Source organism: Loxodonta africana, chromosome 2 (assembly GCF_030014295.1).
Source record: "Loxodonta africana isolate mLoxAfr1 chromosome 2, mLoxAfr1.hap2, whole genome shotgun sequence".
NCBI classification, from domain to species: Eukaryota; Metazoa; Chordata; class Mammalia; order Proboscidea; family Elephantidae; genus Loxodonta; species Loxodonta africana.
In genome coordinates, this window is record NC_087343.1 from 50,641,261 (window position 1) to 50,785,439 (window position 144,179).

Consider the following 144,179-nt stretch of genomic DNA (forward strand, 5'->3'; position numbering starts at 1 on the left):
CCTTTTTAAATTTATAATACCTCATGAGACACTGGTTTTAATTTACTTCCCCTTAAAAGACCTCTCTGTGAATATTTCCATTGTCAGCAGCTTAAATTGACCGCAGAAATGATAACTAAATAATTTAGAAAATTGTAAGATAATTTAGGCATTTAAGATGTGTATAAGGTAATTAAAACCAAACTTTAGGAGGGTTAAGGCCATACTGCAGTTGGTAACTCTACAGCTGGGGTCACTGCCTAAGTTGTACGAAGGCACATGTTCAATTTACAGTTGTAATGAGGAGCACAGGATGTTTTGATTCTTCATTTGCTGTGCTCATCTCCAGAGGATGCAAGTGCCTATATTAAAAAAATGAACAAAGGCTCTTTTGTGAAGGATAATAAAAATTTGTAAGATAATACGTGTCACATGCATCTATGGTTGGCGTATGGCTTTTCTCTTTGAGTATGGAATTGTTGCCTTTAGCTGCTATCATGGAACCAGCAAAGGGAAATGTTCATTATTAGCCATTTAGTAATGAGACCATGGGATAAAGATGTGGCAGTCTCCTCTGGTAAAGCTCACAGTCTTGGAAACCATATGGGGCGGTTCTACTCTATCCTATTGCATCACTATGAGTCAGAACCCATGCTATGGCGACGGGTTTGAGTTTTTTTGGGGGGGGAATAATGAGGCCAATTACTTTCATCTCATTCATTTGATCATAATTATTCCATTTCAAATATACATGATGTTTATCAAGGTGTTTGCAGTAGATTATTCACTTGCAAGGGCATTTTGTGTTTTATTTTCTCCTAATCAGCTAAAGGAAACCCTGGTGGTGTAGTGGTTAAGTGCTACGGCTGCTAACCAAGGGGTCAGCAGTTCGAATCTGCCAGGCACTCCTTGGAAACTCTATGAGGCAGTTCTTCTCAGTCCTATAGGGTAGCTATGAGTTGGAATCGACTCTACAGCACTGGGTTTGGTTTTTTTTTTTTAATCAGCTAAAGGAGCGAAAAATGCAGGTTATAAAGTTTTGCCTTTGTATTGTGTTGAATGTATGTATACAAGCCATAGTAAAAAACAAAGTGAGGTTTTTTTCTTTTAAAATTTTGCAATTTAAAAAAAATAAATGTCAGGGTTTCACATTTTTTTTTCTTATATGCTGCAATACTTGAAAATCCTAGTACATAACCTTGGGATAAAATGCCTATAATGTATGTCATATTGTGATGCAGATTGAAATATTCAGAAGGACCGTTTTTGTAGAAAACTTGCCTTCATCCCAGTTATCATTAAAGTTTACAGAACCACAGTGAAATAGGCTGTATTCAGGACCCTATTTCTTGGCTTAAAAAACTAAAGCAAACCAAACATTTTTGTCTTAAAAAAAAAATGCATTAAAAAAAAGTTCTTGAACCCTCTAATTAGAGCTAATTGGCAAGGCTACATGGAAATAGTGAAAAATGAAAGGTTAAAAGAGGTATGGTACAGTCAGTAGTCTCATTTATGTGGCTAGTAACCATCGTTTTTGCTCCTGTCCAAAACCACTTTCTTCCTTGGGATCCTGTTTTTCACCAGCTCCAGTTGTGTAGTTCAGAAGAGGCTACTCTGTGGTCTTGTGACTGAAGATTGTCCAATCACTGTAAACACAGGCCTTGACATACCAGCTGCTCTAGAGGTTGGTATGTTACCTGAACCCAGCTGATAAGAGTTATACCCGGGATGTTTACATTTTGAGATCTTGAGGAAAAAAGGTTTTGGATTTTGCATTTTGGAGATGGAAAAAAGCAAATTGGAGGGAGGCAGCAGCCAACCAAATAAAGCCAATCTAAGAGGAAAGGAGTGCCTGAGAGGAAGATCCATTTCTGATGGAATCCACAGCTGCCATTTTCTTTTCAGTATCCTTTCAACAAAGCTCTATATTTCACTTACAGTTCAGTTTAAGTTGAAAAAGTCTGGTCTAATGAAATTGTTGTTAGATGCTGTCGACATGATTCCAACTCATGGCAACCCCATGTGTGCAGAGTAAACCTGCTCCATAGGGTTTTCCAGGGTGTGACCTTTCAGAAACAGATCACTAGGCCTGTCTTCTTAGGTGCCTCTGGGTGGGTTCGAACTGCAAAATTTTCATCTAGTAGTTGAGCGCTTAACCATTTGCACCACTCAGACGGACAATGGGAATTCTCAATCAACTTGGTATTTGCATGTAAATGTGTTACTTTTCATGTACTAGATATATCCTAAGGAACCCTGGTGGAGCAATAGTTAAGCACTCAGCTGGTAATTGAAAGGTCAGTGGTTCAAACCTGGAGATCTGCTGCCATACAGATTATATTCTAGGTAACACTGTGGAGCCGTTCTACTCTGTCCCATAGGGTTGCTGAGTCCGAATCTACTTGATGGCCCACAGCAACAACAGATAGATCCTGCTCTTAAGTATGTTATGGAGCTCTGGTGGCACAGTGGTTAAGAGATAGGCTGCTAACCAAAAGATTGATAGTTCAAATCTACCAGCCATTCCTTGGAAACCTATGGGGCAGTTGCTATGAGTCGAAATCGACTCAAAAGCAAAGGGGTTTTTTTTTTTTTTTTTTTGAAGTATGTTACAGCTTCCTAAAGATATCTTTCCACGACCTGTCTGTTTGTTGTATTATAGTGGCTTGTGGTGTTGCTGTGATGCTGGAAGCTATGCCACCAGTGGGATTTCCAATACTAGCAGGATCACGTATGTTGGTAGGCTTTAGCGGAGCTTTCAGACTAAGGCAAACTAAGTTGAAAGACCTGGAAATCTACTACCAAAAAAATTAGCCACTGAAAACCCTATGAATCACAGCAGAACATAGTCTGATAATGCTGGAAGATGAGTCCCCTAGGTTGGAAGGTAGTCAAAACACACAGTGGCCATAACAATGGACTCAGCATACCAGTGATAGGGAAGGTGGTGCAGGATGGGGCAACATTTTGTTCTGTTTTATGTTTGGTTGCCATGAGTCAGAGCTGGCTCCAGAGCAACTACCAGCGATAACAACAACAAAGCTATCTTTATTTAGACCAAATTGGGACCAGCTAAAGCCTCCAATTTTACTTTTGTGGAATAATCATAATCCTGAATTGTCGTTAGATGCCATTGAGTCGGTTCCAACTTCTAGCAACTCCATGTGGCAGAGCAGAACTGCCCCCATAGGCTTTGCTAGGCTGTGACCTTCACAAGAGCAGGTCACCAGGTCTTTCTCCCATGGAGCTGCTGGGTGGATTTGAACCACCAACCTTTTGGCTAACAGCTGAGTACTTAACCACTGCACCACCAGGGCTCCTTTGATCCTGAATTAACACACCTGAATTCTGAGAACTGTATAGCATTAATGCTGATCCATTTAAAGAGTCTATAACCTGTCTCAAGCTTTGTACCCAACTTGTTGTGTTATATATTTTCTTTTCTCTCTCTTTTCAAATCAAATTCATTGGCCTGCTTCATCCCCTTGAAGTCAGATTCTGCAGTCCCCTGGCTTTCCTCCAAAAGTCTTTCATTGTCTCACAAACCATCCCTTGTTTTCAATTCATCCTTCTTTATCCACTGTGTAAACTAGGTGGACCTGAATAGTCAGGAAAAATCGAAAGCATTTGGTTGTTATTAGAGTAAGGATAGCTGACTCACACATGTAAAACATTAAAGAAGCCTTACAAATGTTTGATTTTTTTTTTTCTTTTCAGTTGTTGTTGTTTGGGGCTGTGGGGCATTTAACCACATCCTACCCAACACACAACACTTTATAAATATATACAGTTTTAGGCTAATAAAACAAAGAAGGACAATATGTTTTCTTTTCTTTTCCCAGCATTTTTATTGTTTTTCTTTAATGTAACATACTATACACTGTTCAGCCTTTTGGGAGGTAGGAGGAGGGAATGATTCTGTAGCTTTAGGAGGAGTCTCCTCAGAACCAACACTCATATGGACACACGTTTGTGGCTGATGCACCTTAACACCTCGGGCTGAGGCCTACACTTCCCACAGAGGCGGAGCTCCCAAAACCTCAATGAATTTTTTTTTTAAACCTAAAACATTCCGGGCTGGAACTGCTGCTCTTTCAGTAGCACAGTCCAGCTGCAAAGGGGACCAGAATTCTATCTCAAGATTGATCAGAGATGTCATTTTTAAATGCCGGAGAATTCCATTACTCCTTAGCAAACTGTTTCTGTATCTTTGTTGATGTGTTTGTGGGAAGAGAGGGGGAAGGGAGGGAAATGTTTTCTATTTTTGGTGTCTGCAAGCTTTGATACATTTTGCTAGAAGCTGTTTTAGTGTTTTGAGTACTATAATGATGGCTGTTTACACATAGTCTCTTTGGCAATCTAAATGGCTATGTGAAATAAGAATCCGGTTTGTGTCCTATTTGCTGTTACCATGGTCATCCAATACTACATTTGTCTCACCAAACGTGTAATTTTGGTTGTGTGTGGTCCTGTTCATGTGTTAGGTGCAATTATTATTTTAAAATAAAAGAACAAAGATGGCTAGTTCCGATAGGCATGCATTGCATTATAACTTTCAGACTTGGTTACCAATTAAATTTTAACATACAGATTCCAACCACAAAAATTAAACATTTTTAGAATCCCATTTGTCAAAAAGCAAGTTGAAAGTCAATTACCATGAAATGCAACTTTATCCATAAGCCAAAGCACTGTGCCCTAAATGCATTTCTTTTGAAATACCACCTTTTTTAAGGATTGAGAAAAATATGATCTTCTATGGGATTATTATATGAGACCGTTTCTTGATAAAGCTAATTTTTAAATAATAGACTATCTGGAAGTGCCGATTAAGTATTGGCTCAAATAAGTTATAAGAGAATTACAAAACACCAGCTTTTCTAGAGGTTAAACTTTAGTAAAAAGACACATTTAGTGGGTCTTTCCTTTGTACCAAAATACTGTGTCCAAACAGTAAGAATAAACAGACTTTCAAAATAAGAAATATGAAGATAAAACTGCAGCATCAATATAATCTTACAGTTATCACTTAAAGTATTTAGAACAAATAATATTTTACTACATTTTTTTTTTATCACTACAGACACTGCAAACAAGGGTTATGTATTTATTTAATGGAATACAATGTGATGATGACTGGTACACTCCTCTTAATGTACTGTTTTCTATTTACCTGCTCTAACAAAATGAATCTCGATATGATTACATTACGGAACCTTCCAAAGGTCTTTAAATTTACAGAAAATAAGTTTTATTTGGTTTTGTAAAGACTAGATCATATACCTTGAACAGGTTTCAGTATATGGTTACACATATACCAAGATATATTTGCTCAGTTTAAGCCTGTGGGAGAGTTGCACTTTGTACCAAATTCCTTGATAGTTCCTTTGGGGCAGATGCATTATGTGGGACTTACAAAGGGTTTTTATGTATGCAGACAGCCTCTTCATAATTTATTACCATGACATATGGCAAAACATCATTAGTAAATAATGAGGCTCGGCTACTAGAATGCTTTTAACAGTTAATTTTCCTTCTTTTAGTATATTCGTAGAGATCCACTGATATATCGCCAAGAGAAGAATTTGGACTTCTAGATCTATTTCTTGGAAAGGAAGCCTCAGGGGTATGTTATGTTTTTAAATGATGGCAGACACATCTTGCTCAAGCCACGTGGCAGCACTGCCATATTTATCGTTGACGGGTTTTCTTGCAGAAGTGTAAATTAATTCAACAGAGAGCACATAAGGCCCTCATACTTCTGCTCCCCTAATCTCTTCTCTTATTCTTGAAGTGTTTGCCAAGTTTTAAAAACATTTTGTCATGAATATGCATGTGGTGTGCTGAAGAAAAAGGAAAGGTAAAATCAGAGGGCAGCTGCTGAGGAGACTCTTTAAAACCCCAAAAGATATTTAACATCCTATTAAATAAATAACTTAGAAAGAAATAGAAAGGAATGAAGACAGAATGCACAAGCATACCATACTATTTGTTTTGTTAGAACAGTTTTACACTAACATGTTTATATTTCTTAATCCTATCCAATTCTTCCATGACACCACACCCAAAACTTCTTTGGCGGTGCATGTGATATGACCCAAGTGCTTTCCAGTAAATGCTTGCGTGTCTTTCTACTCATTGAGTCATTAGGCTTGAATGAGCACTGAAAGTCTTTGATATGAGTTCCTATTCCATAAATAACTTCCCCGAAGATCATTCAACTGACTGTCCCGTATCCTTAAAGTTCTATCTCAGAGGTTAAAAAACAAAAACAAGAACTAAACAAAAAACCCAGCCACAACGTTGTTTGCTTGAAAATCACTTTCATTCCATTTAATCTGCCTATATCGTGATTATAAGGCATGACACGGAACTAATTAAAAGAACAGCGTATGCCAGCCATGAGTACAAAAACCTTCAAAGGCTTCATTTCCTTCAGGTGCACAGACATCTGCATCGTGTCTTTGCCTTTTGAGCTACTGTCTTCATGAAGATTACCAACTATTCCTGACAAAACAGCCTTTGGTTCTACTGCATCCATAAGCATTGCCTTCTTCTACGAGTGTACCACCATTGGAAGAAAGTGGGCTGAGGTGTTTTTCCTTCGTGTTCTCTGTCCTCTCCTTGGAGCTCCTTTGCCATTCAGTGCCACATACATTTGCCTCCCGTTATGTTGCCAATTAAAGGATGCATAGGTATTGTATCCATTTTCCTCTATTCTCTCCTTCAGCTTACAGTCAGTGTTAAATTCTTTCTGCAAAAGAAAAGCATAATCTTTATTCCTAGAATGACGATACTTGATACTATCCATTTGACACAAACCATCTAAAGAATGCCAGTTCATTGGTTTTGTTTGTGATTACCTCAAGAGAGATTTTGATGTGAACCCTGAAATGGAAACCCTTTTTGAAAAGCTCAGTTACTCTTCTAGACTCATTAGTGGAGCCACGAATAATTGAGAAATTTGACTAAAATTCTTCTGACCCCCGCCCATAAAGCATTTACCCTGAGATGATCAACTCAAAGTATGCCTGACTCCTCAATTATAAATGGATCTGAAATGAGTAAAATGCAGAGTTGTTTTATATCTAGACCAGTGGTTCCCAAATTGTGGTCCCTGGACCAACAGTATCAGCAATACCTGGAACTGTTAGCAATACAAATTCTCAGACTCTACCAGATTTACTAAATCCAGAAATCTGGGGGTGGGTCCCATTAATCTGTGTTTTAATAAGCCCTCCCCTGTGATTCTGATACATATGCAAGTTTGAGAACCGCTGCTATAGGCGGCCACTGCAATCATCCTTATCCTAACCAATGAAGTATGTTATTTACACATTCAGAAGAGGTATTACTTTTTGCTCCCATGAAAATTGTAAAAATGTTGCATGATCTGGTGAGAAAAAAAACCAAGATTAGTTAAGAGGTCTGCTTCACAGGTTTTAATTCTTGGCCATAGATATTGTTATATGCCCTCCCAAAAATGTAGTTAAAATTTTTTTAGATGATGTTTATTTATACATGAATTTTACGTACTCTGTTGGAATGGAATCCAGAAAAATTCCTTAAACTTGGTTGACATCCCCTTGATATCACTCTGGTACTGGTACAATGAAATACAGCCACATTAACTTTATAAAAGGAGCTATCTCCAACATCATTCAAGCGATAATTAAGAGATTGAAGCTTAGTTCTTAACTTTAACATAGGATTGCTATACTACTTCTGTTCCTTCCTTACATTTAACAATCAATTGTTTTGTGATTATTTCACATTGATTCATTTTTTTTCCCTAAATATATTGCAAATGAAGCCAAGGCCCATTTCTGCCTTATACTTCTTTGATAGGTCAGTGTCTTGCACATAGTAGATGTTGGTTATAACTGATCGATCTATTTCATTAAAAAACCTGAACATGATAAATTGTTGTTCTGTTTACAATTTAACTATAATTACGATTACTATTAATTCTAAAACAATCATTTACAATTTTAAATGAGATCTTAATCTAAGGAAATTGGTCTAAATGAATTTGATCCAAAGTTGCAGAGGTGATAGTTGAAATACTTAACCCCACCTGCTATGAACAGCTAGGATGGATACACTGGTTGGATTCCAGGCACCATAAAAGCCCTATTGCAAGGAATGACATTTACACATCCAGATGATGTTCAAGTATAATTTGAATTAATCACTATTGTCACCCTACAAAATGAATTTCTTTTGATCCCCCAATTCAGACTTGAACGGAATAGAAAACATCTGAGCCCGTGCTTTATCTTCAGCTGTAACACACACATTTTATATGGTTTTCTACTCAATTCATGATCTTTGTTTGTAATGATTCTCCTCCAAGTTGTCTGCAGCTCTCCTGCCAATCTGACCAGATGCTTCCGTGAGAGTCTGACTGGTTAGAAGTTCAGAACATTCACTGTCGAATGCCAGCAGCAGCCTGTGTGGTAGACTAATGGGTGAATAACAGAGGAGATTATAGAGTTAGGAGAGCTGCTTTGCCAGCCCTTGAAACGCTGGTGACCAGCCCATTGAGGTTCTATTTACTAGCAATAGAATGATAACAAAGCTATTCAATGTCTGGAGGAAACATTCTAAAACTGTGGTAATGATTTACTGCAGTGTACTTTCAAAACAAAAGCAGCATACTTACTGAGCCATAGAGTTTCCCCTTCTTGTTCATGGCTAAATAATAGTTGCTGTTAATGGCTTTGACAGCAACAACTCCAATTTCCACTGATGTTATCTCCAGGATACCTAAAATATAAAAATTTAAAAGGCTGAACTTGAAAAGCCATATAATTTCATTAAAAGGAAAAAAAAGAAACTATTGAGTTTATTTTTTGATGGTGCTAAAAACAAAAGACTAAAAACATTGAAGACAAAAACTCTTTCAGTGTGCCTAAAACCCCAGCAAAATATGGAAATAAGTTGCAAGGCTTACTAGAATTCTCCTCCATTTTACTCTGAGCATATATGGGAAAATATTGTTTTAATTAAAATGCTTCCTTTGCTAACTCTGCATTTTCAACCCCATAAATACTGAAACAACTCTACTCATCTTAACCTAGATTTCACAAAACTTATCAGAGCACACATCTGTACCATGGCATTAAATTAAATCTACAGCATATGTCAATAATATGTCAGATTTACCTCAATCTGCAAAAACAGTGGTAAACTATTTCTTTTTTGTAAGACACTTAGATAAACTAAATCTCTTGGCTGCATTTAGCTGATAAATTCATTTTTGGCAAATGTGTTGACATTCTGAGATACAGAAAGACTAATCTCAGTATCCACACTGTCCTTAAAATAGCAGAATCACTACTCTGAGTTGGGGAAAAATCCATTAGGGTTATTATTTTCTTAGAAAGACTGGAAAACTCAGGGAATTAGCAACTAATAGACAAAAGACTTTTTACCTTTGTATACAAGTCTTGACTGTGCATCTAAAAATGATTTTTCTCTGAAAGGTTTGTAGGTAGCTACAGAGAAGGCCTTTGACTTTCTACTCAAAGTGCCCACTCATTTTAGGTTAAGAAGGCCACAGGAACTAAAACTACTTATTTTATAAGCTAACTCAGGGCAGAGAAACAGTATTGTGGTTATCCTGTGGCCTCTGACACCGGAGTATCTGAGTTTGAATCCTAGCTGTGCATTTATTGGTGAATGGCCCTCATAGTGGTGTTGTGGATTACATGAGATAGTATACACAAACCGACTAGAACATGCCAAGAGCTTAGTGCCTCCTTAACTCTGTGGAGCAGTTCTACTCTGTCCTGTAGGGTGGCTATGAGTCAGAATCTTAATTATTATTATTATTAGGGGGAAGTTTTCCTCCAAAGAGTTCTAGATCTTGGATGTTATTATTGTTGAGTTGTTGGTGAGTCAGCTCTGACTGATGGTGACCTTATATATAACAGAACAAAATGCTGCCTGGTCCTGCACTATCTTCATGATCTTTGATATGTTTGAGCCCTATTTGTGGCTATTGTATCAAAATTGAACATACCAAGGCTATATATTTCTCACACAATGCAATAAAGTGACATAGTTGGGTCATGATAGACTCAACACCTAAGCTCCTGACTTTCAGCTTCACTATTTTGTCTTTCCATCAAATATCCTCCTTCTTTCCCATTCGCACAAGTGAATCCTGTTGGAAACCACTTGACAAAATGACTCAACAACATAATAGTTTTTAACTATTTAATGTGCTATTCCAAGAATGTTGTCATTTCACAGAGGATAATATCTGAGTCTTAGTGAAGGAAAATCTAATATGCTTTAAGTGACAAGCAGACAATAAAGAGCAGGGCAGGATGTAAAAATCTGGAGTGAAATATTTAGACTGTTGTTTACTTTGCCTGCTTAAGAAGCAATTAAGTACTGTTAGTAATTTGCAAGATGTCCCATATTGTACGCTTTTACAACCAGAAATTGTGAGAATGAAGAGGAATGAAGGATAATTTTAGCAAAGAACAAACCAAGTCTTTTGATGGTAAACATGAAGCAGTAGGGTTAAGTTATAGTAACAGACTGAGTTGACAAAAAGAAAATGTAGTAGAAGTATTACCAAATCCTTGGCTGATTATTTCTGAGACTGCTCTTCACATGAGAGTTCATATTTAGCTTGGGTGCCCCTGAGTTTCTTTCTGCTTTTCCCCCCAAAACAGCTCAATATTAAAATAATCAATTAATCTTTTAGCCATTTCCTCCTCTTCTCAACCAGTTATGGCTAGGCTGAAAAGGTTTATTACTAGTTTAAAATAGAAAGTGGCATGATCTAGGTGATTTAATAGGGTCCTTTAGCATTCTGAGGAGCCCTGGTGGTGCAGTGGTTAAGAGCCTGGCTGTTAACCAAACGGTAGGCAGTTCCAATCCACCTTGGAAATCCTATGGGGCAGTTCTATTCTGTCCTATAGGGTTTCTATGAGTCGGAATCAACACAACAGCAGTAGGCGTTCCATATATCAGTAAGGTACAATTTGATAATCCTATGGGTATGGACAATGACTGCATTTATTATAAACATCTATGAATGTGAGAGTGGCTTTTTGAGGGACTGAAGTATGGAAGATGTCTGTATTTTTCATAAAGGATCTCTCTGCACACAATATAGGGAAAGTCAGCACAACATCACTGAGGCAAAGTTACAGAAATTTCCTAGACGCATCCAAACACCTTGAGGGACTGAGTTACAGGGGCTGAGGGCTGGGGAGCATGGTCTCAGGGAAAATCTAGGTCAACTGGCATAACATAGTTCATAAAGAATATGGCTCTACATCGTACTTCTGGTGAGTACCATCTGCGGTCTTAAAAGCTTGTAAGAGGCCATCTAAGGTACATTTATTGGTCCCATCAGGTCCGGAGCAAAGGAAACTGAAGAAAACCAAAGACACAAGGAAAATATTAGTCCAAAGGACTAATGGACCACATGAACCACAGCCAACACCACCCTGAGCCCAGAAGAAATAGATAGTGCCTGGCTACTACCACCGACTGCTCTGACAGGGATCACACTAGAGAGTTCTGGACAGAACTGGAGAGAAATGTAGAATGAAACTCAAATTTACAAAAAAAAATAAAGAGACCACTTATTGGTCTGACAGAGACTGCAGGAATCCCCGAGACTTTGGTCCCCAGACACACTGCTAACTCAGAACTGAAGCCACTCCAAAGTCTACCTTGCAGCCAAAGATTAGACAGGCCTATAAAACAATAGCACACATGAGGAACATACTTTTTTGTTCAATCAAGCACATGAGATCAAATGAGCAATGCCTGCCCAAAAGCAAGACAAGATGACAAAAGCAGAAAGCTAATAGACTTGGAGAACCCAGGTTGTAAAGGGAAAGGGGGAGAGTACTGACATATTGTGGAGATTGTAATCAATGTCACAAAACAGTTTGTGCATAAATTTTCAAATGAGAAACTAATTTGTGCTGTAAACTTTCACCTAAAGTACAATAAAATTAAAGGGGGAGGGGAACAACTAGATCTTTCCAGTTCTCTCCGCTCTTTGGTAAGGATACTCAGGTTTTCCGATAAAAGTATTTTTGGAAGGGAGTGCCAGAATTTAGTTTGGGAGTTGTTAGATTAGTAACAGTTGTAGTTCTGTTAATGTACATTTTGATGCAAAATTAAATACATTTGAAAGATAGTCTCCTGGGGTCCAACCTTTGTAGATGAGATATAAATTTAATTGGATTGAGAGTCCTCCCATTAGGACTGAAATTTTTCTAAAAATCTCATTCAAGTTGATTTTAAGGAAAACAAATGAATTAATCCAGTCAGGTGAATTCTCTTAACAGCAACAGGTTTTAAGTAACAATTAAACCAGCATGTGGTCTTCTGCATTTAAGCTTCAAGGCTAAAATGGCTTCTTTAAAATTGTCCTCAGGATAAAAAAAAGTGCTGTTTTAATGTGGTGGTGGTGGTCATAGAAATCTACACATGTGATGAAATTGCACAGAATCTGAATAAGGTTAGTGAATTGTATCAATGCCAACTTCCTGTTTGTGATAGTGTATTATAGTTATGCAAGATGTTACTGTTGGGGAAAACTGGGTGAAGGACAGATTGGATTTTCCCTATTTCTTACAACCTTATGTGAATCTACAAAGACCTCAAAATAAAAAGTTAGCTCACACTATGAAGGATGTAAAGGTAAACAAGACACAGTCCTTGCCCTCAAGTACTTTTAAAACTGGGTACGATAAAGCCTCTAAGGGCTTCTAAAAACACAAATAATTAAAATACAAAGAGAATACACTAAGAGTTACATGAGAGAGAGAATTTGATGCCATGCCTTCAAATAGTAAAGAAGTCTCCCTGAAGAAGATAGTTGGTGTTTGAGGTAGACCTTTCAGGGATGAGACTGTAATAGGTCAGGGATTTGGAGAGGCGAGGTGAACATTCCAAGGAAAGAAAGTGTGTGAGTGAAGAAAGGTATGGAGTGAGAGAAAGAGCTCAGTAAAGACCTCAGTATGTTCTTGGGTCACGAGTTGTCTCCCCCTACCCCCACCTCAGTGGCACTTTGTGCTGGTCACTCTAGCTAAAACAAGGGGCTCTGCTTCACTGTAGCAGTGGTGTTTTCCTGGTGAGGAATGTACTTTTCAAAAAAAAAAAATCATTGTGGAACTTGGAAGCAGCCCAATAAATGTCAGAGCCTCATGAATTCAGAATTAGGCACGTCTGCTATTTTCCCCTAAACATTTTAACTCAAAATGGATTATAATGCTATACAGCTTGATAGTTTTAGTCAACGTGGAGAAATATATCATGGTTGTTGCTGTTAGTTGCCAGTGAGTTAATTCCAACTCATGGTGACCGCATTACAGTGTAGAACTTCTCCACAGGGTTTTCTTGGCTGTAATCTTAATGAAGCAGATCTCCAGACCTATCTTCCACGGTACTGTTGGGTGGGTTGGAACCACCAACCTTTAGGTTAGCTGTCAAATGCAAACCTTTGTGCCACCTAGGAACCTTATGTCATGATTAGTATAATGCAGTACACAAATACCTATCTGTCTAATACTAAACCTCTCCCTCTTTTTCACTCTCTCTCTTTCATAAATTGTTGTCAAGTGTCCCAGATTGATTTATTATATCTTCAAATAGAAAACCTATAGAGCTTCTTGGGGATTTTATCACATTTACACTATGTATCTCAGGTATTGTGTGGCCATACCCAATAGCGTGGGGTTAAATGGCTCCAAATCTGGTCTTTGGCTCAGAATTTATGTGGGTCTTATTTCCTTAATTCTGTGTGCGCCTCAAAAATAAATAAACAAATAAATAGCATTCACAGTGGTTTTAGTAAATGCTTGAGATAATCTTTTTTTTTTTAAACTACAACATTGCCTGACCATAATAGGTGTTTAATATGTATTTAATAAACGAATAAATGAACCAATGAATGGTCATTTAAAGGACTGGCTAAGTAAAGGCAAAGTGGGTATACATTAAATATAGACGTTTTTTCTTTCAACAATACAATCATACTTGCCAAACTTTGACATGAATTAATAATTCCACGTCCAAATAAAATGAGGATGAAAGTAAAAGTCAAAAGATCACTTGTTTCAAATGAAAAGTCAATGGGTTTCAAAATGTAAACACTTGATATTAATTTGGGGTCAATTACTATAAATCTGAAACTTAAAAAAAAATTCTAAATAACACATGTATGATTGCAACCATTCATTATTAAGATTGTGAGAAAAGAGGCCTGGAACATGGATCGGAAAACCTATTTAGGGTACGAGGTCTTTGATCAAGGCAACATTCTTGGTTAAGAAAAATGTGATTTGGGGTAGATTGAATTTAAAGAAAGCAAATAGCACAAAAAATCAGAAACTAATACAGGGTGACTCTCATGTGTCAGACACTTTCATGTCTCACTTCATAATTTATTATATCTTCACAAAATGTACAAGGTTAGGATTAAAAAAAAAACCTGCTGTTGAACAGATTCTGACTCATAGTGACCCTATAGGACAGGCTAGAACTGCCCCATAGAGTTTCCAAGGAGCACCTGGTGGACTCAACTGCCGACCCTTTGGTTAGCAGCCGCAGCTCTTAGCCACTACGCCGCCAGGGTTTCCAAGGTTAGGATTACATTCTATAAATGCTGATACTGAGCCTGGGAGAAATTAGGTAAATTGCTAAAGGTATACCCACTACAGTATTGTAGGTTTGGTGTTTGAACCCTAAACTCGTTCTCATCCCTTTCATCAGGCTTCACTGGATAAAGTTGACTATGGCAAAATAACAAAGGCAATGATAAAGATAGTTTTGAACACTGTCTCTCACTTTCCAGTAAACATTTGATAGATTTCCAAAGAATTTTATAGCATCATACCATTTAGTCAACACAAAGGGATTGACTTCCATGTAGATTCATATTCCAGATAATTAAAGTTATACAGCGCCCAAATTTTGTGAGGAATAAAAAGAAACTTGGCATGTAAATCCTTAAGTTCACCATTTCCTTGATTTTATTTATAGAAATGGCTAAGTAAAATTTGTTATTTTCTTGAGGACTCAGAGGCATCAGCATTAACTTTGATGGCTCCCTCTGCTGTGAAAGCAGATTGCCACCAGGATCTCCTGAGTACCTAGGTTAACACAAACTAATAAATTAATACATAATGGATTGTTAGAACTGAGTCAAAAATACAAGCAATGGTTGGCAGTGTTCTTTTTTGAGTAAGAAGCATGAGCTTTTGTGTACGAACCCAAGCATCTCTTTTTGACAGGTTCTCAGCCGTACTACAGAGAGTAAGGACTTTCAGACAAGTGAATCTACATAAATAAATGTTAGTATTCTGGGAGAAGCATAAAAATATGGGTAGTTTTATGTCCAAGGCAAAAAAAAAAAAAGGAGTAATTTGTTTCTGTGTCTTAAAACTCATAATTATCAGATAATTTGCAAAAAATTGAGCTGATTATATTAAGTGATGTTGGAAAAAGTATATAGCAATTGTTATTTCAGCAGATAGTTCATTTACACCCTTAAATTTGTTTAACACATGATTCCACTCCTGATCCTTCACAGTAAAATGCTTCGATTCTAGGTCTGTGTGATCCTATCCAGAAAATATACAGCAATTGTCAATATCTAAATAATTTCCAGGTTAATAAATAGAAATATTTTAAATAACTACAATGTTTTAAAAAAAAATAAAAAACTAGTGCCATAGTTTTTTTATTTTTACTACTCTTTAAATATGAAACAGAACTGAATTAACTTATAACTCAAAAGATACATTAAAAAAATTCTTACAGAGATTATGGAGTAGAAAATTCTGACTAAATTCCTGGGTGGCATGTGCCCAGCAAAATTGTCCACAAGTAGGACATGAAAAAGGAAGAAGAGAAGGGGTTTCCGAAGACTGGTAAAGGAATGGACCTAGCTGAAGAGCAACAGAGCTATGTTAGTATGTTTCAGGTTATCCGACCCGCATGCTTTAGATCTGTTTGGGAATGCAAATTTGGCCAACTCAGCAATTTAAAAGACTGCATCTACACTCTAGCTTAAATGACTTGAAACAATGTCAAAAGACAGCTAATTGCTGTATGTTCAGAGTATTTGGAAAAACAAACAACACCATATGCAATATTAATTAGTTTTTATATTACCTACAGTATTTTTCCCCCACATGTCTGTCAGTTTGTCGTATTGTGGGGGCTTGTGTGTTGCTGTAAAGCCGGAAACTGTACCACCATTATTCAGATACCAGCAGGACCACACATGGCAGGCAGGTTTCAGCTGAGCTTCCAGACTAAGACAGACTAGGAAGAAGGACCTAGCAGTCCACTTCTGGAAAGAAATAACCACTAAAAACTTTATGAATAGCAGTAGAACATTTTCTGATATAGTGCCGGAAGATGAGCCCCTCAGGTTTGAAGGCACTCACAGTACGACGGAGGAAGAGCTGCCTCCTCAAAGTACGGTTGACCTTAATGATGTGAATGGAGTCAAGCTTTTGGGACCTTCACTTTGCTAATGTGGCATGGCTCGAAATGAGAAGAAACAGCTGCAAACATCCATTAATAATCATAACGTGAAATGTACAAAGCATGAATCTAGGAAAATTGAAAATCATCAAAAACGAAATGGAACGCATAAACATCAACATCCTAGGCATTCTTAGCTGAAATGGACTGGTATTGGTCATACGGTCTACTATGCCAGGAAGGACAACTTGAAGAGAAACGGTGTTGCATTAATTGTCAAAAAGAACATTTCAAGATCTATTCTGAAGTACAACACTCTCAGTGATAGGATAATATCCATACACCTACAAGGAAGACCAGTTAATAAGACCATTATTCAAATTTATGCAATAACCGCTAAGGCCAAAGATGAAGAAATTGAAGGTTTTTACCAACTTCTGCAGTCTAAAATTGATCAACCATGCAATCAGGATTCATGGATAATTACTGGTGATCAGAAACCAAAAGTTGGAAACAAAGAAGGAACAAAGTTGGAAAACATGCCCTTGGCGATAGAAACGATGCAAGAACAAGACTTCTTCACTGCAGATACCTTTTTTTAACAACATAAACAGCGACTATACACGGGAACCTTGCCAGATGGAATACACAGGAATTAAATTGATTACATCTGTGCAAAGAAGACTATGGAAAAGCTCAATACCATCTGTCAGAACAAGGCCAGGGCCAATGGTGGAACAGACCGTCAATTGCTCATATGCAAGTTCAAGCTGAAGCAGAAGAAAACTAGAATAAGTCCACAAGAGCCAAAGTACAGCCTTGAGTATATCCCACCAAAATTTAGGAGACCTTTATCTCAATAATAGATTTGACGGGCTGAACACTAATAACTGAAGCCTAGACAAGCTGTGGAATGACATCAAGGACATCATACATGAAGAAAGCAAGAGTTCATTAAAAAGACAGGAAAGAAAGAAAAGACCAAAATGGATATCAGGAGAGACTCTGAAAATTGTTCCTGAACTTCAAATAGCTAAAGTGAAGGGGAGAAATGATGAAATACAAGAAATGAACAGAAGATTTCAAAGGGCAGTTTGAGAAGACAGAGTATTATAATAAAATGTGCAAAGAGCTGGAGATGGAAAACCAAAAGGGAAGAACACGCTCAGCGTTTCTCAAGCTGAAAGAACTGAAGAAAAAATTCAAGCATCGAGTTGCAATAGTGAAGGGATTCTATGGGGAAAATATTAAATGACACAGAAAGCATCAAAAGAAGATGGAAGGAATACACAGAGTCATTATACCAAAAAGAATTAGTTGATGTTCAACCATTTCAAGAGGCAGCATATGATCAGGGACCAATGGTATTGAAGGAAGAAGTCCGAGCTGCTCTGAAGGCATTGGCAAAAAACAGGGCTCCAGGAATTGATGGAATATCAATTGAGATGTTTCAACAAAATGGATGCAGTGCTGGAGGTGCTCACTCATCTATGCCAAGAAATGTGGAAGACAGCTCCCTGGCCAACTGACTGGAAGAGATCCATTTTTATGCCTATTCCCAAGAAAAGTGACCCAACCAAATGTGGAAATTATAGAACAATATCATTAATATCACAAGCAAGCAAAATTTTGCTGAAGATCATTCAAAAACAGTTGCAGCAGTATATCGACAGGGAACTGCCAGAAATTCAGGCCGGTTTCAGAAGAGGATGTGGAACCAGGGATATCATTGTTGACATCAGTTGGATCCTGACTAAAGCAGAGAATACCAGAAGGATGTTTACCTGCGTTTTATTGACTATGCAAAGGCATTCGACTGTGTGAATCATAAGAAATTATGGATAACATTGTGAAGAACAGGAATTCCAGAACACTGAATTGTGCTCGTGAGGAACCTTTACATAGATCAAGAAGCAGTTGTTCGGATAGAACAAGGGGTTACTGATTGGATTAAAGTCAGGAAAGGTGTGCATCAGAGTTGTATTTTTTACCATGCCTATTCAATCTGTATGCTGAGCAAATAATACGAGAAGCTGGATTACATGAAGAAGAATAGGGCATCAGGATTGGAGGAAGACTCATTAACAACCTGCATTATGCAGATGACACAACTTTGCTTGCTGAAAGTGAAGAGGACTTGAAGCACTTACTGATGAAGGCCAAAGACCACAGCCTTCAGTATGGATTGCAACTCAACATAAAGGAAATAAAAATCTTCACAAATGGACCAATAAGCAACATCATGATAAACGGAGAAAAGATTGAAGTTGTCAAGGATTTCATTTTACTTTGATCCACAATCAACAGCCATGGAAACAGCAGTCAAGAAATCAAAAGACGCATTGCGTTGGGTAAATCTGCTGCAAAGGACCTCTCTAATGTGAAAGCTGGACAATGAATAAGGAAGACCGAAGAACTGACACCTTTGAATGGTGGTGTTGGTGAAGAACATTGAATATACCATGGACTGCCAAAAGAATGAACAAATCTGTCTTAGAAGAAGTACAACCAGAATGCTCCTTACAAGCAAGGATGGCAAGACTGTGTCTTACATTCTTTAGACATGTTGTTAGGAGGGATCAGTCCCTGGAGAAGGACATCATGCTTGGCAAAGCACAGGGTCAGCGGAAAAGAGGAAGACCCTCAATGAGGTAGATTGACACAGTGGCTGCAACAGTAAGCTCAAGCATAACAATGATTGGAAGGACTGGAGAGTGTTTCATTCTGTTGTGCATGGGGTCACTATGAGTCAGAACTGACTAAACGGCACCTAACAACAACAACAACAGGGAAAATATTCAGTGACACAGGGAGCATCAAAAGAAGATGGAAGGAACACACAGAGTCACTGCACCAAAAAGAATTGGATGTCCACCCATTTCAGGAGGTAGCATGTGATCAAGAACCCATGGTACTAAAGAAAGAAGTCTAAGCTGCCCTGAAAGTATTGGCAAAAAAACAGGGCTCCAGGAATTGGCGGAATGCCAAATGAGATGTTCAACAAACAGATGAGTGCTTCAGGTGCTCACTTGATTATACGAAAAATTTGGAAGTCAGCTACCTGCCCAGCTGTTTGGAAGAGATCCATTATTTATGCCCTTACCGAATAAAGATTGTCCAACTGAATGTGGAAATTATTGAACAATATCATTGATATCACAGGCAGGTAAAACTGCGCTTAAGATTATTCAAAAGTGGTTGCAGCAGTACATCGATTGCGAGCAACCAAAAATTCAAGCCAGATTCAGAAGAGAACATGGCACCAGGGACATCACTGTTGATATCAGATGGATCCTGGCTGAAAGCAGAGAATACCTGTGTTTTACTGATTAAGAAAGGCATTCTACTGTAACAAATTATGGATAACACTGAAAAGAATGGAAACTCCAGAACACTTAATTGTGCTAATGAGGAATCTGTACATAGATCAAGAGGCAGTTGTTCGGACAGAACAAGGGAATGCTGTGTGGTTTAAAATCAGGAAACGTGTGTGTCAGAGTTGTAGCCATCCACCATACTTATTCAATCTGTATGCTGACAAGTGATCCAAGAAGCTGGACTATATGAAGAAGAACAGGGCATCGGGATTGGAAGAAGACTCATTAACAACCTGCGTTATGCAGATGACACAACCTTACTTGCTGAAAGTGAAGAGGACTTGAAGCACTTACTGATGAAGAACAAAGGCTATAGCCTTCAGTATGGATGACATCTCAACATCAAGAAAACAAAAATCCTCACAACTGTACCAATAAGCAACATCATGATGAACAGAGAAAATATTGATGTAGTCAGGAATTTCATTTTAGAGGGAGCGGGCTGTATCATTAGGGCGAGAGTAATTGGGAGTATGTAGCAAGGTATATATAACTTTTTGTGTGAGAGACTGACTTGATTTGTAATCTTTCACTTAAAGCAGAATAAAAATTATTAAAAAAAAAAAAAAAAGAATTTCATTTTACTTGGATCCGCAATCAACACACATGGAAGCAGCAGTCAAGAAATCAAATGATGCATTGTGTTGGACAAATCTGCTGCAGAAGACCTCTTTAAAATATTAAAAAGCAAAGATGTCACCTTAAGGACTAAGGCATGCCTGACCCAAGCCATGGTGTTTTCAATTGCCTCATATGCATGTGAAAGCTGGACAGTGAATAAGGGACACTGAAGAAGAACTGATGCCTTCATATTATTTTGTTGGTGAAGAATATTGAATATACCATGGATGCCAAAAGTATGAACAAATTTTTCTTGGAAGAAGTACAGCCAAAATGCTCCTTACAAGTCTCACATGCTTTGGACATGTTATCAGGAGGGATCAGTCCATAGAGAAAGACATCATGCTTGGAAGACCCTCAAGGAGATGGATTGACCCAGTGGCTGCAACAATGGGCTCAAGCATAGCAAGGATTGTGAGGATGGTACAGGACCAGGCAGTGTTTCATTCTGTTGTACATAGAGTTGAATTGACTATACTGACAACAACATTTTTACCCAAATAACAAAGGACCCTCTGCATTGTTTACCAGTTGTGCCCTCCACCCACCCCGTAGGCACCCTCATAAGTACCACCATGGCAATCCTCTCCCACAAGTTGCTGTTAAAAAAAAAAAAAAAGAAATTAGCATAGCATGCTTACGAAAATACCATGCAGGAAAAAGGTGCAGGAAGCAAACAAACGCAGAAGTTGTGACCTATTTGGGTGAAAATATGGCACCTATTTTTCCATCTCATTTCTCTCTCTCTTTCCTTCTCTCTCTCTCTCACACACACACACACAAAATAAGGCAACTAACAGCAACATACACACAATGTTTTAAAGGGAACAGCAAAGCTACATTTCATATGGAGAAATTAATGGAAGGGTTTGGTTATAAATGAGAGGAAAATAAGCAGTAGCTCTTTAAGAGCAGAAGAGCTTGATTTTACATCTCAGCTGTGCTAATTAGCTAGCTGTGTGACCTGTGTAATGGACTGAATTGTGTCCCCCCAAAATATGTGCCAAGTTGGCTAGGCCATGTGTGGTTGTCCTCCATTTTGTGTTTTTTCCTTTGTGTTATAAATCATAATTTCTGCCTATGGATAAAGAGGATTAGGGTGGGATGTAACACCCTTGCTCAGGCCATATCCCTGATCCAATGTAAAGGGATTTTCCTTGGGGTGTGGCCTGCACACCCCAGGGAAAAGGAAGAAAGTAGAGAGTTGGGAACCTCATACCACCAAGAAAGCAGCGCCGAGAGCAGAGCATGTCCTTTGGACCTGAGGTTCCTGTGCTGAGATGCTCCCAGACCAAGGGAAGACTGATGACAAGGACCTTCCTCCAGAGCCGACAGAGACAGAAAGCCTTCCCCTGGAGCTGGCGGCTGAATTCAGACTTCTAGCCTACCGGACTGTGAAAGAATAATCTTCTCTTTGTTAAAGCCATCCACTTGTGGTATTTCTGTTATAGCAGCACTAGATTACTAAGACACCTTGGTTAAGCGAATTATACTTCCTGAATCTTGATTTGCTCATTTTAAAATCAGGGCTAATTGCATAGAATCAAGAGAGTAGGAATGAAATATATATTTACTGTCTGCTGAATTATACCAGTGGCAAGTTAAGCAATCTTCCCTAATAGTAAGCTCTCAAACTTGAATATGCATCAGAATCATATGGAAGTCTGGGATTTTTTATTTGTTTGGTTAGGGGCAGTAGAAAATTTGCATTTCTGGTATGTTCCCAGGCAATGTTGGTCCAGGGAACACACACTGTTCTATACACTACAATTCAGAAACAGAGGAGTCCTTTGATATAAAAAATCATTGACAGAAACATGTGCAGAGAAGCAGAATCATAAACAAGAATAAATGCAAATAATAGTAGTAGCTTAATGCCAAAGAATGATTTTTAAAGAACATGGAAAGAAGTGCTAGGTTTTTTGTTTTTGTTTTTTTTGCTTGTTTTTAATACGTGTGGGACTCTTTGCATCTGCATAGCTGATAATGTGTATTTGGGGTTTGAGTACAAATACACTACACTGTTGTCTATAATAAATTTAAAAAGCTTACAATAAGATTATTATCAGAATCTTTATTTTCTTCTGCCTAATAAGAGTGTGCAAACGTTAGTAGAAACTTAAGTCCCTTTTACTATTCCTTTAAGTATTTTACAGGCACTCTGAAAGGGCTATTTGTGTTGCCAGTCTAAGAATTAAAGTACTATATAGCCCCTTACAATCACACTCATGGCCAAGAAACTGCTACAAAGAAGTAGGGGTTCACTTGACCCTCCCCATACCCCACTCATACTTAGAGGCATATACTTGCTCTAGAATGATCTCAACCCCTTTCAAAGGAGGATACCCGAGTGGGCTAATCGTTAATCTAGATCTGGCTGCCTTTTCAGCATAATTCAGTAGAGCTATTTAGTTTCTCTATCTGCCACAATTCTTTCAGATGCCCTTGACATTCACTTAGAATTGAAGTCAGAAATAGGACCTGCATTAGCAGAAAACCTTTACCATCTCTATATAAGAAAGTATATCTTTCTCAATTTGTTAAAGAGCAAAATGACCTTTTTTTATACTCTCACCTAGTAATTCAAGTCAGAGGGAAAAATGCCGTAATTGGCCTTATTGACAAGAACAATGGCCAATCCTAAAACACTTCTCCATTTAAAAATTCAGGCTACACTTAATTGACCGGTTTTGTAATTTAACCATTGCCACTGACCTACCAGTAAATGCACCAGAACCTTACAATCTAGGGACAATTTTCTCCAGTTGTAAATTAATAGCTAAAGTGTGTGAAAGATTAATCTCGTTGCAGTTTTATTACAAATAAAATGTGACTCTGTGGTCTTCCACATTGATCACTGTTGTTGGGTGCTATCAAGTTGGACACTGACTCATGGCAACACCATGCACAAAGGAATGAATTGCTGCCTGGTCCTGCGCCATCCCCGTGATCTATTATGGATCGGAACATCGTAAATCATAGGGTTCTCATGGCCGATTTTTGGTAGTAGATCACTAGGCCTTTCCTATTAGCCCGTCTTAGTACGAAAAAATTAAAAGCTCCCCTAAAATCTGTTCAGCATCATAGCAACATGCAAGCTTCCACTGACAGACTGACTGATGGTCACCGTACATGAGGCGCATTGGCTGGAAACAACCTATGTCTCCTGCATGGAGGGTGAGAATTCAACCAGTAATCATTAGTCAACAATATTTGCAGATAGTCTTCTAGTGTGTCTCTTCATGACATGTACTAGATAACGGATTCATTAAACTTGATATTTTCTTTCTAATTTTTTTCTTACCAGTTTTTTTTTTTTTTAGATAACAGTGTTTCACCTCTCTTTATCTTTATGGAAATGTGTCAGGATATGGATAATTACTTATCAGGGTTGTACAATGCCATGTTTGTACATGTCTTTCTCTGTTCTTAGGATATAGTCACAGGGAGACATAAATGACATGTTTCTAGGACAGAAACATATCTGGAATTCTTGGGAATTTTCCACAGTAAGTGCTGATATAAATTTGACTAACTTGTAAAGTGAGAAAAGGAAGATTCTATGGCTAATTTGGTATGAAATAAAGACCTAGAAGAGCTTGTGTGTTTCTGGAGATAGGAACCCTAACCCCACTCCCAGTTACACTAGAAACACTTACATGCTTGAGTCATTTTCTGTGACTCAAGATAATCAACTTTTATAAAGCTACTTACTAGCTTTGCCTTTTTCCTGATTTCCTTTAGCAGATAAATAAACCTTCAAAAAAAAAAAAAACTCTAGAAAGCTGGAAATCCTGCCTGGTTTCTTACAGGACACCCAGGCCGTGCCTCAATTTTGGCCCTATTCTTACTATATTTCCTGCATTTCACATATGGGGAAAAAGCCTGAGGAAATCCTTATGTGGCTTATGTCTCTTCCCTGAGCCTTGGAGGGAAGGAGACTTCCATTTTGTGTGTGTTAGGATTCCAAATAACAACCATGTAAAAATATGGGACCATCACTGCAGTGTTAGTGCTGCTGGGATAATCTATAGATAATGCAAAATATTATAAATTTGTTATGGGCTACCATGAGACCAGAAGAAATGGATAACACCTGGCTACCACTACCGAAAATTTTGATCAAGGACCAAATAGATGGGTCCTGACCAAAAGGAGGAAAAGCATGGAGCACAACTTCAAGCTCATATGGAAACCAGACTTACAGGACTCATTAAGAATGGGGGTACTCCCAAATCTAATGCCCAGAAATAATCTTTAAACCTTGAGCTGAAACAATCCCATGAAGCCATCGTTAAACTAAACAACCAAAACCAACCAAACCTGTTGCCATTGAGTTGATTCGGACTCATAGCAACCCTAAAGGACAGTGTAGAACTGTTCCATAGGGTTTCCAAGGAGTGCCTGGTGGATTTGAACTGCCAACCTTTTGGTTAGCAGCCATAGCTCTTCACCACTATACTACCAGGTTTTCCTATAGGTTAACTCAATTAATAAAGAATTTGCCTTGAACATAGTACTCCTATAAAGAATTATCTACATGAGTGTAAACTGACAACAGATAATCTAAAGCACAAATGAGAGCATTTGGGCAGAGAGCCTAAATTAATGGTGATGAAACAACATGGGTCAGGATAGAAAGGTAACTCAAAGTGAAGTGTACAAACAATGTTATTGAACTGTTCATGTAGAAATTATAAGTGGATGTATGTTTGGTTGTGTATATTGCCACCAAAAATATTTTAAAAAGAAAAAAGAAATTTGTTATGGACTTGTGAAAGTCCGCCAACCCCTTAATTAGAACTATAATAAGGAAACTTTTGCAAACATGTCAATGTTCATACTCCCTCCGAAATTAAGTCATCAAAATTATCTTCAGAAATCAAAGCCTCTGATCAGTCTAAAGTGTGGACTTCAATGCTTCAAAATGAGCTGAAATTACTACATCAAATAATCTAGTCTCATTTTTTAAGTGAAAAAAATTCAGATCATTTAAAGCTTAACAGTAGCTTTGTCTCAGTAAATTGTGAAATCAGAGAAATCTAAAAGAAATTTAGAGATTATCTAGTTCATCTTTGACTCTCTTCTGTAATAGATGAGGACACGGGGAGACCCAGAGAGATTGAGGGATTTATGCAAGCACCTCAAGAAGGTTAGGTAGAGCCTGAAACACATAAGTCCATGTTCTTTGCACCATGCCATGAGGACCCCATGAACATTTATAAACTCTTGATGCAAAGTTTTATATCTATTTAATATTTTATTATTGTTGTTGTTGTTGGGCACCAGAGTCAGTTCTGACTCATTGTGACCCTATGCATGACGGAATGAAACACTGCCTGGTCCTGCACCATCCTCACAATTGTTGCTATGCTTGAGCCCCTTGTTGCAGCCACTGTGTCAATCCATCTCATTGAGGGATCTTTCTCTTTTTCGCTGACCCTCTATTTTATCAAGCATGATGTCCTTCTCCAGCGACTGATCCCTCCTGATAACACGTTCAAAGTATGTGAGACGTAGTCTCGTCATCCTTGCTTCTAAGGACATTCTAGTTGTAATTCTATAATATTTTATAGTCTATAATGTTTTACAGACTAATTTATCTTGTTCTTTACACAGAAATAATTCATTTTGTTTTAGCTTGACTAGTGCATTTTATATATAAAAGGAAGAAAAAGTTTAATAGTCAACATAAAGAAGAATTATTTCATGGCATAAAAACCAAAAACCAAATCCATTGCACTCGAGTCAATTCTGACTCATAGCGACCCTATTCATGGCATAGTTCAATAAATTATCACCCTATTAATATAGATATTTATCCTAACGATATTACTGTAAAATGTCTACCACATTCACTAAGCTTTTCATGAATTTCTTTACTAAGACTAATATAGAAATTATAATATTAAAAAAACTCAGAAAATCATAATATAGAAGATATAATATAGAAATTCCTCCTCAATTTAATAAAAAAATGAGTCAGTTGAGTGTATCTTGATATTGTGTTTCTAGCAAGAAAATCTTACTTGATGCATTGAAGTGTTCACAAATTAGTGAAGCATGGACAGCCAAAAGTAGTCTAAAATACTTAATGTGGAAAGAACACGTTTTAGGTTTCAAGCTCAAAGCACCTGGGAACATATATGTGGTCGTCGTTAGGTGCCGTCGAGCTGGTTCCAACTCATAGAGACCCTGTATACAACAGAATGAACGAAACTCTGCTCGGTCCTGCTTCATCCTCACAGTCGTTGCTATGTTTGAGCCCTTTGTTGCATCCACTGTGTCAGTTCATCTTGTTGAGGGTCTTCCTCAATGTGAACATATAAACATATCACAAATTTTCTAAGCTTCCAACTTGGTATGGAATAATATATAGCTAGCTTCTTAATTCTTTCAGAAGTTAAGTTACATGGTAACTTAGATAGTAGTTAATCATATTCACATATTATTGTTATGTGAATTTTTATTTAATTGTACAAGAAGACAATTAATTTAACTACCGCTGATTCGTTAGCCATACCTAAAACTCTATTTCTGAAACTTATACACAATATTGGGCAATGAAGAATTCTGACTTTTGCTGAAAAAGGAATGCTTAATCAAGATACCTAGGAAGGTCATGGTCCTCTAAAGTGAAAACTGTTCCTTTGGGGGACACCCTGAGGTGGAAGTGATTCTTTATCCCTCAAGTCCATGGAAATGTCTCACCGTTGCCACAACAGGTAGCTGGCAAAGAAAGCAGAACTCTTAAGTTGGAAAGGAAGGATGACAACATCACATGGTCATTTTTGATTACTGGTAAAGCATACAGCCAGTGTTTTGCAGAGCACATTGGGAAGAGTACTTTCACAAAAATCAATATAAAGGGATTTCCTGTTACTTAAAAATGGCATTTTAAGAAAGCATGAAAACGAAATTAAAATTCAGTATAAGGGTCAGACATCCTAACACAGATAACATGGGAAAAGCAACTCTAGGCTAAAAGGAGATGTTTGTTCCAAGAACAGACACAATTACCGTAACCACATGACAGAGAAGTGTACTTAACGCTTCCTCTTTAGTAAGGTGCAGCCAAGAATTGATATTAGAACGTGACATATATCCTATATTGTTCTTTGCAATTATACATAGGAAACTAAACAATAGGTATGGTTTTTCATATCCTTGTTGAACACTTTTTTTGTGTTCATTAAGTAAGGGGTTAACAAACTGTAGACTCCTAGACAGGATGAGCTCTATTTGACCATGGTGGGCAAAGACCAGAAAATAACTTCACTTCTTATTTAAAGCTAGTTCTTAAATTGGCTTAAAATATTATATTTTTGAGAAAATGCACATACCCTTTAAGAGAAAATATGCTCTATCTGATCTAAGTTTAAAAGTGAAAACTGATGAATATGGGAAACATTATATGTAGGTATTGGTCCCAAATAATCAGGAGCAACATTTAGGAGAGCTTTAGAAAATGCTGAAAGATAAATAAATGCAGAAAAACTGTAAGTCTAGGAATACGTGTTCATACAAAGGTTATTTTGTACTCATCTTGGTGCAATTTTTAAAAATTGTTCTGAATAAAAAAATTAAAAGTTCAGCATTTCCAGGTAGAAGATAGATTACAAGTACTTAAAGAACCCTGGTGGCACAATGGTTAAGTGCTCAGCTGCTAACCGAAAGGTCAGTGATTAGAATACTTCAGCTGCCCTGTGGTAGAAAAGAGCTGGTGATCTGCACCTGTAAAGATTTCAGTATAGGAAATCATATAGGGCAGTTCTATTCTGTCACATGGAGTCGCTATGAGTCTGAATCGGCTCAATGGCACACAACAACAACACATACTTGAGTTCTCATGCCTGCAAGATATTTCTGGGACCTAGATTATAGACAAAAGAGGACATGGAAGCCAAGCTCAAAGTTAAAGGGGAAGAAACACTGAAGGAAAAATATTAGACTTGCTTTTGTATATTTTGCGTTAAAATATATTCAAAACATGCCAGTTGCAAATGTCTCATTTTATCTGAAATTGTTAAAACTTTTAAAAGCCTGGAAACAATATGCAAAAAGGAGTTGTTTTAAACTTCTTTGCAGTATACCTACGTTAGGCTGGATAAAACCTCTACTATGCAGTATTTTGAAGATATGCTCTCATTATTTGTCAAAATCTGAAAGCATTCCCCACAAAAGACTTTCTCGATATTATTTAATATACATAAATCAATTGCAAGAAGGGATTTGAATTGGTTTGCCCAATGCTGGCTAGTCTGTAAAGTGTTGTCAGGTATTTATTAAATTCAGCTGAAAGAACGTAACTATAATAATTTGTGGTAATTAAAATTTGATGCATACATATGGGGTACGGAGCAACAGCAACAAGGAAGCCTGAACAAATGTGAAAATAATTTGCCAAAGTATCATCAAAATGGCAAAACACAATTCTAGGTAAAGTAGTTGGCTTTTCGCAAGCCATGTTAATAAATTAATGAAAATACCTATAAAGAAGAGCAAGCAGTATTCAACACTTTCATACTATATAGTTTTCTGTTGCTAATGTCTCCTCTCCTGCTAATTCTAGAAAGTCAGGGGAAGAAAAAAACTGTGCTTGTAACATAATTTAATACAAATATTGATATATTCCACTGCAGATTATCCTTGGATAAGATTCAAAGTAAATCCTGCTTAATTGTTTTCATATAAGAATCTTTACAAATGGTGTCCAAATAGATGTCAAATTTAGTGTCGTAATTTAATTTTTAGAGGGAGATATATTTGAAGTGTTCTTATTTTACCAAAACTGACTCAGGAATTATAAGTCATAATACAACACAGACATCAGTATTAAATATACAGATAGATACATAAATAAATACACACATCTGTCTTATAGAAATAGGTTAGAAAAACAATTTAAAAATCTAAAAACAAAAACCTAATCAAAACAGAAATAAATCAAAATAGACATGCCCTTAAAAAGCTTAAAAAGCTTGATTAAACTATGGCAAACCATGAAATGGAAATCCGGGTAGGACTGTATGAAACAATTTTTACTTACGAATAGGTTACAGCTACTATGAAGCTGAACTTATTTCTTTATGCACTGATATAAGAACTAGGCATAGTTGTATCTCAGTGGGAAATGTTTAGTATGCAAACTTCAGATTCTCTCAAAACTCTGGTCTTGGATCACTGCAGAAGTGAGAACTATGGTAAAGAAAGATGAGAGTGAATTTGGCTGGAGGTAGGAAGAAATTCAACTTGCTGTTAGTTTATTGATAGTCTGACTCTTCTATTTCTCTATATGGGTCATGTCTATCTCTCTTACTTGATGCTCTACTACCAGCACTGGCCCATAGCAGGTGCCCAACATAATCATGGAACAAATTAATTTATCTGAAGAAGCTCATGTACAAAATACTTGTTTTAAAGTTACAAACTCATTTTCCTCTGAAAAGGGGAAAGAGAAAGGGCTAGGCTTTCCTTTCTGTCCATCGTGGTTCAATTTTCAAGTAGAAAAGATCATTAGAGGAAGAGGGAAGGTACTATATGTTGGGATGTCTTTTCCTTTTTACTTGAGCATACTACCTCTACCCAGTGGGGTAAAATCAGAAGCCAGCTCATCTTCACCTTCCAGGGTAGACAGGAGTAGAGAACAGCATTCCCCTCTAAGCACCACCACCCAATAATCCTCCTTGACATGATCTCTAATTTGAAGACTGATTCTCACATATTTTGTGTATGTACATTCAACACAAAGCAGTGAATGGGTACCCAAGGAACTGATTACCAAATGTAACCATATGAAAATAACATCAACAAATATTTGATCCTTACTGAGTATAACAGCCACCTACTGAGCATAAAAGAGTCACTGTGATTTATAAGAAGAGAAAGAATACAACATGGAGTCCCAAGACTAAGTCCCAGATTATTCTGCTCGACTTCTGCCCATTAAATGCCACTTCTTTTAATCAGAAAAAAGTCAAGGACCACCCTATTTCCTTTCTTTACACAGTTATTCAGTCATAAGAACCAGTTACAAACGTAGAGACACAAAAGACCCCTAAGACAAAGTCCAAATCTCAGCCTACACCCTGAATGTTCTTTGCCTCAAAACTTAGTCAAAGGTGTTAAGGCAAAGCAGCCTCTTACGAATGTCCAGATATAGACAATTGCTTGTTGACTCCAAACTCCTGATGGGCATTTTCATCTCGAGTGCTTTACTGTTTTCTCCCATGATGGGAGATCCTATCTTTCCTCCTCTAGCCAACATCATTCAGCACTGGAGAGGATGACAAAGTCTGTTCTTGATGTGAAGACTTAAAGGCTACTAGGAAGAATACAGCCATTTCACACCCTTCCCCTTTCATCATCATTAGCTCCTCTTTTTATTCTTTCTCTAACCTGCCTGTTGACAAAAACAGCCGCTAATAATTATGTTTGCAGCACTGGGCTATATGATGTAATTGCAAAGGCTTGTGCCACATGTCTTGGCCAGTTACACAAACTTGATTCCCAAAACGAAAACTGCAAGAGACATTTTCTTAGCTGTCTTTCCACTCACAAACTTCAAGGGATGTATATACTATACTGTTAAACAGCTGTGTGTGAAAAATATTTTCATTTTTTTTTTTTCTTTCACCTTCACTGGGGTTTTTTTTTTTTTTTTTTTTTTTTCCCTTTTACCTTCATTCATCCTCTCCAAAAATACTGGTATCCCTGTAGAATATGGATTGTACTACTCATTGGAATGTTTTTTTTTTTTTTTTTCCAATTGCCCTTGTTAGCTAAATACTATGTAAGGTAATCACATTGACTTTGAAATTGAAGCAAAATATTGTCACACAAACTTTTTGGCAGACAAAATCACCAGGCCTGCTAACAAATTTATTGTAGGCAGTAAAATATATAATCAGCTATGCTCTTGCAAGATAGGTCCTCTCTCAGATTCTGCAAATTTTCCTTAACCTGACAATCTCATCTATGTTTGTAGAGTAATTCTTAAAAGTCTAAGAAGGGGAAAATAATATTAGGGAAATTATTTCAAGCAGATTCTTATGCAGGATAATTAGTTGACATAGTTAAAAAAATAAATATTACTGATGTAGATTTTTGCACTTTCTTTAGCAAATAGGTACCTCTCATTGATTTCTTTGGCTTTGCCAAGTCTAGTATTTATTATGTTTGTTGAAGCAGATGTCACTCTAATTGACCGACATATTTTGATCATAGCCTATGAACTTGGCATCATTGTCTTCTGCTTTATCACTACCTCTGACCCAAACAAATACCATATTCTCATAATAATTTAAATGAAAAATATCAGAAAATGAGCACACTCAAATAAGAAACACTAGCTTTGAAATTTATGGCTCAGAATATCTTTATAAGTAGTTCTGACAACTACTTATTACCATCTAGTCTCCCACAAAAAACAGCTGTTTTAGGTGGCAAAAGCTTGTCAAGCTAAAGCACCCAGACCTGAAGAATGGATAACTGGCAAGGCCTTATTCCAATTCATTTTTAGTCTCTACTGGATACGGACAAACAACTGTGAATTTGGGCCAAATTCCTTTTCCTATGATAGGCGGCGTGGCTTCCCATGGAGACACAGACTTCTCAGAACCTTGGTTTCCCCAGGGTACCTGCCAGCACAAAGCTGGTCTAGGTAGGATAAGCCACATTAAGGGCAGTTCCCTCTTGCCATTCTTAAAATGTCCTTTTATATTTATAAGCTCACTCCCATGAGTTAAATGTTTTGCAGATATTTTTGCTACTTCAATATTCACCTGACACTTTTTCAAAAATTGTATCCTTAGTGAATAGCTTTTCAACATTTCCAAAAGTATTGTATTTTCCCAAAAAGTTTGTTAAAAGGGCATTACAAACAACATGCAAAAAGACAGTGGCAGTTGATAACTTCTTTTTCTCACCATATGGCTTATGTTACAACTGAGCAAATCCCTAGCTTTTATCTCCGGGAGCTGTGAAGTTGACTGCTTATAAGGTCTCATTGTCTAATTAATCCTTACTTAAAATTCACCTAAGTGAGTCTAACATGGATAGGAAGTTGGTTTCTGTTAGCCGTTCCACCTTTCACCCTACCACACATCTGGGAAATATTCAGTTTAAGATCAGATCCAAGCCTTTTGGCATTAACTACTTTAAAAAATTAATATATCACCAGCAATTTGCCTCTGTCTCAGAAAATTAAAAGCATATTTGAGATATAAACATGAGTGTGCCACTATTGTTACTGGTGTTGATTGAGAGTCACCCTTTTTATATAATGGGGGGAGGGAGAAAAGAGGTATCTTCGGCTGAAATAGTGAGTCCAAATGGGAAGACGACTTTCCTAAAATAACTACATATACACTTTTACGTAAGTGTTAAGAATAAAGTCTATTAAATGCTACTGTTTGTCTTCATGATTCTTGTACTCTTATTCTGGTAGAGAAAGTACATACCCTACATACATAGTAGGCAATCTGGGTTATCACTTTGTAAATATCAAAATTGCAATTTAAACTGTTAAAATTGTAGATTACAGATTATTAGCTCAATTGATAAAACAACATTTTTGAATAAGATTATTTAGTTTAAAATAGAAAAAAAAACCTCCTTGGATTTTTTCGCCTTCAGACTTGGAACTAATCTTAGTGACTATATTTCTCATTCATATTCTTGATAATTAAGAGTGAGCTTGTGGGTAAAACTCATTACAAACAGTACACTACAGTGAAAGGTAAAAGGAAAATGGGCAAATGGGAAGTTTTTTCTGCAGTTTGAAGAGATGATTCTTTGAAAAATTTATCTGAGAGCTAGATTTAAATTTCTGCCAAGGCTTTTCCCTTTTTTAAGGTAGAAAATTAAGATAGACTAGATATTCCTTAAGTTTTTTATGCATTTATTTTAGGGACTGCTTTGTTGCTTGGGTCACTCAACTAAGACTTTGTTTCATCACATTTTTCATCTTGGACTCTCAGAAACTGCTTGCATTGCATCAATATTCAATCCTTATGCCCATAAACTTTATATGATTTTAGCTTTTATTAGCTAATTGTACTGCTAAGTAAGAGAAAGAGAAAAGGAAGAGGAAATTGAATATGTGGGTTCTTTGTGCCTTTTAACTGAAGATTCAAAAACTTTTTCTCATGCAATTTCCATGTTTGCTTCAATGTTTTCTAAAACAGCATTGACATTTAAAACATTCTTTCAAAGGTCATTGCTTGTAGACATGCGAGCAAGCTACACTGGGGGTGCTGTGTGTGCAATTAGTGTTCCTTTCCTGTAAAGACTTGCCAGCTTCTTAGATGAATGAGGACCTACCAGCTCAGTTTTCATCACCTTCTGTATCTTATGGTCTGACACAGTGTTGATGATCCCATTTTGCATGCAAGAAACACATGAGGTTGAGAATTAAAAGCAGTTACCAGGCAAACTATTATAATACACATAACTGAGACCACCAAGAGCAGAAACATGCTAGCATTGTGCTAAAAGGAAAGTGAAACAGTGCCATGAATCTTACGGTTATTTAATACTTATTGATGGAGTTGATATTTACATGTGGACATTTGTGGGCTTGAGATGAAGACATTCAGGCTAGTACAGCTGAATACAAATAACTGAAAAAAAAAAAAACTCTACAAATTCCTCTCTCTGCTTTCCATCCCTTCAGAAACAATAAATAACATTAAAACCCACCACATGTGTGAAGTTCAAGTACAGACCCCATTTTATCAAAGGAATAATACAGAGATATGTTCAGTATCTTATTAAAATCTCTTTCTACTCTTGGTATGGAGTCTTTTGATAGCAGTTCCAGCCTTGGACTGGCAAAAAATGAACTGTATGAATTTGTAAGAGCCAGTTAACCTCTCGGAGTCTCCTTCCTCATCTGTAAAATGAAGAGGTTGCCCCAGAGGTGACAGTCAAAGCCTTTTCCAGCTTTACAGTTCTATGGTCTATGAACAAGAGCCAAAGTTACAATTTAGGATTTGGCACCTGATTTTATACTATGCTAGTGCCATGGAACTGCTTATTTTATTAATCTCACATGTTGAATTTCTCTGTATAACCTGGTTTGACTTTGTTGTTTCTCCTTTAAAGGAACTAAGCATACCTCCCTTTGGCAACTGCGGGTGGTTCTTAAAAGAACTTTTTTAATCACGTTTGGGAATTACATGCAATGCATCGCGGTGCACATGTCTTACTGCCCTCTAGTGGGTAGAACCATACCTTCCCTAGATTACCCACATGGTTGGTGAACAAACCTGAACACACATACAAATCACCTGGGGTGGGGGCTGATCTTCCACAGCACAAACAAACTCCCAGGGGGATCTCAATGTTGATAGTCCTGGGACCATATTCTGAGAAGCAAGGGTTCAAGTGATTAAGGTCCTTTGGGACATAATTGGTTCAACTAAGGAAGGAAACACATTCAGTTATGTGTTGTAGTTTTCTAGCTAGAAGTCAATGAGGAAGAAGAAAGTGAAGGAAAGGAGATGGACTGGGGGGGAGGGGAGGAGGAGGAGAAGCTGGAGCCAGAGCTGGAGGAGAAGAAAAAGAAAGAGGAGGAGAAGGAGGAATCCATCAGATTGAAATGGTTCAAGAAGCTAAGTCACACTGCTCTTTATCACTGGTAATCTTTAAAAGGTTTTTAAGTCTAGGCTTAACATGACAGTATATGTGTTAGGTCTTAATGTCTCTATTAAATTTTATTATACTTTAGTACATTTTCATTAGCAAATAGGCTGCACCAAAAAAGACCCTTAGAAATAGCTGAACCTAAGTCAGGATATTACAATTCTATAGTTACTTAAAAACACACATTAAAATTAGTCTAGATGAAAAATACTCAGCATTTTTGTGTAATTTATTGAAGAAATAAGCTCTGTCGATGTTACACTGAGTGCACATGCAATGAGATGCCCTGAACTCTGGCACAGTGATTTATTTAGCAACAGTAGAATGGTCTCGTCTCGGCAGCAGCAAACTTATCTATTGAAGGACTATGATCATAGCTGGTGTCTTTGAGTGGTGCAAAATGGTTAACACACTTGGTTGCTAATTGAAACTCTGGCAGTTTGGTTCCACTCAAGAGGTGCCTCAGAGGAAAGGCCTGGTGATCTGCTTCTGAAAAACTAGCCATTGAAAATCCGTCCACTCTGAGCACAATTCTACCCTGGCATACAGAGTCACCATGAGTTGGAGTAAACTAGACAGCAACTTTTTTTAATGATCAAAGCACTCTTCTAAGTACTGAGAGAGGAAGCCACAGTGGTATTTCATCATGGAGTTCATTTCACATAGGGGAAGAGAGAAAATGAGTACACAGTTATGTTAAAGTGTGGCAAATATTATGATTCTTATAGAGATTACTGGTAACTCCTATTTATGAATTATCACTATGTACTTTTTTTTTTACTAGACACTGTACTGAGAACGCTGTGGCCATCACCTCGATAGGTCTTTACAGTGCCGCATATGCTCAGAGTTGAGATTCAAACTCATATCTGACATCAAAAGTGTGGGCCCTTAACTACTAGATCATATTGTATTTTGTGAGTTTTTAGAATGTTAACTCCTGTTAATCCATGAAGAAGGTCCTTTCCCTCCAGGCAATTTCGTTTCCATATTCTCAATAGCTGCTTCTTTAGTGCAATGGAAAGGGATGACGCTGAGGTTGTCAATTCAAATAATAAATGACGTGCTTGTGTGTGCATCCCACTGTCTCTTCATTTGTTTTTTAGGTGTGGGGAGCATTCCTGGAGTAAGACAGAAGAACTTCAGGAGGAGGGAGGGGACAGCCTAAATCTTTCCTCTGTGTCCAAGTTGGTTTCTCTACTCTACCCTTGCTTCAAACCTCAAACTCCCTTCCACTAACTCTTCTGGGCTTTACGCTCTTTCTTTTCAGAATCAGAAACAAATTACATTGGTCATATGGGGCAAAAGGAAATTCTCTTCTCTTCTCCTACAACTAGAAAAAGTGCATTTTTTCCTTACAGTAAAGCTAACGATTAATCGAAGTTTATCTTCCCAGTTTCCTGATCCCAGGCAAGCCTCAGGTGTCTTGAGACTTTGTAATGCCCCAAATCGTTCCTCTGAATGAAGATATTATGCGTTATTATTATGTCCACTACATTATACCTTTGATCTTCTCTCATTTTACTGTTATGGGAATTCACTGGAAAATACTGCTTCTTGTCCTTCCCTCAGGTGTCTGGAATATTCCTGGGTCTCTTCTATAAACATCTCTTGTAATCCAATAGCAACATAAGGTCTCCCTCACTTCACTAAAGAGAACAGCCTGCCATCCTTTCATCCCAACAACAAACGGGAGTACGGTCACTTCACACAACTCAGAAATGTTTTACAAGTTTAACAATGCTCTTAGTGTCTTAGAGAGCATATGAATAAATGTCAGTAATTTGGATTAGACTGAATGAATGTCCACAATGGTTATAGGAATTAGGTAGCTTTACACAACTAGTGGAAAAAAACAAAAAATCCAAACTAGTTGCCACCAAGTCAATTCTGATTCATGGTGACCTCATGTGTTTCAGAGTAGAACTGCACTCCATAGGGTTTTTAAGACTATGACCTTTCAGAAGCAGATTGCTAGACCTTACTCCCAGGGAGCTTCTGGGTGAGTTTGAACTGCCAACCTTTCAGTTACTAGCCCAGGATACCACAACTAGATGTTAGCTCAGCTGAAATTCCAACCTAGGATTGCTCAATGATGTTCATTCAACTAGTTCAAGAAAAACAATGGTATTGCAAAATCACTACCACCTGAGAAGGTAATGCCAGGGAACAAGAGAACTGATGCCTAAGGATGTTCAGTCAACTAGAAAATAATGATATTGGTCATAAAGAAATCCAGGGAAACCTCAGTGGAAAATGATCATAAACACTGGGGGGGTGGGGTGGGATCATAACTGAGTATGAGAAAAATCCCTTTAACACAGAATTTTTCTCTCTCCTACTTACTCCCACATGGACATTTTGTTGTTGGTGTTAGGTGCCATCGAGTTGGTTTCAATTCACAGCAAGCCCATGCGCAACAAAAGAAAACACTGCCTGGTCCTGCACCATCCTCACAATCACTGCTACGTTTGAGCCCATTGTTGCAGCCACTGTGTCAATCCATCTCATTGAGGGTCTTCCTCTTTTGCGCTGACCTTCTACTTTACCAAGCATGACGTACTCCTCCAGGGACTGGACCCTCCTCATAATATGTCCAAAGTACATGAGATGAACTCTCGCCATCCCCTTCTAAGGAACATTCTAGGTATATTCTTTCAAAGTTGATTTGTTTGTTCTCCTGGCGGTCCATGGTATAGTCAATATTCTTCACCAACACTGTAATTCAAAGGCATCGGTTCTTCTTGGGTCTTCCTTATTCACTGTCCAGCGTCTGCATGCATATGAGGTGATTGAAAACACCATGGCTTGGGTCAGGCGCACCTTAGTCCTCAAAGTGACATCTTTGCTTTTCAACACTTCAAAGAGGTCTTTTAGAGCAGACTGGCCCAACGCAAATACATCATTTGATTTTTTTCAATGCTGTTTCTATGGGCTTTGATTATGGATTCAAGAAAAATGAAATCCTTCACAACTTCAATCTTTTCTCAGTTTATCGTGATGGTGCTTACTGGTTCAACTGTGAGGATTTTCGTTTTCTTTATGTTGAGGTGTAATTCATACTGAAGGCTGTAGTCTTTGATCTTCATCAGTAAGTGCTTCAGGTCCCCTTCACTTCCAGCAAGCAAGGTTATGTCATCTGCATATAACAGGCTGTTAATCAGTCTTCCTGCAATCCTGATGCCATGTTCTTTTTCATATAGTCCAGTTTCTAGGATAATTTGCTCAGCATAAAGATTGAATAAGTACGGTAAAAGAATACAACCCTGACACACACCTTTCCTGATTTTAAACCACACAATATCCCCTTGTTCTGTTTGAATGACTGCCTCTTAGTCTAGGTACAGGTTACTCATAAGCACAATTAAGTGTTCTGAAATTCCCACTCTTTGCAATGGTATTCAAAATTTGTTATGATTCACACAGTCAGATGCCTTTGCGTAGTCACACAAGTAAAAACTCAGGTAAAAATCTTTCTGGTATTCTTTGTTTGCAGCCAAGGTCCATTTGACATCAGCAATGATATCCCTGGTTCCAGTCCTCTTCTGAATCTGGCTTGAATTTCTGGCAGTTCCCTGTTGTACCGCTGCAAGCATTTTTGAATGATCTTCATCAAAACTTTACTTTCAGGTGATATTAATAATATTGTTCAATATAATTTCTGTATTCTATTGGATCACCTTTTTCTTTGGAATGGGTACAAATATGGAACTTTTCTAGTCTGTTAAACTGGGTAGCTTTCTTCCAAATCTCTTGGCATAGATGAGTGAGTGCTTCCAGCATTGCATCTATTTGTTTTGAAACATCTCAACTGGCATTCTGTCAATTTCTGGAGGCTTGTTTTTCACCAATGCCTTCAGTGTAGCTTGGACTCCTTCCTTCAGTACCATTAGAGTTCCTGAACATATGCTGCCTCCTGAAATCACTGAACTTTGACCAATTCTTTTTGGTACTATGACTGCATATTCCTTCCATCTTCTTTTGATGCTTCCTGAGTTGTTCAATAAGTTGCCCAGAGAATCCTTCAGTACCGCAACCCGAGGCTTGAATTTTTTCTTCAGTTCTTTCAGCTTGAGAAATGCTGAGCATGTTCTTCCCTTCTGGTTTTCTAACTCCTAGTCCTTTGAAACCTTCTGTTCAGCTCTTTTATTTCATCGTTTCTTCTGTTTGCTTTAGTGACTATGTTGAAAAGCAAGTTTGAGAATCTCCTTTGACATCCATTTTGGTATTTTATTTCTTTCCTGTCTTTTTAATGACCTTTTGCTTTCTTGATGTGTGATGTCATTCATGTCCCACAACTCTTCTGGTCTTCAATCATTAGTGTTCAATGTGTCAAATCTATTCTCGAGATGGTCTCTCAATTCAGGTGGGATATACTCAAGGTTGTACTTTGGCTCTTGTGGACTTGTCTTAATTTTCTTCAACTTTAACTTGCAAATTGATGGTCTGTTCTGCAATAGGCCCCTGGCCTTTTTCTAACTGATGATATTGACCTTCTCCATTGTCTCTTTACACAGATGTAGTCAACTTTATTCCTGTGTATTCTATCTGGCGAGGTCCATGTGTATAGTCACCACTTGTTGAAAAAAGGTATTTACAATGAATAAGTCATTGCTCTTGCAAAATTCTATCATGTGATCTCTGGAGTCATTTCTGTCACAAGACTGTATATTCCAACTACCCAACCTTCTTCATTTCCAACTTTCACATTCCAATCACTCTAATTACCAATGCATCTTGATTGCATGTTTGATTAATTTCAAATTGCAGAAGTTAGTACAAGTCTTCAATTTCTTCCTCTTTGGCATTAGTGGTTGGTACGTACATTTAAGTAATAGTCGTATTAACTGGTCTTCCTTGTAGGCATATGGATATTATCCTTGACAGCCTTGAACTTCCGAATAGATCTTGAAATGAGCATATTCCTCTATTAATTTTTTTAAAGATTTTAAAAAGAAATAATGTTTTATTAATTTAATCTCCTCTACATAGTGCCAACCTCAGAATTCATCCTTGACATGAAAGAATGATTAATAGCAGCAAGTGACTACAGTAAAGCTATTGTCTCACCATCATTTTTAAGTACCTGGGCCTACAGCTAAGTATATGTAAATCACAGCATATCAATGATAATCCACAACAGCGATCACTCACTAAGAGACACTTAGGTATATTTTCTAAGTGATGAGAAGGAAGGGTCTACTCCACCTTCCTATGAGAAGTACTATTAAACTGGAAAGTTTCCAGATTTCTTGTCTTTGTATCAAGTTAAGCTTCAGTGTTGACTGTATCTCCAATCTTGTTCATAGCCAGTGTTGTACCTAGTATACTATACCTTAGTATTCCTTAAAAATCTCTTTTCATATTAAGGACCCTTTATCGAAATTAAAAAAAAAAAAAAAAACATTTCTGTCGAGTGAATCCTGACTCATAGTGACAGAGTATGGTTTCCAAGACTGTAGTCTTTAGGCAAGCAGATCCGGCAGAGTGGTTGGTGGGTTGTACCGTCACCTTTCGGTTAGCAGCCCAGGTCTTTAACCACTGCAACACCAGGGCTCCCTTATCTAAATAAAAGAAATTTTAAATAAAAAATCCTCATGGGAATTCTCTTGGGAAAAATCACTCAGATTTGATGGTACCAACGCTAACATCAAATACAACTTTTGGCATGTTAAATTTATCCATTGATTTACAGCCTGAACATCGTTAATGGTGATGAGTGAAGTTCTATTTATTTAGGCCACTGTTTTTACTCATGTTCTGACCATGGAAACTAATCTTGGAAAACACGTCCTTTGTAAAAATTCCCAAAACAGGTAAGTTATACATGCTTAGACTTTACCTATATGTTTGGCTTTATTATTTTTCCCCCATTGACAGTATTTTTTCCCTATGTTGAGAAAGTACAGATTGTGAAAATTGAAACAATTCTGTGAACAAACTTTATAGAAAATGCTATTTTACACATACATATCCATTTTCTTAACTCAGATAATGATTCATATTCTTGAATATTAAAATACTAGAATATAATTAGTGGATGTTAATGCTGGTGACTTCAACAGAGGTCTAAGAAAAATACTGGGCAATTCTACGGACTCATATCTTTGATAGCCTAGAAAATAATAGAGAATAAAGTTTAGACAAGATAAAAAATGGATCATTTCTATTTGGATATTGGAACACATCTGTAGAAGAGTAAGAAAGATTTCTTAATCCTTACCATTCTGTATCAGTGAAAATATTTATTTTAAAAACAAGTTTTCATCAGCATTTCATTAATGTTCTTAGTAAGCTATAGTCCCTGTCGCTGTTAATTATTAAGTCATTTGTATGTGAGTATGAGTTTCTTGTATTCACTATCAATTTGTATTTCTAACTTATTTAATCTTTTTAACAAATGTGCCTTAGAATATAAAATTCTTTTCTATCAGAAAGATTATTTAAACAGCTTAAGAAATACTGATGTTTCTCAAAATGCTTTGAGGGTATTTTAATGCATGCTTTTGTGTCAGTTAATATTGTATATTTTCTTCTTATATTTTTGTGGTTTGATTTCATAGTACTGAGACAAAATGAGTCCCAAGTACAGACCATGATCTAAATAACTGGTCATTATATTTTTTGTTTATTTTTGTTATATCACTTCATTTCCCAAATTCCTTGTCCTCTGAAGAGTGGCAGGGGAGGACAGTCAGTCACAAGTCAAGATTTCTGAAACAACTGGCATAATTGAGCAGATATTATGTAGAGCAATACTTATGAATTTGGACTTTGAAAATTTCAGACTGCTTGAGTTCAAATTCTGGCTCCATGGCTTATTAGCTCTATGACCTTGGGCAAATTATTTCACCTTGCTAAACCGCAGGTTTCTCATCTGTAATATGGAATAATAATAGAACTTAGTGTACGGAACTATGGCGAGAATTAAATGAGATGATGTCTTTAAGGCATGTAGGACAATAGTAATAGTATGTGGTAAAAAAAAGACAGTTATTATTAATAATAGCAATCTTTTTGTTTTTGTATATTTCAGAATTCATAAAATTTTAATCTGAGTTATATTCTATCTAACTAAGGTGAAGTCTAAGATAAAGGAAGTAACATGGAAAGAACAAATTGTTGGCCAACAATTTCAGTGAGCAGAAAGGCAGAATGAGAAACCCGAAAATAACCTCAAACAACCCCAGAACCTATATTCCTTATCACCAAATTGAGATGAGTCCACCTTAAACATTACTACCACCATTGTTATTTCTACCATTGTTATCATTACCATTGTAAAATAGTTTCTCCAGTCCTAAAAGGTTCTAGTGTCTAATGGTTTTACTTGCAAATCTTATTAAATTTTCTACAACAGGTAAACCCATGTTGTATTATTCATCCCAATTTATTTTCCAAAACTAGCATATTTCTGACACCAAAATATGATAAAAATAACACAAAATGAAAGCTAATATTAAATCCTAATAACATACTAATCAATTCGATTTAAAAATATAGTATAAGAAGATGCCAGTATGATCACGTGAGGTTTATCCCACGAATTTAAATACAGTTTAATATTACGTAAACTATTCCCAATGACATAGCCATTGTTTAACATTAATCAAAAGTTTAGGTCAATGCAGTATAACATTAAAAGAAAAATTAGAAGGGTAACTATTGAAGAGAGAAAGCCACACCATTGTTATGTTCAGCTGATGGAATTACCTAAATAGCCCTTTAAGTTGGTGCAATACAAGATATTTAAAATCAATAGTTCTTCTATATGCCAATTACTATTAGACAATAAAATAAAAATAATTTCTTTATAAAAACATAGAAAAAATTTCAGAATAATCAGAAAAATGTACAGGACATAGGAAGAAACATAAAATTTTAGTGAAGGATAAAAAAGGCTTGAGTATAAAGAGATATAATATTGTAAACATGTCAATTTTTCATTTAGTATGTGTTCAGTGTAATTTCAGTTATTGTAACTTGTCAAAGCAGCCTTATATTTCATTGGGAAAAATAAATAGTTAAGAATGTTTTATTTTTGAAAATAAGTGTAACGGGGAAAATATTTTACTCTCAAATATTAAAATGTTTCATACAGGTATGATAATTTAAACAATGTGATAGTGGTACATAGATAGATTGATGAATGGACTAGATAGCCCAGAAACTAGTTAAACTACATATAAAAGTTTCCTTTAAGCAGAGATGGCATGAACCTCTATTCAGAAATATGACATGACCTTTTAACACTCCTCCACTTGCACATGAAGATGTTGATTTTATCCTTAATTCTTCAAATTGTTAATCCTTGTTCAGCCCTCAACTGGCTGCATACATTAGTAGCACCCCAAGTACTTCTCAGGTTGAATAGTCTTGAATTTATGACTACTCAATATCTTTCAAAAATTTGTGTCCAGTACAACCAGATGGTGTCCGGCTACCACCACCGACTGCTCTGACAGGGATCACAGTAATAATTTGGAACTAGGCACAGTAAAAATAAATAATACATAATTATTTAGTATTTCAAATTTAGTTTATGATTAAAGTCGCATCAAAAATAAGAAATAGGTTCATTATACGGTGTTGGGGCAATTGCCTATTTGGGGGAAAAGTGAGATGGTTGATTTCTTTTCTTAAATCAATAACAAATTCCAAGTTAATGAAAATATTGCTGTTGGAAAACAATACCATAAGATAATGAGAAACAAAAATATAGGGAAATAATCTAATTGCAGAGTACAAAAAAGCATAAAATGCAGTGGACATACTCTCAAAGTTAAAGGATAGATTCAATAACTAATGATTTTGAATATCAAATTAAATAACCAAAAAAGAACTAAAGAGGATTTTGCCACAAATTTGATAAGAGAACTAACTCTAGTCTATTAAGAGCTCACAAAAATCAAAGAAAAAAGTAAAAAAAAAAAAAAAGCTCAACAGAAAATCAGGCAAAGGACAAAAATACAATTCAAAAGAATATATAGGTTTTATACTCATAAAATTTTTAAGCTCAAATTAATAAAAGAAATCCACATTAAAACAAGTATTTTGCTTATTAGATTAGCTAAGAAGAAAAATAACCAATTATAGCCAGTATAGGTAGGTTTGGTAAATTGCTGATTGCTGATGGGACTAGAATAAATTGGAACATTCTTAATTAAGCAACTTGCTAGAAGAGCCTCGAAAAAGTTATAAGCTTTAACCAACTAGCTTCACTTTTAGAAATTTATACCAAAGAAATGGTCAGAGTTGCTGAAAGTACATCTATGTATTAAAAAGTACATGAAAAATCGAGTGCATTATGACTAACTCATAGTGATCCTATAGGACATAGTAGAACTGCCCCACGGGGTCTTCAAGGAGTGGCTGGTAGATTCGAACTGCTGACTTTTGGCTAGCAGCTGAGCTCTTAATCGCTGTGCCACTAAGGCTCCCCCCCCAAAAAGAAGTACATAGAAATGCTTATTTGTAATACCAACAATATAATCTAAATGTCCAACTGAAAGTATGGGCTAAGTAAGTTATTATTGCACCATATGAGGATTATAGTTCCACTAGGAATTATAAAAAATGCATTAGAAAAAGGCTAGAAATAACATTATTTAATGATTTGAGGAACTAATAATGTAAGCTTCAATATGATGTTACTGTATGATCATAATTTTTTTTAATTGAACTTTAGATGAAGGTTTACAGATCTAGTTTCTCATCAAACAGTACACACAGTGTTGTATGACATTGGTCAACAACCCAACAACATGTCAACACTCTCCCTTCTCAACCCTAGGTTCCCTATTACCAGCTTTCCTGTTCCCTCCTACCTTCCAGTCCCCGCCCCAGGGCTGGTGTGCCTCTTTAGTCCAGTTTTGTTCCATGGGACTGTTCAGTCTTAGACTGAAGGGTGAACCTCAGGAGTGACCTCATTACTGAGCTGAAAAGGTGTCCCAGGGCCATACTCTCAGGGTTTCTCCAGTCTCTGCCAGGCCAGCAAGTCTGGTTATGATCACAGTTTGATAAAAGCTAAGGAACTATGGGTCAGAATTAACTCGACGGCAGTGGGTTTTTTGGAAACGCTGGTGGAAAAAAAAAAAAAAAAAGTGGTTAAATGCTACAGCTGCTAACCAAAAAGGCCAGCAGTTCGAACCCACCAGGTGCTCTTTGGAAACTCTATGGGGCAGTTCTACTCTGTCCTGTAGGGTCGCTGTGAGTCGAAGTAGACTCGACGGCAATAGGTAAGGGTAAATACCCTATAAGATGGAATGGACTCCGTGGCAATGGGTTTGGTTTTTTGGTTTTAAACAACGTTTTTAGACAGATGGTGTGCACTTTCTATGTTTGTTTGCTAACCGCTTCCTCCCACTGTGGGATATTTTTCTAAGTACTGCTATGCCATTTTTTTTTTTTTTTAACATGTTGCCTACACATCTAAATGTAGAAAAGGCCAAAATAGTTAAACATTTTAGAGTTCAGTAATACAAGTAAATGTAGATTATCCCACCCCCCACTCAAGAAATATTACATGTTGCTGTAAAAGAAAAAAAAAATTGGCAGAGAGAGATTAAGAAAATACCTTGTGGGAGGAGAGAGCAGTCGGCAAACAAACAGGAGGTGTGTTATTTGCATAAAAATATGGTATTATATATCTCATATTATTTTTATATATCAGAAAGGAGGAAGATATTCCTAAATCATAGTAATTGAGTGATGACATTACTGATGTTTTCCGTTTTCTTTACAGTCGTCTATATTTTCTACAGTTTTTTTAAAGCGTACAAAATTCGTTTTCAGAAAAGTTGACTTAATAATCAATGTTGAGAGATACCAAAAAAAAATAGAAACCATGAAGCGCTCTGTAGATTTCCTGAGTTCCCGCGGTGACAACAGCTTCTCTCTGCCATTTACGGGACATAAATGCTGTAGCTGTGCTTGAGGATGGGGCGCAGATACCATTCAGGTTGACAAAAGCATCTGTCCAGCATGTTTAGCTTCCTAAAGCTTTGATGTGTTTAAAAGATCAGCAAAACTTTTCCCTTGTTTTCCCTTTTTGCAACCAAAGTTCAAAGAAACATTAATTAGGAAGAGTCTACATTGTAACAAAAGCCTCTCCCCAGCTTTGAAATACAACCTAAAGTTTATAACTTCATTCATCAAAAATGCCCTTGCAGGCGGGGGTTTGGAGACTATGGCTTAAGGGGACTTCTAAGTCAATTGGCAAAATAATTCTATTACGAAAATATTCTGCATCCCACTTTGAAATGTGGCCTCTGGGGTCTTAAATGCTAACAGGCGGCCATCTAAGATGCATCAATTGGTCTCAACCCACCTGGATCAAAGGAGAATGAACACCAAGGTCACACGATAACTATGAGCCCAAGAGACAGAAAGGGCCACATGAACCAGAGACTTACATCATCCCAAGACCAGAAGAACTAGATGGTGCCCGGCCACAACTGATGACTCCTCTGACAGGGAGCACAACAGAGATCCCCTGAAGGAGCAGGAGATCAGTGGGATGCAGACCCGAAATTCTCATAAAAAGACCAGACTTAGTGGTCTGACTGAGACTAGAGGAATCCCGGCGGTCATGGTCCCCAAACCGTCTGTTGGCCCAGAACAAGAACCATTCCCAAAGACAACTCATCAGACATGGAATGGACTAGACAATGGGTTGGAGAGAGATGCTGACGAAGAGTAAGCTACTTGTATCAGGTGGACACTTGAGACTGTGTGGGCATCTCCTGTCTGGAGGGGAGATAGGAGGGTAGAGAGGGTTAGAAACTGGCAAAATTGTCACGAAAGGAGAGACTGGAAGGAGGGAACGGGCTGACTCATTGGGGGAGAGTAAGTGGGAGTATGGAGTAAGGTGTATATAAGCTTATATGTGACGGACTGACTTGATTTTGTAAACGTTCACTTAAAGCACAATAAAAATTATCAAAAAAAAAAAAGCCCTTGCAGCTGAGTTAAGGTACTTGGTTATTTTTTATTAGCCCTTTGTGATTAACATGCTCTATTTCAAGTATCGACTCATACTCAAGTATCAGACAAAAGAAGAACGATGCTTTATTGTTACTCAGTGAGGAATATAAGAATAAGACAGAGAATTAATGTGAAAAGCAAGCTACATCTAGATTGAGATTCTCTAACTAGCTACTTATTAATAAATTTAAAACATGTTAAGAATAGCAGAATGTGGATGGATAGATGTTCATGTAAAATCATACCAATGAATCTTTACACTCTTTAACCAGATCACTTCACTTTTAGAAGTCTACGTGGAAGAAATGGTCAGAGTTGCCAAAAACAGAATTATGTATTAAAAAATACATAGAGATGATTATGTATAACACTGACAAATTGAATAGAATCTAATTGTCCTGTTCATTTGTTGGTGTTGTTATTGTTAGATGCCATGAAGTCAGCTCCGACTCATAGCGACCCTATGTGCAACACAACAAAACATTGCCCAGTTCCATGCCATCCTCACAATCATTGCTATGTTTTAGCTCATTGTTGCAGCCACTGTGTCAGTCCATCTCATTGAAGGTCTTCCTCTTTTTAGCTGACCCTCTACTTTACTAAGCATGATGTCCTTCTCCAGACTGGTTCCTTCTGATAACATGTCCAAAGTACATGAGATGAAGTCTCACCAACCTCACTTCCAAGGAGGGAGCATTCTGGCTATATTTCTTCCAAGACAGGTTTGTTGGTTTAGGGTCAAGTATGGAATTGACTTGATGACAATGGATTTGGTTTGGTTTATATTTAATTTTAAAAAGCTCCTTTCTTTTTACTAGTTTCCTTTTTAAAGGTGTTCAAAGCACACAATAAAAAAAAAAAACTTTAAATGAGAATATTTTAAAAATTTCCAAAATATCTTATTTGTCTCCAGAGAGATTAAAAATCCAAGCAGACAGCACATTTATATTTTTATTTGAAGCCTACGTATCTTAAGTTCTAAATGTTGTAAAGAAATGACCAGAATAGTTAAACATTTTAGAGTTCACTAATACAGATTAACCCACCTCCCAAAAGAACGTTACACACATTGTAATTTAACTGTTTTTTAACTTTTAAATGTACAAAGATGCTTCCTTATGATGTACTAAAGTAATTTAGAGTTGAATAGAAAAACAAAACAAAATTTTAAAATCAGTTTATAATTGGTATCTTTATGTGCAATGACTTTGTGCTATTACACAAGACAATTTTCCACGTTGCATATTTGCAAATTATCTAAAATGTACTGGTGATATAAGTGAAACAGTAACCAATTAGGCCCATGCTGAGAAATATCCACAGGTTTCTTCATTTTCTACTTCGAGATTCTTTGAGCAGTGTCTTATCTTAAAGATTTCCTCTTGGCATTTGACCCCTATCTTTAACATCTTGCTTTCTGCTCTTTACCCTTCAGCTCCTCACCTCCCCACTTTTGACTGAATTCTTTCCGTCTTATGGGCTCCTATTATCTCAGACAAAGGAGCTGCACTTCAAGTCATTTGACCCCATTCTTTTCAAATCCCTATCAATGCCCATTTCTTGCCTCTGAAGAATTAGGTCTAAGGTTGTATATATCTCTTTAAGACAAGGTACAGTCTTGCTTATTTCTTTCTCCACTATTTAGTTAATAGGATAGATAAAGGTAAGGAATGAACTTTTATAGGAAACAGAGACTGAGGAACGTTAAAATGTAGCCATATCTTTGCCCCACTCACCTACTGCCAAAGAGACTGAATCTTTCCACTTCATATGCATCCACCTCTTCAGACAGTTAAGGTGGAGTGGCAGGAAAGAAGAGCAGGATTTTTTAACCGCCCCCCTCCAAAAAACAAACAAAAAACAGATGACACCAGAAATAGTGGGTGGAGGGAAATAGCAGGAGTCTATAGCAATACTGGAAACCTTGGTGGCATAGTGGTTAAGAGCTTCAAAAGGGTGGCAGTTTGAATCCACCAGGTGCTCCTTGGAAACTCTGTGAGGCAGTTCTACTCTGTCCTATACGATTGCTATGAGTTTGAATTGACTGGATGGCAACTGGTTGTTTTTTTTTTTTTTTTTTTGTAGCAATACTGAATTTAGAAAGTGAAATGAAAGCAGCCCAAAGAACAGAATTTCTTTGGGCTTGCTTCTTTTCTAACCCCTTCAAGAACTGCCTGAGAGTTATAAACTTGACTGAGGGTAATAAACATTTGAAATCTACACTTGTGTGCGTAAAGGTCCATCTTTTTAGCTTCTTTGTGCTCCCCTTTAACTCTTTAAAAAACACAAAGCACTTAACTAATTCTGAAATATTATGAGAAATAATGAAGATTTTAAAGTTTAAAAATATGGCATATTCAAGTTTTAAGACGAGATGTTACTCCCAGTACACAGTTAAATGTTTATCACAATGCCTACAGGTAATGTCTTTTGTTGGTGTCATGCTTCTTTTCATTATTCAGGCAATATTAATGTAAATGATTGATAGCCCATAGCTTTCACTTTATAACTGGAGAACATTTCCAAACACAAATTCTGAAAAAGAATGACCATTGAGAATTTAGACTCCGATGGAATAGCTTTTTTTTTTTTTTTTAATTCTACCACTTTGGATAAGTTCCCAAAGACAGAAAAGGAAAGAGAATTAGGACCTTAGTCATGCTTCTTCACCTAAAAGAAAATAAAAATTGGCAGGCAAAAGAAGAATCATCACAGGAAGAAAAAAATATCCATTTCTCTATATAAATTCTAGAAATTAAGACTGGAGGCACTCCAAGTTAAGGACTGGTTTATATGATGACTTGAAATATATTTTGCATGTAAAAAAATCTAAACAGTTTCTGTGAAGTCAGTTCCAACTTATGGTGACCCTATGTGTGTCAAAGTAGAACTGTGCTCCGTAAGGTTCTCTCAATGGCTGGTTTTTCAAAAGTAGATTGCCAGGTCTTTCTTCTAAGGCACCTCTGGCTAGGTTGAACTACCAACATTTTGGTTAGCAGCTGAGTGTTTTAACTGTGCCACCCAGGGATCATTTTCCATCTAATAAGAGAAAAATGTGTTCTAAGCAATGTTTGTTTTAAGTTTTCAGAATCTCCCAGAGCTCTCTGAATCTCTAGGTATCAAAGTAAAAGTCTGCATGAGTGCCAAGTGATATAAATGAAAATAAATATTTTTAAATCTAGTATCTCTAACATAGAGACATGTTTTATAATGGAATTTGATTCTTTCCTATTGATGTTATGCATATTCATTGGACACTTCTTGGAAAATTGATTATATGTAATAAATAGATAATAATTGGCTAAATTCATGTTTTAAAGGGTTCTCAGAAAGGATCAAGAATTAAAAAATAATAAAACTATACTAACTACTTCTACTTTATTAGATCAGAGATTTGATTTACTGAATATAGTGAAATACCAATATAATATGGTTCATTATTCTACATTGGATGGATGGATGGATGGATGGATGGGTGGGTGGGTGGGTGGGTGGATGAAAGGGTGGGTGGGTGGGTGGGTGGATGGGTGGATGGATGGGTGGATGGGTGGATGGATGGGTGGATGGGTGGATGGATAGGATGGTGGATGGATGGGATGGGATGGGATGGGTGGATGGATGAGATGGGTGGATGGATGGGATGGGTGGATGGATGGGATGGGTGGATGGATAGAGCGAGTGAGCTATTCCCTCACTCTGCTTCCCCATCCTTAGAAAATAAGGACATGTAACTGACAAGAGTTTACAGGTACATAAGTAACATTAAAACTCAAGACACTGGGGCAAAGCAAATGTCCACATGATATACTACCCTATTACAAGAGTTTGGTGGTGCAGTGGTTAAGTACTAGGCTGCTAACCAAAAAGTCAGCGGTTCAAACCCACCAGTTGCTCCGAGGGAGAAAGATGTGGCATTCTGCTTAAGTAAAGATGTAAAGCTTTGTAACGCCTATGGGGCAATTCTATACTGTCTTTCTTACAGGACACTATGAGTCAGAATCAGCTTGATGGCAACAGGTTTATTATAATGGAATCCATTACTTGAAGAGTTAAGTTGACTACAGTACTGTTAGGGTTGTGCAGCACTGCTATAGGATTTAAATATAAAAACAGAAACATTGTTGAATATGATCTGAGGTGACTAGCAGGCAGCATGGGATCATAAGCTTTAAAATCAGACACAATCTATTTTTTGGGGTGGCCTTGAGCAACCCTATATTGTAGGTTTATACAAGGAATACATTATATAATGCATGAAAGCATTCAACAAATAGTGAATTTCTTATTTCTACTTTCCAACTAATCCAGTATGTTTTTCAAAAATACCAACTGATGATGATGGAAGGCAGAGATAGGAAGGCAAGACTTGTCTTTTCCAGCATAAGTTGGAATAGGGTTAATAATCCCATTATACCACTAATATTTATAAATTTAAACCTATTTGGAACTTAGCAGATTTATAGTTTCAGCCCATGACTCTTCTTGCTATTTATTTCTTAATTAATGGATTAATCTAGTCATTTATATTCATTTAGTCTTAAATTTGATCTTTATGAGAGCACAAGCTACTTATCAAGCACCACTTAAATCGTTTACTTGAGGACACAAGTAGAAAACAGACACCAGCGTAGAGGCCTTGCTTTTAATTCAACCCCTAAAATTGACTGAACACTGTATTAAGCATGTTCTGTCAAAAGGCAAAACAAATTAGTGGAAAGTTAGCAGAAGCCACATATCCATCTATAATGTATAAATTATAAAATAATTCATGTAAACAATAACTTCAGTAGGAGTTCAAAGGAACACAGATATTGTACATTAGGAAGGTTATGGAAGTTTTATGGGAAAAAGAAAAATCAACCAGAATTCATTACTTTAAGCCTTTACTGACGGCCAGCTACCGGTGGAGCACTCTAATAAAACAAAAGCAGAAGGAGGGTGCCAAAGGAGCCTTACATGAAAGGAAATGTAAATAGGAAATTCTTTAAAACCTTGTCCACACTAAAGTTTATCTAAATTTTTTAAAGGAAAACCAGTTACACTGAGATGTTTTGATAAGGTAGGTTGAGGAGTCCTGGAAGACTTCAGTAACGTCTGCAAACTTAGGGAAATCAATCTCTTTTAAACTAATAACTACAATTTGGAACATTAGGACAATTCTAGAATAATCAAGACAGTCTCTAGTTTTACTACATTATCTACTAGCTCCAAAGCATTAATCCATTTCCCCAAATGCTTCACATAAATTCAGTCTTATTAGTTTCATAATAATTTACTCATCATTCTGCCAAAGATTCCCATTTATGGGAAGAACAACTTCAGAGTATGGCACAGATTCTCCATTGACACTTATGCTATAGAACCTCATCAGGTAATAAAACCCAAACCAGTTGAATGCGGTCACTGATTCATGATGACCCAGTGTGCTGCAGTCAGAGTAGAGTGGTGCTCCATAGGGCCTTCATGGCTGTAATCTTTCGGGAACAGATTGCCAGGCCATTTTTCTGTCAACCTTTTGGTTAGTAGCCAGGTGCTTATCTGTTTGCCCCACCCAGGGTCTCCTATATAATTAGGCTATGTTGTAGCTGTCAGATGCCATCAAATCAGTTCCACTTCATAGCAACCCTACGCACAACAGAATGAAACACTGCGGGGTCCTGCACCATCCTCACAATTGTTGCTATGTTCGAGCCCATTGTTGCAGCTACTGTGTCAATCCATCTCATTAAGGATCTTCCACTTTATTGCTGACCCTCTAATTTACCATGTACTTTGGGTACGTTATCAGGAGAAGGACAGCATGCTTGGTTAAGTAGTATACCATGCAGTATCCCCTTGTTCTGTTCAAACAACTGCCTCTTGGTCTATGTACAGGTTCCTCTTGAGCACAATTAAGTGTTCTGGAATTCCCATTCTTCCCAATGTTATCCAGGATTTGTTTTGATCCACACAGTTGAATACCTTTGCATAGTCAAGAAAACACACGTAAATATCTTTCTGGTATTCTCTGCTTTCAGCCAAGGTCCATCTGACATCAGAAATGATATCCCTCCTTCCACATCTTAGTCTAAACCTTGTTTGAACTTCTGGCAATTCCCTGTTGATGTACTGCTGCAAAAACTTTTGAGTTATCTTCAGCAAAATTTTACTTGTGTAATATTAATGATAATTGCCACATTCTGTTGGATCACTTTTCTTTGGAATGGGCACAAATATGGATCTCTTCTAGTCATTTGGCCAGGTAGCTGTCTTCAAATATCTTGACATAGACGAGTGAGTGCCCCCAGCCTTGCATCTGTTTGTTGAACCATCTCAGTTTGTATTCCATCAATACCTGAAGCCTTGTTTTTCACCTGTGCATTCAGTGCAGCTTGGACTCCTTCCTTCAGTACCATTGGTTCTTGGTCATATGCTCCCTCCTCAAATGGTTGAATGCTGACTAATCCGTTTTGGTATAGTGGACTATATGTATTCCTTCCATCCTTTTTTGATGCTTCCTGTGTCATTCAATATTTTGCCCATAGAATCCTTCAATATTTCAAGTCGAGGCTTGAATTTTTTCTTCAGTTCTTTCAGCTTGAGAAATGTCGAGCGTGTTGTTCCATTTTTGTTTCTAACTCCAGGTCTTTCCACACGCCATTGTATTTTACTTTGTCTTCTTGAGCCACCCTTTGAAATCTTCTATTCAGCTCTTTTAGTTCATCGTTTCTTCCATTCATTTTAGCTACTCAATCTTCAAGAGCAAGTTTCAGAGTCTCTTCTGACATCCATTTTGGTATTTTCTTTCTTTCCTGTCTTTTTAATGACCTTTTGCTTTCTTCATGTATGATGTCCTTCCTTGATGTTACCCCACAACTCATCTAGTCTACAGTCATTACAGTCATTAATGTTCAATGTGTCAAACCTGTTGAGATGGTCTCTAAATTCAGGTGGAATATACTCAAGGTTGTATTTTGGCTTTCATGGACTTGTTTTAATTTTGTCCAGCTTCAGATTGAATTTGCATGTGAGCAATTGATAATCTGTTCTGTAGTCAGCCCCCAGCCTTGTTCTGACTGATAATATTGAGCTTCTCTATCATCTCTTTTTACTGATGTAGTTGATTTGGTTCTGTGTATTCCATCTGGTGAGGTCCATATGTATAGTGACTATGTCGTTGACAAAAGGTTTTTCCAATGAATAAGTTGTTAGTCCTGCAAAATTCTATCATCTGGCATAGTTTATACTACGGAGGCCACATTTTCTGACTATCAAGTTTGTTTCCAACTTTTGCATTCCAGTCACCAGTATTTATCAATGCATCTTTATTGTATGTTTGTCCAATTTCAGACTGCAGAAGTTGATAAAAAATCTTTAATTTCTTCATCTTTGGCATTAGTGATTGGTGCGTAAATTTAAGTAAAAGTCATATTAACTGTCTTCTTTGTAGGCATATGAATCTTATCCTATCACTGACAGTGTTATACTTCAGGATAAATTTTGAAATGTTCTTTTTACAATAAATGCAACACCATTCCTCTTCAATTTGTCATTCCCAGCATAGTAGACCATTTGATTGCCTGATTCACAATGGCCAATACCAGTCCATTTCCACTCACTAATGCCCCGGGATCTCAATCTTTATGGATTCCATTTTATTTCTGATGGCTTCCAATTTTCCCAGATTCATAATTCCATGTTCTGATTATTAATGGGTGTTTGCAACTGTTTCTTCTCATTTTCAGTCATGCCACATCAGCAAAGGAAGGTCCCGAAAGCTTTACTCCATCCAATTTGTTAAGGTTGACTCTATTTTGAGGAGGCAGCTCTTCTTCCAACCTGAGGGGCTCATCTTCTGGCACTACACCAGACAATGTTCAGCTGCTATTCATAATGTTTTCACCGGCCAATTTTTAAAGAAATAAGTTGCCACGTCCTTCTTCCTAGTCTGGAAGCTCCACTGAAACCTGCCCATCATAACTGACCCTGCTGATACTTGAAATACTGGTAGTATAGCTTCCAGCATCACAGCAACATGCAAACCACCACAGTATGACAAACTAATGACGAGTGGTGTTATAGCTCAACTATATAAAATATGGCAGAAGGTCATGCCTAAGCTAATGGTATTATGCTCTTTTATCCATATTTAGCACAACCCTCTGTGATGGTTAAGGTTGTGTGTCAACTTGGCTGGGCCATGATTCTCAGTGGTTGGACAGTTATGATGTAGTCTGGCAGCTATGTAATGATGTAATCACCTCCATAATAAGATCTGATATAATGTAATCAACTCCATTATAGGATCTGCTACGAGCAGCCAATCAGTGGAAAGGAAGTTGCCTTGGGTATGTGGCCTTAATCCAATGATGCAGACTTTCTGGCAAAGCTTGCTGGCTTTTGTTTGCTCTGGATCCTACTGCTGGCTCCTGTTCATCCGATATCTGGCTCTCGGAACTTTAGCTAGCAGCTTATCTGCTGATTGTTGGGCTTCATCAGCCTCCACAGCCCATGAGCCTGCAGCCTGCTGTCTGACTTGCTTATCTTGGATTTCTCGACCCCTGTACCTACATGACTCAGGAGAAGCCTCCAGCCTGACAACTATATGAGCCATTTCCTTGATATAAGGACACAGAGGCATGTGTGTGTGTGTGCGCGCGTACACGCTTCACTGGTTTTGCTTCTCTAGAGAACCCAGCCTAAGACAGTCTGATATGGTCAGATATGGATAGTTTTATATTAATATACCATTTAGAATGTGGGACACATAGTGACTAGATGGTATGTGATATGTAGCACGCACATGAGAGGCTTTTGAAGTGACACATAGATATGGCATGGAATAACATTAAATCATAAGATGAGACACTCCTTTTCAATCCTTTGTTGAATGCTAATATGTCTCGAACACCTCTCTAATACTTGTTTATCCCCCTTTCTAACAAACAGAATCTGAGGCATCAGATTTAGATCCTTTTGCAAAATACAGTATATAGCTAGAATTTGACAACCGTGTCTTGTTTCCATTATATTTAATTCTTTGGTTGCATTCCATTTACGGCAACAAATACTAGTTCTCCATTTACGAGAGTGATATTATAATATAATATCTTTTTAAATATAAATTAATTTTGGAAAACAAAATAAGTCAATTCAAAGAAAAGGATATGGTAAATAATAGGATAAGGACTGACAGAAAAAAAATTTGTGGCAGTGGTATATGAATGACTGAAGTTGGGGAAACACTGCAGGTAATGGTTTAGCAACCCAGGGTAGTAAAAAATCCTGCTGCATGCAGCCAGATCAGAGCAAGGCTGTTATTCAGGAACTAGTCAGGTGGACATTTATGCATCCAGACCTCAGAGGACAAGCCAAGTTTGTACCATCAGAAATCTGGGCAGGAGAGCAAGCAAAGGGACATCAACAGGAAACAATGAGACAGTAAAGCAAGAAAACTCCTTTCCCAGCTCAAGTGTTTTCATGCATCCCACTGTCATATCCAGTTGAGGTGCTTAACTGAACGTCATGCCTGCACGGGATAAATTCAGGCAGATGATGATGCCATCCATGTTCAATTTAAGAAAAACTCCTAGGAAATAGAATTTGGAGTATTTGTAGCCCTCGTTAGGTTGCTATAAAACCATAGGATACATTGTTTGAACATTTTAAAAAAGACCAAAACCTGTGTTTGCGGTTTTCTAAATTTAAAAAAAAAAAAAACCCGGTGCCGTCGAGTTGATTCAAACAAACACAGTAAAATTGTCAGATTTCAGAAGAAGTATAATTTGGATATAAGTTAAAGAATTTTTTCTTTTTCACCAAAATTAGGATTTTACTGATCTTTTTTTACCTCAATCCCTGAACACTTCTGCTTCCCGAAACAAATACTTCTAATATTTCATATTGAGAGAGCACGTGTTTTATTCAAGATGATCTTCTGTGAAATGTTGACTAATAATAATTTCAACATTGTTCTGACTTTATGGTATGTACTGGGTCAGTGGTTTCTAGGGGTCAGTAAAGGAAAGGAAGTTTTTAAACTTTCAAAGGATTTCATCTGAAAAATAACTTTCTCAATATGGATAAAAAAAAAATTCCTAGTATCCTCCTTAATTCAGGCTAAACAGAACTTATAGAATTGTTAGCTCCCTTCTTTTCATATTGTACGGGGCCTCCAATCTGTGGCCGTGGACTCCTAAAGGATTTTAGTTGTCACGATCTATAGTCACATTTTGCATTGTTTATAACCTGAAAAAGTATCATGTCTCACACATACATATTATTTTTCAAATACTTTTAAGTGATAAAATGCAAACTTATTTTAAATCATTCATAGTAGCTTTTTATCATTATACAAGCATAATGGTTCCATGTGGGGAGTCTGCTAAATATTTAAACTTTAAAAATGATCTTCAAATGCCCAAAGGTTGGGAATTACTGGCAGTGTATTTTTTGTTTTATTGGAAAATAATTAGTGATAGAATGAAAGAGTGGGAAGCTCTGATTTGAAGACACATCCAGAGAAAAACACATATTCTAAGAGGTCATAAACCTGAATTAAAGTTATATTTCTCCATATTAACAAAGTTCAGCCAGATTTCTACTCTTCCGTTTATAAGAAAATATTAATACATTAAAAATCCCGTTACTACTGAACTTCCATTTCTCTTAGCCCAAGTGAATGATCCTTACCACCGTCAATTTCTGCCCCTACACAGGATCGTCTTCTGCAACATGTTTAGGTATTTTGTATTTTAAAAACAACCTTCTTGTGACCTTAAGCTTTTCTCCAAGTTTCTCTCCATTTTTCTGCTCTCTTTCTCAGTAATACATAAATATTATCTGTGTGTGGAATCCCTTTTTTCTCGCTTTTCATTCTCTTCCTCAGCTCAGTAAGATTGGGCTTCTTCCACTTGTATCTTTCCATTAAGACACCCTTCATAAAGCAACTCCCATGTTGCTAACTTCCAATTGTCTCTCTTTTACTCGTCTTAGCCCTTCCCTCTGAACATTTGACATAGCTGACCCTCCATACTTCTGGGAACAATTTTTTCACTTTTCTTCTGAGAGGTTACATTCTCTTGGTTTATTTACCACCTCTTTGGACTCGATGGCAGTGGTGGTTTCGCACTTCCAGTTTTTTGGGGTTTTTTTTTTTTTCTATCCTCTCTTCTTTTACTCATTTATGAAAATACAGAGTTAACATTGGACTCAGGCCCAGGTGTTTTATGCTGTTTCTACACCTTTCATGGCTTTAAATGCCATCCATGTAATGACGATGCCCAAACATACATGTCCAGCTCTGACTTTCTCCCTAAGTTCCTAAGTCTCTAACTACTTAACAGGTGTGCTTGAAATTTTAATAGTGACCTTAATATCTCCAAAACTAAACAACTGATTTTTCCTTCCAAAGCTGCTTCTTCATCTCAACAAAAAGCAATGCCATTCACACTTTCTCTGACCTCTGCACCTCCCACCCCTGTTTACAGTCAAACACGAAGACTTGTTTATCCTACCAAAATGTGCCTTGGCTCTATCGCTTCTCTACATTTCCATTATTATTGCTATACAAAGCAATTGTTTTCTTCTTACCTGAATAATGCTTTTATTTTCTCCCTTCTCTTATTTCTTTTCCTCAACATAGTCGAGGTGTTAAAAAAAAAAAAACATAAATTATATCATGTCATTCACCTACATTATGCCCTTCACTGACTTCCTATTAAATTAGAATGAACTTCGGACTCCACAGCATGGTCTACAGGGCCCCACTCTACTTTTTGAACTTCTCCTACCACTCGCTCCAGACCAACGGGTCTTCTCTTTCTTTCTTGAAGCCATTGATTTCATTCTTCAGGACTCTTGCACTTGTTTCCTCTGCCTGAGCTTTATTTCCCTTGATTTTGATATGGTTGGCTCTATCCCGTCATTCTGGCCTCAATGCAAATGTCACCTCCTCATAATGCTCTTATATAAATAATCTGCCTTAAAGTAGCTCCATCTTGAACTTTCAGCAGTGATGGAAACGTTCTGTAATCTATGTTGTCCAGTATGTGACTATTGAGCAACTACTTAAAATGTGGCTACTGCTATTGAGGAAGCGAATAATTTAGTTTTAATATAATTACTTTAATGAATTTAAATTTAAATAGCTGTATGTGGCTAGTGACCGCCATATTGAATATTGCAGTTCTAGCACAGCACCTTATTATTTTAAAAAAGATGTTAAAATTGAACTTTCTTAAAAAAATTTATCGATCTACTTTTGAAAAATTTATTTTTCTTTACAATGTAATATTTATGACAGTGGAGATTCGTCTGTTTGCTTTTATATATTCAGTGCCTAGAAGAGGGTCCAGCACAGTCGATGCTCAGTAAGTATTTGTAGAAAAAATAGGTAAGTGAATGAATGGATGAATCCATCTCCTCTGTTTCATGTTGAAATTAGGCCTGTGTCATAGTATCTCTGGTGTAGACTCTTATCCTCTCCCCTAGACTCCCTGGGACTATTCCTCCCTCATTCAAACCTATCCTTCATGTCACCATTGATGTGGTCATTGGAAGTTACTTCTGTCATCAAGTTGCACTCTCCTTTGATACTTTTGTCACCATCATGAAAAAGTATAAACATCCCTTAATGATACGGCCCCTTCTGCCTAGGCTGGCTCTTGCACCTCAGATTTTACACTCAAGCAGTACTAAAGTGCTTGCAATTTCCACACACCTTAGGCTGGTTTCAACAACGTTCTTTTTTTCATGGCTGGCAAATGCTTACATATCCTTCCAAAACCTGAAAGACTGCACTTCGATGATCCTTCTTAGGCAAATCCTCCTTCTACTCTTGAGAATCACTCCTTTTTCTTTGCACACTTTTATGCCTTGCCCATACTTTGCTAGATACATGAATAAAGTGTACTTTATGGAAGGGACTGTGTGACTTTGTGAGCTTAGCACAGAGCAAAGGATCTACCTATAGAACATAGTAGGTACTCAACCAATAACTGCTGAATTAAACTCAGCTTATGCTCTTACAGCAGGGTTCCACTGTACTGTTGGATGGGACATAGTGGCTCTGGCTCAAGACCTTTATTGTTCCTCCTTTTCATTTTTCTTGTAGGGAATAATTATTTCTAACGTTTGGGTAATATGATTTTATTTATTTTGGAACCTGTCTTAGTTACCTAGTGCTGCTGTAAAAGAAGTACCACAAGTGGGTAGCTTTAAAGAACAGAAAATTATTTTCTCAGAGTTCAGAAAATGAGAAGTTCAATTTAGGGCATGGCTCTAGGTGGAAGTCTTTCTTAGTCTATTTCAGCTTCTAGTAGCTGCCAGCAATCCTTACAGTTCTTAGGCTTGTAGATTGATTTGTTTCCATTGTCATGTGTTGTTGTTAGGTGCCATGGAGTCGGTTCCGACTCATAGTGACCCTATGTACAACAGAACAAAACACTGCCCAGTCCTGTGCCATCCTCACAATCGTTGCTATGTTTGAGCCCATTGTTAGAGCCACAGTTGTCAGATAGCACCTATCTTCCCCCTTGTATGTGTGGCTCTGTATCTAATCTGCTCTTTTTATAATGCAGAAGTAATTAGATTTAGAACCCACCCTACTGAAGTATGGTCTAATCAGCACAACAAAGAAGACCCTATTTCCAAACAGGATTACATCCACAGGTATAGGGGTTAGAATCCCAACACATGTTTTGGAAGATAAAATTTAATCCATAACTGGACTATATTGTATTTTTATTGAGTTTGGAAGGTAAATACAGGAGTCTTCCACACTCTACAGTATGCTATTTTTCCTAAGATGTCACAATTTGGTATAAAATGCAAATAGAACTTGCCCAAGTGAAAATATTTAACAAATATGAGGATGGTTAACAGATGCTCCCACAGACTCTACTTGCCGTCTAGCTGTACCATGAATGAAGTGGTTAATAAAGTTTGGTTTTTTTTTTGGTTTAGGCCAGGCGCTCCTTGGAAACTCTATGGGGCAGTTCTACTCTGTCCTATAGGGTCGCTATGAGTCAGAATCGACTAGACGGCACTGGGTTTAGGCCTGCAATGGAAACCCTGGTGGTGTAGTGGTTAAGTGCTACGGCTGCTAACCAAGAGGTAGGCAGTTCAAATCCACCAGGCGCTCTTTGTAAACTCTATAAGGCAGTTCTAGTCTGTCCTGTAGGGTCACTATGATTTGGAATTGACTGGACAAAAGTGGGTTTTTGTTTTTTTTTTTTAGGCCTGCAACATCTCTTCAAGAAAGTGTTATAACTATTCCAAAGTGCTGTGCATTTAAAGGTAAGCCAGCAGTTCAACCCAAAACCCATTGCCATCGACTCATAGCGACCCTATAGGGCAGAGCAGAACTGCCCCATAGAGTTTCCAAGGAGTGCCTGGTGGATTTGAACTGCAGACCTTTTGGTTAGCAGCCATAGCACTTAACTGCTACACCACCAGGGTTTCCGAGCTGGCAGTAATTTACTAAAAATATGATTTCCTTTTATTAAACTACTGGCAATAGTAGAATGAAACATTCTGTATGTCTTAAAGAATGTTAAGACTTATTAACATATAAACTTATTAATGAAATAGCCCCATCATAAACTTATTAATAAAATACCCCTGTCAAAACTAGGGAGAAGAGAAAGGGCGCTTAACATGGGATCTGAGTTTCATAATTATTCTGCCACCAACTGTGCATATTTGTGCTCATTTTCTCTTGTGAGTTGTAAAGGAAATCCAGTGTAAATTTCCATCCCTCCTGTCCCACATAAGGCAGAACCTACCATCCCTCCCATAGTCTCTGGAAGTTCTTAACAGTACGTTGCCAAATTTAGCAAATGAAAATACAGAACACCAAGTTAAATTTGAATTTCAGATAAACAACAAATTATTATTTTTTGGTATTTTTTGTCCCATGCAATATTTGGGACATATTTATACTAAAGATCTTTTTTTTTTTTTTTTTGCCTATCTGTTGATTTATATTTAACTGAGAGTTCTGTGTTTTATCTGGCAACCTACTTAGGGAGGATACCGGAGGCGGTGACTTATGATTCTCCTTATCACCTCCAGCTCTACATCCTTCCTTGCCATACACTTTCAATCTCAGGCTTCCACTACAATTGCAATCTCACTTTCCATGTCTCTTTTCTTCTTAATTCTCTGCATTGGTTGCATTGTGAAAACAGGGCTTTTCTGTAATGTTTTTTCCCCAAACTCATTCAAGGCATGTGTGTATGTAGCTGATTTTTCTTAACTTTTGGGGCTAGGTAGGGGGTATACATTAAAAAAACATTACAGCCGTGCAAATAATTCAAGATTGAGTAAAAGATGTACTTATTTTCCAAAACATTTTGGTCACGTTCCCCACCCCCTCCCACTTTCCACTATGAGCAAATGTCTCACTGTTCACTTGTCTTCAGTCTTTTGTGTCCTTCTCTTTTGTGTCACTTCCTTTTTATTTCTTCAACCTTTACTTTAACGCGGCAGCCTAGTTTCTATTACGTTTACATGCAACACAATTTAGCTTGCTCATCTTTTCCACCATCACTTTACAGATTATGTCTTCTTCATGATCATAATTTTTAAAAATGTTAATCCTTTCATAAGAAAAATCACATATGCATACCTCACTGCCCTTGTGGAAATTATTTTATTTCCCTTGCTCTGCTTTTTGTCTTCATTTTGAAATTAGCAAGTTAAATGTTGCCTACCCGTATATAGCGACCCTCTAGGGTCTCTAGGGTCGCTATGAGTCAGAATCAACTCAACGGCAGTGGTTTTTTTTTTGGTTTGGGTACGTGTATATGTCATATCAGTTTGACTCATCAGTTTGAAGATAGATTGATATTCGAATTTTGCTCTGGTTAAAGATCTTTAGAAAAAATTAAAAATCTACTTGACAATATATAATAACCTTAAAAATGTGAATATTCTTTAATCTAGAATTTCTGCTTCTAGGAAATCATGTGAAGACAGTGAAAGTAAGTGGTTAAGGTATGGTCTTTGGAATCTTACAAACCTAGGTTTTAAACCTAGTTTTGCCACTTACTAGTTGCAGAAAATCTAAGTCTCATTTGTCTGAAAACAGGGATAATAAGAGTATTAAACTCATATGTTGTGAACACTTTAACTATTTAGGTGATGATAGATATAGATAGATAGACACAGACAGTAGACAGACAGATAGATAGATGTGATATGAATAACTATTTAAGAGATGATAAATAGGTTGATAGATACATAAATAAAGTATAGATAAAATGAGTACAGATAAACTGTTTTATTCAACATAGTACTCACAATACCCACAGCCGTGCCTTGTGCTGCTAACAATGGGTCTCGTTTATGGAGCGCTCCCTATGTGGAGAGTACTGTGTTAAGCACTTCTCATGCATTGTCTCATTTAATCCTTGCAACATTCCTATGTAGTTGGTACCATTATCGCCATTTTTCAAAAAGGGAATACAGGCTTAGGTTAAGAAACGCTCCTGAAGTTTCACAGCTAGTGAGAATCAGGATTCAAACCCATAAGTTCATGACTTAATCACTAAAGACAATAAATGACTTGCAGAAATGACGATTAGGGGCTGTCTTGAGATGCCTCATGCTGGATAAATGACAGGTCACTTTTTCTGATTTATCCCATTTGATATGATCTTGCTTACTTTTAAACTTAAGTGATATTCCAAAGATTTCAAAACAGAAAAATCTCTGAGGATTTGGGAACTCTTAAGTAAAACTTGAGTGGGATGATCACAAACGCTGTTGCTGGTTTCATTAAACAGAGAAACATACTTCAGTATTGTGCTGTCCCTCTGAAAACCAGAGGTACAAGCTTTCCAGGGTGGCCTCATCTCTGGAACCACCTCTACTTAAGGAAGGAAGGCTTTCAGGTTACCCATGACTGATTACTACACAACCATTTATATTAATATTTTGTTACTATTAGTAATAGTTTGGTATTTGGAAGTACCATATGGAACTATATAAATTTGCATTTTGTAGATGAAAATTGGATAAATATAGTCAATAGTGTATGATTCAACCTAGTAATCTGTGCCAAAAGATGCACAGTGGGTACATTCCTTTCTTCAAATAAAAAATCAATTAAGAAGTTGAATATTTACAAATTTATGTCTGAAACGTTTAAGATCTTGATTTTCTAGCAACTGAAAGCTGAGTTTAAATTTGAATTCAGTGGTAAAATTTAGAAGCTAGCGGAATCCACGATTCTATTATTAATGATTCCATTTCAGGCTGAGGACAGCCAAAAATTAATTAGAATCATAGTCTACAAAGGAGGAGCACGTTTGGGGACATACTGACATGTGGGCAGGCCACCCTCATTGAGCACCGGCCACAACATTGGGGCTGATGAGCAAATATAATACCATTCCACTGACCCAGTTAGAAGGGTGAGGGCTTTGAGGGGCTCTTGATGAACAAGTGCAGGGTGTCACTGCAATCTATTGTCAGAGCTCAGGGGTTCAGTGAAAGAGCTACTGGTTTACAATGCAAAAGCTACTGTGGCGGGAACACATGCCTGGCCCTGGCCCTGGGTGCCTCCAGGAAGCAACACTAATGCAGAGATGGCCTGGCCCTTACCATGGGCCAGGATACAAGCTGGGCTCTTACATTTTGGGAACAAGATATCAATTGCGCATTGTAGGAACTTTACTTGACTCTTACCTCTCTCCTGTCAGACCTTTGAACAACTGATTTTTGAGATTAGCAGTCTGAGGAGTCTAAAGCTCAAGATGTATTTTAAAAGCCACCCCTGTGTTAATTTAAATCACCAGGAGTACATGATTTGGACATTACCCTAGGCAATCTGTAATTATGGGAACCCAGGCAAGTTGATTTGTGACTCATTTTCCTTTTTTTTATAGAATGGGGATATTAATAGTACCTACCTCAAAAAATTCCTATAAAATTTAAACAGGTTATTGAATATTTCATGTTCAATAAGTGTTAAGTGAAGATGTTTGTGTTGCTATTAAAAATAAACTTTCAGGCTTCTTATTTAAATATTATATCCTAGGCTTACAAAAAGAATTGATGAGATACTTTCTTAGAAAAAATGTTCTAGAATTAAAAACTTTTTTTTCTTAACATGATGTAGAAGTATGAGTAGGTAGAATGAAACCACATCTTTCTTTAGGGAGATGATATTCACTTCATAGAGTTCTTGTGATGATTATAAATTAGATTATGCAGGTAAAATGCCTAGCACAGTGTACGTGATCAATACTTTCTTCTTAGTTAATACTAGTTTCCATATCTATAATCTGTCCTCCCTCTTCAGTAGCCATATAAGAATCCAATGCCAGGAAATATTTTTATTGTCCAGATGACCTGTTAGTTACTGTGAATTACTTTTTGTTTTATGTTTGTTTGGTTTCCCTTTTTTTTTAATGAGAACTAGTTTTTTTAGACTTTATTCTGGCTTTTTCTTATTTCTTTACATTTCAAGAAAGCTTAAAGCCAAATATTAAGCTTAATAGCAACCCCCAGTATAGTTTCTAATAAAACTATTGCACCTCATTTTATATTTCCTATTTTTTGTATTCTTATTTTAATGGTTTTGTTTTGCGTTTGTATTTTATTTTAAATAGCCTCAAATCCTTTGGAAAGAAGATACGGTGTAAAAGCAAAGAAACCATGAGGGCACTTTCACATTGTAATGAGAGTTTCTCAGATATTTTTCCAGTTTGGGTACTCTTAGTAAAATCGGGATGTCTCTGGCAAATTTTTATTCAGGTGAAGAAGCTGGGAAGTCGGAAAATTTGTGGAGGTTCTACAATCTTTTCCTGTTAGCTTTGAGATTAGTTGAACTGGCTACTAAGCCATCGATGGGGAAAGAAAACTTAGTAACGTATCACAAAGAAATAGGTTCTCATTTCCCTGCTAGAAAGCCGCTAAGCTTGAAAGAACACGTCTAGATTTCCAGATTTCCAGTTAGCTCATATATTTCCACTTCTGAAATGAGACTATAACATACGCACTTACTATTTCATAAAAAATTTGAGGAATTTTTTTTTTTCTCTATTTTTGTCTCATACTGGTGACCATCCAACTAAGTGATAATGCATAAGCCACAATTCTCTGGGGTTCTTTTCCTAGTTTAGGTAAATGAGAAAATAGTGGGTCTAACCTACATTTTGAACGCCAGAAAGTCTCCTTTTCTTAAGAGAATACAAAGAAACAGACACTTAACAAAGAACACACAAGGTTCTTTAAGTTATATTTCTAGTAACATTTGAATTTCCTTTTCAAGTAAAACTCTTAAATGGAAGCTAGACAGTGGGTGGCATATTAAATACCCATGTTCTCAGTTCTTACTAAAATGTTTTTTCTAGCACACATGTTGCCTTCATATTGTAATTACTGGCATTTCTCACACTGGCTAAGAAGACATATTTTTAATTATAAGTCATTTCTAAATTATTAATTTTATATTTAATATATCTTCCCTAACTCTTGAACCACTTCATACAAAAGGACAACCATATGGTTTTTAAGTCAAATAATCAATTTAATCCTAAATTTGTATGCATTTGATGACCAGGAAAGCCCTTAAATTTTGCTCATGGCAGAGCTGTAAACATCTCCTAACGGATATATCTAACCTTTTCATTGTGCTCAGCAGGTATCCAAATACAGCCCGGTCTTCATATAAACATGAAAACCTCTGGAAGTGGTGGTGTGTTTGGTCATAGAACCCTGTTATGTATGGGAATTTGTTCCATTAGAAAAGTTATAACACAGCTGGAGTTTCAATACTAAATCTGTGATGGATAAAACCCAGGCCTACTGGTTCAGCTACTGCCTGCCCTGAGTCAAACTATCTCCTCTCCCAAACACATGCAACGTATTAACAATCTGATAATTAGTACACATTCCTGCCTGCTCCTTAAAACCTCACTCCCAGATGCAGCTTTGGTCGGATCCCGGTTTTATTAGCTTTCATGATTCACTACTGTTGTAATACCAGTTCCCTTTTCCATTCATTAGGCTTTCTATCTGGCTAGGTTAGACAGTGTTGATGTAAACTCAGACCTTATAAAGGCAGTGCTTTTGTTGTTTTTTCATGTGCCTACACAGTATAGAGCTATGGTCTAAATGGCACAAAAAGGGGTAAAAGAATGTACAAAAACATGCATTTCACTTGTTTTTAGTGTTGGGAAAATGGAGTAAAGATAATAGGTTCATCAAGCCATTGTCTCCTGGACGCTCAGGATGTGTAAAGCCTCATCTGACCTAATCACCCTGGTGTATGTGGCCAAAGCTAATAATAAAAATGATCTTCTAAAGGATGTATGTGTGGAAAAGTTGAAGTTTAGTCCTTTTCTACATAATTCTTGGTTTTAGATGTGATAAAAGAAAAGACTGAACAGAAAGAATCTGGCTAATGTAAAGAGGAAAGTAACCTATTAAAAAAAACCAGCATTGAAGATCTGATATAAAAAGACTCAAGAAAAACAGAGAGTTGTTAGGACTCCAAATGTGAATATATCCTGCTATATATTTACAATTGATATTAAATGGTAACATTGACTAAGGACACAGAGAATTGACAAGCATCTCAAGCTCCTAAGCTCAAAACAAAGGAAGACTAATTAGACATTAGTATGAAGAAGGTACTCTCAAAACAAGGAGAATCCTGTTGTGCCTGTGTTTCTGCAATCCTTGGACAAAACTAAAAGGCTAACAGTAAAGTACAGCATGGCATAAAAAAGACTTCTTCTATTGGACTTTCCGTGGCTATTTTGAGATCAGGGTGCACTGATACTTAAAGCATCATGATTCAGTTTTTCTCTTCTGTGTTTTATAAACTGAGTAAGTTGGGATAAATTATCCTTACTGGTAACTTTGGGCCAAATATTCAAAGCCCATCACTGCCCTACCCAAGAGGCCTGATCCACTAATAATTTAACAAGGGAATGCTGATCATATAACTTTTAATGTCAGGAAAGAGTGGGAGGTGAAGTCATTACATTCTCCCTTAGGAGATCAGTGATGGGAATCTGAAGGACTTAATTTCAGCTCCATTCCTAAACTTTCACCAGCTCCATTCTGGCCCACAGTCCATGGGTCAGCCAACAGAGACAACAAAGACTATTCTTTGCCAGTTGCGTTTTAACGAATTTGGGAATCAAAATCAATTATATAAATGACCATTAGCAATTCACTTTGAGATTGGCCAACTTCTCCCACTGAAAAGGAGTGGTTCCCATGAGTAATATTTAGATAAAGGATCTTGCCCCCTATTATCAACAAAACGTTGGATACGTTTCAGTTTATCAGAAAATCAACTCTTTGTCCCCTTTAGGGAATAGAAATAAATCCAAGTTCAACTTAGATTTAAGTCTAAAATAAGTAATTTTATTAGCTGATCTACCTAACACTTTATTACACAATGCATTCAATGTTGTAAACATGATTTTTGGCAATCTTGCTTTAGCTCAGGAACTGAGTTGGAAAACACTGGACAACATTTGGATAATGACAATCTCATCTTGTCTTCTTTGGAGAGTAATAATGTAAACAAAATGAGGTCTTTACTGGCAGCCAAATGCAGTGGAGTTTGTGTCTGTTCCTTTTCTAATATCAATGTCCCAGGGATCTTTTCTGAGCATGTTTCTGGAGGCAGAAATGCTCCATTTCTTTATGTAGCATAAGGGTCTTATATGACCTCAACAACTGTGTTTCTCAGTCAGACGTATCTGGTACAAAGTATTTCTCAAGAGAATTGTTAAAGCATCTGCTATTTTAAAAGGCAGTTTTAAAGTTTCCTGATGCTTTAATGGAGGGAGTGTCTACAAAAAGGTGTCCAGGATGGTTTTAGTTGTTAAGAAGGGCAGGGAAGCCTTATCAAACTGATGCAGTGTTACCCAACTGCTACTCTGAAGAGGCAAGAATGAGGTGAGAGAGAAGAGAATCCTACACTTCAGACTAACCAGTGACCTTTCAACCCTTTCCTCCACCAATATACTTTGCTTTCCAAAATCTGATGTGTGGCTTCTTCCTGCACCAACTGTCAAACTGTCGGAAACAGGATTATTACCAAGAAAAAATATATATGTTTGTTGGGCCAGGGTGACATTTAGATCATTGTCACTACCTTTTTAATTTCCTAAGCTTCTATAAAAAAAAAAAAAATCAAATGCAATTTGGAAACATGATAAGGTATTTTGGTTTAGCAACAACAAAACACTAGAGGTGGAATAACTGGATGTCAGACCTGAAAGGGGCCATAGAAGGAATCTACCTCAAACACTTTTGTTTACAGCTGAGGAAACCTGAACCTCAAAATATCCAGTAGTTGCACAAAGGCACACAAGTAGCCAGTGCTCGAACCAGGGCAAAAAAATAGTTATTTTGCCTTTTTTTTTTTTTTTTTAGCTTATAGATATAAAAATTGAGGTATATGTAAACAACTAACAATGAAGTTGATATCAGAAAACAGATGGAATTGAGAACTTGCAGTTGAAATTTTGTTCATCATTTACCAGGTAAAACATATCAAGCCTTTTAACCAATATAAGAGCCCTATGAGTTAGGTGCTATTAAAACAAAACAAAAAACTGTTGCCATGGAGTCAGTTCCAACTCAGGACAACCCATGTGTGTCAGAGTAGACCTGTGCTCCATGGGGTTTTCAATGGCTGATTTTTTTGGCAGTAGATCACAAGGTGCTATTAGTATCCACATTTTACTGACAAGTAACAGGCACGTGAGGTTCTGTCACTTGCTGAGTTGAGGTCACACAACTCGTAAGTGGTAAAGCCAAGATTCAAACTCAGCATCTTATCCAGTCTCTGTGTTCTTAGCCATTATGGTATTTTGCCTTATCTTTTTTGAGGTGCTTAGGTAGTTTAGTAACAAAAATGCCAATTTGGGGCAAAATTTCTCAATAACTTGGTGGATACAGATTTCCCTTTATCACTAAATATAGTGCCTTTTTACATACATGGTAATTGTGACTATAAAACTTCCTAATCTTTTCTGTCACTGAGGTACTTAGGAAGACCTGTAGGAATTTTACCTTTCACTTATTCCCTCCAGAACTTACCAAACCCACCACATTATTAGATGATGAAGAAGAGCTGATGTGAGGAAAGGGGAACTAATCTACTCCAGAGACAGTGACTTCAAAGTCAGGAGGCTTTATGGCGGTCAAAGGCATTTCTAGATCACCTTGGACTCTTGGATACAAATGGTTTTTCTACCTTCCTTTTGTTTAAGAACAGAAAGAGTGTTACAGATAAGAGAACTGTGGCTCATTGAGAATTCGGAGGTTTCTACAAAAGCTCCAACGCATAAGACATACTCAAGGGAGAAGATTTTTAACCTATGTTCGTTCAATGGCTGATTTCTTTATAAAACGATTACAGGTTGTGATGGCTCCCAGCACTGCACTGCACTGCACCATGTACTTTGAAATTCTGGGTAAACTTCTGTCTCGAGATACAAAAAAATGGACTTCTGTCTTGGTATACCAAAAAATAAAACAAAATCGTTGCTGTCAAGTTGACTCCAACTCATAGTAACCCTATAGGAGAGTAGAACTGCCTCATAGGTTTTCCAAGGAGTGGCTGGTGGATTCAAACTGCCAAACTTTTGGTTAACAGCCAGGCTGTTTTAAGCACTGTGTCATCAGGACTCCATAATCTTAAATTAAGAACTATTCTGGTGGTTCTGCAAAAAGTTAATCATAGAATTACCATATGATCCAGCAATTCCACTCCTAGGTATATACTCTAAAGACTTGAAAGCAGGGATGCAAACAGATATTGTACACCAATGTTCACTGCAATACTATTCATGATACCCCAAAGTTGGAAACAACCCAAATGTCCATCAACAGATGCATGGATAAACAAAACACGCAATATCCATACAATGGAATATTATTCAGTCATAAAGAGAAATGAAGTTCTAATACATGCTACAACATGGATAAACCTTGGAAACGTTATGCTGAGTGAAATAAATCAGACACAAAAGGATAGATATTATATGATCCTACTTATAGGAAATATCTAGAATAGGCAAATGTGTAGAAACCAAAATTTGTTAGTGGCTACCAGAACCAGATGGGAGGGGGAAAGGGAAGTTATTACTTAAGGGGCACTGAGTTTCTGTTAAGGGTGATGAAAAGAATTGGAAACAGATAGTAGTGATGGTTCCACAAGATGGTGAATGTAACTAAGCTCATGGAAAAATGGTTGAATGGCAAATGTTATATATCTTTTACCACAATTAAAAAAAGAACTATTTCTAGAGGTAGCCAAAACCAAAATCATTGCCCTTGAGTCAATTCCAATTTTATATTCAAGATTTTGATCCTTTTGGCTCTTAATTATTTGGTCTTATTAAATGCACATTTGATTAGGCCCACATTAAATAAAGCAGAAAGGTTATTTAAGTCAGAAGCTCTAAAAAACAAGGGGACATTACAGAACACAGACAGCTCTCTCCCTCCAGATTGTTTATGTAGTACGCACAGAGTGTCAACTGATGTGGATTGTACTGGAAACTTTCAGACATAATTAACCTTAGTAGCCTTGTAATGTAGTTTCACCTATAATCCACAGCCCATTCCCTAGAAGAATCTAACAGCTAGCTCACTCCAGGATTGCAACATTTCATGAAGAATCTGTGATTAAAGCCAGACATATAGACAGTAAGAAACCATGTGGTGCATATTATCTCCACACATCAGTTTTAATGGTACATGCTCTAGCCATGACAACACTAAAAGATAGTGCATTATATCGTGAAGCGATACATCTATTTTAAAAGCCAAGAAAAAAATGGAAATTAAGTAATTAATAGGATTAGCGTCCCAAAACAGAATATCTCAGAATAACGTTGTCCAAGAAAGACTCTGATTTTGTAGTGCATTTGTTTTCTGTAGGATGCAATACACACATGCTTAAGCCTCAGTGCGCACAAAGGCTCCAGCCTTTTCAGCAGTTGATTACATGTAGTCTTACCTCCCATGTGAGCCTCCGAAGAAGGTTCCAAGTCTCATAAAGGCAGGGTGCCATCTTGTGCTTTTTTTAAACCACCCACCCACATTACCTTGCAGAGTGCTGATATTTAGTTTATGTACTAATGAAGTCTTGAGAGGTTTTTTTTTTTTCTTGCTATTAGGTATATTCTCAACTTGCACATCCTTGCATAAGAGATTTTGTAAAGAAAAATTATACTGACACAAACTGGATAGATACCAGAAATCAAAACCCATAGCTGTCAAGTTGATTCCAACTCACAGCAACCCTATAGGACAAGGTTGAACTGCCCCATAAGGCTTCCAAGACTGTAATCTTTGTAGAAGCAGACTGCCACATCTTTCTCCTATGAGCAGCTGGTGAGTTCGAACCATCCATCTTTTGGTTAGCAGCTGAGTGCTTAACCACTGTACCACAAGTTTATCCAAATCTCATTGGATATATAGTGTTGCAAAAATTAGATGCCTATTCAAAGATACTGACATACCCTATTCTGGAACTCCATAGGGAAAACAATCCTTAATTATTCTACCTGGCATTTGCCATCGTGCAGCTTTTGAGGGAAATCACAGCATCACAAAACCGGCACATTACCTGGAAGAGGAAAGTCTGGCTTTGATAAGCTTTTTCTGGGCCAATCCTGCAGACTGAATTAGAAGGAGAGTGTTGCAGATTAAATTTTTCATTCTGAGAGACTCGACCAATGTCTTAAATCAGATATTTACTCGTTGGGTAACTTTAGTAGTAAACTGACTTGCCATCTCAAAATCTTATTTTTCCCAATGATAAAATGGAGATAATGGCACTTTTCTCACTGGCTGATTGGTAGGGAATGGATACAACAATACATGTAAATCATTTCCATATTTCAGAAACTATTTAATGGTTTAATACTTTGCCCTTTAGTTTCCAGAGTAGTTTGTGGTGGCTGGGTAATGGTGGCCTAATGTGTCAAGGCTGGAAAACCTAATTCCATCTTGAAAATCTGTAGTCTTTGTTTAACTCTGTGATTGTTTAGAAAATGCCAACTTTCTAGACTGAGTCACATTGTTAGAAAATCTATATACTTTTATAAACCCTAAGAGATGCTCATCAAGTCATCCCAATTCTCACAGTCCTGAAAACCACAAAAAGGCTTTGCGTTGACCAGTTTTCAATGCTTTGGCTCACAATGACATATCATGACTTCCTGGTATGGTTTTTGCCAAGACTCACTTGGAGAACCTCGAAGTCCAAATGTTACAACTCATTATTACACTGTGAAATGCCATTTTCTTGCTCCCGTAAGAACCATTTTTAATTAAAATAGATTTCACTGAACTGTTTAAAATATACTCCATCCAAGAAAAGTAGTTTTGAAGGGCAGGACATTTAATGTGTTAACTGAGTTTTCCCTCTTAGCCTGACACGTGAGATCCTCTGCTAGCCTTTGATATGCCTATTTAGTTTTTCTAGCTAATCTGCTCTCACCCTCCCTTCCCTGTGGCAACCATTCATTCAGCCACAAGCATTCGGTCCTTGATCCCTGAACACACCAGCCATACCTACTGCCCTCGAGTCGGGTCATAGCGACCCTGTAAGACAGAGTAGAACTGCCTCCATAGGCTTTCCAAGGCTATAATCTTTAGGGAAGCAGACTGCTAGACATCATTCTCCTGAGGAGCGGCTGGTGGTTTTGAGCCGAGTGCTTACCCACTGTGCCACCAGGGCTCCTTTGCCACATTTATAAGGTAAGACATTGATGCCACAATGAAGTCCCTGAGCCACTTCTCTAGGTTGCCTGCTTCTCTCAAACAGCATCTCCTGAATGCCTACCTTCATGGCACTTGCCTCTGTACTGATTTTATACACCATTCCATTCGTACTCAACACTTGCAAACTTTTATAGGCATTTCTCCATATACTACCTGCCGTGACTCCTAAATTAAATTGCGAGACTCTCAAGCACAGGAACTTGAACTCATGCCTCTTTATCTTATGCTTCCAGGTACTTACGTTGGCAGCACCTGGTGATAATCATTATTACTACTTAATAATAATATTAAATGTCATTATTTAATATTAGTATCAAAAGCAGCAAGATCCCACTGCAACGCAAACATCAACTGATTGATTGCCAAAAAAATATTAATGGCATGAACTTATATAGAAAATATTCTATCTTAATGATATATCTCAAGACTTGGATCTTCTAAGGAAGCCCACTGCTACTGAAAATATGGGCAATTTCTCTAACTTCAACTTCTAACCTTTTTGAATGAATGTCCTCATAGTTATCCATTGACCCAAAACAGAATACAAACCAAAGTGCCCTGAAATGTCTATATTAAAAGATATTCTATATACTTACAAGCAATAATGAAAACTTTAAAAGAAAAGAGTTGCCTTACTGAGGCGACTCTGTCAAGATTATTCTTCATGTTGAAATCTTGACTGGACTGATGACAATCAGAAGGTTTGCTAGTTCAGCTAAAAGCGGCTTCTGCTGCCCCAACAGAAGCTCCCTCAGTCTTCTTAGCTTGTAGTTTATTGCTCTCTGGGTTCAAAACATTTTCGAGTTGTAGAAACAACAGCTGAGATTTTTCATACACTCATATTAGCCTTCTATTTTAATGCTGAGGCATTTGAAGGCCACTCAAGGGGTCCACCCATCCCTCTCCTCCCCAGGGACAATGTCATGGATTGGAAAGCCTCACTGTCTCCAAGAACTACTGGGTGCATGTGGATGACCCACAGTGTTAATTAGGAGAGTAATGCTTGGTGCATCACTCTGAAAGCCCAATGGGGACCCAGGGTTCTACTCCAGATGACTGATCATCAAATAAGAATGTGGAAGGGGTCAGAGCATCTGGAATTATCTCCCCAGATAATAGCTCTGTTTAGGAGCTGAGCCAGGGAGGAGAAAAAAGTCTGCTTTGCACAGTCTGGCAAGACTTAGAAACATTGGGCTTCCACAGATTCTTTGTGCTTTACAAACTCATTATGATGTTGCACTTAATAAATCTGTATTTGATATTTCCCATAAGTTTGCTTGAAGATTTTCACTGATTTTGGCTTGTCTGTTCAGCAGTTTTATGGTCTCCATTTCCTAAACACCTAGATACCGTTTCTCATTTCATTTCATCTGCATTTCCCAAAAAGAAAATGGATTTCTCAATTGCGCATACACAAAAAGCCACCTCCTACAACTTTTCCAACTGCTCCCTTTACCACAAAGGTGATCTGTGTTTATTTTGCCCAAATGAATTCCATGCCCTTATACCTTCTGGGAAGGAGCCCTGGTGACACAGCGGTTAAAACCCTGGGCTGCCAATAGAAAGGTCACCAGTTTGAACCCACCAGCCACTCCAAGGGAAAAAGATGTGGCAATCTGTTTTTGTAAAGATTATGGCCTTAGAAATCCCCATGGTGCAGCTCTACTCTGTCCTATAGGGTCACAACAAGCTTGGTTTGGTTAGGATTGGCTTGATAAACCAGATAAAATACATAGAAGAGAGACAGTATTTCATAACAACTGGAATCAGGCAGGCCTAGCTTGGCATTATGGCTCTGTTACACAGTCTCTGTCAGCTTATACAACCCAAATCAACCCATCCATTGCCAGCGAGTTGGTTCTGACTCATAGCTACACTATAGGACAGAGTAGAACTGCACCATGGGGTTTTCAAGGAGCGGCTGGTGGATTCGAACTGCTGACTTTTTGGTTAGCAGCCATAGCTCATGTAGCTCTTAACCACTGATCCAACTTACACAAGTTACTCCTTAATTCTCCCCCCCAAAAATGGAGATAATATCACCTGTTCCATACTATTTTTGGTAGGATTAATTAAGTACATATATAAAGCTCCTATAACCCACCAGATGACTATTCCTGTATTTCCTTATATTTGACAATAGAAGTATTGTTTACAGAAGCTGGTCTTGTGTGCATTTTGACGTGTTCTCTATCCTATAGAGTACTTAATGGATATTGTATGTTAGAGAATAAATAGAGGCTCCCTAAATATGCCAAATTGTTTCAATCCCATCTGCCCTTATATTATGATCACTTGTACAGATTCTACATATCCTTTATACACTGATAAAAACATTCCCCCTTGGAGACACCTGAATTGACATCAGTCAACTCTGAGTGCTCCCCTCCCAAAACACTCAGACCTAGGTAGGGTTAACTCCCCTCCCTTTCTGTGCCTCCACTGCTCTGCTATTCTAGCACTTACTGTACTATACAATTATATATTTATGTGTTTACCTCCAGTTTTAGGCTGTGAGTCCCCTGTGTGAAGCAGTGAGTTATGCATTTTGTTGTCCCCAAAATACTTCACAGGGCCAGGAATGTAGTAGATACTCTATAAATATTCAGTGAATAGTGGATGTACTCCTAGGTAAGTGGGCTCTGTAATTTTTCGAATATTCTATGCTCCCCCCCACCTTTGCCATCGAGTTGATTCTGACTCATTATTCTGGAGTCGTTTTTGGGGAAAAGCAACAGATGAATACAGTTTACCTAAAAATTACATATAATAAAAAACATTGTGTTTTAATTATCTCAATTATCTCAGATCTCTAAATTTCTATCATTTGTTGTTGTTAGGTGCCGCCAAGTCGATTCCAACTCATAGCAACCCTATGCACAACAGAATGAAACAGTGCCCGGTCCTGCACCATCCTCACAATTATTGCTATGCTTAAGCCCATTGTTGCAGCCACTGTGCCAATCCATCTGGTTGAGGGTCTTCCTCTGTTTTGCTGACCCTCTACTTTACCAAGCACGATGTCCTTCTCTAGGATATGTCCAAAGTATATGAGATGAAGTCTTACCATCCTTGCTTCTAAGGAACATTCTGGTTGTACTTCTTCCAAGACAGATTTGTTCATTCTTTTAGCAGTCCATGGTATATTCAATATTCTTTGCCAACACCACAATTCAAAGGCATCAATTCTTCTTTGGTCTTCCTTTTTCACTGTCCAGCTTTCTCATGCATATGAGGCGACTGAAAACATCATGGCTTGGGTCAGGCCCACCTTAGTCCTCAAGGTGACATCTTTGCTTTTCAATACTTTAAAGAGGTCTTTTGCAGCAGACTTGCTCAATGCAATCTATCATTTATTGCACTAATAATACATTTTTTCAAAATGTAATACAAAAGACAATGGTACCTCAAGTGGAAAACTTACATTAACTAAGCAACTGGTGAATATCGATTAAATGTAATTCTCTTTTAATACCTAATTGGAAATGTCACCAGGAAAAATCCCTTCTGGTAACTAATACGTGGGATACTTAGGTAAACAGAAGTAATGAAGATGGGACTTTAACCTTTCATAAGGAAATAAAATTATATTAACAGAAAACTAGCAAGATTCAGGCAATAGGCATTCTTGAAATCAACAGCAATTTTAAACATCAAGTTTGAAAGGTCTGAAGACGTTTCAAAGAAAGCCTGACTGCTCTAAATATTTTGTGAAAACTTGGGGCCAAGCAAGTTTTACAGAGTTTAGAGTTTCACACCAAATATCTTACACATGCAAGTAGCACCAAAGAAAACATATTTGTTAAAAAGTGAAAATACAGCGCGAAGGATTCGGCAACTTTAAGTGTGGGTTTCCAGTAAAAATTTAAATGGCAAATAGGAAATGAATAGCTGAAGGTCGGTCAATGACAGTATCTTCTTCAGTGGATTAATGACACCCTCTCTTTTCACTATAAAGAAAGGCAACCTGGTATTTGTTCTTGTTACTAGGAAATTTCTTTTTAGCTAAGAGGGTAGGGTGGCACTGACAACCTAGCCACTTGAAATCACTCGTAATTTCGTATATATTTTTGGCCTATTTAAAAAAAAAAAAAACTGTTGCTGTCCAGTTGATTCCGACTCATAGCAATTCTATAGGACTGAGGAGAACTGTCCCATAGGATTTCCAGGGAGCGACTGGTGAATTCAAACTGCTGATCTTTTAGGTTAGCAGCAGAGCTCTTAGCTACTGTGCTACCAGGGCTCCTTTTTTGGCTTATGGGAATCAAAATATGAAGGAAAATGTATCTGGGGTGACTTAGAAAATAATTACTGAGAAAAAATAACTAAGGATTCCTTTTTGGCCTATGGGAATCCCTAATTATTTTTTCCCATTATTTTCTTGGTCACCGCAGAAACATTTTCCTTCGTAGTTTATCTCCCCAGCTCTCTCATATACCCACAACTACACAAATAAGATAGCCCTGAACCACACTGTACGGATATGAGACAACAAATTAGCAACTGTAATAAACACATACTTCAGCATTGCGTTATAGAAGTCACTACAGATTTCGGTACCACTTTTTCAGCTCACAGCTTCAGGGAGCACTGCAAAAATAATACAAAACTTTAGGGCTCAGACTCTGGTTACTGAAAAGGCTTAGATGGCTAAGAGGCTTCCGAACTAATCTGAATTACGTTTTCTTCTTTTGCAATTGAAACTTTTGAGAAAAAGTAAATCACTTTTTTTTTTTTTTTACTGTGGCTTCTTCTAAAAGAAAGGCAGGGAGATTACTTTAGGATGGGACACTAAGGGCCTTAGCAGTATTAAAGGAAGGAACTAGATCCTCTGTGAGTACACTGGCATAATGGTTAAAAAAATTGCTAATCCAGCAGAATACTATACAATGATAAAGAACAATGATGAATCCATGAAACATCTCACAGCATGGATGAATCTGGAGGACGTTATGCTGAGTGAAATAAGTCAATCACAAAAGAACAAATACTGTATGAGACCACTATTATAAAAATCCAAGAAAAGGTTTACACACAGAAAAAAACAATCTTTGATGGTTATGAGGGAGGGCAGGGGTAGAGAGGGAAAATTACTAACTAGATAGTAGATGAGTGTTAACTTTGGTGAAGGGAAAGACACCACACAACAGAGGGAGTGTCAGCACAACTTGACCAAGGCAAAGTCATAGAAGCTTCCTAGATACATCCAAACACCTTAAGGGACCGAGTTTCTGGGGCTGAGGGTTGGGGGCCATGGTCTCAGTGGACATCTAGGTCAACTGGCATAACATAGTTCATAAAGAAAATGTTCTACATCCTGCTTTAGTGAGTAGCATCTAGGGTCTTAAAAGCTTGCAAGTGACCATCTAAGATACATCTATTGGTCCCAGCCCAACCAGAGCAAAGGAGAATGAAGAAAACCAAAGACACAAGAAAAATATTCACCAAAAGGACTAATGGAGCACATGAACCACAGCCTCCACCAGCCTGAGCCCAGAAGAACTAGGTAGTGTCTGGCTACCACCACTGACCACTCTGACAAGGATCACAATAGAGAGTCCCAGACAGAGTGGGAGAAAGATGTAGAACAAAATACAAATTCACAAAAAAAAGACCAGACTTACTGGTCTGACAAAGACTGAGGAACCCCTTGACTCTCCGACACCCTACTAACTCAGAATTGAAGTCACTCTTGAAGTTCACCTTTCAGCCAAAGATCAGACAGACCTGACCAAATGGGCAAGACCTGCCCCAAAGCAAAGATGAGAAGTCAGGAAGGAACAGGAAAACCGAATAAACGGACGAGAGGAGCCAGGACACAAAGAACCCAGGAGAGAAATGGGGAGACTGTTGACACAATGAGTGGATTGTAACCAATGTCACAAAACAATTTGTGCATACATTTTTGAATGAGAAACTAAAATTTTTGTACTGTAAGCTTTCACCCAGAACACAATAAAATAAAATAAACCAAGTTGTAAAAAAATTTTAAGAAGATGTTAATTCAGCAATCCTATGTATATTAATAGGAAGGTACACATCTTACATTTACAGAATCTCACACTACCCAACAATAATTTAATAGTTACTTCCCAGATGTGATCAGGTTGTCAGTCTCTCAATTCATGGTCTATGACAATATCTGGAGACATTTTCTGCTGTCACAGTTGGGAGAGGGCTGCTACTGTCATCTAGTGGGTAGAAATCAGGGATGGTGCTAAAAATTCTACAATACGCATGGACAGCACCCCACAACAAAGAATTATCTGCTCCAAAATGTCAATTCTCCAACAGCGTAAAAAACCCTGGTGGCACAGTGGTCAAGAGCTCAGCTGCTGACCAGAAGTCTGGCAGTTCGAATTCACTAACCACTCCTTGGAAACCCTGTGGAGCAGTTCTACTCTGTCCTATAGGGTCATTATGAGTCAGAATCAACTTGACAGCAACTGGATTGGTTTAGGAGAAATATAATAGTGCAGAGGAAAGAATATTAGCTAAAAATCACAGGAAGAGATTAGTTTTCTCACATAGGTTATAAAGATATTATCTAATTGATAGAGCTGTCGTGAAATCCAAATAAGATCATATACATAAACGTATTTTGTAAACCAAAGTATCCAAATGAATTGAGCCACAATATGAATCCTTTTGAATCATGGGAATCAAGGTAGAAGTCTGGTAATATTATCTGTGTGAATGTTATTTACAGTGAAAATGTACAGATTTTAGCAGGCTATTTAGACTCAACTATTTTCCATACCCACTGAGGAGAAATCAAGAAGGAATACGCAAAAATTAGAGAAGCAGAGATTTGAATTAACATTTTTTAGTATATTTCTAGATATTAGAGCCAAACACTAGAATTGGTTATTAATGAGTACCATAGATTCCATATATCTATAGGGTCACTATGAGTCGGAATCAACTCGATGGCACTGGGTTTGGTTTTTTTTTTTTTTTTTTTTTATAGATTCCATGATAATGATAAGTATTGTCAAAAAAAGCATTGTGGGTGGGAGAGCTCTAAAATGACAAAGAGTGTGGTTTGTGGATAGAGACTGGAGATGACCTAAATGACCTCCAAATGCTCTTTCCATACGTAAGACCTCCAATCATACTTTATACTCCAAGATTAGCTGTCAACAGACTTTGGCAGGTTGTCTTGTAGAAATCCAGACATTGCCACATTCAAGAACTCTTCTATCAGTCGTCTCCTTTTGGTCTCTTCATGCCTCCTTCCTGGTGGTCAATTCAGTTCTCAAATAATTTGTCAAAACAAAAACTCTCTTTTTTTGTTATTGCCTTCCTTTCTTCATAAATCCTGATTCTGTAATGCTATTTTAAAAATACATTTGAAAGGAAACTCATAACCTTCTTCTTACCCCTCCCCCTTCTTGCTCCATAAAATTCCTACTCCACTCTGAGCCATGACTAACATGTACAGTATGCTTGCAATGAAAATTGTTTTTTCCCCCTAAATGTCCTAACTCCAGATTTTCACTCTTATATCTCTATGCCTTGATTAAGACATATGTTGAAAGTAAAAATCTATTTCATTCTAGGGAATTTTCATTCCAGTCCTTTCTTTGTCACTAAGGTACTTGATAGGAAGATCTAACCTCACTACGTATTGCAGCAAGTTTCAGAGGGGAGACCTACATGTACCTAAAGCTATTAAAAGGGAAACAAAACCAAAAGGCAAAACAAAACATAAGCGAAGAAATCTGCTAACTACAAACTTAATTAGCCAAAGTGTGAATTATGTGTATGTGGGCAGTAAACACCAAGAAACATCTGGTTCTTCCTTCAAAGTACAAAAATAAATGCGTATATGAGAAATGTTTAAACAATAATGTAGCTTGAGCTCAAGTGACCACAGTTTGACAATTTCTGGGTACACAGATCTGAAATAAATTCTTTCCTTTCCTCTCATTAATGTTATACCGATCATCTTTGATTTGATCCTTTTGAAACTCGTCTTCTATCATCCTGATTATAATATTCCCAGATTTTAGCCAACCCAATCTAAAAGTTCACTCTCTCACCTCTGTATCAATTATTTTCTACTTTGTACTATTTTACTTTTCCCTCCCTCTTCCTAATGGAAGCCAATTAGAATAATGAGGGCAAAAGGTTATATATACATCTGGCCCCTCCATTTAACATCCTGCTTTATCTTTTATGCTTTGATGAGAACAATGGTGAGAGGTAGACAGGGATACACACTTGTATATGTTTTCAATGCAAAAGGAAAAAAAAAAAGCATTCTACATTTTTCACATATGTGACATCTGAAATAACTCAGACATGGCAACATTAAGGAAATCACTGCTTCTTAGTTTCATGTTTAATTGTCAGAGCCAGGAAAGAAGGAGGTGAAGAAAGAAGGCAGGACTTGCATGGGCTGACACTCTTTGAGTACTGGGCTGGAGCAGGCATGGCTTTCATTATATTTAAGTGAATTAGTCTGTTTCCTTTAAACAGGAGAGATTAACAAACCACCAAGGGCCTGCTGTGGGATTCTGACACTTTTAGTGGCTTGTGACATATGATTTGTGAATATCAATTCGCCTTCAAAAGCAAAAAGCAAATCTGCCATTAGCACGAGGTATGCCAAAAGCTGATTCTATGTTAGTTTGGTTGAAACTCATTAGGAAAGGCATTTACTAAAATGGGGAAATGAATCTTTTCTTTGATAGAATATTAAATCATTTTTAAGCTATCCTTTGGAGTTAGAAATGCTTACATGTAGATGTGGCTGTTTAATGTGAAACGCTTTCTTTAATAAAGAGAGTACTTTGAGTCTTGAACTTGGGAACTACGGGAAAATTAAATGGAAGGGAAAAGATCAGCCATTCTAAGTAAACTTCTTTTAAAATTTTGCTTTCTTAGTGAGAGATTATGTCTCCAGGCAGTCTGGAATCAAGACAAATACTTCTCAAACTGGAAAAAAACAAAATAAATATTTTCTCCTCATATGCAAGGAGGTCAAAAGTATCATCTTTGATATTAAATAAATGACATAAGGGATTTCAAGGTACAAGAACTGGCAGAAAAGGGAGCTCCTACTTTAAAAGTTTATTTTAATAGATTTTCATTTTATCATTCTTTAAAAAGGTTACTATTGGAAAAGTACATATAGTTTTATCTGTCTCTTTTTTAGCCATTGCAAGTACCAAGATAAAAATGGTCAGGAGCCAGGTTTTTGCAGCTACAGGCACAAATTTGTAGATGCTAAGGAGAGATATTCTTTGGTCTTTATGTACGCAAAGTCTAATCAAAAAAGCATAGAATGCGACATAAGGCTCCTCCAGCCATAAGATGTATCATAATACCCAATTCACCTCTGCTTGACTAAAAGACTTCAAATTAGACTAGCTGTATCTTACTGAAGGGCATCATAGCATAGTGATTAAGTGACTGGAGTGACACACTACTTGTCTTCAAATTCTAGCTCCACCTATATTTGCTATAGGACTTTAGTTAACTTAAGTCTCTTTATGGTTTTAAATTTTCCATCTGTAGAATGGAATAACATGAGTATCCATTCCATACGGTTGTTGTGAAGATTAAAGGAGTACACACGTGAAGAATTTAGGATAAATAAGCATTCAATAATAGCCACAACAATGAGCTGTAACCTACAGATGACAATGAAGACCATGCAGGACCGGGCAATGTTTTGTTCTGTGACATAAAGTAACCATGAGTTGGAGCCAACTGGATGGCATCTAGCAACAACAACAATCATTCAATAGTGTTAGTTATTATTATTATTTTATCCCACTCTGAAAACAGAGCTGAAATAATATCTAAAATCATGGAGCTAGATATCGGTAGTCTAGCTCATTCATTTAATTTACATCAGTCATTCAATGCCTTCTAATAAAATCTTTGTATTCTTTTTAAAAAATCTTTGCCTGTCTATTCAGTGGATTCTGCGGATATCCAAAATGATTAAAACAATGTCACATGAAGAATCCGTAAGTTTATTAAAAGTGAACAGCCTGAAAACATGTCCATGATCAACACAGGAAAAAAAGGGTTTTCCCTATAGTCTATTTAAGATATTGAAGAAATGATATTGCTAAATTCTTCATTGTTTTTAATATAAAATAAGAATAAATTTAATAACACAGTTTATCCCAATCTCTAATTTTCCTCTTTCTAGTCCCCGGATCTACTATTTTTTCATCACAAAAGAGCATCTACTATGAGTGGAAAAGCTTATGAATTCAATTGGAGTGTCACTCACTGAACAAAGCCATGGGATGGGTGCGTGGTCTGGAACATAGACTGATAGCATGCTTTTATTCTATAATCATTTTCATAAAAAGGAGATATAATCTGACAGTTGATGATGGCATTTTTCTGGTGAATAAAATCAACAGTGGGCAATTCTTTAATAGTTGAAATAGTTTGATGCCTTCCTTGCAGCACAGAACATTAGGGCAAAAATGTATTTGGTCAAGTGCCTCATAAGACATAGCACTGAAGAATGTCACAAATACTTTCAAATCTCCACAAAATCTTTCCGGATTTCGAAAAATCCAACTACGCTACTTTATGTCAGGACAGTAACCATCTCAAACAAATAAATTATGGTCAATATCAGTGGTTACATACTACTAAACTCAGCTGAATACATTCTGACTAATCTTATTAAATGAGTTTGAAGGCTTCAGTACAAATAAATAATATATAAAAAACATTTATGGAAACACAGATGTATCAGACGATGTGTTACGTGTCCTCAATTCTTTACTAATGTTTCCAGATTCATATTCCCCATGACTTAAAGGAGATCCTCCATGATTTAAATAGGGTTTAGTCTGGTATATGGTTTCTCTAGTAGGTATAAAAAAAAGTCACTGGCGCTATAAAGGAGCCTGTAATTTGCATACTCATGGCACACCCAAGGTGAACTTTGCAATAGCTTTTATTTTAATGCCAGGCCCAATCGCCTCAGAAGGACCTTTACACAAACAGGAACTGAAATTCGAGTAATTTCCATAACTAAAAGAAGGAATTCCTTGCAATAAAGGGAAATTCCTCTCAATGAAGCTGCCTGAGTTTAAAAGAGTTTTGAGAGGAAATGATAGAATGTCATCAGTATTTCTTCATCAGACTTCCAGCTTTGGAAGTTGTGTTCCAAATTCAAGTGATCACATTGAGGGTTAGGTTCTTGCCAACACTCTTGGGATTAAAAAAACCCAGTCTAACTCTTGGGATTAGAAGCACTCATATACAAATTCCTGTGGTTTAAATAAGAAAAAGAAAGAAAAAAAAAAAAGGTTGAGAGGAGCCCCGTATCTCTAAAAGTTGGTTTACACAGTTGTTATTTAGTGTAACTTCCCCAACACCTCCCCATAAATAGCAATGTTAGGGCGCGCTAACACTGTGAGAACACAGGCAACTGTAGGTGGCTATCACGTCTTCGCTTGCTCCCCCCACCCCAGATTTAACACAAACGCACTTATACACTTAAAACAATGAGCTGAAAACTGACCTAAATCTCACGTTTATCAGAAAATCTCTTGCACCAACCAGGGAATATCTGGAATATCTGAACATTAGCATACGTTTTAACTTACTTTAAAAATTAGTTCCTCTTTACAGAATATACTAGCACATTCTCTTTCCCCAAAATATGTGCAAAAATGGAAAATGTGCAAACAGGGAATGTGTGTATGAAATTCATTCTACCCACTTTTTCATATTATCACAGTTTCAAAACACCTTTTAATGTGGTGGCCTTTTCTCCTGTCACCTCCACACTTAGTGTCACCCTTAATTTGAATATTTCTTAGCGGTTAGTTGGCATTCAGAATTACTTGGGGGTGTTTATTAAAATGCAGATCTCTGTTCCTGCACCTCTTATCTGCCCCTCCTTCTCTCTGTGAAGTAGTTCTGCAATGGCAAATGAAGAATCTATAAACTGACTAAAAACTGAACTGCCTCAAAACATTTTCCATCATCAACACAGGAAAATAGGGATTTCCTATAGAGCCAACCTAAGAAATTATAGGAATACATTTTGAGCAAGCAACCTAGTTCATTCCTATCATGCAGTCCATGGACCCAACGTTAAGAAATACTGTCTTATTACCTATTTCAAATCTTCTGCTCTCAACCTCTTTTCTAAGTGCTTGTTAGCAGAAATCCTATCTTTATTAAGTGAAATGAGTAAGGAATGGATCTCAAACTAAAACTCACAACTGTCTGGGGTCACTGTATTAGTAAGAAAGGTTCAGAAACCTCCTGTTGATTTGGATGCATCTATGCTACTTTGGGAAATCCTGGTGCCATAGTGGTTAAGTGCTACGGCTGCTAACCAAAGGATCGGCAGTTCGAATCCGCCCGGTGCTCCTTGGAAACTCTATGGGCCAGTTCTGCTTTGTCCTATAGGGTCACTATGAGTCAGAATCTACTCTGTGGCAATGGGTTTGGTTTGGTAAGCTACTTTGCCTGGCCTCAGAGAATAGAAGTAAAAGTCTTGTGAGTGCTTTCAGGCATGGTAGGATTGAACCACACCCCTAGGTGATCCTCACGGCTGTGCTCAAGGTAATCCTGGACCATTTTTTATTACCCAGTTCCCTTGCACCAGAGTCCTATTCCTAATTGCAGCTGCCTTTCCCAGCATCACCACCACACCTCTCTTCTGAAATTACTACAGCCCCAGCACTCAGTTGACAATGAGTGTTAAGGAGAAAAAGGAATAAGCTCCATAAAACTCTACATCAGAAGATGTCACTGTCAGTCCCAGCTTGGCAAAAGTCCCATTAGCCTAAGACATAAAGCGAAATAGTTATCCACTGTCTAGAACTTCATAGCACTTACTACTGTTAGAGAAACTAATTCTTAGTAAGCAGAAATGCCCATTTTAGAATCTTGCTTTTTTTCCAGGCCTTAAAATTTTAAGTGATATAAGCAATTGTGATGATAAATTTTAGGAAAGCTGCACTATTATGGAAGCATTTTGAGATGTACAAGGCTTAAACATAGCATGTTTTATGAATTCCATCCATAGTCAGAGAGGCTAGATGATGCAAGGTTTTAGTTTCAAGAACAGCACATATGCAGTAGCTTCCATATACATAAACACTTAAAACACCCTTCAGAAAGTATCACTTATCTAATGACATTTTAATTGTATAAATTATTCATTCATTAAATGGTTCCTCTATCATCCTTAAGTATAAAAAGGCCTCTTTAAATAGAAAAGGGTATGTTCCCATGGATTTAGCACTCATCTTCAGGAGAGTGACTCTTGAACCCATAGAGAGAAAGGGAACACACATTAATCCAGTTACATCAGCCTTATACCCAGTGGGAAAACGGATCTTTGTAGCCAGGTCTTTAACAAATGATTAAAGATATTTGCTGTTGTGTCTAGCAGGTCAAGGTACTCTGTGCAAATAAGCTAGACATATTTTTAGATGACATCTTTCAAATATACAGCCATTTAAAATTTTTGATCAATATAGACTCAGCTAAAATTTGAGGTCCCATTATAAGCCTAGTACTTTGCTAGATGCTTCTACATAACTTATTTTATTTAATCCTCACAGATCAGATGAGAAAGCAGAGGCTCAGAAACTTATCCCAGGGAACAATTAATGAATACAGTGGATACAGTGTTTGAACCTACATCGACTTTAGCCATGCTTAGTGTTCTTTCTACAATAAGATACTCTGTTTTGGGGGGCAAATCGTCCCTAACTAGGACCACATAAAGCTGTCATAGGTTATTGTGTTAGTTTCCTAGGGATGTTGTAACAAATTACAAACTTGGTGGTGTAAAACAACAGAAATTTATTCTCTAACAATTCCGGAGGCCAGAAGTCCAACATCAGTTTCGCTGAGCCAAAATCAAGGTGTCAGTATGGCTACACTTCCTCCAATAGCTCTAGGGGAGATTCCATCCCTTGCCTCTTCTAGCTTCTGGAGCTGCATTCCTGGACTCATGCCCCTTCCTTCATATTCAAATCCAGCAACATTGCATCTTCAAATCCCTCCTTCCATTACCACATCACCTTCTGACTTTTGTGTGTACCTAATCTCTCATTTCCTCACTCATATAAAGACACATGTAATGGCATTTAGGGCCCACCTGGACAATTCAGGATAATCTCACCTCAAGATCTTTAACTTAATTACACCTGCAAAACTTTACCACATAAGGTAACATTCATAGGCTCCAGGGATTAAGACCTGATATTTCAGAGTTGATATTACTCAGCCTACTACAGTCCACCCTCTGGCTCCCAAATATTCATGCCCATCCCACATGCAAAATACATTCACCTAATCCTAACATCCCCAAATGTTCCAACCAGTTATAATTTCAACCTGAGTCCAAAATCTCATCTGGATATCATCTGTTCAAAAGACTTAAATATAATCATCTAAATCATCTGAATCAGGTATGGGTAAAACTCTGGGGATGATTCATCCTGGAGCAAAATTCCTACCCACCTCTGGGCCTGTGAAACTAGAAAGTAATTCATCTGTTCCCAAAATAAAAGAGTGGACTAGACATACAAAAGAGTTATAGACATTTCCATTACAAAAGGGGGGAAATGGAAGGAAGAACTGGATCACTGGTTCCAAGCCATTTTGAAATCCAGCAGGGCAAATTCTATTAGGTTTCGTGGCCTAGGAATAATTTTCTGTAGCTCAAGGCTTCACCCTCTGGGCCCATGGCTCTACCCTCTGCACCCACAGCTTGAGCCTCTGCCCCTGCGCCTGTGGTTCCACACTCTGGGTACAAAGCTCTGCCCTTGGAATAATCTTACCTTTTCTTGAAGGGTGACGACTATTTGCAGTTGACAAGTTTTATCATCTTGTTTCCTGCCAGTAGATTTTGGGATACTGACAGCCTTCCTTCATTTTTCCTGTGTCCCTTTCAGTCCAAGTTTGCAGTCCAGTTTCTGTTAGTACAGCATTCTCAAATACCTTGTGGGTTTCCCATGTATGTCGCAGAGATTCATGCCATTGGACAAGAGGGTCCTACACAGTTCTTTCCTGCATAGGCTTATCTTTATTTCTGGCTTCTGCTAGATTACTTATGGAATCCATGTGGTACATGTCTAATCTCTTCAATGTATCGTAAGGTTGTCAGCCACACCTCTGGCCTTCTCTCCAGAGCATGCTTTCCTAACAGTGAATCTCCTAATATTAGCATCTTTTGCAATATGACAGGCTGAGAATTTACCAAATAATCCAGTGCTGATTCCGTTTTGTTCAACAATTCTTATCTCTTCCCTCTTAGATTCAACTATAAGCAGCTAGAAGAAACCAGGTTGTGCCTTCACCACTTTGCTTGGAATTCTCCTCAGCTAAATATCCAAGTTCATTGCTTACAAACTGTGCTTTCCACACAACTTTAGGACAAAATTCAGCTAAGTTTTCTACCACTATATAGCAAGAATTTCCTTTTGCCCAGTTTCCAATAACATGCTCCTCATTTCCTTCTGAGCCCTCATAAGAAGCACCTTTAGCATTCATTTTTCTGTCAACATTCTGTATATATGTATTTTCTAAGATGTTATAGGCTTTCTCTACTGTGCTCATTTCCTTCTGAACTCACTTCAGAAGCACTTTTAATGTATATGTTTCTACCAACATTCTGTTTAAGGCAATCCAGGCTTTTTCCATCATACACCTCAAAGTGTGCCACTTCCACATTTTTAGGCATTTGTTACAGCAGCACCTCACTTCCTGGTACCAAAATCTGTATTAGTTTCCTGGGGCTTCTATAACAAAATACCATAACTTGGTGGCATAAAATAATAGAAATTTATTCTGTCACAGTTAAAATAGTGGAAGTCTGAAGTCAGTTTCACTAGGCCAAAATCAAGGTGATAGCAGGGACACCCTTCCTATGGAGGCTCTAGAGAAGAATTTATCCCTTGCTTTTTCTAGCTTCTGAAGCTACATTCTTTGATTCATGGCCCACTCCTCCATCTTCAGATCCAGCTGCATTACATATTCCAATTTCTCCCTTGCCTTCCAGAGTCATATCAGGTTTGCCTTTTGTGTGTGCCTAATCTCCCGCTGCCTATTCCTATAAAGACACGTGTTATAGCATTTAGGGCCCACCTGGATAATTCAGGATAATCTCCTCATCGAAAAATTCTTATATTAATCATATTTGCAAAAACTTTACCATATAAGGTCATATCCACAGGTTCTAGGGATTAGAAACTCACATCTCTGGATGGTCACTATGCAGACCACTCCAATTACTATCTAATATTTGTATAGTCCTGGAATCTGGTACTTCAGTGTTGTGAAGCTTAAAAATAATTTAGTTCAATACACTCATCTTATAGATTAATTCTTTGAGGCCAAGATAAAGTAAATGACTCGCTTAAGATAACACAGCGAATGTTTTGACACAGCCAAGACTATAAACCATATCCCTTTTCTCCCACTCTTTGCAGGACATTATTCTTCCTCTCTAAATAAATCATTAAAAATTGCTGATTTCTTAAGTGTCACCAAATTATCTCAGAGGCCAAACTCAGCCCTGATGCCAGAAACAGCCACAGCCAGCAGGAATTTTACAAGGGAGTAAAGTCATTCTCACCACTGAACATAATTAATCGTAGTCCTAGATAGGCGACTTGGAGAAATATGGAAAAACAATCTGTTTCAGGGAGAAAGCAATTTCCATTCAGAAATTTGAGTTTGACTAGTTAACACTCAGCTAAGTAATGATGGCCCTACTACATTATTTTCCAAGTTCTCAGAATCATAGAGATTAGGTCTGAATGAAATTTCAGAAGATCGTTTATTTCAATCAACTGTTTTTCAGATGAGTAGGCTATTAATCACATTTTCTCAGAGCAAACAACTGAACCAAATCAAGCCTAACTGACTGGATCAAGTCATACAATTAAATATAGTAATTTACCTGATATAGACAGAGAACCTAGGTGATAAAAACGGTTAACATGCTCGGCTGCTAACTGAAAGGTTGGAGGTTTGAGTCTATCTAGAGGTACCTCAGAAGCAAAGCCTGGTGATCTACTTCTGAAAAATCAGCCATTAAAAATCCTATGGAGCACAACTCTACTGTGACACACACAGGGTTGCCATGTGTCGAAATCGACTCAACAGCAACTGGAATTATATGCCAAACACCGTAGGAAGTGCTTGCACACAATGAGGTACAATAAGGTACAATCCTCGCCCTCAAAGCGCTTTCTCTGTCTAAGAGAAAATGAGATGGATAAACAAGCAATTACTCAGCATGGTACTATGTAATAACAGAGCTAGGTACAGGGTGTTTGGGAGCACAGATTTTGAGGGGACAACAGGAAGGCTCCCAAAGATGACATCTAACTGAAAGGTGAAAGAAGAGTTGGGCACGAGGACAGAGGAACACCATTCCAGGCAGACACAGCAGTATGGATAAGGTCTCAACATGGGCAAACAAGGCACGTTATGGAACTGAAGTCAGCTCAGCATGTTGAGAATGGGGAGTCTAGTGAGAAATGAGGTTGGGGAGTGGGGAGGAAGCAAATTATTAGAGCCTTATATAACATAAGAAGGAATTTAGATATTATCCTGAGGACATTGGAAAGAGGTTGAAGCAGCTAAGAGAGAAATGGCTTGTGCCTTACTTAGATCAGACTGACTAAGCCTATGGTGATTTTGTAATGCAACAATTTGAGAGTGAGCAGGGGTGCTATTAATGAAAGTACCAGAACAAGAGGCATAAACTGGGACTGCCCCAGGCAAGCCAAAACAAAAGGTCACCCTAAGACTGTAGTAGGCTTGAATCCTGACTCACTTATCCAAACTGTGTAACTTCAGTCTGGCACCTTAACTTCGAGCCTCAATAGTCTCATCTAATTATAGTGTGGGGGTAACAATGCCTATCTTACCCATTTCAGAGGATTTTCCTGATAATCAACTGATGAAAAATTAAAATGCGCTATAAACGAAAAGGCGGTATGATATCGATTTTCTGCCCAATATTTTTCTCATTATTCCATGATTTACAGATCTTTTTGGAAAATGGAATAATTAAAAACAACACAGGTAGTCATAGCATAAAACGCAGTCATGTTCGATAACATTTGTGAGCTCTTAAAAATGTGTCAGGTGTTAGATTGAGAACTTCACATTTATAATTTCATTTGTAAATGTGCAAATTTACTCTTCCAAGAACGATGAGATCGGTGATATTATCATCTACATTTAGCAGATGCAGAGTCGGAGGCCCAAGGAGTGAAGTGACTTGCCCAAGGTCACGCAGCTATGCGGTTTTGGAAGCCAGATTCCATACCACCATGTCTGTCTCTAGAGGTCATGGTCTTAATCACCAGAGCAGTTATATACACGCTGTTTGTATCCTGCTCCCAGCTTGTTTAAAAAAAAGAAGTCTACTCTTCTGCATGAAAAAAGAACTATAGTCTCCTTTTCATGATCGCCTAAACCAAGTAAATCTTTAGAAGAGGAATGACAAGAAAAATTGCACAACTATAGCAAGCAATATTAATGCCTCAGTAGTCCCTTTCGGGAATCCGCCAGAAATGACAAAAACTCTCTCCTCGTGACATATACGTATCATGAACTTCCACAGTAGGTAGTATTTTAAAATTTTAAGGAATGATTGTTTAGCAAATCAGGATTGCTAAAGATAATGTCATTGCTAAAGAACTACTTCCTTCTTCTATCTCTAGTATAAAATTAAAAAGGGGGTTTTTCTGACCAAGTTACAAATTTTGCTATTTTAATACTTATATCAATTTTACTACAGCTAATACTCTTTTCAAAAATTCTACTGCTTTTTTTCTTCAAAAATATAAAATAAAAATAAACAGAAGACCATTTTGAATGAAAGCTGTATTAAGTAATATCTTAGCAGAAAATACATGTCCTCAAATATAAGGGTACTCACACACTTCCCTCAAGTGACAGCACTTTCTACCATATTTTGCTATAAAAAGTGCTATGCCTACTAACAAGTAAATGCCCTGTTATCTCGCCATTGGCTTGCTTGTTTCTTGAAAAAGTCACGGCTACTTCTATGCCCATATACTTCTTTTATGCCTAAATTGTTCTTACTCCTCTCTTTGTATCTCTGTTTCTGTCCCTTATCCTTAGTGTGGCTCTCTTGGTGTCATTCATCTCTCCCTCAGTTAGAGGTTGCTGTTTACTTAAATTCTGACCTGCTTATTTAGCATTTACTGTATCAACTACTTTGGAAACCCTGGTGGTGTAGTGGTTAAGTGCTATGGCTGCTAACCAAGAGGTCAGCAGTTCGAATCCACCAGGTACTCCTTGGAAACTCTATGGGGCAGTTCTACTCTATCCTATAGGGTCGCCATGAGTCGGATTCGACTCGACGGCAGTGGCTTTGGTTTTGGTTTTTATCAATGACTTTAAAAGGAGCCTTCATGGTTAAGCAGTGGTTAAGCGCTCTGCTGCTAACGGAAAGGCCAGTGGTTCAATCCATCAGCCTACTCTGTGGGAGAAAAAGATGTGGCAGTCTGCTTCTGTAAAGATTTACAGGCCTGGAAACCCTATGGGGCAGTTCTAGAGCATTGCTACTGCTTTTCTTTCTATCAACTGCTTTATATGTTGTTTCCCACTCCCTATGAAGTTGGTCTGTCTCCAGCTCTAGACTGCAAACCCATAGAGGGTATGGGCCACAAAGGCCTCTATTCCGGGGATGAGAAATTTAACTATGGAATTTACTGAGAATGAGCATCTGAGATAATCCTGGTTCAAAATCGTAGTAGAATTTAAGAGATTTGTTTTGAAATATTTAAAAATAAGGAATAGCTTTTTCTCTTTTCTCTTTTATATCCTATTAGCTGTCTTCTTAAAATCTCCAGTTACCTGTTTTGTTCCTATCCTCGGTTTTTTGTTGTTGTTTTCTTTTATAGTTTGTGTCCTTGAACACGTTTGTTATCTTCTATTCTTTATTTTCAGCTCCTCACTCTCTCCTTAAGTTACCTCCCATTTTCAAATATTTGCTACCAGTCTCTTAAAAAAACCTAGGCCACTACCAAACTTCAGACCACTACGAACACTACAATTCCAATTCTTAAATAATTTCAGGTGTTCTAATAATTTTCCTTTTTAAAAATGCCAAGTATATTCTCCATCTCTGCCTCTTTCTTCCATTCCAGTATTTTCAGTTCCCACTTCATCAAATAATTTCCTAGTTGCTTTCCTGACACTTTCCCCTGAAACAAGAGGAAGTACCATATTAGCTTTTTTCTTTGTATAGTAGTCACTTGATGAGGGTTTATTATGAGGCAGGCACTGCTGAGATGTTTGCACGCATCAGCTTGACTTCTTCCAACTTTTCGCTAAGCTCCAGCCTTTTCTCTACTCCTTGGAGGCACCAAACTCTCCCCATGCTGTTCCCTTCCTCCCATCTCTTCAGAAAGGCTTCTGTAGCCATGCTGTTTAGAATAGTTTCCAGCAGTTTTCTGTTACACTGACCTATTTGTTTCTTCTATATCACTTACTTCTATTTTTCATCATACACCTCTTTACTTGCTTGCTTTTTAATATTATCAGTAGAATGTAAGCTCTCTGAGAGCAAAAACAGCATCTTTTTTTCACCACTGTATTTACTGTATCTTACAAGGTCTCTGACACAAAGTAGGTACTTAATATATTTCTGTTAAATGAATTAACGAATGAATAATCTCATTTAATCTTTACCATGTAGGATAGAGGAGCCCTAATGGCGCAGTTGTTAAGAGCTACGGCTGCTACCCAAAAAGGTTAGCAGTTTGAATCTACCAGCTGCTCTGTGGAAACCCTACAGGACAGTTCTATTCTGTCCTACAGGGTTGCTATGAGTTGGAATCCACTGGACAGCAATGGGCTTCTTGCTATCGTTTTTTTAATGTACCCATGTTTGTGGCTTCAAGGAAACCCTGGTGGCACAGTGGTTAAGAGCTACGGCTGCTAACCAAAACGTCAGCAGTTCGAATCCACCAGGTGCTCCTTGGAACCTCTATAGGGCAGTTCTACTCTGCCCTATAAGGTTGCTATGAGTCAGAATGGACTCGACGGCAATGTGTTTTGTGGCTTCAAAACCCACTTTTAATCAAGGCCCATACTTTCAATCAAAGTCCACACTTTTAGTCACTCTACCATATGGCCTCTTCAGGGAGAAGTTGGATTTAGCCTTCCTTGCTTTGATACCGTGCCTGAGATTACTGCTGCAGGATTCTTCTTAGATCACAGGTTCTCATTTCAGCTAATTTAACATCCAGTTGAATGCCAGGGCTTGGGTTATATCTCTCTCACACCTTTCTTGTCATGTCAGCTCTTTTGCATTGGTACTCATTAGCTTGATCTCTTTCTTGGGAGTTCAAAACCCTTGTCTTCATCACTCCAGCAAAGCATCTCCTCCTCCTTTTCCAGGATGTGCCTAAATGCTCTGTGGCCTCTTTGCCTTTTGCTGTCCTTCTGGCTTCTAACATTCTCATTCCGTGTTCTGTAGCGTTGCTCTTGCTTCCTGGATATCAGCATATCTGAGATTTAAAACATTTCTATAGTTTTTTTTTATTAAATGTTTATACTATAATATTCAATCTACTAGCCTCCCAAGCACACTTTCTTTTCATATTTAAGGAATCACGCCCCTCTATAGAGATGTTCCCAAAAATGTCCTAGAAATCTGATTTAAAGCCTTGATAATTAATGTCATTAATAACATTACAAATATATCGCATTTTAGATCACAAATAGTATGTAAATCAGTGTCATGTTTCACCATTTTCCTCGTGTTAAAAAAAAAAAAAACCCGTTGCTGTCGAGTCAATTCCTACTCATAGCGACCCTATAGGACAGAGTAGAACTGCCCCATAGAGTTTCCAAGGAGCACCTGGTGGATTCCAACTACCAACCTTTTGGTTAGCAGCCATAGCTCTGAAATACTAGGGCACCAGGGTTTCCTTCCTCCTCTTGTTACAGGATATTAATTCTTCTTTTAATAATTCTATCAATAAATCAAAGTTATTTAGGCTTTGGAAATACATATAATTTAAAAACAATTGAAAAAAGCTTTTAATATTTTTACATTAACAGAACAATTTAATATGTGTAATCAGGTTCTATATAATCAAAATAAATCTAATTCAGCAATCAGTGACAAAAGATTCTGCCTTGAAAGAACATAAACTCACTTAAGGTATTAATACATATTCTAACTTCTGACAGTATCTCTACAGCTTTCTAATAAAGATATGAGCATTTCTACTACGTAGTATATCTAGAGTATACATGAATATATATTTTCCATTGTTTCCCCACTGCTAACCAGTATTAGTGAGAATAAGAGTTTAGTTCAAGAAAATCTACATTTGGCAGGGGTGTACAGAAGGCTTGGTAATCTAAGCGTAATTCTGGAAGCTGGGAAAATCAGACTCCCCAAATCAGCATTCAACTTCTTTGAAGCGAATGATGACTAAAGTAGAAGAGAAATAACTACTTGATTTCCTAAATCACCTTCACTTTTTTAATTTTGTCCAGACAAAGGCAAATAGGTAAAGAAAATGACCAAGTAGCTGGTAAGTGTTGCGTGTACTAAAATGATTGAAAAGAAAGATCAAATGAACTTGTAAGGAAAGTTATTGAGAGCAGAATAGTTAGCCTGGAGGAAAATACAGAATGACGATTTAGTAACCGGACAGTCAGCATCCGTTCTTTGAAGGGTGCTTATCTATGGTTTGTGCGCCTCAGTAAAGGCAGAGCTATAAGAAATTAGCCTGAGAGTTGGGATAAGAGTGTACTCACTGGAGGTTCGAAAGGAGAGAGGATCCTGATGGAGTAGGTTGAATTCTCATTTCTGAAAGTTTTTATGCATAGAATATAAACTCTTTGTTTTGTATGCTGGACATATAAACCAGTCCAGGTCCTTGGCCCTCAATGTCACTTGGGGTGCTAAGCAATGAAAATAGATGACTTGCCCTGGCCTCAAATATATGCAAAAGCAAAACAAAAACCTGTTGCCATTGAGTTGATTCCGACTCATAGCGACCCTACAGGACAGAGTAGAACTGCCCCATAGGGTTTCCAAAGAGCACCTGGTGGATTTGAACTACTGACCTTTTGGTTAGCAGCCAAACTCTTAACCACTACGCCACCAGGGTTTCCAATGGAGTGGTAAGGAGGTGATAAAGTATCAGAGGGCCAATTCTCACTTCAGATATGTACTTGCCTCAAGACAGAACTCTTAAAAAGATGTAAATAAGCCTTGAATTGTAAAGAGCCTATGAATATGTCTTGTTATCCTCAACACAGGGGCAATGCCTCAAAAAAGATTAAGGATGAACTGACTTGTATGTTTATTAGTAAAGCACGTTCACACAAGGTCCCTGGGGGGGGCGAGAAGGGGAAGAAATCATAGAAAAATATTAAAAAAAAAAAAATCTCGCAGTTAACCCACACTACTGAAAATTAGGTTATAGCTGTAGTGAAACAATTAGGTTATATTTACTTGGCAATTATTTCAAGTTGGTAATATGTCAACTTAATCAATGTTTTACCTCTTGTATTATGGTTAGTTAGATGATTCGTTACTATCTCAATGTCATTATTCATTGTAGGAAGCATGCCAAACATTTGAAAATTCCTTATTAATGATAACACACATGCTAACAGATTAGATACAGGTAAAGGTGGACAGATTTGGGTTGAAGAATTATTAGGTGAACTATAAAATGAGGCAATGCTTTACTGCCAGCACTGTGAATCTATCAAATGGTAATTGGATGCACGTGTTAGCAGCAGTAAAAAGTCACTGTCCAGTTGTCCACCTTACATGGGAATCTACTCTGAGTGTCTTCTTTGATTTATTGCTCCAATTAGAACGCAGTGTTCAAAGAAAAGAACACAACTGACCTGATTTAAAAGCAAGGGAGCCTTTAAGGCCATTATTTTGTGGGTGACCTGGCTCCCTTTTAGCTATCTTGGAACTTTCTATTTGTGTAAAATCTGTACAAACTAAATAAAAAAAAAAAATTTTTTTTAAATACTTGGCTTTAAATCATAACCTGATTTTGTAAAGCATCAACATTTTGAATTAAAGTGTCACCTATGGCTTCCCAAGATACAGATATATTTCTTTTTACTAATTACAAAAGCACATTTCTAGGTTATCCTTTGTTATCTGGGACTGGCTGACTGGCATAGGTAAATATATGTGCACTGATTAAAAAAAAAAAAAGTACAGATTATGAGAAAGAATATACTTTAATCTGTGATACCAAGTTAACGAACACCAACGATCAAATGTAAGTGATCTTAAATCATAGAAAGATACCATGTCAGATAATTCTGCTGAAAGGACTAGAGACAAAAGAAGGCCCATCTCTAGACTAAAACTCTATTAAAGTTACACAGACTTGAATCTTATGCCCCATCTTACTGGAAAATTCAAAGAGATTTTTATTTTCTGGGAAGCAAATGCAGATACTTTACTTACTTTAACCAAACATCAACTATTAATGCTGACAAATGTTGGAGCAGTAATTTTAAAACCGCCATCCGAATTACTCTTCTTTGCAAAGTTCACAGAATTAATGTTTAGATTAAACTTGCTTTGCGCTAATACCCATGTATTACTCTTCCGTCTGAAATGTAATAAAGAAATACCATTTGCGCTACAATTTTGGATCAGCATACTGGCAGTTAAGGCTTAGGAAAGATGGAGATATTCACAGGCAGCTCATAAAGGCGAGGAATATATTAGTTCCATTTTAAATGAGCTGTCAGCTTTTTCCCACCAATTGGCTTGTGGAAAGTCAAGACTTTTGGATGATAAATGGGGTTGGGTTTGCTTCTGAATATTAAGGTAATTGTACAAGAATTGAAAGTGCTCGTTTATGTTCTACCATAAGCTCAATAAACACTAAAGCAACACCCAGGGATAAGAATTTTCACTCTAAAAGGGACAGCAAAATTGTAGAAGCAAGTAGGTATACAGTGGGGTTTCCTTGATTCTGTAAGACATAATTCTTTTTTTTTTAATTCTGTGCTCGAACATCATTTTGAAAAATACCTGTTTTTGAAAGAATGTCCAAATCTGTGGATAATAGATTCCTGCAATTCCTAAGACCTAAAGATTGGTGTCTCTTAATTCTCAGACTCCAATACCAGCACGTGATTCCTGCCATTTCTGTGATTTCTTGGGTTTCTCCCAGTAGGTGATTATAAATCAGGTTTATGAAGAGGGAACTCTAATTGTGCATTTTTAATAGATTTATGATAAAGCCACCAAGGTCGAGGGTCCATATGATAGGAATGCAGTAAGGGTAATAAGACAGTGTCATGTAAATCTTAAATACAGTGCCTTCCACCTTCATAAATCCTCCATGCTCATGATTAAATGCTGCCGGTTATAAATTATGCAACGAAACTCTAGAAACAACCCCAACTTAAACAAGACACAATGGAAGTCATAAATTGTATACAGGTTTTCTTTCCAAAAAATCTTGGGTATTTATTAGAGTCCCTATATTTCTCAACAATTATCTGTCTCACTTTATTTAACTTCATTCAATAAGCTCCAGTTTTAATTAGAAAGCAATAATGCAAGCCTTCAACCCAAGACAATAATCTGTCATTTTTATATGGTGAAGGACCCTTTTGATTTGAAGACTGATTTTCAAGACATTAAAAATAGTCTTCTTAACGTAACTTTAGGTCTCTAAGAGTCTGCCCTTTTCAGAATCGTATATCAGAAGTTTCTGCAGCAGCCTGATTTCCCAGTGGTATTTACAATCAAATTATTTTATTACACGTGGGAACAATTAAACATTTGGCTCTCAGCTGTAAACAATTACTATAGACAATGACATTCATGGATTTTTCTTAAATAGCCATGTATTCCTAATGACCTCTGTTAACATAAGTGAGATTGATGTATGTGTATTTTTTGTGTCCATAAGCAATTATATGCCCAAACATAATATCAAAAGAGAGTTTTCACCTACAGAATACATTACCACTTTCTGATATGACACTACTACCTTCAGTGATACCTTTAACATACGTCACTTCAGGTCCACTGTTGCTTTATTCCTGTTCCAATGTCATTCTGAAGAACTGTCGGTGTTCACAGCAATAACCATTTAAGATTTTGGATAATTTGTGTTTTAGAGTTTGGGGATTTCTAATTCTAATGAATCAGTATCAGTGTTGCCAGCAGCACAGAGAGGAAAGAGGAGAGAGATTATAACCAAACAGGCTTGAATCCTGGCTCAGCCAATCACTAGTTGAATGACCTTGGACAGTTTACTTTTTCAACATTAGCTTTCATATTTGAAAGCTGTAGATCGTTATATCTAAATTATAGGACTATGATGAATATTAGATGAGATATATATATTTATTTGTATATTATATATATTTAAAGAGCTAGGACATATAATACATACCCAGTAAATATTGACTTCTCTATTCTCTCCCACATTCCTTTCCCAGAGAGGCTCATCAGCTCTGTGGCTTTCCATTTCGGGAATATCTATCGTTAGCTGTCTGGAGCTTAGGGATACCTTTTCTTTTCACTAGATAGCCCCTTTCCACAAACGACAACTGTGGGAGAAGGTCACAGCTGTTTTACTCCTGTCTCGAAATGAGTCCCCTTGTCCCAGTTGCAAGGGTACCTAACAGCTGTATCCAGCCTTTCTAGGAGGCCAGAATGGAGGCGTGTGGTAATGTTTCAAGGGCAAAGCTCTAGATGTAAAGAATGATAAAACAAAACCTAAATGAGCCTGCACGTATCCAGTGACAGATATACCACAGCTCTTCTAAATTATTCAAGCTTTCTCAGACTTCTAGCAGAAGAAACATAACTCATCTCTGCTCCCTTTATTCTCCACTCTCATATAATGCCAGAGAAACACGAAACAATCCCTCTCCCCCTAAAATAGAGAATTTATAACAATCACCAAAATTGAGAAGACTATCTAGTATATGTGGTATTTTTAGAACCACAGAATTTCTGGGGACCAGCTTTGGAGATACAAGTTAAAAATGATTTTGCAATGCTTAGGGGTGATTTCCTCGCTTCCCTTTTGTTAGCATTTTGTTGGCAAAAGGCCAGTGAACCAGTTGTTTAATTACCCAGGACATCACAAGCATATAACCTCTTAGATAAGCTGTTACTGCAGTTGAGCAGCAATAATACTAGGGTCAAAAGTAACAAAGAAAATTAATCTTCAAATAAGCAAACCTCAAAGGAACAGCTTTGTGTATTGAGAGTAATTAATAACTTGTTTAGGAAAAAGTGACTGAAATGTGGTTTTTGGACAAGGAACTGACACTTTTCAGAGGTTAGATACCCTAATATTTAACAGGCTACCATTTGGTGGGTTGGCTGACTGACTACCCTGTAGGCATGGCAAAAGTTTGTTCATATGTAATTATGCAACATTTAGACAATATCTTAATGATACCATGTACTTCAGCTGAATCAGTCCAGCTGGAAATTGTAGCAGAGTTCTGATTACCCCGCCACATGTGAAATTAAGGTTTTTTCAATCTCTACTTTTCACTTGCTATATTTTCATAGGGATGTTCTTGGAAAGCCGAAATGGTTTATGGTTTGACGTTATTTAACAGAGTAAACCACGCCCCCTTTCATTTTTAACCATTGATTAAGATTGCATTACCATATAAGATATTTAGCTTGTAATTTCCACAAAGGTTATTGGGACACTTTACCATAGGGAAGAGATATTTGCATATTTTCGGCAGTTAGGATGAAAATTTCCACACCAGTTTTTATATGGAAATTTGTAAATTTTCTCCTTACAGATAGTTATTGTGAAAATATAATTCAATGTGTACACTGGAAAATCATTTCAATGGTTAACTGCACAGCGGCCATTCTTCTAGAAAACAGAAATTTTAAGTCACATAAACCAAAGCAGTGCAGATAGGTCTTTCTTGTATCACATATAAAGACAATTAAAATGTAAAAAAAAGCAATGGCATAATCAAGTTAGTGTCAAAAAAAAAAAAGAAAAAAGACTGATCATGGTTAACAACCTGAAATTTTTTTTATAGTCCCTTGAATTTTCTCCATGAACTAAAAATACAAAGAACTTTAGTCCACGTGAATTATTATTACTATTTTTTTTTTAATTTCCAGCCCACTCTTCAGCAAATGATTGAACAGCATCTTCTCCATCCTCCTAACTGGATGACAACAAAACTATTTTGTTTTAGAAGTAAACAAAAGTATTACACTTTAAATCAGGACCCATAAAGGCTATAAAGAGTATCTAATGATTTCAGGTAACAAATGATTTTCAAGCCAAAAAAAAAAAAAGGCTTTCCACAGAAATGACATTAATTCAGTCACGTGACTCAGAATGGAAAAAAATACGGATAATGGACTATTTAGTATTAAACATGAAATGGAACACCTCAAAATACGTCTACGAATATTTTTACAACATGTAAACATATTGCTAGCTTTAATAAAGTAAGCTATAGCTGAGGAGAAACAGGAGTAAAGTTGAATGTAAGTCCCCAAAGGAAAAAAAAGTCTTAATTCTCACAAATCTTTATCTAAAAATAAAATGCTACATTCTAGTCAGCCATCATTTCCTTTATACCTGGTACTTCCCAGGTCAAGGAACCTTGAAATGTCTCCCCCATGTATTAAGTTAGCTGCAAATATATACTTGGAATTCCCAAATGATACACACACAAAAAGCCCCCTTAAAAGGTGATCTGGAATTTACCGTTGAGATAATGCTAAATGGTCATTAAAGTTGCTTAAATGTCGTGGTCTACTGTCTTCGGTGCCATTGTATAACCTCGGGATCCTTTCAAATAACAATCAATAAAAAAGATCCCACCACTTGAAAGTAACTTGGAAAGGAAGTCAAGGGAGTAATCTGGTTTTGCTGGACTGATTCAAGAAGAGACACAGTATCTACCCCTTCTCGCCGCCTCCTCCCCAACCCACACCCCTGCAAAAAAGAAATAGAGATCCAGAGATTCAGGGAATAAACTGTAGTGAGGAGAAAAAGTTATCTTATGGGATACACTATAGCCATGGAGACAGACATACGACTTTTACTTTGAAAATAAGAGAATGACAATGAAATTTGTGTGAGGTCTGTGTGAATCCAGTCCCAGATGTTTACAATGCTGTAGTAGTATGGCTCTGCAATATGAGAGGTTTCAGAAGAATTGAGTACAACAGGACACCACAAAGCAGCGCATATGCTGTTGACAATGCAGACATGAGCATCATGTTACCAAGAGAGAAGGCAGGCAGAAGACAAATAGCAGCGGTGGTGCCTGAAAAGCTAACTTCATGGACTGCAATCACTCAAGCCAACATAAGGAACAACAACAACAAAAAAATCAGAACCAGAAAAATGCTTTTTCGCTCCTATCTAGAGGTGGTGGGGTAAGGGGATGGGGGTAAGAGAGAGGGTATAACTCTCTCTTTCTTAAATAAAGTTCCCATAAAGCCCTTAAAATTGGCAGCGGATAATTATTTTCAGCTTGAGGAGCCTGTCCCAAAACCCTTAACAAGGTTGCCAGCAAAAAGAAATAAAATGTGTTTACTCGAGTCGTTTACGGAACGGAGGGAAAGGAGCCGGTCGGATGAGGTGGGGAACGGAGGTGGAGAGAGAGGGGCATCTATGGTCTGTAACAACTCTCGGGCGCCCTGAGTGGTCCGGCGAGTGACAAGACAGAGAAGAGGTGGATAGGGTGGCAAGTGGTGGAGGGTGTGGAGGGAGCGCTCCAAGCAAGAGAAGGGGGTGCGGCAGCACAATGTATACATGGGGGGGGGGGTGAGTTAGTGTGAAAGTATTCCACTTAATCATTTTACAGGGGTTGGGGACGTAAATATTTAGCTGGCCACATCTGGAAGAGATTTTGCCCCCCTGTGTGGGGTGGGGGTGGATAATTGGAAGGAGCGGAGCAGGCATTTGCTACTTACTGTACGGGCAGTTTTCCTTCTTGGTACCGCTGACCTTCCCGTTCTTCTCAATCTTGAGAAAGTACTTGGTGAAAGAGAATAGCTTTCTCCAGCGGACATCTCCTTGGAGGTGATTGTAGCTCCGCACATGTCTCCCCGCACTGGAAGGAGAGGAGAAGGAGGAGGAGGAAGAGGAAGAGGAAGAAGAGGAGTTGGTGGCCTCTGGTGACACCATGTCCTGACCAAGGGCTTGGCAGGTGACAGGGACGGAAGACACCAAGAGCAGCAACAAGAAGCAACAGCAGCAGCCGGGCAGGTGGGGAAAGGCTGAGGCACAATGTGTCAGCATCCATTTCCACATTGTACTGAAACTCTCGGCACTGGAAATTGTCTCATCAGAAGGAACATACTGGAAGGGTAAGACCTGGTGCAAGGCAAGGAGACAGCTGGAGGTGGTGGCCGCTGGTTAGCTCCCTCTGGGTGCGGATCTGGCCAGAACTGAATGCACCAACATCCATAACTCCTCGGAAGGGCCGGCTGCCTCTCCTCGCTCCGTTCTCGGAACCGCTGCCTTGCGCCTCTGGAGCCTCCCAGTGAATGGTGGACGTGGGTGGCCACAGAAGCTGGTGGTGTCGGTGGTGGTGATGGTCACCAGCGATCTCCGCTCCCCCAGAAGTCACTTTGTTCTCTTTGCTCCTTTCTTCACCATGTTAGATGCAAAAAAGGTCTGAAAAACAGATGACAGCACGGTGAACAAAACCCAAAGGGGGTGGGGTGGGGGCTGGGGGCTGCCTGTGCCCTTCTGCGCTGGCACCTTCTGGTCCCGCTGGGCACAGCCCCAGCCTGCTAGCCACTTCTAAAAGTGCGTCCCCTTGGACTTGTCAGAACTGGAGGCAGCTGCCTGGTCGCAGTTGTTTTCTTCCCCTCTTGCTTTCTCTTTTTGGTGGTGCCTGTTGATTTGAAGCCTCCAGAAAGTCACTTCTTGTTTGGGGCGGGGGGGGGGGGCGGTTGGCGTTTTGTTTGGCCCTAGTCCCCCACCCCCTTCCTTTGGAAAGCCCGCTTGTAAACAGGTTGAAGCCTGGAGTCTAAATGTCAGTGATTCCAACCAAGCCAGAGGTGGGCTCGGCCTCGGCTGGTCAAACCTCATTTGCAGGGGTGGAAGAGCGGGGGGAGGGGGTCAAACGGCGGTGGGACATCTGAAACCCTTGGCTGCTGGGAACACCAGGGAAGGGGGGTGGAGGGGGCCGGGAGGGGGGAGAGCAGGGGAGCGAGAAGAAAGCGCGATGCCTGTGCGCGGAGCTCGGGGTCCCTTCCTCGCCGCCGCCGCAGCCACAGCCTCCGCCGGCGCCTCCAGCTCCGGCTAACTGCTCCTAAAGCGTCCGTGTGCTCGCAGCGCTGGCCACCGGCGCGAGTGCTATCCTCAAAAAAAAAAAAAATCCTCATGCTCTCCGAATTTTGCTGTCTTCCACGCTGAGCCAATCCCCTCTGGGGAGCCCCTTTCTCACTTGTTTTCCAGCGTAGGATTTTTTTTTTTTTTTCCTCTTTTGGCAGTGAAGTACTTGGGAGCCACCTGGAGCCTAGTGCTTGGCTGACCTTTTTTTTTTTTTTTTCCCCTTTCGCTCCCAGAGGGGGGAGGGCTGGGGAGAAAGCAGAAGATGCTGAGGATAAACTTCCAAAGCAGCAGATTATAAACTGGTCGGAGCTAGCACAGAAATGGGAGACATTATTAGTTTCCTTTCCTCCTCTTCTGCCAGCTTCCAAGGAGGTCTCGGATTTAATGAATCACTGATTTCTCGCTTCCGTTGCTGAAGTAAAAAGTTCACACTTTGGTCCTCTCTGCCTTTTAAGCTCAGGGAGATTTATCGTCACCCTTAAAAGTCGTCTCTCTCTTGGCGCAAATGAAATCAGGAACCCAAATGACGATTTCTAATTGCTAACATGAGTCAGTTGCTGAATCACGCGTGCACTTCAAAGCGAACGCACTTTATTGCGATTGCAAAGATTTTTTACCATACAATTTGGCCGAATACCCTGCTGTCTGTTTTCTTTTCTCTGCAATTTCCTTTGCACTTTGCCATAAAGGGGCGTTTTTTTCTGTCTTTAAATTTAATGTTTAAAGGGGTAGAACTGCACTATCGGTCGCCTTCCCTTGTCACCCTCTTCCACCACCGCCTCCTCCTCCTGCCTTGCTCACAGAAACTCGCTCCCTACCCAGGTATAAACAGACTCAACTCTGGGACTAGGCAACCTTTGCCGAGACTAAAGAGACGCAGAGAGGACAAGACTGATAAGCCATTCAAACCTGAGAAAGAGACAATTCCTAGAGGACCATTTCTTTAAGAACTCCTCAGAAGGAGGGAACACTTGGCTGGGAGAACACCCAGAGATGTATTGGCATAAAGTGTTATGTAGGGCAGTTGGACACTTGCATTATGTTGGAGCATCTGAAATGACCTATATTTTACCGTTGTCAGTGTACAAAAGTGGCACTTTCAAACAGTTCAACCTAATATTAAGGCTGCCCATCTAAGAGGGAGGGGCGCTTCAAGGAGCATTTGGAGGTTTAACAGCTGCAAATGAAATCTGGAGGGACCTAATTAGAAGAGGTTGTGTACATGAAACCAACCCAACGGAACCCCTACACTGTGTATTTGGCCTCAGTCTTCATCGTGAATAGGAGAAAATACAGAGAAATTAAAAAGCTGGCTTTAGGAACGATTCCCCAGTTACGTTGTTTAACGTTGTTTAGTGACTGGAAAAATAGCTTTACGTGCTCTTCTGTTTTTCTATGCATTCGGAGCCTTTGAAAGAAAACCATTTAATACTAGAACCAGGATTTTAATTGCATTATTTATAACCCGTTGTAATGCTTATTCAGAAGATTTCCACAATGTGGTGGATACCACAGTACATTTTTAAGTTTAATATAATTAGCTCTGATTTCTGTAGCTATTAACTGGAGAGTTAAGCAAAGAAAGAGCATGCGTCAAACAAGTTTTGCTCTTTAACTAAAGCATGGATTTTTTAAAATGGACTCAGAGTGCTAATTTCAATTGTCAGGTTCACCAGTTTTATACCTGAGCTGACAAATGCCTGAAAGACAGTGTAAAGCTTCTAAGGGACTTGGGTTCCAGCCCAGTGGGTCAACAGAACCTAAATGTTTGAACTGACAACTAATTAAAACTACATATTTTTTTTTTAATTATGTTTGATGAAACCATACAATAAAGATTCTGCTGTGAAAAGTTACAAAACACAGGAAATTATTATTCCAGCGTTTCTCTACACTGGGAACCAACACTATTGATGTCAGTTTGGGATTTTTTTTTTTTTAAACATACAGTAGCTCCCCCTGCCCCAAACTAGTCTCTGTCTCTCTCATTCTCTCTCTTTCTCACATACACATCCCTACCAAATTTCTGCTCCCTTAGAAAAAGCTATTCAGATCTTTTAGTTAGAAGTTTAATTTTTTGTTGTGGTTGTCGTGTCTAAAATGAGGGGGAAAAGATGTCTTCAAAACTTCCATACTAAAATCTGGTTACAGCAGGTGCAGTGTTTAAAAGTTCTAGAGCCCTTTCCCTGCTCTTCTGTACAACGTGATGACAGGAAGGGCATTTACAAAACAGCCCAAAGGAAAAGCTGACATGGCTTTTTAGATTATATCTCATTCTTTTTACTCTTTTCTGTACAGCCTTTCTTTTGTAGCACAGTTGAATCCCTAAATACCCTACTACTTTGCATTGTTAGGTCACCTCTTAGGTTAGCCCGAGAAAGCCTGAGAAAAGTTCCACAGGAAAGATGCACTATTTAACGGAATTCAATCTCTCCCAATAGATTTGAATCACTAACATAAATGTATGACTGTAGATTATATCTCTGTAATGAGGCCTGAATCATTCTCAGTTACTTCAAAGGGCTGAAATTCAACCTTCCTTTTTTAGCAGCAATAATCAGGTCTTAATGGGTTCCTTTATTAATTGTTTCTCTGCTAGGATTGAAAAGAATAGTACAAGCTTCGGATTAGAGTGGTACCTACTAGTTCTGAAAGACTGTTTTTCTCTTTTCTCCAACCTCTGGAAGACATGCTTTATTTCTAAGTCCTAAACATACCCAGTAATATTAGGCTACATCTTTATTGCGAGAAATAGATGTGGCCCTTTGTCAAATGTGATATATTGAGAAATTATTGGGGCCTTTTAAAGCTTTTTTTTTTTAAGCCAACCATGCAGCAGTCATTGAAGAGTCCTAACACGTGGCTGTTACACCTCAGAGAAGCAATCTGTTTATGGGCTACCAGATCCTCCAGTAGTGATTTCTGTGTGAGGAGTTTACAATTTGGGTATGTATTTCCTGGATTCTTCGTGTTAACTCAGTACTATCTGTGGTTCAGTTACAAGATGCGTGTTCTATTATGTGTGATGTTATTGGTAGTGTCAGTAAACTGCTTCAAATAATACTAAAAAAAAAAAATACTAAGTCAGGTCAAAAGTCAGCCCGGCTGTTCTACCATTCAGACATGTGCAGCCCGCATTATGCAATCTGTGTTGCAGCCCTTGTGAGTTTGTGTTGAAGCTGATTTTCCCTTTTGCTTTCAGGAGATGCTGAATTTAAGGCCCGTGGGGTTAGGACTCCTCTTCCTAGGCTGCAGTGAGAAACGATGCTCCTAATCAGTCACATTTGGGTCAAATAATGTTTTTGTTTTTAAATTTAAATAAGGGGCTTCAGGTGAAAAAGAAAGAGGTATTAACCTGCAGGGTAGTGGCAACACTTCAGAGCTCGTGGGAATCAGCAGCAATTGAACCCACTCATTCCTTTTACGAATAAAGGAACTGATGCCCAGGTCACACAGTGGTAGAACAGAGGCTAGAACTCAAGTGACAGATCAGAGACTATTAACCTGAATTCTCTCCAACGCCCGTCCTATTTTCCCTCTTCTCATTAGCATTTCCACTCACCCCCCTAGTATCTCTGAAATGCTAGAATGCAAGTGAGAAGGATTAGAAGGCTTTAGTTTGGGAAAGCCCAAATATCTTTGCTGCAATTGATTAGCCAGAGCAAAGTAATAAAATAGTTTAATGTTGAATTATTAAGTATCAGTTGATAAGTCAAAATAAATATTGATGCATGTTTGGCAAAGGAGGCTATTTTATCAAAGCTTGTGCAATGAGCACATTTAAAAAGCAATGCATACCACACATTTTAAGGATAGCCAAGGATTTTTAAGTATATAATAAAACCCAAACCAAACCCATTGCTGTTGAGTGGATTCTGACTCATAGCAACCCTACAGGACAGAGTAGAACTGCCCCATAGGGTTTCTAAGGAGCAGCTGGTGGATTTGAACAGTCGACCTTTTGGTTTGCTGCCAAACTTTTAGCCACTCTGCCACCGGGATTCCTTTTTAAGCCTGTGCTTATCTGACTTTATAAATTTTTCTCCAGGAAAATTATGGCACCTTCTAAAAAGTAGATTTATAATTTGACTCAGCTTTCTGTATTCTAATATTAATGCCTAGGTATTTGCTTAAAGTTTTTTTTTCAAAGTGTGAAACTAACATAAATATTCTATTTCCCGTAGACAGCATACGACAACAACAGCCCTCAAATAACAGGCTTAATGATCTGTTATTGGGAAGAAACATGGCCAAGATTGGTGAAAAGGGTCTTCTGAAGGAAACAACAACAATATATGTCGTATATAAGAGTGTTTTAGACATACTCACAATAAATCACCTAAAATTCTTAAAAACTGAACTCTGCGTCATAGCACCAAACATATTTCCACAAAGCTGCTGCTGTCTGTCCCCTCCCAGCTGATGGTAAACAGAGCATCCGTTGTGAAATCTCAGTAGAGTTTTGTTTGTTTTCTGTGTTCCCAGGTCTCCCTTTGTAGATTTGTGCCGCCTTCCACTTCAAATTCTCTAAGTTTCTTAGTCCCGATACTTAAAAATGTTAAGCATTCTCATATCATCAGTCATTTATGTCGGTGAACTAACTGACAGACTGTAATACATTATTTGAAGTTTCAATGTCTTAGCCCAACAGACATATAGTCCTTCATCCATTTATTCATCTGTTTAATTGTTAGTTAACTAATGCTACTTGAGTGCCTACTACGTGTAAGTGAGATGTTGTACGTGGTGCAAGGTTTTACCAATACATAAGACAGAGCAACTTACTCTATAAAGAACATGAATGAATTAATGAATGAATAATTGATTTTCGGCACATTATCAGTAATGATAGGCACAAGGGGGTCATTTTAGGACTAAGAAAGCAGATGGAGAGATTTGGGAGGAGAAAGAAGAGCCCCCCTGGAAATTTCTTTCTAATTGTCCTTTTCTCTACAGAAAGAACTGAAGCAAACTGCCTTCTATTCACTGACTTCATGAAGGATCGAGACATGATTTTTGATTGTTTTATGTCCCTGATCCAGTCCCTTACTCTGGGTCTCTCCTGTAGTCTGGGAATTTTGCTCACGTCTTTTCTGCCAACTCAACCTGGTCTGCTCTCCTTCTGCTGTCAGATGCCTGGATGCAGATTTTATGCTCTCTAGTGTAAAAAAAAAAAAAATTTTTTTTTTTTAGTGTATTATTTTAATTACTTCCAGTAAGAGTTCCTAATCCATCTAATGTTTTATGTGCCTCCGATTAAAAACATGTTGTTGTTGTGTGCTGTCGAGTTGATTTTTACTCATAGTGACTGTACAGGACAGAGTAGAACTGTTCCATGGGCTTTCCTAGGCTGCAATCTACAGAATGCCAGGTCTTTTCTTCTGCAGAGTGGCTGGTGAGTTTGAACCACCAACCTTTCTGTTAGCAACCAAGCACTTAACCATGGTGCCATCAGGGCTACTTACTAAAAACATACATATTATCAGATATAATTTGACCTAATTCTCATTCTCTCTATTTGGCTGATTTTGCCCGTGGGCATCACCACTACGTTTTTGACAGCAGACTTGCAGTTGGTTGAGCCAATGGGAGAATGGGATCTTCAGAAGATCAGGGCACAGAAGGAGAGAGAGCTTTGAGTATCTCTTCTTCTCCTCCTCCTCTTCGTTTCAGTGTCACTTTTCTGGCAGTAGCTATGTCTCTCCAGGACTACAGTTCCTGCTGTGTGGCCCCTCCTCCAGGGCTCCAGCTATCACTGTTGTTGTCCTCAGGTGCCTTCAAGTCGGTTCTGACTCATAGTGACCCTGTGCACAACAGAATGAAACATTGCTCAGTCCTGCGCCATCCTCACAATCTTTGCTATGCTTAAGCCCATTGTTGCAGCCGCTGAAATCTAGGTATCACTAGATTTCTGTAATGCTATTTTCTCCCCTCCCTCCTAAGCTCAGCTTGATAACAGCCTCCCTCTATTGCTGGTCTATGGCCTTCTTCCCCTGCTTGTTCCTTAACCACACATACACCTCTGTAATAGGTAACTTGGGTCAACTGAAGTGAATTGTGTCCTGTTCAGGAAACAGAGCCGTGCGTAGCTCAAACAGTTAAGCACCCTGCTACTTACTGAAAGGTTGGCTATGTCCAAAGTTCACAGCATTGAAAATACTATGGTAGGCAGTTCTACTCTGCACATGGGGTCTCCATGAGTTGGGATCAACTCAACAGAAACTGGTTTGAATATTGGTTTTAGTCAGGATTTTTTTAGTCAGGATACCGACTACTATATATGCCTTTCATAATAAGTAATTAATGCATAAAAATATAGTTTTGTGTACATGCAAGGTAAGGGATATGCAATTTAATACAAAGCACATTGCAGTTCTTTGAACTGTGCAAAAGATAAATATGTCATTTGCCCTGTAGGCATACGTAATCTAGTATGGAATATTAATTGACTATTTCAGAGTTTTTTTATTTAGCTTATGATTTTCAGGTCCAGAATCAAAGAGTAGATTATTTTGATTGCTAAATGTTCAATAAAATACTTTTATGTAAGTAACTTTAGAAATTCAGAAAGGTAGAAATTATGTTCATAAATGAAATGCATTTGTAGAAAACTATAGTAAAAGCTCTATATTAAACATTAGCTTTCTTCTCTCTCTCCAGTTTACTATTAAAAATCTAAATGATGCACCATATAAATCTTTGTTGTTGTTAGGTGCCCTTGGGATGGTTCCAGCTCATAGCCACCCAATGGACAAGAGAACTAAATACTGCCCGGTCCTGTGCCATCCTCACAATCCTTGATATATTTGAACCCATTGTTGTAGCCACTGTGTCAGTCCATCTCCTTGAGGGTCTTCCTCTTTTTCGCTGACCCTCTACCTTAACAAGCATGATGTCCTTCTTCAAAGAATGGTCCATCCAGGTAACTAGCCCAAAGTACTTGAGACAAAGTCTTACCATCCTCCTTTCTAAGAAGCATTCTGGCTGTACTTCTTCCAAGACACATTTATTCATTCTCCTGATAGTCCATGGTATACTCAATATTCCTTGGCAACACCATAATTCAAAGGCAACACGTCTCCAGTCTTTCTATTCATTGTCCAGAACTGGCATGCATATGAGGCAATTGAAAAATACCGTGGCTTGGAATCGGTCCACCTAAGTCCTCAAAGTGACTTTTTTGCTTTTCAACACTTTAAAGAGGTCTTTTTAAGCAGATTTACCCAATGCAATAAGTCCTGTGACTTGTTGACTGATGCTTCCACGAGTGTTTATTGTGGATCCAAGCAAAATGAAATCCTTGAAAACTTCAATATTTTCTCTGTCTGTCATGATGTTACTTATTGGTCCAGTTGTGAGGATTTTTGTTTTCTTTATGTGGAGGTGTAATCCATACTGAAGGCTGGTGTCTTTGATCTTCAACAGTAAGTGCTTCAAGTCCTCCTCACATTCAGCAAGCAAGGTTGTGTCATCAGCATATCACACAGATTGTTAATGAGTCTTCCTCCAATCCTTGCACTTCATTCTTCTTCATATAGTCTAACTTCTAGGATTATTTGCTCAGCACGCAGAGTGAGGATTAAATTAGTATGGTGAAAGGATACAACTCTGACATACACCTTTCCTGATCTTAAACCATGCAGTATCCCCTTGTGCTGTTTGAATGACTCCTTCTTGTCTATGTACAAGTTCCACATAAACACAATTAAGTGTTCTGGAATTCCTTTTCTTTGCAACGTTATCAATAATATGTTATGATCCACATAGTTGAATGTCTTTGCATAATCAATAAAACACAGGTAAACATCGTTCTGGTATTCTCTGCTTTCAGCCAACATCCATTTGACATCAGCAATGATATCTTTCCTTCCAAGTCTTCTAAATCTGGCTTGAATTTCTGGCAGTTCCCAGTCAATGTAATGCTACAACCACTAGTTTCTCATCAAGCAGTTAGTACACACATTGTTGTATAACATTGGTTAACAACCCCACAACATGTCAACACTCTCCCTTCTCAACCCTGGGTTCCCTATTATGAGCTTTCCTATTCCTTCCGACATTCCAGTCAATGCCCCAGGGCTGATGCACCCCTTTAGTCTTGTTTTGTTCCATGGGCCTGTTCAATCTTTGGCTGAGGGGTGAACCTCAGGAGTAGCCTCATTACTGAGCTGAAAGGGTGTCTGGGGGCCATATTCTCAGGGTTTCTCCAGTCTCTGTTAGGCCAACAAGTGTGGTCTTTCTTTTGGGGTTAGAATTTTGATCTACATTTTTCTCCATTTCTGCCTGGGACCTTGTATTGTGATCCTTGTCAGAGCACTCAGTGAAGGTAGCCAGGCACCATCTAATTGCACTGGACTCAGTCTGCTGGAGGCCATGGTAGATGTGGTCCATTAGTCTTTTGGACTAATCTTTCCCTTGTGTCTTTATTTTTCTTCATTCTTCCTTGTTCCTGAAGGAGTGAGACCAGTGGAGTATACTAGATGGCGGCTCACAGGCTTTTAAGACCCCAGGCACTACTCACCAAAGTAGAATATAGAACATTTTCTTATAAACTCTGTTATGCCAATTGAGTTTCATATTCCCTGAGATCATGGTCCTCATAGCACTCAGCCCAGCAATTTGGCCCCTCAGGGAGTTTGGATGTATCTATGGACCTACCATGGCCCTGCTTTGTACAGGCTGTGCTGGTGTCCCCAGTATTGTGCACTGTCTTACTCTTCACCAAAGTTACTGCTTATCTATTAAGTGTTTTCCATCCCCACCCGTCCCCTCCCTCGTAACCACAAAAGATTGTTTCTTTTTGTATATAAACCTTTTCATGAGTTGTTACAGTAGTGGTCTCATACAATATTTGTCTTTTGTAATTGACTTATTTCACTCAGCATAATGGCCTCCAGATGCATCCATGTTATGTGATGCTTCACAGGTTCATCCTTGTCCTTTATCGTTGTGTAATACAACATTGTGTGTATGTACCACAGTTTGTTTATCCATTCATCTGTTGACAGGCATCTAGGTTGTTTCCATCTTTTTGCTATTGTGAACAATGCAGCAATGAACATGGCTGTGTATATATGTATATGTTTGTGTGACGTCTCTTATTTCTCTAGGATGTATTCCTAGAAGCGGGATTGCTGGATCATATGGTTTTTCTATTTCTAGCTTCTAAGGAAGTGCCATATCTTTTTCCAAAATTGTTGTATCATTTTGCATTCCCACCAGCAGTGCGTAAGAGTTTCGATCCCCCCACAACCTCTACAACATTTGTTATTTCCTGTTTCATTGATTCGTGCCAGTAATGGTGGGGTGAGATGGTATCTCATTGTGGCTTTGATTTGCATTTCTCTGATGGCTAGAGATGGTGAGCATTTCCTCCTGTGTCTGTTCACAGCTTGAATGTCTTCTTTGGTGAAGTGTCTGTTCATTTCCTTTGCCCATATTTTTAATTGTATTGTTTGTCTTTTTGTTGTAGAGGTGTTGGATTTTCTTGTAGATTTTAGAGACTAGACCTTTGTCTGATTTGTAATAGTCAGTTCTTCTTTTTCCCAGTCTGTAGTTTCTCCTTTTACTCTTTTGGTGAAGTCTTTTGATGAGCATAAGTGTTTAATTTTTAGAAGATCCCAGTTATCTAGCTTAACCCCTGGAGCTTGTGTGTTGTGGATTGTGGTTTGCATCCTGTTAATGCCGTGTATTAGGGCCTCTAGAGTTGATCCTATTTTTTCTTCTATGAACTTCATGGTTTTTGGCTTTACATTTAGGTCTTTGATCCACTTTCAGTTAGTTTTTGTATATGGTGTAAGGTATGAATCCTGTTTCATTTTTTTGCAGATGAACATCCCGTTTTGCCAGGACCATTTGTTAAAAAGACTGTTTTTTCCACATTTGATGGACTTTGGGCCCTTGTCGAAGATCAAGTGACCATAGCTGGATGGATTTACATCTGGGTTCTCAATTCTGTTCCCTTGGTCAATGTGTCTGTCATTGTACTAGTACCAAGTCATTTTGACTACCATAGCTGTATAGTAGGTTTTGAGGTCAGGTAGTGCGAGTCCTTGTACTTTATTCTATTTCTTAACAGTGCTTTACTTATCTGGGGCTTCTTCCCTTTCCGTGTAAAGTTAATGATAAGTTTTTCCACCTCTTTAAAGAATGTTGTTGGTATTTGGATAGGGATTGCATTGTATTTGTAGATCGCTTTGGGAAGAATTGTCATTTTCAGTGTTGAGTCTACCTATCCATGAGCATGGTATGTTTTTTCCATTTATGTAGATCTCTTTTGGTTTCTTGCAGTAGTGTTTTGTAGTTTTCTTTGTATAGATCTTTTACATCCCTGGTTAGATTTATTCCTAAGTATTTTATTTTTTTAGGGTATTGTTTTCCTGATTTCCTTTTCATTGTTCTCTTTATTGGTGTACAGGAATCCAGCTGATTTTTCTATGTTTGTCTTGTATCATGCTACTCCACTGAATCTTTCTATTAGTTCCAGTAGTTTTCTCATGGAGTATTTTGGATTTTCTAAGTATAATATCATAGCATCTGCAAATAGGGACAGTTTAACTTCTTCATTACCAATTTGGATGCCTTTTATTTCTGTTTCTTGGTTTATTTCTCGAGCTAAGACTTCCAACACAGTGTTAAATAGGAGTGGTGATAAAACGCATTCTTGTCTTGTTCCTGTTCTCAAGGGGAATGTTTTCAGCCTCTCTCCATTAAGAATGATGTTGCCTCTTGGTTTTGCATAGGGCCCTTTATTATGTTGAGAAATTTCCTTTCTATACCTATTTTATTGAGAATTTTTATCAGGAATGGGTGTTGGACTTTGTTGAATGCCTTTTCTGCATTGATTGAGATGATCATGTGATTCTTTTCTTTCCTTTTATTTATGTGGTGGATTACATGATTGATTTTCTAATGTTGAACCATCCTTGCATACCTGGTATGAATCCTACCTCCTCATGGTGTTGTTTTTTATATGATGGTGGATTCTTTTGACTAGAATTTTTGCATCTGTATTCATGAGAGATATTGGTCTATAATTTTCTTTTTTTGTGGTGTCTTTGCCTCGTTTTGGTATCAGGGTTATGCTGGCTTCATAGAATGAATCTGGAAGTATCGCTTCCTTGTCTATGTTCCAAAATAGTTTTGAGTAGTACTGGTGTAAGTAAGCTCTTCTCTGAATGATTGGTAGAATTCTCCAGTGAAGCCATCTGGGCCAGGGCTTTTTTGGTTGGGAGTATTTTTTATTACCTTTTAAATCTCTTCTCTTGTAATGGGTCTGTTCAGATTTTCAGTGTAATTTTATGTTAGTTTGGGTAGGTAGTGTGTCTCTAGAAATTTGTCCTTTCCTCTAGGTTTTCAAATTTGTTAGAGTATAGTTTTTCATAATACTCGGTTATGATCCTTTTTATTTCAGTTGGGTCTACTGTAATGTCCCCCATTTCATTTCTTATTTGGGTTACTTGCATCATGTCCTCTTTTTCTTTTGTCAGTTTGGCCAGTGGTTTGTCAATTTTGTTGATCCTTTCAAAGAACCAACTTCAGGTTTTGTTACTTCTTTCTATTGTTTTTCTGTTGTCTATTTCATTTATTTCTGCCCTGATATTTACTATTTCCTTTCTTCTGGTGGCTGTGGGCTTCTTTTGTTGTTCTTTTCCTATTTGCTCAAGTTGTGTAACTAATGTTTTGATTTTACCCTTTTCTTCTTTTTTGATGTGTGCACCTAGTGCTATAAATTAACCTCTGAGGACTGCCTTTGCTGTGTCCCAAAGATTGTGGTATGATGTGTTTTCATTCTTATTTGATTCTAGGAATTATTTGATTCCACCTTTGATTTCTTCTATTATCCAGTGGACTGCCTTTGCTGTGTCCCAAAGATTGTGGTATGATGTGTTTTCATTCTTATTTGATTCTAGGAATTATTTGATTCCACCTTTGATTTCTTCTATTATCCAGTGGTTTTTAAGCAGGGTGTTATTCAGTTTTTTTTTTTATTATTAACTTTTATTGAGCTTCAAGTGAACATTTACAAATCAAGTCAGTCTGTCACATATAAGTTTATATACATCTCACTCCGTACTCCCACTTGCTCTCCCCCTAATGAGTCAGCCCTTCCAGTCTCTCCTTTCGTGACAATTTTGCCAGCTTCCAACTCTCTCTATCCTCCCATTCCCCCTCCAGACAGGAGATGCCAACACAGTTTCAAGTGTCCACCTGATATAATTAGCTCACTCTTCATCAGCATCTCTCTCCTACCCACTGTCCAGTCCTTTTCATGTTTGACGAGTTGTCTTCGGGAATGGTTCCTGTCCTGGGCCAACAGAAGGTTTGGGGACCATGACTGCTGGGATTCCTCCAGTCTCAGTTAGACCATTAAGTATGCTCTTTTTATGAGAATTTGGGGTCTGCATCCCACTGATCTCCTGCTCCCTCAGGGGTTCTCTGTTGTGCTCCCTGTCAGGGCAGTCATCGATTGTGGCCGGCACCAACTAGTTCTTCTGGTCTCAGGATGATGTAGGTCTCTGGTTCATGTGGCCCTTTCTGTCTCTTGGGCTCTTAGCTGTCGTGTGACCTTGGTGTTCTTCATTCTCCTTTGCTCCGGGTGGGTTGAGACCAATTGTGTTATTCAGTTTTTATGTAATTGGTTTTTTTCCTTACTCTTCCTGTTGTTAATTTCCACTTTGATGGCATTGTGGTCAGAGAAGATACTTTTTATTATCTCAGTGTTTTGGATTTTGTTGAAGGTTGCTCTGTGGCCTAAGATGTGGTCTATTCCAGAGAATGTTCCATGTGCATTTTACCTGCTGGGTGGAGTGTTCTATATAAGTCTATGAGATCAAGTTGGCTGATTGTCTTCTTTAGTTCTTCTGTATCTTTGTTGAGTTTCTTTCTAGATATCCTGTCCTTTACTGAGAGTGGTGTGTTGAAGTCTCCTACTATTATTGTGGAACTGTCAATTTCTGTTTTCAGTGCTGTTAGAGTTTGTTTTACGTATTTTGGAGCCCTGTTATTGGATGTGTAGATGTTTATTATGGTTCAGTCTTCATGGTGGATTTCCCTTTAATCATTATATAGTGCCCTTTTTTGTCTTTTATGGTGGATTTTGTTTTAAAATCTATCTTATCTGAGATTAGTATTGCCACTTCTGCTGTTTTTTGGTAGTTATTTCCTTGATGTATTTTTTCTGTCCTTTGATTTTTAATAAACTTACATCTTTGATTCTAAGATGTGTCTTTTGTAGATAGCATATTGATGGTTCCTTTTTTTTTTTTTTTTTAATCCATTCTGTCACTCTGTGTCTCTTTATGGGTGCATTTAGGCCATTTACATTCAGCGTAATTATTAATAGGTGTGAGTTTATTGCTGTCATTTTGTAGTGCTAACATTTTCTTTTTTCCTTTTACTCTCCTGTGCTGAGTTCCTCTTGTTTATGGATTTCCTTTTCATTCCTTTTTGAAGATTCTGTTTTTATCGAGACTTCATGTTTTTCTTCTTTATTTTGACGAGTAGGTTTGTTAACTATCTTTGTGGTTTCCTTGAAATTTACCCTTATCTTCCTAGGTTTGAACCACTCTATTATTACCTAGTATTGCCTTGACTTCCTCTCCATTAGAAAGTTCTATACCTATACTGTTTATCCCCTCTTTTATTGTTCTGATGTTGTTGTCATTAAAGTTTAACCTCTCTGGTTCCCTGTTGCAATTGTTTTGGCTTTGGATAGTCCTTGAGAGTTCATTTCCTAGGTTGGTATCTGCCTGGTACAATCTTGCATCATAGATTCAGGCTGTGGTCTGATGTTGTTTGTTATTGGACTGAGAACTCCCTTTAATAATTTTTATAAGTTTGGTTTTGTTTTTACATATTCCCATAATTTCTGTTTATCTGGAAATATCCTAATTTCACCATCATATTTGAACACAAGTTTTGCAGGCTGTATTATTCTTGGTTGGCAAATTTTTTCTGTCAAGGTTTTATATATGTCATCCCATTGCCTTCTTGCTTGCGTAGTTTCTGCCAGATAATCAGAGCTTAGTCTTATTGTTTTTCCTCTGTATGTGCCTTTTTCTTTTTCCAGAGCTGCTTGCAGGAATTTTTCTTTGTCTTTGGTTTCAGCAAGTGTGATTATGATATGCCTTGGTGTTTTTCTTTTGGGGTCTATTCTATACGGTGTTCATTGAGCTTTTTGGATGGTCAGCTTTTCATCATTCATGATATTAGAAAAGTTTTCTGTCAGCAGTTCTTCAGTGATCCTCTCTGTGTTTTCTGTTTTCTCTCCCTGTTCCGGAACTCCATTCACTGGCAAATTTTTGCTTTTGATTGTATCCCACATAATTCTCAGGGTTTCTTCATTTTTCTTTGTTCTTTTTTTCTGATTTTTCCTAGACAGAGTTGTATCCAAGTGTTTGTCTTCAATTTCACTGATTCTATCTTCCATCATTTCAAACCTGCTCCTCAGAAATTCTATGACACTATTTCTGAAATCTTGTTGTTTATCTTTTGAATTTCTAATTGTTGTTTTTGTATGATTTCCAGTTGTGAATTTATTTTGACTTTTTGTCCCTGTATTACTTTCCTGAATTGTTCCATTTTTTGTCTGTATTTTCCAAGAATTTGCCTGCCTTGTCCATAATTTGTCTATTTTTTTCCTCATTTTTGTCTGCTTTTTGCTTCAACTCTTGGATTGCTCTGAATATTAGATATTTGAATTCCCTCTCAGGTAGTTCTAGTGCCTTTTCTTCTAGTAGAAAGTCATCTGGTGTTTTGTTTTGGGTGCTTACTGGAACCATCCTATCCTTTTTTTTTTTTTTAATATGTTTTGATATTGTATGCTATCTTTGGGACATTTGGTAGTTATTTTCTTCATTTCATGATTGTAGATTTGTTTGTTTTGTCCTGCTTTTTCGTTTTATTTGGTTATGTCTGAGCAGGCGGGCTGTGCATTCTTTATTGTTTGCTCATCTGTAGTCACAATACTTTTCACCTCCTTGTCCAATCAGCTATGGTGCAGCAGGGCAGGTACAGCTGAAGGGGAGGGGCTAGGGTGGGTTGTTTTTGGCACATTCTAGGGCCAACAGGGTGGGGTAGGAATCAGTGTCGGGCAGGTGTGATGCTCAGTGCACAGTGCAGGTAGGCAGGAAAGGGGGGGAGGTTGTGATGTGTGGGGCAAATAGGGGCATGGGAAAGAAGAGAGAGAAACAGGGGACAAAAACAAACAAGCAAAGAAAGAAAAAGAGTGCTAAGGGAGCTTGCCATTGGAGTGCAGAGATGAGAAATGGAGAAAATCAGAAAGAAAAAAGTAACCAGATAAAAATTTGGAAAAGAAAAGAGAAGCCCCCAGGAGTCCTGAAGTCCCATTGGTGGGGCTGCTAAGACTGGGCAATTGGCTTCCAGGCTGCACAGTATAGCCTGGCTAGAGTGGGTATAGATGTCACTCAGCACCAGGTATTCAGGAGTCAGAAAAAGAAGATACGTGTAGAGCGACAAGAACTAACAAATGAAGAAAGACAGAAAGGAAAAAAGAGAGAGAGAAGGAAAAAAGAAAGAAAGAAATTCTCCCAGGAATCCCACCTACTTGGCTGCACAGATTGGGGGAGTGGCTCCTAAGCTGTGCAGTACAACCTGGCTAGAAGAAATTCCAAAGCTGCAAAAAGAAAAAGAAAATAAACAAACAAAACAGAACAAAGCGAAACAAGGAAAATAAAAATCTCAGGGATCCCACCAGCATGGTGTCACTGGCTGCAGGAGTGATTCCCCAGTTGAGCATGGCTTCACAGCCTTTTAAGAAGAAGCAACATTGGCACACAGAACCAGGTGCTCCAGAGAAAGGAGGGGGAGGTAGTAGGAGACACAGAAGAAACCCAAAGTGACAGAAAGAACCAATGCCAGCTCAGGGATCCGGCCTGTGTGGTCAGGGCAACTTCAAACAGCCTGAGTCTAAAACAGTTGCCTCCTGGCCAAGAGACTGCCGCTGGTGGGAAGCAGAGGATGCTTGTTATTGCTTGTCTATTGCTTGTTACTGGGTGCTCTGTCTCCTGCTGGGAATTTTGTGAAGCTGCTTTCCCATACTACTTGTCCACCAATCTCCAACATGGATGGGGCGAATCCAAGAGGCACAGATGCTGCACTTCTTGGCTAGTAGAGCCACCCCAGCGAAGCAGGAAGCTTGGAGGTAGAGCAGCAGGGAAAGAGTGGGGGGTGGGAAAGCATGTATTCCCGGTTATCGTATGCTCTGTCTCCTGCTGGGAGTTCTGCAAAGCTACTTTGCTGTGCTCCCTGTCTGCCAACCCCCCAACATGAGTCCAAGATTGCGGATCCGTGCTGCATTAGCTAACGGGGCCCTCCGCACCAATCTCTCCTCACTGCCTGTCCTCTGTCAGTTTCTTATTCTATTCAATGCTTTGTTGAGTTCTTTCTCTCTTCATTTGGCACTTCAGGTTCCAGGAATGACCATTGTCTCTGTTTTACTTAATTTTTCGGGTCTGTGCTGTGGAGGGATGCTGTGGTGCTTCTGTCTATAGCACCATGTTGGCTGGAAGTCCTACAACTTCTTTTGAATGATCTTCAACAAAACTTTACTTTTGTGTGATATTAATGATATTGTTCGATAATTTCCACATTCAGTTGTATCACCTTTCTTTGAAATGACACAAATGTGGATCTCTTTTAGTTGGTTGGCCAGGTAGCTGTCTCCCAAATTGGCATAGATAAGTGAGCACTTCCAGCATTGCACCCATTTTTTGAAACATCTCAGTTGGTATTCCATCAATTCCTGGATCTTTGTTTTTCACCAATGCCTTCAGTGCAGCTTGGAGTTCTTCCTTTAGGACCATAAGTTCTTGATCATATGCTTCCTCCCTGAAATAGTTGAACATTGACCAGTTCTTTTTGGTATAGTGACTCTGTGTATGCTTTCCTTCTTATTTTGATGCTTCCCTCATCATTCAATATGTTGCCTATAGAATCCTTCAATATTGCAACTTAAGGCTTGAATGTTTTCTTCTGTTCTTTCACCTTGAGAAATGCCTACCGCATTCTTCCCTTTTAGTTTCTAACTCTAGGCCTTTGCATGTGTCATTATAATAATTTACTTTGTCTTCTCTGGCCACTCCTTGAAATCTTCTGTTCAGCTCTTCTACTTCATCATTTCTTCCATTTCCTTTAGCTGCTGTATGTTCAGGAGCAAATTTCAGAGTCCCTTCTGACATCCTTTTTGTTGTATTTTCTTTCTTTCCTGTCTCTTTAATGATCTTGTGCTTTCTTTTTGCATGATGTCATCCCACAACTTCCGTTATTTTCAGTCATCAGTGCTCAATGCATCAAAACTGTACTTCACATGATCTCTAAATTCAGGTGGCATAAGCTCAGCATTATATTTTGGTTCTCATGGACTTGTGTTAGTTTTCTTCAGATTCAACTTGAACTCGCATGTGTGCAATTCACGGTCTGTTCAGCAGTTGGTCCCTGGCCTTGTTCTGACTGATGATATTGAGCTTCTCCATTGATGGAATATCAATTGAGATGTTTCAACAAACAAATGCAGCACTGGAGGTGCTCACTCATCTATGCCAAGAAATATGGAAGACAGCTTCCTGGCCAACTGACTGGAAGAGAACCATATTTATGCCTATGCCCAAGAAAGGTGATCCAACAGAATGTGGAAATTATAGAACAATATCACTAATATCACACGCAAGCAAAATTTTGCTGAAGATCACTCAAAAGCGGCTGCAGCAGTATATCAACAGAGACCTGCCAGAAATTCAGGCTGGTTTCAGAAGAGGACGTGGAACCAGGGATATCATTGCTGATGTCAAATGGATCCTGGCTAAAAGCAGAGAATACCAGAAGGATGTTTACCTGTGTTTTATTGACTATGCAAATGCATTCAACTCTGTGGATCATAATAAACTATGGATAATGTTGCGAAGAATAGGAATTCCAGAACACTTAATTGTGCTCATGAGGAACCTTTACATAGATGAAGAGGCAGTTGTTCGGACAGAACAAGAGGATACTGATCGGTTTAAAGTCAGGAAAAGTGTGTGCCAGGATTGTATTCTTTCACCATACCTATTCAATCTGTATGCTGAGCAAATAACCCAAGAAGCTGGACTATATGAAGAAGAATGGGGCATCAGGATTGGAGAAAGACTCATTAACAACCTGCATTATGCAGATGACACAACCTTGCTTGCTGAAAGTGAAGAAGACTTGAAACTCTTACTAATGAAGATCAAAGACCACAGCCTTCAGTATGGATTGCACCTCAACATAAGGAAAACAAAAATCCTCACAACTGGACCAATGAGCAATGTCATGATAAATGGAGAAAAGACTGAAGTTGTCAAGAATTTCGTTTTACTTGGATCCACAATCAACAGCCGTGGAAGCAGCAGTCAAGAAATCAAAAGACTCATGGCATTGGGTAAATCTGTTGCAAAGGACCTCTTTAAAGTGTTGAAGAATAAAGATGTCACCTTGAAGACTAAGGTGTGCTTGACGCAAGCCATGGTATTTTCAATCACATCATATGCGTGTGAAAGCTGAACAATGAGTAAGGAAAACCAAAGAAGAATTGATGCCTTCGAATTGTGCTGTTGGCGAAGAATATTGAATATACCATGGACTGCCAGAAGAACGAATAAATCTGTCTTAGAAGAAGTGCAATCAGAATGCTCCTTAGAGCAAGGATGGTGAGACTGGGTCTTACATACTTTGGACATGTTGTCAGGAGGGATCAGTCCCTGGATAAGGGCATCATGCTTGGCAAAGTAAGGGTCAGAGGAAAAGAGGAAGACCCTCAACGAGGTGGATTGACACAGTGGCTGCAACAATGGGCTCAAGCATAACAATTGTAAGGATAGTGCAAGACTGGGCAGTGTTTCGTTCTGTTGTGCATAGGCTCCCTATGAGTCGGAGCTGACTCGACGGCACCTAACAACAACAACAATCACCTCTTTCCACAGGTGTAGTCAATTTGATTCCTGCATATTTCGTCTGGTGAGGTCCATGTGTTGTTGAAAAGAGGAATTTGCAATGAAGAAGTCGTTGTCTTGCAAAATTCTATCATGTGATCTCTGGAGTTGTTTCTATCATCAAAGCCATATTTTCCAATTACAGATCCTTCTTCATTGTTTCCAACTTTCACATTCTAATTAGCAATAATTATCAATGCATCTTGATTTCATGTTTGATCAATTTCAGACTGCAGAAGTTGGTAGAAGTCTGCAATTTATTCATCTTTAGACTTAGTGGTTGGTGCGTAAATTTGAATAATAGTCATATTAACTGGTCTTCCTTGAAGGTGTATGGATATTATCCTATCACTGACAGGATAGATATTGTGATGTTCTTTTTGACAACGAATGTGATATCATTCCTCTTCTATTTGTCATTCCCTGCATTGTAGACCATTTGATTGTCTGATTCAAAATGGCCAATACCAGTCCATTGCAGCTCAATAATTCCTAAGATATCAATCTTTATGGGTTCTATTTCATTTTTGGCAATTTTCAATTTTCCTAGATTCATACTTTGTGCCTCCAGCATTACAATTATTAATGAATGTTTGCAACTGTTTCTTCTCATTTTGAGACGACCATATCGGCAAATGAAGGTCGCAAAAGCCTGACTCCATCCATGTGTTAAGGTCAACTCTATCAACTTGACACCAGTGGATTTCATTTTTCAGTTTTCTGTTTTGATGAGGGAGCCCTTCCCCAGTAGTATCTTGAGTGCCTTCCAACTTGAGGGGTTCATCTTTCAACAGTATACCAGACAATGCTCTGCTGCTATTCGTAAGGTTTTTGCTTGGCCAAATTTTTTAGAAGTAGGTCCTCCTTCCTAGTCTGTCTTAGTCTGTAAGCTCTGCTGAACCCTGTCCACCATGGGAGACTCTGCTGGTATTTGAAATACCTGTTGTCTAGTTTTCACCTCACAGCAGCATACAAGCCGCCACAGTAAGACAAACTGACAGATGAGTGGTGGATATAACTCTTTAAAAAAAAAAAAAACTCTTTAGTAATCTTTAAAATCATTAAATTATTCATGATCTCTGCTTAAAAGTTAATTAGAAAAAAAAGGAACTTACTAATATTATTTTCTAGCCCATTGATACATGCCATTTAAACTTAGTTGTTTTTTCCTAAAGAATTATTTAAAAATGGAGAAGCAAACAGCCCTGACTTGTGTAGGTATGCATAAAAGCTGCACGGAGTACCAAAAATCTCAAGATTAATTATATACATGGATAGTTTGGAGGGTCTAGCACTGTCTAGACAATTGTACAAACAAATGACTTCTTATGGAAATCACTGTAACATAGTGACTATGAACTCCAAATGAAAGCTAGAACTCATTCCATCCTCTCACCTCATCAACTGAACGATCTTGAACCTTTAGAGCTAGAAAAGACCTTAGCTCCCTCATTTCTACTCTCCTTACTTTACAGATTACATAAATAAATAAAAGGCCTGGGAAGGCAATGACAGCCTCCCAGGATTAAAGGGCTATCAGTGATGAGCTACTACAAATGAACTAAACTAGCAAATCACCAGGGTTTTTAGCCTCAACATACTAAGATATATAATACACTTCTAAGAGCAACACTGGCCCCTTCTGAGGTTGTGGGGCACAGAGGGAGAAAAGCAACATTTCAGGACCTCTGTAGTATTCAGCTATAGGGTGGTTATGAGTCAGAATTGACTCTATGGCAACAGGTTTGGGTTTTTGTTTTTGTTTTTTTTTTTTTTGGTGGTATTCAGCATGTGCTGTTTGGAAAATTTTTTAGAGTTTATTCCAATATGCCTTTAGGAGATCATGTCCTTGTGATTGAGACCATATTGGGCTATCCCTAAATTTGGAGCACATCTCTATAAATCATTTGATTCCTAGCTAAGGTTTAAGGACACTGCTTTTAGGCTGACAGTTAAAAAAATATCCCATTTTAAAACTCATCTCTGCTCAAGAATGGATACTGGCTCCTTCTTGCCTATACTGTGAGGTCTAAATTCTGGCTCCCATATTTCCAGTTTAGTCGCCAATGGAAGTTTGGTTATCTTGGTTTTGATATATTTAAATTTTATAGGCAAAGGGATAAAGGATGGAGAAATATTTCTTAAGCTAACTTGTGAGAGAGAACCATTATTTTGTCTTTAACCAATGAAGTCATGCTCATTTGCTGATGAATTTCGGAACATTTTCCAACTTTATAGAAAGGACAGTGTGACCCCAATACCCCCCAGCATGTTTTCTCCTTTTTCAAAATGGGCAACTGAGAGCTTAACATTACTAAGGCCATGATAAACCTGTAAGTTGTTCTTTGTCTGCCTGCCTCCTTCACATACCTCTGTTAAGGACTTTGTTTTGACCAAATGTTAATGACTTTGTTCTTTGTTTTAAACTGATGCAAATAACCTTTTGTTCTGTCCGGACTACCTGTGGCCTACAACCCCCACAGGAAAGTTGGAGTCTAGGTATCAGATATGTATATCTTTAGCCTAATAAAGAAATGTCTGGCAGGGGACTACAAAGATACTTGTAACCCTTGTAAGATTCTAAATAAGCTCTAATGTAAAATTGCTCTTTGGGACTCCATAGAGACAGGCTGTGTTGCTGCCTTTCCCCAGTGATGTATGCATCTCCTTAATAAACTCTCTCACTCTTTCTGACTTGGAGTATGTTTCGTCGGCTCAGCTGCTCCAGGGCACGGACCCTAATCAGGTAACACATTTTTTGCGCCCAATGTGGGGCTCGAATTACTCAGGCCCTGGTTCTGTCTCCCTAAGGACTGAGCCCCAGGGATGGACCTGGGAAGAGAGAAGGTGCACCCCTTCTTGAATTGTGGAGGTCTCTCAGCCTGTGGTGGCCCAGAGGTCTGGTGACAGGGGAGGACTCCACGGCAGCGAGCTCCAGACAGAGGGAGAAAGTTTCTGTTGGCCATGGTAGGTAACTGGGCATCGGGTGGTAAATCCTCTGTAAAAGCCACAGGGGCGTGGGTTCTCAGAGACTCCCTCCAAGAATGGGTGACTAGGTCCTGTGAGGTTGGACGGGAGACCGGTGAGGTTCCCCATTGCAAGTGGGTACCCTCCAGGAGGTAAGGTTCCAGCTGAGAGTCCACTAAGAGCTGGACTTATTTAGGATGGGATTCAATAGAGATAGCCTGTGTTGCTGCTGGGTCCCCAGTGATGTATACATCTCCTTAATAAACTTCCTCACTCTTTCTGACTTGGAGTATGTTTCAGTGGCTCAACTACTCCAGGGCATGGACCCTAATCAGGTAACAATAGCAGTTTTTTTGTTTTTTTCTTTTTTCTGGTCTGCTTTTACTGCCTTGCCTATATTTGTTATAGGTAAAAATAAGTAAATATATACAACAAATGTTTTAATCTCTTATTTTGTGTAATTTGAATTTTGGATTAAAAGAAGTCACCCTACTTATTCCTGTCATTACTCTCTCCATATCTGTCTCTCTCACACACACATCTGCACAGACCTTTTGTTAGACATATAGTCTTGTTTTGAGTCCTTGAAAAACAAAACCTGTCATATCATTTGGAATTGATGGGAAAATAATTATGAAAAAACCCAACCAAAAAACAAACCCGTTGCCATCAAGTCGACTCCTACTCATAGGGACCTTATAGGATGGGGTAGAACTGCCCCATAGGGTTTCTAATAAGTGGCTGGTGGATTCAAACTGCTATTCTTTTGGTTAACAGCCAAAAGCTTAACCATTTGTACTAGTTCAATATTTACATATTGTCATGGATTGAGTTATGTTCCCTAAAAATATGTGTATTAATTTGGCTAGGCCATGATTCCCAGTATGGTGTGATTGTCCACCATTTTGTCATCTGATGTGATTTTCCTATGTGTTGTAAATCCTATCTCTATGATGTTAATGAGATGAAATTAGTGGCAGCTATGTTAATGAGGCAGGACTCAATCTACAAGATTAGATTGTGTCTTAAACCAATCTCTTTTGACATATAAAAGAGAGAAGCAAAGCAAGAAGAGAGACAGGGGGACCTCATACCACCAAGAAAGCAGCACCGGGAGCAGAACCTGCCCTTTGGACCCGGGATCTCTGTACCTGAGAAGCATCTAGTCCAGGGGAAGATTGATGACAAGAAACTTGCTTCAGAGCTGACAGAGAGAGAAAGCCTTCCCCTGGATCTGACGCCCTGAATTTATACTTCTAGCCTACTAGACTGTGAAAGAATAAAGTTCTGTTTTTGAAGCCATCCACTTGTGATATTTTTGTTATTGCAGTACTGGATAACTAGGACACATGTAACATATTCATGTTATTTATATGTATCAGTGCTCTATTCTGTCTATTTTAATTCTTTTTTTTTCTGTCTGTTTTAGAGGTCAACTCCTAGACTGACAGAAAATACCCAAGTATAAGAACTGGTTAGTAGAACAGGAAGAGTAGCTGCAATTGAAAGGCAACTATGAATATTTGATCTGTTAAAGAAATTCAAGAACGGACATGAGAGTACCTTATCTCTGAGTCTGACAAGGTGGGAGGGACTAGGAGGTAAAAAAAAAAAAAAACTTTTTTTTTTTTTTGGAGGTAGAGAGGAACATTGACCTTAAATACCTGTATCTTATGCTGGAGCCCAGGAAGTTGAAGTAACTTGCCCAAGTGGTAGAGACAGGGTTTATTGCCATCTTCTGATGCAATCCTGTGTATAGAAAAACCTTGAGTGCCCAGATTGAGTGCAGTGAACCTCAATAATGCTAGTTGACAGCTTTTGGGGTGTTCGTGTTGAGAGAATCTAAGGGTGAAGGCCATGGTACTTTGAATTAATGTCCTTTTAGTATTTTGTTTTTTCTCATGCCTAATTTTATTGTTTTTTTCTAGAAAGTTCTGGGTTCTGGATGTACACATAAATAAAAGCACTTCCTCTGTTTGCCTGTCCCCATCCCAAATGTAGAGGTTTGTTCTGCACACTGCTTCTTCTGTTTGATTACTGACAAACCCTTGTACCAGCAACAGTAAAGACAACCCTCATCTCTGCCTTGGGAGCTCTGTCTGATGAGGCAGCATACCCATTTCCTTCTTCCCCCTGGGGCAGAGACCTGGCTCTAGCTTCTTTTGTGTCAAGATGAAAAAAAAAATTATTCTTTTGCTTAGAAACCTAAGGCTGAAGGGATGCACATACGTTCTACGTAATTAGTGGAGAACGAACATTTCAAGCTACTTGAGGACATTGCCAGTGAGCATTTGCAGCTCCCTTTAGTGATGATTCTTAAAACAAGATCTCAATCTGGCCACTAAAGACCCGAGGCACAGTGCCAATTCCTCTTTGTGACTGTGAGGGAAAAAAAAAAGATCCTTATTTACTCATTACTTAAGAGTTAGAATTTAGGCACAAATCTCTGCTTCATATTCAATTCTATTTTTATTTTTAGCTTGTCAGTTGAATTTTGGTTAATGGAGTTTTAAATTAAGTGAAATATTTAAATTAGAATAAAATATAGTACATCTAAAAACAGAATCTCCCACTATCAAAATCCAGACTAAAATAGTCCATAAAGTTTAAAAAAAAAAAAAAATTATAACTAAGCAAAGCCAGGGGGAAAAAGTGACTAGTTTATCTTTTGGTAAATAAGCAGGGGAAATGAAATACAGACAGCAAGGAAGCCACATATATGGTAAAGATAGAAACGTCGGATTTATTTATTTATTTATTTTTATAAAGCAACTTCCAGCTTTAGCAATATAAAGTATAATTAGCTTTGGTACTTAGGGAGGCTTTATTGATAAACACTTCCCTTTTAGGCCTACTCAAAATACACAAGCCTATGTTTGAGGAAGAAATTAATTGTTGTATAAAGTTTTGGGAGCTGGTTTCATTTACATCTTTTTTTTTTGTCTCAAAAATACTGCTTCTGTCATTTGGAGGCAATTTTTTGTTTTTCCCCCTAGCTGAATTAACTTTATTACCAAAAATCAACTCTCCAAGGAATAGGCAGTAAATCTTAGGAAAAGTATGAAATATGTGGCTGACTTTATGTATGTATACATGTTGGTGGGGGGAAAAAGCTGTGTTTTCCCTAACTTCCATCAGGAAAGACTAGCCACAACAGGAAGAGGATTACAGTTCAGAGGGGATGAGGGGAAGGTGAAATATTTTGCCAGACAGACAAAAGGGAAGAGCCAAGGGAAGGAAGTGTGAAGAAGCCATTTACTGGCATGCAAATAGAGGGGGCTTCCGTCCCTGCCTTTCATCAAAGAAACTGCAAGATTAGGAGTCTGAACCCAGGTACTTACCTCTTTGGTGGAGACAAGTAAAGGGCCTCTCAGTTCTCAGAGCACGTGAGGTTCCAGTGACGCTTAGCTAGGAGCAGGACAGAAGGGAGTGGTTTCTTCTCGTTAGTCCATTTTCCAAAAGTGACACCATTTTAACCTCCCTTCTATTTTTTTTTACCTACATCATTCACTTTGTTTTCCTATGGTGTTTTATTTTCAGCACTATTTCACAAAGATTCTTAAAATTAGTGAAAGTAACATGCTTTTGTTTGAGGGCGAGAGAATGTTGAGCCAGTAGATTTTTTTTTTTAATGATTACTAATAATAAAATAACTTGTAGAATGTGAAGGTCATATGTTTCGAATTGAGCAATATTTGAAACTGAAATCAGTCTTTGTTGCTGTGGATTTTGTATAAGCTATTAAAAATTTTTTTTTTTTTTTTTATTGCAGCAGGTCGCTGTGAGTCGGAATTGACTCGACGGCAGTGGGTTTGGTTTGGTTTTTTTATTGCAGTTGAATATCATTGTGGGTTTATTCTGTGACAAAGGTATATTTTTGGTAATATTTTATAGGAAAATACACGGTTTCTCATCCTTCGCTTTCTAGACTTTCATATTGCTGAAGAATGCTAAGTCTGCAGGATGCAAGTGAAATGTGAAATGACAAATACTCGATAATCTGTGCTTTAATTACCTCCATTAATAGTGTCTTCTATAATGTCCACATAGGAAGAAAAGAATGTCAAAATATTTGTCAGGCTTACATAGTTCATAATCATTACATTTTTAGGTGAATAAGAAAAGAAGAAAAAGCATTGAACCTGAAAGTTCAGAAATCTAGACTATACTTCTGGTTTTGACACTAAGGGGTAGGTAGTCTAGGATCAATATTTAGGCACAAAGATAGACAACTTAACCAAAACAAAACCCTATGAACCCCAGATTACTGGAAGATGTACTAGTATTATACTATGGCAATAGTAAAAATAGATGGTATTCAACATAGAGAGCCAGGCCTTATCACTTTTGAATACTCTCATGGACTCATGGAACGATAGAACTGAAAAACTCATCGAATACCAAACTCAATTTTCAAAACTTTTTCCCTACAGTACAACTATGGTACATAAAGAAAAAATTACTTTCCCAGGAATATCTAGCTAATTAGAAGTAGAAGCTGGAGAAGCTGTGCCCTCCAACTTTCCAATGTTCATTCCACCAATATTTTGTAATGACTAGAACTTAAAATTTTTTGTTATTTTGGAAGACAAGTAATGAGTAAATACAAATGTAGGTACAGGGGAACTCTTAGTAAATGTTGTTGTTGTTACGTGCCCTTGAATCAGTTCCAACACATAGCGACCCCATACACAGCAGAACAAAATACTGACCGATCCTGCACCATCTTTGTCATGCTTGAGCCCACTGTTGCAGCCACTGCGTCAGTCCATCTCATTGAGGGTCTTCCGCTTTTTTGCTGACACTTTACTTTTCCAAGCATTATGTCCAGGGACAGCTCCCTCCTGATAATATGTCCAAAATATGTGAGACATAGTCTAGCCATTCCTGCTTCTAAGGAGCATTCTGGCTGTACTTTTTCCAAGACGGGTTTGTTTTTTCTTCTGGCAGTCTCTTCTCCCACACCATAATTCAAAGGCATCAATTCTTCTTCAGCCTTCCTTATTCATTGTCCAGCTTTCACCTGCATATGAGATGATTGAAAACACCATGGGTTGGGTGACATTTTTGCTTTTTAACACTTTAAAGAGGTCTTTTGCAGATTTGCCCAATACAATGCATCATTTGATTTCTTGACTGCTGTTTCCATGGGCTTTGATTGTGGATCCAAGTAAAATGAAATCCTTGACAATGTCAATGTTTTCTCTATTTATCATGATGTTGTTTATTGGTCCAGTTGTGAGGATTTTTGTTTTCTTTATGTTCAGGCATAATCCATATTGGAGGCTGTGATCTTTGATCTTCATTGGTAAGTGCTTTAAATCCTCTTCACTTTCAGCAAAGTTGTGTCATCTGCCAATTGCAGGTTGTTAATGAGTTGTCCTTTAATCTTGATGCTTTGTTCTTCATAACATGATCCAGCTTCTCAGATTATGTGCTCAGCATACAGATCAAATAAGTATGGTGTAAGGATATAACCATGATGCACACCTTTCCTGACTTTAAGCCACACAGTATCCCCTTATTCTGTTAGAATGACTGCCTCTCAGTCTAAGTACAGGTTCCTCACGAGCACAGTTAAGTGTTCTGGAATTCCTACTCTTCAAAACATTATCCACAATTTATTATGATCCACACAGTGGAAGAGTTTTGCACAATCAAGAAAATACAGGTACGCATCTGCTTACCTGTAATCTCTGCTTTCAGCCAACACCCATTTGACATCGACAATGATATCCCTTGTTTCACGCCCTCTTCTGAATTTGGCTTGAATTTCTGGCAGTTCCCTGTCCTTATACAGTTGCAACTGCTTTTCAATGATCTTCAGCAAAGTTTTACTTGTGTATGATGTCAGTGGTGTTGTTCAATAATTTCCACATTCTTTTGCACCATCTTTCTTTGGAATGGACACAAATATTGATCTCTTCCTGTCAGTTTGCCGGGTAGCTGTCTTCCAAATTTCTTGGCATAGAACAATGAACACTTCCAGGCCTGGATCCCTTTGTTGAAACATCCCAATTGGTATCCCATCAATTATTGGAGCCTCGTTTTTCACCAATACCTTCAGTGCACTGCTATCAGGTCTTGATCATATGCTACCTCTTGCAATGGTTGAACATCAACCAATTCTTTTTGGTATAGTGACTCTGTGTATACCTTCCATCTTCTTTTGGTGCTTCCTGCATCATTCAGTATTTTTCCTGCAGAATCCTGCAGTATTGCAACTACAAGCTTGAATTTTTTCTTCAGTTTTTTCAGCTTGAGAAATGCCAAGCATGCTCTTTCTTTTTGGTTTTCTATCTCCAGGTCTTTGTACATGTCATTATAATACTTTGTCTTCTCAGCTCCTCTTTGAAATCTCCTGTTCAGTACTTTTACTTCATGATGTCTTCAATTTCCTTTAGCTACTGGACTTTCTAAAGCAAGTTTGGGAGTCTCTTCTAACATCCATTTTGGTCTTTTCTTTCTTTTTAATGATGTCTTGCTTTCTTCATGTACGATGTCCTGGTCTTCAGTCACTAGTGTTAAATGCATCAAATCTATTCTTGAGATGATCTCTAAATTTAGGTAGGATATTCTCAAGGTTGTACCTTGGCTCTTGTGGACTTGGCCTAATTTTCTCCAACATCAACTTGAACTTGCATATGAGCAACTAATGGTCTGTTCCACAGTCGTCCACTGACCTTGCTCTGAATGACGATATTGAGTTTTTCCATTGTCCCTTTCCACAGATGTAGTCTATTTGATTCCTGTGTATTCCACCTGGCGAGATCCAGTGTATGTTGTTGTTATTAGGTGCTGTTGAGTCGATTCCGACTAAGAGCCTCCCTATGCACAACAGAACGAAGAAATGCCCAGTCCTGCACCATCCTTACAATCATTGGTTATGCTCGAGCCCATTGTTCCAGCCACTCTGTCAATCTACCTTGTCTTCCTCTTTTCCGCTGACCCTGTACTTTGCCAAGCATGATGTCCTTCTCCAGGGACTGATCCCTCCTGACAACATGTCCAAAGTATGTAAGACCCAGTCTCACCATCCTTGCTTCTAAGGAGCATTCTGATTGCACTTCCTCCAAGACAGATTTTTTCGTTCTTTTGACGGTCCATGGTATATTCAATATTCTTCACCAACACCACAATTCAAAGGCATCAATTCTTCTTCAGACTTCCTTATTCATTGTCCAGCTTTCACACACATATAATGCGATTGAAAATACCATGGCTTGGGTCAGGCGCACTTTAGTCTTCAAGGTGACTTCTTTGCTTTTCAACACTTTAAAGAGGTCCTTTGCAGCAGATTTGCCCAGTGCAATGCATGTTTTGATTTTTTTGACTGCTGATTCCATGGTTTTGATTGTGTATCCAAGTAAAATGAAATTCTTGACAACTTCAATCTTTTCTCCATTTATCATTATGTTGCTTATTTGTCTAGTTGTGAGGACTTTTGTTTTCTTTATGCTGAGGTGTAACCCATAATGAAGGCTGTGGTCTTTGATCTTCATTAGTAAGAGCTTCAAGTCCTTTTCACTTTCAGCAAGAAAGTGTCATCTGCATAACACAGGTTGTTAATGAGTCTTTCACCAATCTTGTTGCCCTGTTCTTCTTTATATAGTCCAGATTTGTGGATTATTTGCTCAGCATACAGTTTGAATAGGTATGGTGAAAGGATACAACCCTGACACACACCTTTCCTGACTTTAAACCACTCAGTATCCCCTTGTTCTGTCCAAACAACTGCTTCTTGATCTATGTAAAGGTTCCTCGTGAGCACAATTAAGTGTTCCGGAATTCCAATTCTTCTCAATGTTGTCCATAATTTGTTATGATCCACACAGTCAAATGCCTTTGCATAGTCAATAAAACACAAGTAAATATCCTTCTGTTGTTCTCTACTTTCAGCCAGCATCCATGTAACATCAGCAATAATATCCCTGATTCCATGCCCTCTTTTGAATCTGGCCTGAATTTCTGGCAGTTCTGTGATCAATATATTGCTACAGCCACTTTTGAATGATGTTCAGCAAAATTTTGCTAGGGTGTGATATTGATGATATTGTTCTATAATTTCTGCATTCAATTGGATCACCTTGCTTGGGAATAGGCATAAACATGGATCTATTCCAGTGAGTTGGCCAGGGGGCTATCTTCCATATTTCTTGGCATACATAAGTGAGCACTTCCAGAACTGCATTCGTTTGTTGAAACATCTCAATTGATATTCTGTTAATTCCTGGAAGCTTGTTTTTTGCCAATGCCCTCAGTGCAGCTTGGACTTCTTCCTTCAGTACCATCGGTTCCTGATCATATGCTACCTCTTGAAATGGTTGAACATTGACTAATTCTTTTTGGTATAATGACTCTGTATATTGTTTCATCTTCTTTTGGTGCTTCCTGCATTGCCTAATATTTTCCCCATAGAATCCTTCACTATTGCAACTCGAAGCTTGAATTTTTTCTTCAGTTCTTTCAGCCTGAGAAATGCTGAGTGTGTCTTCCCTTTTGGTTTTCTACCTCCAGCTCTTTGCACATTTCATTATAATACTTTACTTTGTTTTCTTGAGCTGCCTTTTGAAATTTTCTGTTCAGTTCTTTTACTTCATCTTTTCTTCCTTTTGCTTTAGTTGCTCAATGTTCAAGAGCAAGTTTCGGAGTCTCTGACAACCATCTTGGTCTTTTCTTTCTTTCCTGTCTTTTCAATGACCTCTTGCTTTCTTCATGTATGATGTCCTTCCACAACTCATCTGGTCTTTGGTCATTAGTGTTTAAAGCATCAAATCTATTCTTGAGATGGTCGCTAAATTCAGGTGGGATATACTCAAGGTCATATTTTGGCTCTCGTGGACTTGCTCTGATTTTCTTCAATTTCAGCTTGAACTTGCATGTGAGCAATTGATGGTCTGTTCCACAGTCGGCCCCTGGCCTTGTTCTGACTGATGATATTGAGCTTTTCCATTGTCTCTTTCCACAGATGTAGTCTATTTGATTCCTGTGTGTTCCATCTGGTGTGGTCCATGTGTATAGTTGCTGTTTATATTGGTGAAATAAGGTATTTGCAATGAAGGAGCTGTTGGTCTTGCAAAATTGTATCATTTGATATCCGGCATTGTTTCCATCACCAACGCCATATTTTCCAACTCCTGATCCTTCTTCTTTGTTTCCAACTTTTGCATTCCAATGACCAGTAATTATCAATGCATCCTGGCTGCATGTTCATTCAATTTCAGACTGCAAAAGGTGATAAAAATCTTCAATTTTTTCATCTTTGGCCTTTAGTGGCTGGTGCGTAAATTTGAATAATAGTCATAGTAACTGGTTTTCCTTATAGGCATATGGATACTATCCTATTGCAGACAGCTTTGTACTTCAGGATAGATACTGAAATTTTTTTTTGATGATGAGTGCAACACCATTCCTCTTCAAGCTGTCTTTCCCGGCATAGTAGGCCATATGATTGTCTGATTCAAAATGACCAATACCAGTCCATTTCAGCTCACTAATGCCTAGGATATTGATGTTTATGCATTCCATTTCAGTTTTGATGATTTCCAATTTTCCTGGATTCATACTTCGTACATTCCAGGTTCCAATTATTAATGGATGTTTATAGCTGCTTCTTCTCATTTTGAGTTATGCCACATCAGCAAATGAAGGTCCCAAAAGCTGGACTCCATCCAGGCCATTAAGGATGACTCTAATTTGAGGAGACAGCTCTTTCCCAGTGGCCTCTTGAGTGCCTTCCAACCTGGGGGGATCATCTTTCGGCACTATATCAGGTAATATTTCACTGTTATTCGTAAGGTTTTCACTGGCTAATTCTTTTCAGAATTACACTATTGGGTTCTTCTTCCTAGTCTGTTTTAATCTGGAAGCTCAGCTGAAACCTGTTTTCCATGGGTGACCCTGCTGGTATCTGAATACCGGTGGCATACCTTCTAGTATCGCAGGAACACACAAGCCCCCACAGTAGGACAAACTAACAGACATGTGGGGGGTCCAGTGTATAGTTGCTGTTTATGCTGCTGAAAGAAGTTATTTCCAATGAAGAAATCTTTGGTCTTGCAAAATTCTGCCATGAGAGCTCCAGCGTAATTTCTGTCACCAAGGCCATATTTTACAAGACCAATTCTTCTTCTGTGTTTCCGACTTTCACGTTCCAATCACTAGTAATTTTCAACGCCTCTCGATTGCATGTTTGATCAATTACAGATTTTCAAAAAGTCTTACATAAGTTTGTATAAAAAGACTTTTGCATAAATCTGGGTACTTTAGAATGGGAAGGAGTTGTATGCAAAGTCCAAGATACTTGATAAAAGATAATAAATCAAGAGTAATAAAATAGTAGGCAATGCTGACGGGATGAGCCCACTGATTACTTATTTATTATTTTATTACTGGTTGATTATTGATATAGATTATTTATTTATATATTTTTAGTATTTGAGACTCTTCAGTGACACTAGAATTATATAGCTCTTGGAAATTCCCAGCCAAAGGGAATTAATTGACAAGAAATTGTCATAAACCTGTACAAATGAGCAGAAAATGATACAATGTCTTAATAAATGATTTTCTTTCTAGGAACTTATGCCAAGGAAATTATCATCGGCCTTCTTTCACCTGTGTGAATTGTTAATCAATTTTTAGTATCAGTCTTATTCTTGAAATAATGTCACTTAATCCTTACCTGTCCTGCTCCTACCCTTTTCCAGGAACACTTCTTTAAATAGAAAAATTTGCTTTTATCATCACCTGCTGTTTCTTGTTTCTAATATACTCTTTGCTTTTTTAAAAACAACTTGTCATAGGCTTTTAAAGAATTTTAGTCTAATGATTTTTCCTTGTCTTTTTTTTAATGCAATATGATTACTTATCACCATATTTATATACAAATAACCAGCACCTTCTGCATTTGCTTGCTTGCTGCACCTTTGCCCCTTGAAGCACCCTCACAAGAGCTACCATACCAATCCTCTTCCACAAGTTGCTGTAAAAACGGAAAAAAAAAGAAAGAAAAATTAGCATAGTGCCCTCAGGAGAATACCTGGGGGGAAGGGCACAGCCGGCAAACAAATGCACAAAATGTGCATGATTTGCATAAAAATATTGTACTTTAGATTGTCCTTACCCTGAATTCTTAACCAACACTGATTTCACAGTTAATTAAATGACTCTGCAGTTAAATGGAAATAAAATTGATTTTTATTTTACAAATTTCCCTACCCTATTTTTATAAAATTTCCTAGTAATTATTTTAAATGACACAACATTGCACTATTCTGAGGTCAGTTACTGCTGTATTAGTCTATGTGAAACATGTCTCCTTGAATTTTACAATGCTGAGGTTTTAGCAGACTGTTAACTGCCTATCCAAGAACTATTATCACCTTTTTCCTTTGTGACATACTCTCTAATTTATTTGGTGAACTCTCCGTTTACATCAAGGCCATATAACTAACTGAGACAAGGATAATATGTCTTTGTCTTTGCTGGTGATTGGTTTCAGAATGAGCATGTGGCATGTTCTGGCTACCTTACTGATAAATAGAAAAAAAATAGAAGAGACCCCCTTTTCTTATACCAGTAATTGTTATATGTAGATGTGGTCCCTTGTACTGTGGCAGACCTTGTTTCTATGAGGGACATTAGCTTGAGGGAAGGCTATAGTCAGGAGACATTCCCAAACCCATGGCCATCAAGTCAATTCCGACTCATAGCAATCCTATAGAACACAGTAGAACTGCCCCATAGAATTTCCAAGGAGCACCTGGTGGATTTGAACTGCCGACCTGATGGTCACCAGCCACAGCTGTTAACCACTAAGCCACCAGTGTTTCCTAGCAGACGTACATAATGGCTAAATAATGACTCCAGCTGAGAACCACAATCTTTCTGGCAAGAAGCACTAAAAGAAATGGTGATAATCAGGACCACTGGCAAGTGAAGGGCAATCCCAGAAAAAGGGTAACCATAGAATGAGAGCTCCAAAGTCTCTTTTAAAATCTTCACATGAACTTCTGCCTGACTTCTGAAACATGCATGTGTGGAACAGACCGTATCTAAAGCATTAAAAAAAAAAACAAACAAACTGAGCTGGGATTTGAGCTACTGCAGGATTTGCAGTTTGAGTCCAACCGAATCAATCAATCGGAGGAATATAACAGAATGCACGATATTCCTAATATCCAATAACAACCGCCCACTGCCGTCGAGTCGATTCCGACTCATAGAGACCCTGTAGGACAGAGTAGAACTGCCCCATAGAGTTTCCAAGGAGCACCTGGTGGATCTGAACTGCCAACCTTTTGGTTAGCACCCACAGCACTTAACCACTATGCTACCAAATTTACTCAAATATGAAGAATCAGGAAAATGTGACATTTCTTAAACAGAAAGAACAATCAACAGATATCACTACTAGGATGACTCAGATGTTGGAATTAGCATAGAAGCATTTTAAAGGATTTATACTCAGGCGCACGGAAAACCTGCTGGAATAGTGGTTAAGAGCTATGGCTGCTACCCAAAAGGTTGGCAGTTCAAATGCACCAGGCACTCCTTGGAAACCCTATGGTGCAGTTCTACTCTGCCATATATGGTTGTTATAGAGTTGCTGTGACTCGCAATTGACTTGACTGCAACGGGTTTGGTCTTTGGTTATACTCAGGTGTCCTAGTGACTCAACGGTTAAGTGTTCAGCTACTAACCAAAAGATTGGCAGTTTGATCCCATCCAGCAGCTCTGTGGGAGAAAGACCCAGCAATCCGCCTCCATAAAGATTACAGCCAAGGAAACCCTATGAGTCAACTCTACTTCGTCACGTGAGGTTGCTATGAGTTGGAATCCAATCAACGACACCTAACAACAGCATCATATTTAATGAAGTAATTATAAGGTAAAGAGAAAGAGACACACAATGATTAAAACGATAGATAATCTAAGTAGAGAGAGAAAAAAACTATTTTTTGAAAGGATAGAAATTTTAGAACTAAAAGATAAAAACTTCACTTAACAAAAAAAAAAAAAAAAAACAGAACGAATATTTCAGGGGAAAGAATCAGTACAACTGAAGATAGGTCAATAGCGATTATCCATCTGAAGGACAGAGAGAAAATTTTTTTTCTTTTTTTAAATTAAAACACTCCAGGACTTGGAGTACAATATCAAAAGGCCTAATGTATGTGAAATTTGTGTCCCAAAAGAAGAAAGAGAAAGTAATCAAAAGAAAAGAAACAATGACCAAATGTCTTGAATCTGATTTAAGTACAAATGTATAGATTCACGGAAGCTTAGCGATTCCCAAACTCATATGAAGAATGGCCCCATATCTCTTAAAGAAGTTGAATTTGTTATCAAAAGAAACTACCATACTCAACAATAACAATAAAATTAACTATTTTTTTTTTAAAAAAGGAAGGACGCAAGAAAGGGGTGAGGAAGCACTTTTATCAGCTGCTGCAGTCTGAAATTGATCGAACATGCGATCAGGATGCGTTGATAATTACTGGGATTGCAATGCGAAAGTTGGAAACAAAGAAGGATCAGTAGTTGGAAAACATGGCCTTGGTGTTAGAAACAATGCTGGAGATCGAATGATAGAATTTTGCAAGACCAACGACTTCTTCATTGCAAATAACTTCTTTCACCAACATAAATGGCAACTATACACATAGGCCTCACCAGACGGAACACACAGAAATCAAATCGACTACATCTGTGGAAACAGACAATGGAAAAGCTCAATATCATCAGTCAGAACAAGGCCAGGGGCTGACTGTGGAACAGACGATCAATTGCTCATATGGAAGTTCAAGCTGAAACTGAAGAAAATCAGAGCAAGTCCACGAGAGCCAAAATATGACCTTGAGTACTTCCTATGTGAATTTAGCAACCATCTGAAGAATAGATTTGACACATTGAACTCTAGTGACCAAAGACCAGACGAGTTGTGGAATGACATCAAGGACATCATACATGATGAAAGCAAGAGCTCACTGAAAAGACAGGAAAGAAAGAAAAGACCTAGATGTCAGAGGAGACTCTGAAACTTGCTCTCAAACATCAAGCAGCTAAAGCAAAAGGAAGAGTTGATGAAGTAAAAGAACTGAACAGAAGATTTCAAAGTAAAGTATTAAAATGACACGTACAAAGAGCTGGAGATGGAAAACCAAAAGGGAAGAACACGCTCGGCTTTTCTCAAGCTGAAACAACCGAAGAAAAAATTCAAGCCTAGAGTTTCAATAGTGAAGGATTCTGTGGTGAAAACATTAAATGATGCAGGAAGCATCAAAAGAAGACGGAAGGAATATACAGAGTCATTATACCAAAAAGAATTAGTCAATGTTCAACCATTTCAAGATGTAGCATATGATCAGGAACCGATGGTACTGAAAGAAGAAGTCCAAGCTGCTCTGAAGGCATTACATGATTATTTCAATAAATACAAAGAAAATATATGAAAAAAATTCAGTACCTATTTATAATAGAAATTTACAGAAAACTAGGAGTAGAAGGAAATTTCCGTAATCTGGTGTTGTTGTTGTTGTTGTTAAGTGCCCCTGAGTCGTTTCCTACTCACAGCGACCCTATGCACAACAGAACGAAACACTGCCCGGTCCTTTTTTTTTTAGAAGACATAAATAAAAATCTACAGGTAACATTATACTTAATGGTTATGTATTGGATATTTTCCCTCAGCTATTGGGAACAAGAAAAGGATGGCCACAATCACTGCTATATTCTGTTTTGGATTGGAAGTCCTAGTCATCACAATATGAAAAGAAATAAAAATCAGGAAGGATGAAAAAAATTAGCTTTGATTTTTGGGTGACATGATTGTTTATATACAAAATCCTAAGGTGTCTGATAAATATTAGACTAATAAATGTATTTGACAATGATGCAGAGTACAAGGTTAACATAAAAATCATTATTTTTGTGTACTACCAGTAAACAATTGGGAAATTAAGAATAAAAAGTAAGTCCATTTGCAATTATGTTATAATACACAAGATGCTAGGGGTAAATCAAACAGTAGTTGCATGTGATCTCTACACTGAAAAATACAAAACATTCTTGACAGAAATGACCTATACAAATGGAAAGATATACCATGTTTATGAATTGGAAGACTCAGACGTCAATCCTTCCAAGATTGTCCTATAGGTTCACTGCAATCCCAATCATAATTGCAGTAGATTTATTCGTAAAAATTTACAAATGATTCTAAAATGTTTATAGATGTGCCTAAGAACTAGAATATTTAAAACACTTAAAAAAAGTTGGAGGATATTGAGAGTTACTACGTTTCTACATAATCAAGACTATGAGTTACTGACAAAAAAAATTGACAAATAAATCAATGGAACAAAATAAAATGCCCAGAAATACATCCATACATATATGATGATTCGAATTTTGATGAAGTCACCTACCTAAACAACCAAGTGGGAAAGGAAAATCTATTCTAGTACTGGAATAACTGGATATCCATATTAAAAACAAAAAACTTAAACCCCTACCTCACATCATACACAAAAATTAATTCAAGATGGATTACTTGACTAAACATAAAAGCTAAAATTGTCAAACTTTTAGAAAAAATATACAGAAGGTTTTTCTTATGATGTATGTGTACACAAAGGTTTTGTAGGTTACAGAAAGCAATAACTATAAAACATTGACAAATTACACTTTTTCAAAAAATTAAAATTTATGTTTATCAAAATACACCATTAAGGAAATAAACCACAGATGGGGAGAAAATGTACACAAAACTTACATGTAACAAAGGGCTAGTATCTATGATATATAAAGGAATCCTATCTGTAACTCAGTAAGTAAAAGACAACGCAATTAAAAATGAGCAAGAGATTTGAATAGATATTTTATAAGATATATGAAAGAATAGTAAGCCTGTGAAAAAATGTTCATCATCATCAGACATCCCAAAACCAAAATAAATAAATAAATAAACAAACCCATTGCTGTTGAGTCAATTCTGACTCATAGAGGCCCTATCGGATGGAGTAGAACTGCCTTATAGACATTAGGGAAACGCAAACGAAACCTTATGTTGGCAATTTACTTTATAGCACATCAAAAAAGAAGATGGATTGATGCCTGGATGGAAGGATGAAGAGATGGAGATGCATAAAGCAAATAGAGCAAAACAGTAATGATCAAATAGAGGAGCTGGATATAAGCGTACGCTGGAATTTTACAATACAATGCAAACATCCACTTTGTTTCATAATGTAAAATCTTTTTGCTGTTGTTAGATGCCATTGAGTCAGTTCCGACTCCTAGCAACCCTGTGTACAACAGAATGGAACGCTGCCTGTTCCTGTGCAAACCTCACAATCATCATGCTTGAGCCCATTGTTGTGGCCACTGTGTCAATCCATCTCATCCAGGGTCTTGCTCTTTTGCTGACCCTGTACTTTACCAAGCATGATGTCCTTCTCCAGGGGTTGATCCCTTCTGAGAACATGTCCAAAGTATGTGAGACAACGTCTCGCCATTCTTGCTTCTAATGGGCATTTTGGCTGTACTTCTTCCAAGACGTATCTGTTCCTTCTTCTGGCAGTCCGTGGTATATTCTTCACCAACACCATAATTCAAAGGCATCAATTCTTCTTCAGTCTTCCTTATTCAGTCTCCAGTTTTCACATGAATATGAGGCAATTGAAAATACTGTGGCTTGGGTCAGGCACGCATAAGTCCTCAAAATGACATCTTTGCTTTTTAACACTTTAAAGAGGTCTTTTGCAGCAGATTCGACCAGTGCAATATGTCATTTGATTTCTTGACTGTTCCTTCCAGCGGTGTTGATTGTGGATCCAAGTTAAACAAAATCCTTGACAACTTCAATATAGTCTCTGTTTATCATGATGTTGCTTATTGATCCAGTTGTGAGGATCTTTGTTGTCTTTATGTTGCGATGTAATCCACACTGAAGGTTGTAGTTGTTGATCTTCATCAGTAAGTGCTTCAAGCCTTCTTTGCTTTCAGCAAGCAAGGTTGTGCCATCTGCATATCGAAGGTTCTTAATGAATCTTCCTCCAAAC

General features: G+C 38.0%; 1 protein-coding gene across 1 annotated transcript; it reads right to left on the reverse strand.

Annotated features, from left to right (window-relative positions):
- Positions 1 to 5,764: 5,764 nt before the first annotated feature.
- Positions 5,765 to 104,143, reverse strand: FGF10 (fibroblast growth factor 10). The gene is made up of 3 exons (XM_003408021.4): positions 103,804 to 104,143; positions 8,645 to 8,748; positions 5,765 to 6,733 (listed from the first exon to the last, which is right to left on the reverse strand). The coding sequence occupies exons 1-3, from the start codon at positions 104,141 to 104,143 to the stop codon at positions 6,536 to 6,538; spliced, it is 642 nt and encodes a 213-aa protein (XP_003408069.1). The 3' UTR covers positions 5,765 to 6,535.
- Between the last annotated feature and the right edge of the window lie 40,036 nt (positions 104,144 to 144,179).

Coding starts and splice junctions, on each gene's coding strand:
- FGF10 (XM_003408021.4), bottom strand. CDS start 104,143: ATGTGGAAATGGATGCTGACACATTGTGCCTCAGCCTTTCCCCACCTG. Junction 8,749..103,803: donor GAAGGAAAACTGCCCGTACA/GTAAGTAGCAAA, acceptor TTTATATTTTAG/GTATCCTGGAGATAACATCA. Junction 6,734..8,644: donor AGGGGAAACTCTATGGCTCA/GTAAGTATGCTG, acceptor TTTCTTTTGCAG/AAAGAATTTAACACTGACTG.